This window comes from Rhinolophus ferrumequinum, chromosome 11 (assembly GCF_004115265.2).
Source record: "Rhinolophus ferrumequinum isolate MPI-CBG mRhiFer1 chromosome 11, mRhiFer1_v1.p, whole genome shotgun sequence".
Lineage (NCBI taxonomy): Eukaryota > Metazoa > Chordata > Mammalia > Chiroptera > Rhinolophidae > Rhinolophus > Rhinolophus ferrumequinum.
Genome location: NC_046294.1, coordinates 9,037,945 through 9,178,238, shown reverse-complemented (window position 1 = coordinate 9,178,238; position 140,294 = coordinate 9,037,945). Strand labels below are relative to the sequence as shown.

Genomic DNA, 140,294 nt, shown 5'->3' with positions numbered 1-140,294 from the left:
GAAAGCAACCACAACGCTCCTGCTCCTGGGCCTCACCTGAGGGATACCCGCGGCCTCACTGTCTGGTCAGTCACGTGGTTCCAGCCAGCAGCGTCACTGCTATTCCATCCTCATCATAACCACAAACAACCTACCTGGTCCTCACCCCTTCACTGTGCTTCAGTCCTAGGATGGTCCCGTATCACTTGTTTTCTGTCCCCTTCTCAGTTTGTAGTGAAATCAGGGTTCCGCCTCCAGCGAGCTCATGACGCTCTGCTCGCTCACATTGGTCTTCACTGCCTGCACCGCGCGGCCACTGCTTTACCCCTCTTGTCCCTAAAGATGCACAAACAAGCTTCCAGCTGCCGTCTGGACAACGCCACACAAGCAGTCCGCACTCATTTCTGAGGGAACACGTAAAATCCACACAGTGTCTGCCCCCCACCATTGCCTCCACCATGGCCCCCACCCAGGCTAATGGAGGTGACTCAAGAAAACTTGGATACATCAGAGGCCCCCGGACTCATTTCCAGGGTCGGCTGTAACACACCACACACACTTGGTGGCTTACCTTATTTTCTCAACGTGGGGAGGATAAAAGGCTAAAATCCGTAAGAGTCTGCCGAACACACAGTCAGGAGGGCAGCGCTGGCTCTGGAAAGTCAGGATGAAAATCTGTCCATGGCGCTTCCAGCTTGGAAGGCTGGTGACATTCCTTGTCTTGTGCCCACATCACTATAATCAGTGCCCCATGAGGTGACATTGCATTCCCCTTTCTGTGTGTGAACGTCTCCCTGTGCCTCATTTGTTTAAAATATATGAGATGGCATTTGGAGGACACCAGAAAATTCAGGAATATCTCCCTAACTCAAAATCTGTAACTTTATCACCTCTGCAAAGTCCTCCTTTGCCTTGGAGGATGAATCACAAGTTCCAGGTTTCAGATGTGGATAACTTTTGGGGGACTATTATGACCCTATTGCAATGCATCTCCCTCCTGACATCTAAGAGTCGGCTACGTGCTGCCCCGTCCACTTCCAGAGCCCCACGCGGCTCCTGTCCTTTCCCCCCACACAGCCATCCTCACGGTCCATTCCTAGTCCTGCCTGGTGGGTGCTAAAGTCTCCCAAGTGGTCTCCTGGGGTCTTGATACCCTTCCTGCAGCACACCCTACTCATGGACATCACGGTGACCCTCCTGAAACAAATGTGAATCGGATCTGACGCCTGTAACCCTGAAATACTAGACGTCATGTGTTTCTGAATGTGTCAAGCACGAGGACTTACTCCTAAGCCCATTCTCCAATTATAATAGGGATATTTATTCAAACTGTGATTGAGAAAATAGAAGATAACAGTTATCTACTATTATCAGTTGTCTCCAATTCTTTTACAACAGATGTGTATTCTTAATCACATCAGGAAACATGTGCACTGGAGTTGGTCCCTATTTTGTGAAACACATTGCATGTTCAGTTTGCATACTGTGCATGGTGCACACAAGGAGCTCTCGCAACCCCCTGAGAGACCCAGACTGGAATCGCTGGGAGGACCAGGCCCACCATTGGTGTCACACACAAGGCCGGGCACTACCCGTCCCTGACATCCCTCCGATGTCTTCTCCCTGCTCACCCAGGATTCTGTGCTCAGCCATAGGTGTCTAACTGCCACTCACTCGTGTGATATGTGGGTCACACCAGTGTACCAGGACATGTGGTGTTCCCTTTGCCTCTGTAACCTTCCCTGCACAGGACAGCTGAGAACCTCATCTGTAAGGTCCCTTTCATGTCTCGTCTTTTGTGAAACAATCCCCGATTCTCACACCCTAAAATAAACCTTTATACACAGACATATATTTTACACGCAATGGCAGACACACAGATACACACTTTTACACACAGAGACACACCCAGAGACATGCACAGACCTGCACACGGACACACACACATGCACATGGACAGTCATCCCTCTGTTATCACTAAATTTCTGTGACATAATATTCATATCACAGTGTTGTTTTGAGAACATATTGAATAAATACCACGGAAGAAAAAATTTTATCAATTATTATTATTATTTCTAAAATATTTAAGAGTTTCCATCCATTGAGCACCCCTATGGGTAGACATTATCCTGGAAGGTTTACAGGTTCTGTTTCCCTTTGTCCTTACTAGTCCCCCGAAAGGTGAAAGACTGTTCCCACCATTGCATGTGGGGATGAAGAATGTCCCACCCACTGCTCCAAAACCCTGGCTCTGTGTTAAAATCAACTGGGATGATTTCAAAGGCAATTGCTTCCCAGGTCTCACTCCAGAACAAATATATGGGTATCTCTGTGGGTAGAACCCATGCAGTCTCCATTTCCTCACCTCCACCTCCTAAGGGTGCAGTGACTGTGGAGGCCACCACTGAAGTGGACAGGGGAACAAGGCTGTTTATGCCCGTCAGAGAACCCCCAGCATCACCAACGTGGTCACCTGGAGACCTTTCCCTGGCCTCTTCTATCGCCTTCAGGCCTGGCAATTAAAGGTCATTCATTCGTTTCACTGTTATAAAATGAATAAATCTAGGGTCTCATACAGGACATTTTCCTACATGAGATGCTCACAGAGTGGGGGGTGAGATATGCAAGACTCCAAACACTGGCGCTGGAGGACAGGTTAACGAGTGATTGTTTAATGGGTAGAGTCTTCGTTTGGGATGGTATCTGGAAATGGATAGTAAAAGAGTGTGAATGTACTCAATGCAAGTAATTGTACACTTAAGTAAGGTTGAAATGCTGAATTTATGTTGTGTATATTTTACCAAACACACACCAAAAGACTCCACAGTCTGTAGCTCTCTGAGAGGCAGCAGGAAGTTAGGTGTAAGTGGCAGGAGGGCCTGTGTTTTGGTCCCCCCTGGACACACTCTCCCAGAGTGTTGACATCTCAAAGTCAATTTATGTCTGGAGCAGCTCCCTGTTTCGTATGCCCCCTGGGTTTCGCTTTGATGAAGATATCAGTAATTTTTTAGAAACTCTGGATGAGACTCCCAAACCGAGTTAACCAAGTACAAAGGATTGACTTCTGCAGGGTCTCTTGACGTTACCTTTGAGGCTTCTAATGCTTTCCCTGGACAGGCATAATTGCTGTCTCTGCAGGCTCTCCTCCTCAGATGTCCACTCCTTGCATCCATCTTACTCTGGATGACAATATTCTTTTGGGAGGAGCATATCCTCTGCCACCTTCTGAGAAAAAACTCACAGGAGATAAAAGTTTTGAAGATTTGTACATTTGAAATATCTTTATTTATCCCCATGTTTCCAATCTAGCTGACTGCATACAGAATTGTATTCATATACAGTGATATGATTCAAAGCCCGGATTTGTCACAAGCTTACTTAAAGCCAACTCTCAATGGCTCTCCATTCCTGGGATATGAAGGTCAACGTCTCCCTTTAGAGATTAGTGTATCCCGGCCTGGATAAGAATCAAAACTTCACATTGAGTCACAATTAAGTCCTCTCCTTCTCCTCTCGCCTTCCCTTTTTCTCTCCCACCAGCTAACCATCGTTTCTGAGAGATTAAGGGTTAAAAATGAGGCGACAATAAAGTTCTAAAGTGACTCACTCTTTTGGGGCTGGTCTAGTTTCTCTGAGGCCAGTCTCGTTCTCTCGTGGGACACCTTCATGGGTCTGCTGAAAGCTGAGATTACTAAGATCTGTTACTCTCCTCATGGTTAATAAAGATTCAAAGTACTAGCAGCTCTAGAAAAATTAAAATTATGACAACTGGAAAAATAATAACGGAGTTGGAAGACAAATAATACATGTAACAAAATGATTTATGCGTAGTGGAAAGGGTGAAGAACACAAATATAAAAGAAAAGTATGCTAAACCATCCACGTAGGATGTCTAATAGGCTTCTAGAATGAGAGACACTGTGGTGGGAAGAAATCACAAAAGCAAAACACCTTAAAATTTCCCAGAAGTGAAGAATAAGTAATTGAATAGCCCACTCATTCCCTACATCAAGACACTTTTTTGTGACTTTTTGGTCATCAGCCTAAAAATAAAAGGTTTTCCTTTCAGAAAGAACCTGCAGGAAAGAGCTGCATACGAGAATCATGGTTCTAGCAGTGAAATCATTTATATCAGTTTCCCCATATTGCCATTTTAATGGTCCCAGTGGCCAGACTTTCATATACTGAAGGCAACGGTTAGCTAGAAAATGTGGGCAGGAAGTGGAAGGGAACTTAGTAACTGAGTAGATAAATAATAAACCATGTGAGGTGTCACATGTGTGTAGGGATCAAATATTTAACCTCACGTTTTGTAAAAATGTAAGACATGTAAAGTTCAGGGTTTTGGTGAAGAAGCCAAGGAGAATTAGCTGGAGGTGACTCCTGATCCAGGCTCGGCTTCCAAATCCGGCTCCCTGTCCCAAGTCATTAGATGGACCAAGGTTACATTGGATCAAGCTAATGTTTACTTCTCAGGAACAGACAGACTGAGGTGGCCTGGTACCCGGATGATAGGGTACCAAATTCCTCCTGTGGTCACCTGCGCCCTCCCTATGGTGACTCCGAAGTCCTCTCCAGGAACATAAAGAATGTGGTGGTACCACCAGGATGTCACGCTGAGGCCTGGGTTTAGGCTTGACGTTGGGTTTGAGCCTTGCCATCCTTAGACATTTAATTTCAAATGACATTCTCTGTCTGAATAGACCCAAGAATAAAACATGTAATAACTCACAATCCGTCCTGATAAGCAGTTACACAATCATTAGTTAAGCTCCTTCTATCACTATTGTCACACAAAGACCAGAGGGCACAGGTCACGCCCTCCAGGACCACAACACGGGGAAAGAGCCGGGGCCTGGGCCTGTTGCCAGGAGAGACGTGCACATGGAGAGCCATGGGGTCTTGGGAAGGAGATCCCCAGAGATTCGGGGCCAGGAAAGGACATAAGAAGCGGGCTGTCTTTGGTGTGGCGTCAGGAATGCATAAGGAGGTCAACCCAGGGGGACTGAGGCAAGGACAGTGGAGCATGGGCTTCACAGGGAGCAAATGCCTTGAGCTGAAAACGGTGCGGCCTGCACAGAAATCAACCTGGAGTTCACACAGGGCAGTTGTGCAGGTCAAGGTCACAGGACCCATGTGAACCATCCAGTGAAGGTCCACAAGGGTCAGGCTGAGGAGGCCCATAGTGTGGAGAGGGCCTCTCGAGCCAGAAAGCCTGGCCCCTTACTGGCTCTGCCACCCCCTAGCTGTGTGCCCTTGGTCAAGTTACTTGACCTCTCTTGTCCCATTGTCTGCAGTTAGGGAGAAATGAGATGCCCACCTCATGGGGAGGGTGACCACACATCTCAGTTTGCTCAGGAGAAACCTGGTTCCTGCTGCTGTCCTGGCATTCCGTCCAGGTAGTGACCTCTTTCACCTTCCAAAGTGCCCCTGTTTGGTGAATAAATGTCATCATCACCTTACTCATTGGGTTTCTGTGAAGATTAAAAGAGGCGATTACCATTTTCTTTCATCGCGGAAGTGCTCTACAACTGTTTCTCATTCATGTTTTACTGAATGTGGAAAACAAGTACACATGTTGGAGGTGGGTATTGAGAAGATTAATAGGCCAACAGTATAGAGAATATTTCGAGACATAAGTTATATGTAATTATCTCAATAAGACTCTTTCAGGAAGGAGTCAGAAAAAGAATCCAGGAAGGATGGATCAAAAAAGTGCTTTGTTTCCTAACTTAGGCCTTTTGCTTCATGTCTGAATATGGTATGTCTAGGCCTTAGAGAATGCGAAGTAGAAGCAGAGTTTTCAGTGGTCTATCATGGTCTTAGCAGTCCTTCAAGGTTTATCAGAACACCTTTCTCAGGTTATGAATTACTGGCTGGAGCTGACATGTTCGGAGCACCTCCTCTGTGCCCAGCCCTGTTCTGAGGACTTCCTCACTGTAACTCATTCAGGCCTCACAACATCCATAGGACGATTTCCATTGTGCAAAGGGACACAGCTGTGACATCTCCACACCAGTGTAGCCCCAGGCATGGGAGACGCCTGTGCTTGGAATGGCCTGGATACCGTGAATGAAGGACATCAAGATGTCCCCAAGATGTTGGCCTTTCCTGAAGTCTCTGGCTGGGGAAAGCACCTCCCCGCCCAATTTGTAGGCTTTGGCCTGATCTTAAGGAAGAAGAGGTTCCCGTCCAAAGCACATGCATGAGGTTAATGTGCCAACAGCCCAGGAGCGCAGAGGCAGAACCAGTTGTACAGAATGAGTGAAACAGAAGAAATGTAAGGTATCTTGTCCCCAAATACCATGGGGCTAATGTATACGACTAACTTACAATTAATAGAAACTCAAGGATCATTTAATTTGCAGAACTCTTTTATAGGCTTTGTGCCAATGCATGAATCACTGAGAAAAAAACGGCTCTCACTGAGTGTCACCACTTTTGTTAAGGATGACAAGACCTCAAGTGAGCAAATATTAGTGTGAATTCACCTCAGGTCTAGTATGAGCCTGAGAACAGGCCAAATATAATTCTCCCCTACCTGACATTTATCTCTAACCAAGACAAGGGTATTCACGGTAAAATCTGTGAATTATTCCTCCACCTCCAAGTCTATTGTGTCTGGTTTGTCACAGAGGGTGATCAATAAATGTCACACACACTGACACCGAAGGCTACTTGGCTCCTCCTGTTTCTGAACTGAATTTGGGGACCTGAGTCAAAGTGCCTTCTGGGAGGAGGAAAGAATCAGCCCAGCAAAACAGGCATTCTCACCTTGTGGTTTCTTCCATTTGCTTTTGCAAACGATGCTTTTACAGGAGCTTTTGTGAGCAGTTATTGTATTAGATTCACCTGAGAATGGTCCTCATGTGCTTTGCAGGAAACATGGAGGTAAAGAGACACACACTTTACTGTGCGCTCATGGACATGAGGTGGGATTTTGTTTCCTGAATAAGAGGCTGTGAATGGCCCAGTGTGTCAGCAGGTGACAGGGCTGCTCCGTAACGACTGAGGCACCAGGCGGAGTCCTCATGAAATCCCGTTCATGGAGTCAGCCGCCTCTTTCATTACTAATGTCCTTCACTTGCCTTTGGAATGAAGTGCCCAGCGATGGTCAGCTGGGTGAGGGGACACCCATAAGAACGTGACCTTCTTCTCTATTTCTAGCTTCTTCCTAAATCAGCATTGTCCTTGGCAACTTAAGCTCCAGCTGAATGACAGAAAAAACGGAGTCCCATATAATCCAGACGGAGAATTAATTATTGACTCATTTCTCAGGCTTTCTCACCCATTTCTTTTTTCTTCAATGTAAGCCAACTTTGTTTCTCTTGTTCCTGTCACCTTCATGTTGTCCCTGCTCAAACGCATGTGGTTTTTCTATCCTATGAGGCTGTCCTGTCCCTCTCTTGACACACTTGGCACACTTCCCTTCCCTTGCCAAGTGCCATGTGCTCTCAAAGCCTCTATACTTGCTGTTCCCTCGGCCTAGAACACTTTTCCCCAGATGTTCCCCGGGATTTCACCATCCAAGCTTAAAAGTCCCTGCTCCGATACTTGCCTGGACCTCCTTAAAGGACTGTTGCCCTGCTGGTTGTTTATTGTTCTCTAAACCATCACTTTCCCTAGATTTCTCAGTCAAGTTTAGGGGTGTTCGTTGCCTCCCCTGTGAGAGGTACGCTGCACAAGGGCCAGGCCCCGCTCAAACTTGTTTCTAAACTGAACCTGTGACATGTAGCACCGGGCCCGGTCACAGGAGAATCTGGTGGTCGTGAACAATGGATGGAAGGATAGAAGGAAGGATGGATGGATGGATGGATAGATGGAATTTTCCATAGTCCTGATGACCCTGTTTTGAGTTCTGATAGGCTCTTTACATGGAGTTTCTGCCATCCCTACAAAAACGGGCATATCACTTATGTCCATTTTAGAAACTGGCCAAAGGGAGCTCGGCATGACTAGTTCTGTAACTCACCTGGGGACACCGCATGATTAGATGCTGCATCCAAGATTCAAATCCAAATCTGCAGGAGCCCACCATTAGGCCCTGCCCTCCCTACGCATCAGTTTTTCTACTTCTCGCTCCGTCCTTTGAATCAGTGGAAGAAAATCAGTAAAGCTAAAAACAACTGGACAAAATTTAATTTTACATTTATAATTAAGTTGATGAAATTGACTTAACTAAGTGAGATATTAGTGAGATATTCTTTGTAAAAACAACCTTCAAAGCAGGAGAGACATTAATATTGTGTTTCCCGTAAAATAAGTCCTAGTCGGGCAATCGGCTCTAATGCATCTTTTGAAGCAAAAATTAATATAAGACCCGGTCTTATTTTACTATAAGACCAGGTATAATATAATATAATATAATATAATATAATATAATAAATATAATAAATATAATATAATATAATATAATATAATATAATATAATATAATATAATATAATAAATATAATAAATATAATATAATACAATATAATATAATATAATATAATATAATAAATATAATAAATATAATATAATATAATATAATATAATATAATATAATATAATAAATATAATAAATATAATATAATATAATATAATATAATATATATAATATAATACCGGGTCTCATTTTACTATAAGACCAGGTATGATATGATATGATATGACATATAATATGATATGATATGATATGATATGATATGATATAATAATATAATACCGGGTCTTAGATTAATTTTTGCTGCAAAAGAGGCATTAGAGCTGATTGTCTGGCTAGCTGATTGGTCTTATTTTTGGGGAAAGACAGTATTTTCCCAACTCCAGCCTTTGACTGAAAAAGTGTCTGTGGACTAGGAAACTCTGTCTCCCAAACGCAGAATGCGGTTTTGCACCCAGCCCAGGTGTTCAGGAAGCAGGAAGAACAGACACAGGATACAAACATTTTTGTACCTTTAAGATGGAGAAGGAAAAGAGAAACAACAGGACGAGGAGGACGGGGAGATAATGAAGACCACCCTAATAAGAAACCAGCAAGGCAGCCACACCGCAGTCACCAGCCCACAGCCGCCGCTGCACCATGAAGCTGCTGACAGTCCTCATGCTGATCGCCCTGCCCCTCTCCTGCTTTGCAGGTGAGCACTGACAAGGAGGGCGGGCTTTGCTTGCAGGTTGTTGTCAAGGCCCCTGTGGACGACCTCCTGTTCCCCACAGCCCAGCACAGAGCCTCTCATCTCTCCAGGGTCCTCGTTATTCGTGTGTTTGGCTTCTCTGGGCTGCGGAAGCCAGGACGGGGGTGTAAGGAGACAAATGTCAGGCTTGAAGGAAATCCCAGATCCTGAGTTTACTCTCCTAGATTTGAGAACTCAAGACCGTTGACCATAATCTTTCTGAATGTGCGTCTCTACTGGGATGTCAGATGACACACCCTAGCTACGCCCAAAACGGCGTTCATACCTCTGTAAGTGAGCCCACTTTTGCATGCTTCCTTCCAGGTTCTGGCTGCCCGCTCCTTGAGATGAGACAATCTCTTCTGAAGTGGGCGTTGATCAATTCCTCGAGGATTTTCAAGAGTTCATGGATGATGAAGACACTGCAAACGCCCTAATGGAAATGAAGCAATGTTTTCTTGACCAGGATGATGAAACTCTGGACAACTGCTGCTGGTAATTTCGATTTCTTCTGTAAGTGTTTTGAATCCACTGGACAGGGACAAGCAGGCCCTACGTTTGTCACTAATTATGCCAAAGCAAGTGTTGACCATGCTTTATTTCCCTGACTTTCATTGCTGGTGAGTGTGAATAATACTGTGACACCAAGAAAGCCATCCAAGGTGCAGTGCTGCTCTGTTTCTTCACTTTGTGGAATCCTTAGTGAATGATAAATGAAAAGGACCAAGAGGGGGAAAATCGCTTGGGCAAAAGCTCCCCTAACCCTCAGCTCAGAAAATATCTGATTCTTAAGAAGACCTTCCTTCTTGTAAGAGTGATCAGAAAAAGAAATTCCTCTTGTTCATAGATCAAATAGTAAAACATTTTAAAGACTTTTTTAATAGAGTCCAAAAAAGTTGTTTTAAGGATTATTCCACACATCTTATTAACACAATCTAAAGTGCACTTTCAAGCAATCAACACTTGTTAGTATAAAAGACTGAATCCCTGAATGACACGTGCTGATCACGGGTATGAACTCACCACGGGTGAGGAAATTGTTTAAAACAAAATCAGTAGTTTAACAATGAGATAATCTTTCTAATTATGACAGGTTTGTTTAGTTTTTACCTCGTATCCTAATGTAACATTTAAGACATTCCAGGGTAGACAATTTAAAAGCATAGCCAAAGCACAAACATACAAGTGTACGTCACTAAGAAGATTCAGAAACAGGGTGCAACGTGGAAGACCCTTGAAAACATGATTTTAAAAAAAAGCGAGTCACAAAAACACAAATATAGGCTCAGCCCGGTGGCTCAGGTGGTTGGAGCGCCGAGCTCCTAATGCCGAGGTCATGGGTTCAATTCCCACATGGGCCAGTGAGCTTCACCCTCTACAGCTAAGATTGTGAACAATGGCTCTCCCTACACCTGGGCTGCCGTGGGCTAACATGTGCCTCCATGAGTGGCTGGTGGCCAACCTGAGTGTAAGAGGTCAACCGGTGAGAGCTGCCGTGAGCTGCTGTGAGCGGCCGGCCAATGACCGGCGACCAACTGCCTCAGCTGAGGGGAGCACAAGACTCATCACACCAGCGTGGGCCAGGGAGCTGTGTCCTACACAACTAGACTGAGAAACAATGGCTTGAACTGGAGTGGACAGCAGGGGGAGGCGAAAGAAGGGGGGAAAAAAAGAATAAATAAAAAAAAGACAAATATAGCATGACTCCACTTCCGTCAGTTCTCTAGAGTAGCCAATGTCTTAGAATGAGAAGGCAGAGTAATGCATTCCAGGGGTTGGGTGGTGAGGAACTTGGGAGTGTTTAACGGGTCTGGAGTTGCACTTTAGCGAGATGCAAACGTCCTGGGTCTGGTTGCTCTGCAAAGGGAATATTCTTTACTAAACTGTGTATTGAAAATGGTGAAAATGGTAATATTTATGTCATGTGTATTTGCCATAATTACATTTAAACAAATTTTATTTGGGAATATTGGGGAACAGTGTATTTCTCCAGGGCCCATCAGCTCCAAGTCGTTGTCCTTCAATCTAGTTGTGGAGGGCGCAGCTCAGCTCCAAGTCCAGTTGCCGTTTTCAATCTTTTAGTTGCAGGGGGCACAGCCCACCATCCCATGCGGGGAATTGAACTGGCAACCTTGTTGATAGCTCGCGGTCTAACTGAGCCATCCAGCCACCCCTCCGGAAGTTCAGAGGCAGCTTGTTGTCTTCAATATAGTTGTGGAGGGTACAGCTCACTGGCCCATGTGGGAATCAAACCAGCAACACTGTTGTCCAGGGCTTGTGCGCTAACCAACTGAGCCATCCAGCCGCCACCATAATTACATTTTTTAAAAAGTGAACAACCCCTGCGATTAAGATGGTAGGAATTTTTTCTTCAAAAACCTAGATTAGGACAGCCGGATGGCTCAGTTGATAGGAGCGCGAGCGCTTGACAACAAGGTTGCCGGTTCGATTCCCACATGAACCAGTGAGAAGCATCGGCTTGAGCTTGGAGCTGAGCTACGCTCCCCCACAACTAGATTGAAAAAAAAAAAGCAAACAATGACTTGACATCCAGGGGAAACACACTGTTCTCCAATAAAACAAACAAACAAACAAACAAACAAAAAACACCTAGATTAGACAAATCAGTCGGAGTGCACATCTCCGATATTTTGTGGCCCACGAAGGATACAGTGGTGGCATCAGATTATGTTCTGTATTTTTAACATTTAAGGCCATACAGGAACTCAAAACTTCACATGTATTTGAGCCGAGATATTGAAAACTGGTAACACAGCAAATTTTGTTACATATGTTATTTCAGAGAACAGGAAACATTGAGATAAAATTATTAAAGGGACCCTGGGGATGGGGATGGGGGAGACCTGGAAATACCAGCACCTCTTAGGCATCCATTAATGTCTTCTAAACAAGAGAATAAATGAGGAGATAATTCTGATTTTATTTCCAGCACTATCTTTCTTTCTTTTTTTTTTTAAATAAATTTTATTGGGGAATATTGGGGAACAGTGTGTTTTTCCAGGACCCAACAGCTCCAAGTCAAGCCATTGTTTTCACTCTAGTTGTGGAGGGCGCAGCTCACTGGCCCATGTGGGAATTGAACCAGCGACCTGGGTGTAATGAGCACCGCGTTCTAACCACTGAACAAACCTGCTGCCCCAAGCACTATCTTTTTTTTTTTTTCCGACTTAAAAGTTTACATTTTATTTTGTATTTTTTTTTATACTTTAATTTTATTTTTTTAATTTATTGGGGTGACAATTGTTAGTAAAATTACATAGATTTCAGGTGTGCAATTCTGTATCACATCATCCATAAATCACACTGTGTGTTCACCACCCAGAGTCAGCTCCCCAGCACTATATTTCTTGAATGTCAGATGTGTGTAGACAAATCCAGGAAAACAATGAGAAGAAATGTTTGGTTTTCCAGATTTTCCTCTTATGAGGAATTGGAATGGAGGTGATGTCTGTTTTTGTTTTCCAGCAAACAATATATAACAGTGTCTGGTGTCCTACATATTAACTTTCCACAAGACCTTTGGCTTAGATGACTACAGAGAATGAGAGAGAGGCCTTAGAAAGACTCACACCACACACGCATGTGCTCGCACACACCCAAACACACATTATCCATGAAGAGCTCACAGGTGCAGGAGTGCAGACTCTGAGCAGCACGCTGTTCCTTACCACCTGTAGCCCAACATCGACCCTTCTCTGGAAAGTGATTTTCCTCCCCTCTCACCCCCATCTTCCCAGACGATCTCTGCCTCGCTCAGGCCCTGAGGTCCTGGTGGCTGCAACAAGCTCAAGTTCCCACATGTCCTTCAGTCCCTGTGTCCAAGCTGAGCCCTGCTCACCGTGGCCGGGCTCTCTGTGTCCCTGGCCCGAGTGTGCAGGAAGGGGAACAGCCAGCGAGAAAGGGGACTCAGGCAAGGCAGGGATGAATCCTGTCTGCATCCTAAGATTGGATCTACAGCCTCAACGGCGTTGTTAGAATCTTTCATTACAAAGTTATTTACTATACCCCTCTGTGCCCATAACCCCAAACCTCAGGAAAAACGCTTATTTGTCTGTGTTCCCACGAGCGTGGTCATTTATGTGAAAGCCAATGAACAGGACTCGTACACACCGACTTCATCCCTTTCACACCCTCAGATCTATCACTTCTCTATCCTTGAGCCCTTATAGGTAAAATTGCATAATTATAGTTTCCTTCCTGATCGTAACCATCGTAGAATCTTGATCCTTAGCGGCACACAAGTTCTTCTGGGAGCCCTATTGCGTTGAGCCTCAGGGTCACTGGGATGGTTGGGTCCCCTCACAGACAAGGCTTTGCTCCCCAATTGAAGGGAATCATTCACATGCTTCCAGCCCCCAGGGCTTTAGGTCCATCTCCCCCCCCCCCACATTTCACAGGAATCTCTGTACCCAGAGAATAAATACATGACACAAGATTAGTCAGATCATACTGGAGCTTCCATTTCTTGGCTGATGGTTCTTTTGCAGAATCTGGATTCTGGAATCCATCTTCTCTTCAATTCCATTGCCACTTCCTCCTCATCTCTGACCCGACTTCCCAGGAACCTGTTTCCCTCACTGTCCATCCTTTGACTGCGTCCTCCTGTGACCAGTTCTTACAATCACGGTCATTCACTCATGAACTTCTTGTTGGACACACATTTTGTATCAGGCACTGCTCTTGGCATCAGGATATATCAGTGAGGAAAAAACAAAAATCCCTTCCCTCAGGATGCATATATTTGATCAAGGGGAGAGAAATAATGAACCAAACAAAGAGGGAAATTAAAAAGTATATTGGGAGGTGAGAAAGACCACAGAGGAAACTTAGGAGAGGGGGAAGGGTGGGGGTGCGGTTTTAATTAGGACGGACAGGGAAGGGCTCACTATAGTCGTCACGTTTCGGCCTAGATATGAAGGAGGTGAGGGAGAGAGTGTGAGGCATCTGGGAGATGAGTATTCCAGGAGGAAGGGCATTCCAGGGTCTGGTCATACAGCTCTCTTTAGTTTTTACATAAATAGGTATCAGCATAAATTATTCTAGGAAACAACAAATTAAGGTTCTGTTGGCCAACCTATGCGAGATGCTAAAAGGTGGTGGTCCTGAAATGTAACCCACACCTGAGTCCCTTTACCAGGTACACTATAGCCACATGGCCTTTCTGTTCCTGAAATATGTGAAGCTCCTCCCTGAATTAGAGCCTTTGCATATGGCTTCCTTCTGCCTGAAACACAATCCCCTGCTCCTCACAGGATTCTCTCCTTCTCAACCATCTGTTCCCAACTTAAATTTCATTTCTTCAAATGCTCCTTCCATGCCTACCCCCCCAACTCACTGCCCTGATTCTCCCTTACTCATGATTTTAACATCTTTGTTTTCTACTCCCAAGATTTGTGATTATTTTATTCTTTCTTTGCTAATTTTATGTCTCCCTGACTGGATTATAAGCTTCATGAGGGAGAGGCTTTGTCTTGTTCACTGTTGTATCTCTAATACGAGTCGTATGTACTCAATACAACTACGTGTATGAATGAGTAAAATCAACAAGAAAAAAAAAACAAACCAAAATGAGTAATATCAACAGGAGGTCATAAAAAAAATGTATAGAGAGTCAATAAACATGAAAGGATGCTCAAACTCTGTCCCATAATTTAAAAGGGTGAGGAAATTATACTTTTCACATATCAGATTGGCAAAATTTAGAGGTTTGGCTATATCTCTTAGACTTGGCTAGCGTTTGGAAAAACAGGTTGTGAGATGGTGAATTAGTGCAGCATTTTTCGACAGCATTTGGCAATATCTAACAAATTATAAAAGACGTATCTCGGGGCGGCCGGATGGCTCAGTTGGTTAGAGCGTGAACTCGGAACAACAGGGTTGCTGGTTCAATTCCCACATGGGATGGTGGGCCGCGCCCCCTGGAACTAAGATTGAAAACGGCAACTGGACTTGGAGCTGAGCTGCGCCCTCCACAACTACATCGAAGGACAACAACTTGGAGCTGCTGGGCCCTGAAAGAAACACACTGTTCCCTAATATTCCCTGAAACAACTTTAAAAAAAAGTTAAAAAAAAAAAAAGCCATGTATCCATTGACCCAGGGATTTCAGAGATAGACTTGCGCAAGAATGCAAATAAATATGTTCCAGAATGTTCGTTGTGGCATTATTTGTAATAGTAAGAATATGGAATAATAATAGCTAACATTTTTTTGAGTACTCACTGTGTTCCAGGGACTGTTCAAGCATTTGAGACAATATCTCATGTACCTCACAAAGCAACCCTATGAAGTGGTTTTATCATTATACCCCCAACTTATAAGTGGGGAGATGAGGCGGTAGCTTCCCCAAAGACCCACAGCCAATAAGTGGAAGAGCCTGGAATTTAACCCAGAGCTGCTCATTTAATCATACCATACTATCATGTAGACAACCTAAATATCTATTAAAGTTGGGAATGAGTTACATAAATTGTCGTGCAGGGTGTCAGGCGGGGTCTCTGCTCCCGCTCCCCACATAAGAACACAGGACATAGTGAGGCCAAAAAGGAACACCCACGGAGCCATAGGTAGGGGAGTCATACCACTATAGTCTCGCTGGCGGCTGGGTTGGAGACACAGAAAGCAGGATCCACACTATCCTCAACCTGCAGTCCACTTGTCCCTGCCAACCAACCTCACTTGCTATCTGCACTCCGCCATGCTAACTGCAATCTGCTCTTGTTAGCTCATCCACCATCTTCTTGCCAGCCCCCATTTTCTGCTAGCGTAGCCACGGCAGTTATATTAGTGGCCAATGGCTCACTGGTTACAGCTGACGGCCAACTAGCCACAGCTGATGGCCATCCAATCACAGTTGATGGCCATTTACTACCTGAGCCAGCATCTTTCCATGTGAGGCCAAGAGCCTGGAAACTGCACTCCTGGCTCTGTCCCCACACTCCACCCCTACAGGGTCTCGCCTCAGTCTACAAGCGTCTTCCGAGGTGAATGCAATATCCTGGACACAGCCAGGCTCTCTGGGCACAGCCAGGGTTTCTCAGGGCACCAGTCCTTCTGGACACAGCCAGACTTCCTGGGCTTCTTAGGGTACCACCAGTCTCCCCAGGCACAGCCAGGACCTCTCAGGGCACTGCTACTCTCTCTGGGCACAGCCAGACTTCCTGGACTCAGCCAGGACTCTCAGGGCACTGCCACTCTCTCTGGGCCTCTCAGGGTACCGTGCTGGAACAACAGTGACTCACAAGTCAATGTGCTTACATATTCTTGATGGCAGCCGGTCAAGACACAAAAGCAAACATCCGCCAGTCCCACTACATGGTGGTATGTTCCCAAGCAAACAGTCAAGTGGTCCATTAAATTAGGGATAGAAGGCAATTCCCCATAGTCCTTAGTCATTCGCCAGGGCTGTCCTGGGGGTGAGGGATGACCTTGACTTCACCCTCGACTCCCACGGAGGACTCAGCAAGCATTTCCTTCTGGGACTACAAGTCCTGCATCCGGGCTGCCTCAGCAAGCACTTCCCAGCTCACAGGGCAGCAACGACCTTCGCTTTCTCTGGCCTATGCTGGTTGGGGAACTGTCCACATCTTTCCAACCCTCCACGGGGCTCCTCCTGGTCTTCCTGAGACTGAGTGTTCATACGTACAAACTGCTCCACCGCCCTTCGGAGAGCTTTGGCCGGCACCATACCCTGCTCGCTGCGCCATGTGTCATGCAGGGTGTCACGTGGGGTCTCTAGTCCTGCTCCCCACGTAAGAATGCAGGACATGGTGAGGCCAAAAAGGAACACCCACGGAGCCATAAATAGGGGAGTCATATCACTATAGTCTCTCTGGCGACTGGGTTGGAGACACAGCAAGCAGGAGCCACACTATCCGCAACCTGCCGTCCACTTCTCTCTGCCAACCAACCTCACTTGCTAACTGCAATCTGTTCTTCCTAGCTCAGCCATCATCTACTTGCTAGCCCCTTTTTTCTCCTAGCGTAGCCATGGCAGTTATATTAGTGGCCAATGCCTCACTGGTTACAGCTGACGGCCAACTAGCCACAGCTGATGGCCATCCAATCACAGTTGATGGCCATTTACTACCTGAGCCAGCACCTTTCCATGTAGGCCGAGAGCCTGGAAACTGCACTCCTGGCTCTGTGCTCACAATGGTATTTTAATTTCTACATGGTATGACCCTCCTACCACAACCAACTATAAAACTGAACAAACTATATGAAGGTACTGTGTTGGGACATTGCACAATAGGCAGTGCAATATTGTGTTCCTCAAGTGAAAGAAGGCATACAAGTGAACCCCACTGTCTCCCTGGCTTTCTGCCTGGTGGCACTTTCTGATGTCGTAGTGAGGTGGAATCCAAGCAGAGAATAACTACTGTGTCTCACAGCACTGGGCCACATAAGAGTTCCTATTAGGCAGAATCAAAAGACCTCACTAAATACTATGAGCATTCAATTGAGACCCCAGTAAGGCCATGTACAGTCTAACCTTAGACTATGTGCCACTTTTCCAGTAAAGCTTAAAAACAAGCCTCGGGCAGACAGGGAGCTCAGTTGGTTAGAGCGGGATCTCTGGGCAATGGGGCTGCTGGTTGGATTCCCACATGGGCCAGAGAACTGCACCCTCGGCAACTAGAATGAAGTCAATGAGCTGCCGCTCAGCTCCAGGTTGTCAGATGGCTCAGTTGGTTGGAGCATGGGCTCTCAACCACAAGGTTGCCGGTTTGACTCCTGCAAGGGATGGTGGGCTGAGCCCCCTGCAACTAACAATGGCAACTGGATCTGGAGCTGAGCTGCGCCCTCCACAACTTAGATCGAAAGGACAGCAACTTGACTTGGAAAAGTGCTGGAAGTACACACTGTTCCCCAATAAAGTCCCGTTCCCTTTCCCCAATTTAAAAAAAAAAAAAGCCTCAAAAGAAACCTTACTTGCCAGTAAATTAACTGTTTGCCAGAATAAGACATAACCTCCTTCAAAGGAAGACAACAAAATCCTGCAAGTGAAAAAAATTTAGTATCCACGATGTCCAGCATAAAATGTAAAGTTGCTAGACATGAAAAAAATTATGAAAATGTGACCCATAACCACATTAAAAAAGAAAAAAGACTATAGAAACTGGCCCATAGATAACAGAGATGTTGGAAAAAGCAGAAAAGAACTTTTAAACAACTATTATAAATATACTAAAGGATTTAAAGGAAAAGATTAACATACTGGTAAACAGATGGAAAAGCTCACTAAAGGAGTAGAAACAATAAAAAAACTGGAAATTCTAAAACTGTGAAATATAGCATCTAAAATATATATTTGCTGGTAGAATTGATAGCAGATTGGAAACTACAGAAGGAAAGATCAGTGAAATTGAAGATGGGAACATAGGAATTAGCCATAGTGATGCTCACAGAGGGGAAAAAAGGCTGGAAAAAAGAAAAAGAACAATGAGCAATGGGCAATTTCAAATGGTCTAATATATGTATAATTGCAGTCCTAGAGTAAGAAGAGAGAAAGGTTGAGGTACAAAATAACTTTTAAGAAATAATGGTCAAAATGTTTCTAAATTTGAAGAAAAATATCAATTAATAGACCCTAGAAGCTCAATGAACCCCAAGCAGGAAAAAATACAAAGAAAATCACACCTAAGCACATTGTAGTCAAATTGCTGAAAATAAAACATAAAGAGAAAATCTTAAGAGTACCTGGAGAAGAAAAGACACATTACAGAAAGGAGAACAACAATAAGAATTATCACTGATTTTTAACCATAAGTTTTATTATATAGAAGCCAATGGAAAAGAAATACTGTCAACCTAGGAATCTATATCCAGTGAAAATTTTCTTGATAAATGAATGTCTGTGGGCAGGGGAGGGAGGATTCAAGGGGTATATGGGAAAGCTTTGTACTTTGTACAATTTTGCTGTGAACCTATAACTGCTTTAAAAAATATTCTAGTTTTTTAAAATGAACTCAAAAATTTAAATATTTTTAGACAAGAAGGTTGAGAGAATTCACCAGTAGACCTGCACTACCTGGAAACGAGGAAACAATTATGAGAAATGAAATGTGAAAACAAGTTCTTCAGGTCAAAGGAGAATGATGTAAGATGGAAACTGCAATTGATACAAAGGAATGAAAAGCACCAGACACGGAGCATATGTGAGTAAATAAAATTTCTTTTTTTCTAATTTATCGCTTCTGGGTCTTTTGGCTAAGATCAAGCGTAGTGTAGTATCTAATTTATTAAATTTCTTCAAAAGATTACTAACTGTTTAAAGAAGAAATAACAATACTATATTGTGAAGTTTATAACACAATGTAAGGTTCTTAGGTTATATGTGAAGTGGTATAATATTAACTCATGTTAGACTGCAATGAGTTATAGATGCATGCTGTATTCCCTAGAGCAACTATTAAAACAAAGAGGTATATCTAAAAAGCTGGTGGAGAAAATAAATTTTTTTAAAAGCTCAAAAAAAAAAAAAAAGCAAGGAGGGCTAAAGGAACAAAATATAGAGGAGACAAAGAGAACAAATAGCAGAATGATAGACTGCAATCAACCATATCAATAGTTACACTAAATGTAAATGGACCATATATTCCATATTGTCAAACTGCAAGACTTATATACAAGAGTGGCACTTTACTTATACTGACACAGTTAAATAAAAGAATGGAAAAGATACACAATACAAATACTAATCATAAGAAAGCTGGAATGGCTATATTAATATCAGATAAAACAGACCTCACAATAAAATATTATCAGAGGAATTTTCATAATGAGGAAACAATTAATTCATCAAGAAGACAAAAAATCCAAAATTTGTATGCTCTTAGTAACAGAGCTTTAAAATACATGAAGCAAAAATTGACAGAACTAAAAGGAGAAACAGACAAACCCATAGTTGGAGGTTTTTAAAACCTCCTTTTAGTAATTTATAGAGCAGACTAAAACAAAACAAAAATCAGTAAAATATAGAATATTTGAACAACACCATCAACCAGCTTAACCTGTTAACATTTATCAAACCTGTGTCCATCAATTACTGAATATATGTTCTTTTCAAGAGTACATGGAACATTCTATATGCCCGGCCATAAAAATATAAAAGGATTGAAATCACACAGAGTATATTCTCTGACCATGACAATGTTAAATCAAGAGTCAATTACAATTAAATGTCAAAAAAAAAATCCCTAAATATTTGGAAATTAATATATTACTAGATAACCTGGAGGTCAAAGAAACCACAAGGGAGTAGAAAATATTTTGAACTGAATGATAATGAAAGCACAGCACATCAAAATTTGAGAGACAAAATGAAATGCAGTGCTTAAAGGGAGATCTATAGCTCTAAATGCTTATTTTAGAAAAGTATGAAATTAATGAAACATAAAATACAAGTAGAGAAAATCAATTTAAAAAATTAGTTCTTTGAAAAAAAATGAAACAAAATTGAGTAATCTCTAGCAAGAATGATAAAGAAAACCAAATTATCAAAAAAATTTGAAATTACCAAAATTAGAAATGAAAAAGGAAACATCACTGTAGTTCTTACAGAGTTAACAAATGAGAGAATATTATTAAAGACTTTATCAGGAAATTCAACAACTTAGAGGAAATGGACAAATTCCTTCAAAAACACAACTTCAAAACATGGACATAAGAAGAAATAAAAAGTCTAAATATCTGTGTATCTATTAAAGAAATCAAATTCACAATCTTTCCACAAAAGTCGAAGCCCAGATTCTTCACTGGTTTATTCTATCAACTGATGGATTTTAAACAGCATTGAAGGCTTTGAGAAGACAGCCTTTTGCTTCTCTGTTGCTCACTTTCTCTCTCTGTAAAATGGGCATATTCTTTGCCCTCCTCATTGTGTTGTGTATGAGGATTAAGTGACTTAAATAAGCAAAATCCTGAGGTCAATGTCAGGTATGTGGAACGTACTCTTTAAATGCTAGCTGTAGTATTATTTTGCCATTCGAATGGCAAAAATCCAAAACACAGATTATATCAAATGCTGGCACGGATGTGGAGCAACAGGAATTCTTATTCATAGCTGGAGGAAATGCAAAATGATACTGCCACTTTACAAGACATTTTGGCAGTTTCTTACAAAGTTACCATATGACCCAGCAGTTGTGCTCCTAGATATTTACCCAATTGAATAAAAGCTTATGTCCCCGCAAAAATCTGCAATTAGTGTTTACAGTGTTAAAACCAATGTTTGGCTTCATTTATAAACACCAAAAGCTTGAAGCAACAAAGATATTCTTCATAGGTGAATGGACAAACAAACTGATGCGTCCAGATAATGGACAATTTTTCAGCGCTGAAAAGAAATGAGCTATCAAGCCACAAAAAAACACAAGGAGGAACCTTAAATGCATATTGCTAAGTGAAAGCAGCCAGTCTGAAAAGCACTGTGTCTTGGTCCATTTGGGCTTGCTGTAACAGAGATCCCAACGACTGGTAGCTTATAAACAACAGAAATTTCTTTCTCATAGTTCTGGAGGCTGGGAAGTCAAAGATCAAGGCGCTGGCAGATTGGGTGTCTGATGAGAAGGTCTATTTCCTAGACAACTGTCTTTTTGCTTTAGCCTCACAGGTGGGAAGGGTTGAGAGATCTCTGTGGGGCTTCCTTTATATGGACACTCATCCCATTCATGAGGGCTTCACCCATGTGACCTAATCACCAACGAATGGCCCATCTCCAAACACCGTAACACTGGGGATTAGGTCTCAACATGAATTTTGGGGGGGACACAAATATGCGGTACATAGCATACTGCATGGTTCCATTATATGACACTCTGGATAAGGCAGAATTACGGAGACAGTAGAAAGATCAGTGGTTACCCGGGCTTAACAGGGAGGGAGGGATGACTAGGTGGAACACAGTGGGTTTTTAGGACTGGGAAACTATTCTGTATGATGCTGTAATGGTAGATACATGTTATTATACATTTGTCAAAACCCATAGAATGTACAGCACCAACAGTGTACCGTAATGTTAACAATAGACTTTGGGTGGTATTGATGTGTCAATGCAGGTTCATCAGTTATAGCAAATATACCGCTGGTGGGGGAGGCTGCGTAAGCATGGAGATGGGCTACGTGGGGACTCTGTACTTTCTGCTCAGTTTGGCTGTGGATCTAAAACTACTCTAAAGAATAAAGTATTTTTAAAAATGAGAGAGACCTTAAAAACCGAAAACCATCTGTTCTGTCAGATGTAATCCCACCTGGAGTTAAAATGCTAGATGATCTCTGTAATACCCACTGTCCAACTCGAGGACTTTGTGAAGTCGTAAGAACACTCTAGGGCTTGATTTATTTTCTACTTTGAAAATGAACAGTTCGGCTAGATCAGTGATTCTTGTGCTTTTGAGTTTTACAGGGAGAAGTAAATTAAAAATGAAAATCAGTGTAGAGTTGTCAACTTTTCAGTTTGTTAAATAAACATGTTTTTAAAACTCCACCATCTGCTATAACCATTTCATTATTAACAACAACAACAAAACACTGTAGCACGAAAAAGAGACTTAATTTTTAACCAAAAGGCGACTATTTCAATTGAATAAATACCCTTAGTTTTATGGAAAACTAATTTTCATTTATTTTATCTAATTTTTAAAAACATTTTTTTATTGGGGAACAGTATGTTTCTCCAGGGCCCATCAGCTCCAAGTCGTTGTCCTTCAATCTAGTTGTGGAGGGCGCAGCTCAGCTCCAAGTCCAGTAGCCATTTTCAGTCTTTAGTTGCAGGGGGCGCAGCCCACCATCCCATGCAGGAATTGAACCGGCAACCTTGTTGTTGAGAGCTCACGCTCTAACCAACTGAGCCATCCGGCAGCCCCTCTAATTTTCACATTAACTGCTGAAAACTCTGTCATATCTGGTACCAGTTTGTGGACCAGCACTTGGGCTAATAAATAATATCTTCCGACCTTAATATTCTGAGACTATGCACAAGTAGTTTTTGTGTTGCAGAAAGGTCCACAGTCGGTATCTTCAGTGCTGGTTCTAAGCAAAACAGTGAAGAATAAATGTCAGCGCTGAAGCCTCTGCCATATATGCTAGGCATTTTATTACTAATACTTAAAACAACACTATAGGGTAGGTATTACAGGTGACAGAAGGCCTGGAACCAGTAAGTAACCCACCTGGGGTCATGCTGTATGTAGTAGGCACATAGGAAACAGCAGCACACAGACCCAGGCCTATCTTGACTCCAAAGCCCATGTTTCTGCCTTCAGATTCTGTTTTTTTGTCCAGGACTGGTCTTCTGGAAGCAACACTCTCCTCTTCTAAAAACGGCTCCTTCACCCACTGTGGACTGCTTGAGAACCATCTCCAGGCGGTGGCTGACTCATCCAACTCAGGGAAGTTGATGCAAGGAGGGGATTGCCTGTCAGAGTTCTTCCTCATGTGTTTGAGTTTCCACATTGAAAGATTAGAAAACATTATATTCCACTACAGCAAGCCATAAGATCTAAGACTCAGTCATTTTCAGCAAGCTATCTGCTGACATTGGTCTCCCAGGAGAGAATGAGGGGAAACCAAAGAGAAGCAAAGGAGGGAGAAACCTGGCAGTCTTCAGGTCCCTAGAGCCTGTTGTCCCCGAGGCCCCTGAGGCACCAACTTCACCATGGTTAGATTGTTGCACTTCTCCTGGAATTTAGTGCAACGAGTCCCTTCTTTTTCCTGGGCCAATGCAACTTTTATCACATTCAACTAGGATAGCTTAGTGCTCTTGTTCTTTTTTCCCAGGAAGGAGGCAGCACTGTATTCTCGGGCAGAGAATATGATCTAGGGAGTAAGATCCATGACCAGATGTGGAGAGAACAATGCTTCATGGTGTCAGCTTTAGAAACTCTCAGAAGCACTTGTATTAAGCTACTGCAGAGGGGACAAGAGACTGGGCTGTTGTCTCAAACACCAGACAGTACAGTTAGGCTATTATTGTGCTGGAGGACAAAGATCTTAGATCTATTTGAGAAAGGAAAACAAATAACAAACCCTATATGTTCATTTTCAGTTCAGTCACTTTTGAAGTAATAACGAGAAGTACAGTTTATGAACTAAAACACTCTTCTCCACCAGTCATGCTTTCAAATTTTAAAATGTTACAATTGTATTTATTTTTTTAGAACATATTATGTACACTCATGTTTGAAAATTGAAAAGGTCCAATAAGCAATACAATAAAAATTCTCCCTCTCATCACTGCTACTGACCCAGTAGTCCCTACACCCCAAGCAACCAGTGTAACCAGAAAAAAGGCCTATCCAGAGATACTCTCTGCAGGTTTATGTTGGCTTTTGCTGCATGACAAGTCACTCCAAAACTTAGTGGCTTAAGACTACAAGCATTTGTACTTGCCTAAGATTTTGGAGGCCAGCTAAGCAGTTCTTGCCTGGGCTTGCTCAGCAGGGTGGATGGTCTAGGATGGCCTCAGTCAAAAGTCTGGCAGTTGACAGGCTTTTTGGTCTCAGGAGTCTTCACATGACTGGAAGTTGGTTCCATGTCAGCTGTGTGACAGCCAGCCACACACCTCCCACTGCGCAGCAGGCTAGCTAGCCCAGGCTCACTCACGTGGTGACGCAAGACTTTCCAGAAGTAAAAGAAGGTATGCTCGAAAGCACAAGCACTTTTTAAGCCTCTACCTTCATCACATTTGCTAAAGAACCTCTGGCGAAAGCAAATTAAATCAAAGCAGATGGCCAAGTCTAGATTTAAGGTTTCTGGAGAAATAGACTCCACTTGATGGAAAGAGCTGTAAAGTCGCAATGCCATGGGCCATACATGCAGGGATGAAAAGAACGTGTGGCATTTTTTTGCAGTCCACCACAGCATATGTTTGTGAAGATGAGTGAGTGTGTGTGTGTGTGTGTGTGAGTGTGTGTATACTTTTTCCTATTTTTTTTTACACAAATGGTAGTATACTTTTATGGATTTTTGTAATTATTTAAAATCTGTTTTACAACCCTTGATGTCTATCAAAACATCAAAGTTGATATTTTAGATGGTAAAGACAGATTGCAGTCAAACAATTTGACAAAAGAGTTGTTATCTCTTTGTGTCAAATGGAAGGAAGATCGCATGGAGGGATCTGTGGCTTACAGCTGAGAACGGAACTGACTTGACTTTAGTTTTCCTTGGTACTTTTGCCCGAGTTGAATCATCAGCTAATCAAGGATCTTGGTCTAGTTCTCTAAGACGGGAAAGTCAGCTTCCCACAGAAGGACCCACACAGCATCCGAATAACTAAAGTATTTTTTGGTCCAAGGATTTCCTTTATAGTCGCCATTTAATTAGAGCTAATTGCCTTCTTGAAAGAAGACTCATTTTTAAGTTGTGCTTTATCCAAGAGAAGGCTTGTACTGTCCTGCTTGGGATCTCAAATGTCCCCTTTTCTGCAAAGCCTTCCCACCCAGTATAAAAGCATACCCCACGTCAACTCTTAGTTTTCCCCTCCCCCTTTCCAGCTCCATTCTTCCCTACAAGCACAATCACCACATGAGATACCATATTAGTTATTTATCTGTTTGTTTGTTTGTTCTCCATCTACTCCTAGCTCTAGGAGGGCATGGACTTTTTCTTATTTACTCCTGTATCCCCAGCACCCGGAACAGTGACTAGCTTATAGAAGGCCCTTCCTAAATAATTACTGAATAAGTGAAAATAGTGAATATTTCCACACATTAGTTACCTTTCTAAGCCCCAATTAGCTCACCTTTAAGATGGAGGTGAGGCAGGATAGGTAGCCTAGGAAATTGACCACCCCCTCCAGGATACCAGGTGAGGTGCCTCACTGGTTACGCAAGTAATAAGTAACTGTATCCCACACCTGCGGCTGGAGAAAAACAAGAACCAGTTTCATCCAGCAGGCTGATCACTATGACCAGGACCTGACCTTTAGCTCATTTTAATGTCATTTTAATGCCATTTACATTGCAGTTACTACAACTCCCCTCATGCAGCTGATGCCGTGACCGTTCTGGAGGAACCAAATAAGGAAGAAAAAGTGGGAACATGAGGATCCCACCTACTGGGAAGAAACTGATGAGCTCCACATCAATGGGAGGGCTTCAATTTCAGCCCCAGGAAGGATAAAAACCCCTGCCTGGGACCTGCTCTGCAGGACTCGCTCTCTGAGTTCGCCTGCACTTCCCTCTCAAGTGTATACTGTTGTTTCAATAAACTCCCTCTGCATCTGTCTCTCTTGAATTCTTTCTTGCACAGAGACAAGAACCTGGTCACTGCTGCTCGGGGTTGAGTCCTCTCTTGGACATCCCTTATTTCCCACTTTTTATTCCTTATTTATTCTGTGAGCCTCTGGCGACAGAGGTTTTCAATACCTCCTTCATTAGATTTCCATGCGGAGTAGGCAAGTTCTGTAAGTACACCTCATATAATGTAATACACCTAGACAGACAGACTTCCTTTGCTTTGTCAAACAGATGTGTTCACAGCCTTCACTTATGTAAGGGCATAACTGTTCATAAGTAGCTCCTCTCTTGGGACATTTGAACTTTGGTGTGGATCAAAACTTTGTAAAAAGAAGGAAATTAGCTTCTTATAAGTTGACTCTGGACTTCCCTTGCAGTATAACAAATGGAACACATGTTTTTGTCTTCCCTGCCTCCTGATATTCCATTAAAATTAGAAAAAGAAACAGAAAGGTAAATTCAATACTGAGGACAACAGGATAGGCCATCAGTAGACAGGGGATTTCAGTGCTTTTCTGGAAGATAGTAGGTAGATAAAAATGTCTTGATGGACGAAATGGAATGAAGGAAGCCACAACCAAGAATACGCTCTAGAGAATATAGTCAAACTGCTGAGAAAAATCCAGGAGAGTAGGGTACCTCTGGACAGAGGGTGGGGTGAGATGGGAAGGCCATGTCAGGGATTAAGAAAGTCCATCTGTTGAACAACTGTATTCATCAGCTGCTTACATTCTCATACCCGCCTCCTTCACCCCTACTCCTGTGCCTATAGATAGCCAGCCCTGTAGTCCTAGTCAAAAACCCAAGAGGAATATTCTGCAAACCGAATGAACAGCAGCTAAAGTATGTGTTGATGCCCTAGAGGAGACACACTCCATTCTGCCAGTTAAGATCTCCCACAACCCAAATGCTAGCTAGCTCCTTGCCCATTCATCCTAGAGCAGGGTTGTTCAAACTTTTTTCAACGTTTTTCACCAAGGGCCATATGCGGTAAAATACACAAAAAGCCGGGCCACTCCCTCGAGGTGAAGTATGTATGGCCTCACTTGGTTTATTTAAGTAAACTAAATATATTTTTGGAATTTGCTGCAGGCCAATTAAAAATGGATTGCGACTGCAGTTGGCCCGCGGGCCGCAGTTTTGACACCCCTGTCCTAGAGCAACACATGCAAATCAACAAGCCCTACCTACCCAGGTACACAGATGGCTGAGGCTTTGTGGGGAAAGAGGAAATGCCCACTGGCCACTAGAATAATTAACCTTGCCTTCATTAATAAATGTCAAACATCAACCAAGGATAAAGACTAACAGCGTGGAAGAGAAAGACAAACTATTCTTGCACAGAGAGCCACAGTCAGTCATTCACTCAGGCCTGGGCCAGACTTCTTAGAGGGGGAGACAGACAACAGGGAAAGGGGAAGTAAAGGAAAGAGGAAGCATTTATTAAGCATGTCCATCTGCCCGAGTGGACCCCTCATTCATACTCTTAGGGATGGGGGAGGACAGCCAGAAAGGGTCTGTCTGAGGGGTTCTTAGATGTCATGATGGTTAATTTTGTGTGTCAACTTGGCTGTGCCATAGTGCCCAGATATTTGGTCAAGCAGTATTCTGGCTGTTTCTGTGAGTGTGTTTTTTTGGGTGAGATCAACATTGAAATTAGTGGACTCTGAGTAAATTATGGCGATTGCCCCCCATAATGTGAGTAGGTCTCTTCCATTCAGTTGAAGGCCTTACCAGAACAAAGACTGACGTCCCCCAAGCAAGAGGGAATTCTCCAGCAGGTGGCCTTCAGATTTGAACTGCATTGGCTCAATCTGTGGGTCTCCAGCCTGCCCACCCTGCAGATTTTGGAGTTACTAGCCTTCGTTATCATGTGAGACAATTCCTTAAAAAAATCTCTCTCCTCTCTCTCTTTGTCTCTCCCCCCCACCACTATTCCACACACACACACACACACACACTCTTCCTGTTCTGCTTCTCTGGAAAGCCCTGACTAATACAGGCGAGTATCTCTGGCCCTCTCCAAGGGCGTTCACGGAAAAGAAGGGTGTTTGCCAGTAGATGTTAGACAGGCAACCATAGGCTAAGTTGAGAGAGTCATTCTATGCTGAGGAGGCAGAAATCAAACCAGGGATTTGCTTGTCACAACAGAGATGGTTTGAGAGCAAGATGAGTGCAAGCACTGAAGTCTCATTGCTGCCACTTTCCAGCTGGCGGACCTGGGAAAGTGGTGATGAGCAAGACTTTAAGGAAGAAGACAGTTAAGCCAAAATTGATTGATCTCAAATGTTCCAAATGCTGCCAAGAAGCGGTGTGGGTAGCAAGAATGTTGAGAGGACCAAGCCTGGTGGGGAGGTCAGGGAGGGTTTCTCTGAAAAAGTGATATTTAGCTAAGATCCAAAGGAGGGGTAAGAGTCAGCTGGTAGTGGGGACAGCCTTCCAGGTGGAGGGGACGGCATGTGGGAAAGCCCAGGATATGCAGAGCTGAGAAGTCCTGCATGGCTGAAGTGGGTGAAGAAAAGAGTGGGGGAGCTGAAATTGGAGAGGTAAGCAGGTGCGGTGGGTAAAATCTTGTAGGTCAACATAAGGAGTGTGGACACTGTTTTGTCCTCCCCTTCTTTTTTTGTCCTCCACTTCTGCACCTCCAGCGACATATACGTGAGTGCTCAATGTTTCCACCGGCCACTAGTGCTCTGCTCATTTATTGTCATTTTTTTTCTCCATTCTTCATTTTGGACCCGTTTCTGTTGCTATGTCTTCAAATTCACTGATCTTTTCTTCTGCAGTGTCTCATCGGCTGCTTATCCCACCCAGTGTAGTTTTCATCTCTAGAAATTCCATTTGGGTCTTTTTGCTATAACTTTTACTTCTCATCTTGTTTCTTTTTTCCTCTAGCTTCTTGAACATGTGGAGCATATTTATGATAGTTCATTTATATTTTTGTCTGGTAATTCCATGATCTCTGTCAATACTGGGTCTGTTTCTATTCATCAGTTTTCTTCCAGGGCCGTATGTGCTGCTTCTTTGCATGCATGATACTATCTGGTTGGCTGCCAGCCATTGTCAAGTTTACATTGATGGATGATAGATCGTGTTGTCTTCATTTAAGTAGTGTCGGCCTTTGTTCTGGCATGCAGTTAGTTGCTTGGAATGAGTTTCATTCTTTTGAGACTTTCTTTTAAGCTTTGTTGGGATGGATCCATAGCAGCCTTTAAGTTCAGGCTAATTCATTCCCACAGCTCAGGTATATTGTAAGGTCTTCCACTCTGGCTGCTAAAATGATTTTCCAGCCTTGTGTATACTCCAGGAATTGTTTGGCTTCCAGCTTTCTGGTGATTCTTTCCCTGGACTCAAGAGGTTTCTTTTCACATGTGTTCTGAGCCAGAGGCTGGAGGAGATTCTCCTGCGATTTTCTTTGCAGCGCCTGCCGATTGATATGGGACTTCCCTGACTTGGTCAAGACACGTTCAGGACTGAAACAGTTGTACTGGTTCCCTTTCCTGCTCAGAGGCCATGGCCTGGCCCCTGGCACATGGCTTCTACTGTTCATGGTTCCGCTCATTTTCTCATTTCAGCAAGAGGTTGTGGTTTTTCAGGAATGAGACACTGTGGCTTATGAAAGTGTGGTTTTTTTTTAAACTAGAATGACGTTGCTTTTTCTGAAACAACAGAAAATGGTATTTTAAGTAACTCCTGTCTGAATTCTGTTCTGGACTTATTCCCTGCCCCGAAATCCATAAGCTGATTTTTGATGCGTGACCCTTTGCCTCTGTCATAACACAAGAACATCAGATTTTCTGTCTTGCCCTGACTAAAACCCATGGAATCCAGTCATGCAAGCGCGTATGAACATCATATTTTAAAACAGGCCTTTCCGGAGAAGTCATATGTTTTGTTTTCCCTTTTTTTCTTTCTTTCTTTTTTTTTTTTTTCTTTTCTATAGCAATGGTAGGGCCAGTGATATACTAGTAAGACTAGGCCACATCAGACACACTGGAGCACCAAAGTGCCGAGGATTAAGGTTGATGTATTAGAAACTTCTAGAGACACATAACTAAGGAAAATGAGCAGGAGGTTTATCTGTACTAGAAAGCTAAATTCCTTGCTGTTTCAGCAAGGGCATCTGTGACGTGACAAAGAGGACGGGGGCCACAATGCCCAGCCTGTGAAAAGAGAAGCCCCTTTATCTTCTTTATTTCATTGTCTTTCTCTCTTTTTTATTTTTTTTAAAGCTTTTTTATTTATTTTAAGTGTGTTTTTCCAGGACCCATCAGCTCCAAGTCAAGTAGTTGTTTAAATCTAGTTGTGGAGGGAGCAACTCACAGTGGCCCATGTGGGGATCGAATCGGCAACCTTGTTGTTAAGACACTCTAACCAACTGAACTAATCGGCCACCTCATGTTTCATTTTTTAATTGAGATAAGATTCACGTGACATAAAATTGACCACTTTAAATGTGGCATTTGGTACATTCACAATGTTGTGCAACCATCACCTCTATCTAGCTCCGAAACGTTTTTATCAGCCCCAAAAGAAACCCTGTCCCCAGTAAACAGTCACTTGCCACCCCCACCCCAAGCCCCTCAGAGAAGCTCTTTTTTGCATAAGATTTCTGAGTGCCAGGGTTGGCACTAAGAATTTTTGTTTTTTCTCGAGGGCTGTGATGCGTGGAGGACAGAGCATACGTGGGTTTTAGGCTCAGACAGGGCCAGGTTCAAAACCAGTTTTGTCACTTCCCTGTTTGATCGTACGCTAGTTGCATAATCTCTCTAAGCCTCAAACTGGACATAATATCTCCGTCACATCCAGTGTTGAAATACTTGAATGGAGATGTTTCATCAGAATTGTGAGGAATTGTGGCTGTTCGTCCTTGGATAAATCTCAAAGGGCAGGAGGGCTCTGGGAAGCCTAAATTTGGTCCTTCCCTGCCTTTAGCCACAGGGAAGCCTGGGGACTTATATTCAAGCATATTTCAGGACGTCAGCCTCTACTTCTAATACTTAATACTGCACTTGACTCATAGATATTCAGGAATGAATTAATACACATGAGGCAGTCATTACCTACCCAGGCTATTCTGGAAACATGTTGGGAGTTGAGTTTACTTAGAGTTCATAATTATAGTTCTATGGGATTTATTGGCCCCTAAAAGCGCAAGTGGGAATAGCTTTTTAGGGTTAGCAAGCAATGTTACCCCTTTGGAGTTCTCTGTCTCTTACACGCTTCTATTAGAGTATCATGAGGACACAGGAGAGAGAGGGGGAACCCTGGAAGGGGGCCAAATTTATCCTGTGACCTGTCGTGCCCTCAAAGGTACTGGACCCCTGGCCTAACAGACACAGCTGTGGGACAGTCACTGGGCTCCCCATAAGTGAAATCGGAATGTTGGGGACAATCTGGTCTGGGTCCATGGCTGAGGAACAAACTGATAGAGGTTTTTGGGTCCTTGGCAAGTAAGCAACTTTGGAGAAGGCCTAGTAACTCAGTCTTGCAAGCTGCAGAGTCCTGGGGTGAATGCAGAACTGGCCCTTCTTCAAGGTCTGTGGGACTCTTGAATTCCTGGGAGTAATTGGATCTGGCCTCCCGCAACCAGTCAAGATAATTGTTTCCAGTCTCAATGGTCAGACATAACCCAACCTGCTTGAGCAAGTCCTAACAAGAGCAGAGGTTCGAGGAGTTGGTATGAGCTGGAGTCTGTTTCTGTAACGTTGGTGAAATCCCAAGAATGTAGTTCCAGGGGCAGGGGAAGCCTCGAGGGTAAGCAAAGCTGTGACTGATTCAGAAGACATGGTTTGCTGGACTTAGGAGGTTCAGGGAGAACAGGATGGGTTTCTTAGGGGTGAGGAAGGAAGGAGTGTGGCAGGCTTGAGTCACGGAGTTCCAGTGTGAGTTTCGGAGTTGTCCTTTTATTAGAGTTCCCTTAAATCTTGTCAAAATTCAATAACAGCCTCCTCACTATTTTCTGGCAAATAAGCCATGGCCCATGGATGTCTCATTTGTCTTCCTGAAAGGCAGTGGCTCTTGGCATTAGAAAATGAGTACAGAGGGTGAGATCATCAGCAACCGAGAAACCCTTCCCCAAGCCCTGGGATGATTCTGGAAATCACCTCCAGAAGGAAAAGGGGCCAGGACCCCGATGACCAATAGGCCTCAGTCTGCCCACCTGTGTGAAAAAATGGCCCTAAACCTTTTATAGTGAGGAGGACTTTCTCTTTCTTCTCTCTCTCTCTCTCTCTCTCTCTCTCTCTCTCTCTCTCTCTCAACGGACTTCTGGAAAAACTTGGGGCTTTTTCCTTCATCCAGGGGTAGGTCAAATATTTCGGCATTTGTTCTGGTCATTTCTGCTGCAGGTTTGTGTAATGAGAACCATCTTCTGGAAAGCAGGGAGGCAGTGAAGGAAGGCACAAAGTACCGTGTGGGTGGGAGAAGGGAAGGACGCCTTATTGCTTAGAAGGGCAAGCTGCCCACTCTGAGATTGGACAGTCAGTGGAGAGGCCTGGAGGTGAGATGGGGAATGATAAAGAAGCAGGCATACAGATCAGCCCTGGTCAGTACACCATGGTCAGAGATTTGGACTTTTTTCTAATGGACATGAGAAATCTGGCACAGTTTTAAGTAGCAAAGGGGCATGATTGGACTGGCCATGAAGGACCCCATTGAAGTCCTTGCCATGAAGGACTTGCCATGAAGGCTGCGGTGTGGGAATGGCTGGTGGTCTGGAGAGGGATAATGGCGGTGAAATAAAATGAAATGGATGGACAGGCCTCGATGTGGACTGAACCCAACAAGGCAGAGAGAAACCAATAGTGACTTTTTGTCTTGGGCAGACAGTGGCGCCATTGGCCGAGAGAAGGAAGACGGGGGTGCAGGAGTAAGCTGAGGGGGTATGATGAATTTAGGTTGGGATATTATGAGTCTGAGACACATGTGACACAAGCAAGACTGTCCAGAGAGAGCTCTAGTTAGAGACCGAGGTCTGGGGGCCGTTGGCCCATCGGTGGTGAATGAATCTGTGGAGAAGCTGGGCTGCCCCGGGGAGACTGTGGGAGTGACGAGGAGATCCTGGGACAAAGCCCTGAGGAAAGTGCAGGTCCATAGTGAGGTGCTGGGCAGATGAAGGGGCGCCAGCAAAGGAGACTGAGAAGAGGCAACCGGGATGGAGGGAGGAAAACTAGGAGAGCACAGGGTCATGGCAGCCAGGGCGAGAGTGTGTTTCCAAAAGGAGAAAGTGGACAGCAGTGTTAAAAGCTTCCAAGAGGCCATGCGTGGAGTCCACTGGATTTTGCAACATGGGACCATTGGTGATGATCTTAGAGCAGTGGTGGATAGATGTGGGTGCAGATGTAGTGAACTGGCAGGTACAGAAGTGGAGAGAAACACAGAGGACACTTCAGGAAGTTTGGCTGTGTAGTGAAAGCAACAGGGCTTCACTTGGGGGAATGGAGTTGGGGTGGGGGGCTCGTTACAGACACAAGAAACTTTGGCATGTTTTTATGTTTATGGAAAGGACCAGATAGCGAGCAGGAGATTGACCAGTCCTCACTGAGGACATATGAGTGTTTCCAGCTGTGTCCCAGTCATAGCGCAGCCTTGTATGCACATTCTTATACACTTGTCCAGTCGTTTCCTTGGAATAAATTCCCAGAAGATGAACTACTGGGTCAAAAGCTATATACATTTTAAAGTTAGGTATGTATTATCAAATTGCCCTTCGCAAGCTTTTTTCTTTTCTTTTCTGAACTTTTATTAAATTAAGTGTGTTTTTCCAGGACCCATCAGCTCCAACTCAAGTACTTGTTTCAATCTAGTTGTGGAGGGCGCAGCCCACAATGGCGACCTTGTGGTTAAGAGCACTGCACTCCAACCAACTGAGCCATCCAGCCACCCCCCCACAAGCTTTTTAAAAAATTAAATTTATTGGGGTTACATTGGTTAATAACATTACATAATTTTCAGGTGCACAAGATGATAATTCAATATCTGTGTGCTCTATTGCATGCTCACCACCCAAAGTCTAGTTTCCTTCTGTTACCATGTATTTGACCCCTTTACCCACTTTGCCCTTCTCCCACCCCCTTCCCCTCTGGTAACCACCATTCTGTTGTCTGTATCTAGGAGCACAAACTTTGAACCAATTTAGGCAACTATTTGTTGGTAATAACATCCTCACAAACTTTGAATACCATCCACTTTCAAGATCTTTGTCAGTATGATTGACCAAAAATATTTCTCATTGCTATTTTATACTGCATTTCTTTCGTCACTAATGAGGGTGGGCATCTTTTCCTATGTCACTGACTACTTTCATTTCTTGACTTACCTGTTCATATCCATTGTACATTTTTCTGCTGGGATGACAGTCTTTTTCATTTATTTGTAAGAGCTCTCTACTGAGGATTGTAATCATAACATATTTCTACTTATAAATATGTCGTTTGCCATTTAACTTTACTTATGATATTTCTCCACACTAAACTTGAAAATCATCCTGTAGGCAGCTCCATCGTTCTTTTCCTCTTAATTTAGAACCTGGTGCTTTTGCTCAGTTCTGGCAGGATTTTGACAACCTCACCTTCTGACTGGCAGGGGTTTCACCATATTTCATTTTATTTTCTACTCTTCTCTTGACTTACACTTCTTTTCAAAACCTCATAGGGATCCACAGTTTTTGCAGATGGAAAAAAAGCCAGTGCGTCTTTCATCCTGTTTCCTTTGGGGTCTTAGAAATATTCCTGGTGTGAGCAGGCAGACGTTTTCCTTAGACTCTGGTGGGACAACTTCTACATGGTAGACTGCCAAAAACTCATGCTGTTTAGTCATCGGAATGAGGTCCCAGGAGTGAACAGTTTCTAAGCCCTGCAGAAAAGTTTCCACTGCATAGATTAAGCCTCAACCTGTGCTCAAGCACCCCTGGGGAAGGCCCAGCCATCCTGGACCCTGCCTTCTATGCTGCCTAGAGAAAAAGAGTAAGAGCCCTTATGTACCGTGATTTTCATTCTCTGAGGACTCAAGAGGTGATGGTGTCACCTGTCAGGTGCCCTTGTCGCCACTTTGCACTTGTCAACTGCTTCCCTTTCTCACCATCCTTCCCCTGGTCCTTTGACAACCTCGGTACTTGGATTACAGACTGAGCTTAGACCTTGTCAAAAAAGTGACCCCACTTTTTTGAGGGGAAAGCTTTCCCACCAAAAAACTCTAGGCCCAAATGGCTTCTCTAGTAAATTCTACCTAACATGTAAGGAAAAAAATGAGGTCAATTGTATACAAAATCTTACAGAAGCTGAGGCAATGCTTCCCATATTAAATAATAATAATAACTGTAAAAGATTCATAAACTTAAATGTAAGAGCTAAAACTATAAAAACCTAGAACAAAACATAGGAGAAAATCTTAGTGACTTTGAATTAGGAAAAGATTTCTTGACTACACAAAATGGCATAAACTCTAAAAGAAAAAATAAATTAAGTTAAAATTTTAAACATTTCCTTTTTAAATGACACTGATAACAAAATGAAATATGAAGCCACAGATTGAGAGACAATATTTATGAAACATATCCATCAAAGGACTTATATACATAATGCGTAAAGAACTCTTACAACTCACTCATAGAAAGACAAAAACCCAATAAAAAGTCAGCGAAATATTCTAATAGACATTTCACCAAAGAATATATATAGATAGCAAAGAAGACAGTTTACTAATTTTAATATATGTGGCAAATAACAAAATAAAGCAATAACATAAATAATGGTTGGGGAAATGCAAATTAAAACCACAATGAAATGGTACTGCACCCATTAGAATGACTGAAAAGACCAAATATTGTCAGGGATGTGGCACAGCTGGAACCGTTATCCACCACTGGTGGGAACGCAAGATGGTGCAGCCACCTGAGAAAACAGTTTGGACGGTCTTAGAAAATTAAGCATAGATTTACTATATGACCCAGTAATTTCACTCCTAGGCACATTTGCTCAAGAGAGAAGGAAGTATTTGTCCATATAATGACTTATACATAATGTTTATAACAGCGTTATTCATCACAGCCCCAAACTGGAAATAATGCAGAGGTCCAGCCACTGGTGACTGGAGAAGCTAATGGTGATCTATCCATACAATGGAATATTACTTAGCAGTGAAAAGGAACAAGCTACTGCTACAGGCAACAACATGGATGAATCTCAAAAGCATTATGCTAAATGAAAGAAGTCAGACACCAAAACCTATATACTATATGATTCCATTTCCGTGAAATTCTAGGAAAAGCAAAACAATAGTAATAGAAAGCACATAGTGGTTGCCGGAGGCCAGGGGGTAGGAGGGGAGATTTGATTGCAAGGGGGCACAGGGAAACTTTTTGGGAAGATGTGGAAAGTTCTGTAATATGATTGCCCTGGTGGTTACATTACTTTATATATTTGTCAAAACATAAAATTGTTCACTTAAAAATAGTGAATTTCAGTGTATATAAATTGTACCTCAATAAAACTGACACCGAAAACTAAGCAAGGGGTTATCCAAAGATGTCCTTTGTGGATCACCTAGGTGCCAAACTGTCTTCTCTGCCCTTAGTATGTAACGGAAGTCCTACCACTTCGTGATGAATGGGGACAGTCACCCCTGCCAGGAAGACAACTTACTTTTTTGCTTATCTGTTGGTACAAGGATCCCAGAGTGACCAGGAACAAACCATAGCTTCCAGCTTAGTGGGACTTCTGCTGAGTCTTTGTTGGCAGTGTTTTGCCTCTGGGAACCAGGACCTTTGAACTCACGTTATTTAGAGTTCGGATGCAAATTCCCCAAGCTGGGTCCCTGGGAGTGGTGGTTACCACTGACCCGTCATATGCCTACCCCTTGATTCCTGGGCTCATGTATTCTACCCATGGGGAACATAGCTCCTTATAAAGGCCATTGATTTAGGGTGAATACTACATCCTGGAGGATAGCACGCCATCCTTGGAGGGTATTGCCTTCAAGCTAGTGATTCAGCTGTACACTGTCAGGCTACTAGCTTCTAGGTGGTGCCCTGTGCTAGGGCCAGTGGATTCCATGGTCATGTGTCCACTGCCACCTCCTTTGCTCTAACGTATGTTCCTTGTCCCATACTAGATAATGTGGGGTCTTGTGGCAGTGGATTGAACCTGGATGTCCTCAGATAACATTGCTGGGTGAGGCTCTGCAGGCAGGAAAGGCCCTGATATGTGTGCCAATTACAGTCACAATAAATTGCTGACCCTTTCAAGGTAGAAGAAGTCCATGTAATCAACTTGCCACCAAGGGGCTGGTTGATGACTTCAAGAGATAGTGCCCAGATTGGGGGCTCAGCTATAGTCTCTGTTTAGTAGTATGTTAGTAAATGTTTATAACCTGCTCTAAGCAGGGGGAGGAAGGTGTGGGAACTGATTTGTAGCACCTGCTGGTCTCTGTGCTGGAAATACCCCCACCCTGGCCAATTTCAAGTTACCAACATGGTGTCAACAGACTCACAAAATCCCTGAAAAGTGAGCGGTTGACTCTCCCAAGCAAGTACAGGTTGGGTCCAGCATTCTGCTCTCTCCGCTGGCAGGTTGGATATTTAGCAGTGGCACTAGAGGGTGAGAGGAGAGCACACAGTGTTGAACTTGTATGTAACCTCCATCTTGGCCACCATGGCTACTCTGTTCGTGTACAACTGTGTCAACACTGGAATGGCAGATGACAGAGGCTGGCTGCCATGAACTGACTGAGTCGCTCTAACCACTTGAGTGCTTGGTGCCTCTTCTATGGTGGATGCATCAGGCTTTCCCACATGGCTCTTCCCCTGACCTCTTTGTTCTTGATCTTCCAATATTGCCAAGCCCCCAGACCCCATGACCAACTAGCCAAGCCATTTACCATTATCCATGAGTTTATATATATTCATATCCAAGGTCGCTTCTCTTTCCACACAACATGAAGTTATGCCCATTGGGAGAATATCACCAGTCTCCACTCACTACTGTCTGGAGCAGTGGTACATCAGAAGTCCATTTTCATTTTGCACCCACGTATCAAGTTGACCTATATGGGAACCAAGTCAGCCGTTTTCCCTCCTCCGTTACCTAGCATAAAGGATCCATCATGGCACTTTATATGGGAAGCCAGCGGTTAAGATTGCTGAAGGCAAAGACAGGGAGCTCTTCTGTGGGCAGGTCATGGAGGTAGCAGTTAGAGCATCACCCACGTCAGAGCAGGAAACCCCGGAGGAACCATGTATGCTCACCCTGCTGACAAAGAGCAAGGATGGCTGGCATGCCCTCATTTGGTGGGAGAGAAGAGTTGCATTTTGAAGGTATCTGGTCATTTAATTTTTTTAAATCGAGGCAGAACATACCTTTAGTAAAGTGTACAAATCTGAAGTGTACAACTTGAAGAATTTTTACACACACACACACACACACACACACACACACACACACACACACCCCATGCAACAACCACCCAGACAAGGAGCTTTACCAACACCCCAGAATTTTCCTAGGCCCCTTTCCAAGCAGTCCCCCACCCCAAGGTAACCACTCTTCTGACTTGTATCACCATCTGTTAGTTTTGCCTGTTCTTGACCTTCCTCTAACCGGAATCCCACCACATGTAGTACTTCACGTCAGCCGTCTTTTGCTCGTCATTACCACGTCTGTGAGATTCTCCAAGTTGCCGCATAGAGCAGTAGCTCACCTTCTTTATTGCGGAGTGCTATTCTGTTGGAGGACTGTATCACGGTTTGTTCATCCTTTCTACTGTAGCTGGACATTGGGCGGGCTTCCAGTTGGGGGCTATTATGAATAAAGCTGCCCTAATCCTTCTTGTACGTGGTTTTTTGATAGTCATGTGGGTTCATTTCTCTTGCGGATATACCTAGGAGCAGAATTACTGGCTCATGATTTGTTTCTGAAGGAAACACCCGGAAGGATTGGCAAGGATTTGCCCCGGCCATGAATGCTGCGGCCAGATGAGGAGCTGTAAGGATATTTGTCTAGTGGTGAGAAGCACATGTGCTTGACAAGGTCATCCCTCTCTGGAAGGGGCAGCAGTCAGAGGCTGACTTAAAGAGCCCAAGACTGCAGGAAGCTTCCCCTGCCCCATCCCCACCACCTGCAGCAAGGCTGAGCAGCTGATTCCAAGGTCTACATTTCAGTGACCTCCCTGGTTGTTTATTTGAGCTTGGTGGCTTGGCCCTGCAGATCAATGAGTGACCTGGGGAATAAGTTCACGTCCTCAGAGCTGCAGACAGGCTTGCTCAGCTCGGGCCAGGGTCCGTGTCTACCTAGAGGAGGACTTTGAGTTTTGAGGAATTAGCCCTGATGAGCTGGAAGACAAGGGACAAATCAGCAGCTCAGTCACAGCAGGACCAGAGCTCCTGAGGCACTGTCCTTGTGGCACCACCACGGTCAGCAAATCAGAGTCCGAAAGTCGAGGACAGTAATCTCCAGAAACCCCACAGCCATCTGGGCTCAGTCTGGGATGCTGGGTGCCTCTACACAAAACCTGAACACCTGTGAGCACTTTTTGCAAGCAGACATACCATAGCATCACTGGAATCAACTGAAAACAGTTTAAGAGAACTTTTTACTTACAGTCCTCAGTCGGACGGCACCCAGCAGCCTCCGGACCTCTAGCACAGCCCCTTGGACTCACACAGAAGCAGCACGAGGACGTAGAAAGCAGCAATCACGCCAGCCAGGCCACGGAGCCCAAGCCCAGCCCTACCAGCGACTTCTTGGTGACTGTGCAAATCACTTTACATCTGCAACCACAGTTTGTTCGTGGGTACAAGGGGCTAACAGTATCTGCCCCTATTGCCATCCAAAGTTATTCTGAGAATCACCTCATCACTGCTCACCGGAAGGAATAAGTAGGGCTCTGTAAACAGACAATGTTGTATTAGGCCTCAACAATTGTTCATGGTTGGACTGAGGCAATGAACAGTGAAGTGGCGTTGGCAAGGGCTGCCAGGCCAGGACAAGTCCCTCTCTCGGGCCTCATTGTCACCCTGTCATGTGGGGTGTCATGCGGGGCCTCTGGTCCCACTCCCCACATAAGAATGCAGGATATGGTGAGGCCAAAAAGGAACCCCCACGGAGCCATAGGTAGGGGAGTCAGACCACTATATTCTCGCTGGCGCCTGGGCGAGACACAGGAAGCAGGAGCCACACAATCCGCAACCTGCCGTCCACTTCTCTGCCTGACAACCAACCAACTCAGCCACAGCAATTCTATCAGTGGTCAATTGGCTAACTGGTTACCGCTGACGGCCAACCACTCACAGCTGACGGCCATCTACTACCCAAGCCAGCACCTTTCCAAGTGGGGCCGAGAGCCTGGAAACTGCTCTCTGGGATTCTGTCCCCACACCCCCTCCTCAGGCAGAAAGCATATGGCTGAGGCACAGCCTGAGCCCAGGAGGCCTGAGGAGCGACCCTGAACATAGGTGTGATCAGAATTGGGGGATCGGCACAGGAAAGCATGTCCCCTTCAGGGCCTGTGGGTCAGTGGGTCGCTAATTCCACAGTTACCTTCATTTGTAGACGAGAAAACAGACTTTCAGAGGTTAAGAAATGTACTGAGGATCACGCAGGACCCCAGTCCTGTTCTTTGCCCTCTGAAGTCCACCTCTTCCTACTGCCTTTGCTTAGCAGCATGGCCCCTGATTGAGGCTGACTGGGTGGGAGACCACGCGGGGCCTTGGGAATGGGATTGGAAATCCCTGAGACATTGTCCACGGGAGAAGGTTCTCAGCCAGACCTACCGGCTCCCTGCAGCAGCCACAAGCCACTTCTCCAGCCTTCCCCTGACCTGATCTGTACCATATTCTATGCCAGCCAATCTTCTCAACTTCCAGGACCTTCTCAAATTCTGCCACCTCCAAGAAGCCTTTCGTGATCTCCCCAACAATTTGAATCGCTCCCTTTTTTTGACCTCTCGCCGTTTCTGTTTTGTTCTTAAAGAAAGAATATTGTTGGGAGTTTACTTAACTCATGTATGTGGGAACTCCCTAGCAGGACAGTAAAATTTGAAGAACAGGGTATTTGTAGGAATGCTTAGAATAAGATTGGTAGGTCGGAAAGAAAATTGATGTTGTCCTCCAGGGCAAACACCTTAACGTTTGGAATTATCTATTCTACTTGCGAGAAATCAGCTGCACTCTGCCTGACAAAACTGTGTAAGTTAACATGGCACTTCACAGACTCAGAGCCTCAATCTGTACGCAACAGAAAGGCAAACACAGGTTCAGATCTCTGGATCACAAGTCAGCAAACTACAGCTCAAATTGGACCCGCCACTTGTTTTTGTAAATAAAGTTTTATTGGAACCCAGCCATGCTCATTTGGGTATTCACTGTCTACAGTCATTTCTGTGCTGCATTGGCAGAGTTGAGCACTAGTTGTGTAGGTGTGACCAGAGACCGTATGGCCTGCAAAGCTGAAAATATTTACCATCTGCCTCTTTAGAGAAGTTTACCAACCCCCGATCTCTCATAGGTTTTTCTTTCTCAAATTTTTTTTATTGTGGCAAAATACACATAACATAAAATTTACCGTCCCGACCCTTTTTAATTGTACAGTTAAGTGATACTGGGTACCTTCATATTATTGTGCAACCATCACCGCCGTCCATCTCCAGAACTTTTTCATCTTCTCAAACTAAAACTCTGTGTCTGTTAAACAATAACTCCCCATTCTTCTCTTCCCCAGCCCCTGGCAACCAGTGTTCTGCTTTCTGTCTCTGTGCCTTTGACTACTCTAGTGACCTCATATAAGTAGAATCATATAACATTTGTCTTTTGTGACTGGCTTATTTCACTTAGCATAATTTCCTCAAGATTCATCCCTGATACCGCATATGTTAGGATTTCCTCCCCTGCTAAGGCTGAATAATATTCCATTGTATGAATATACCACATTTTGCTGATTCATTCATCCATTAATGAACACTTGGGTTGCTTCCCTGTTTTAGCAATTATGAATAATGCTCCTACGAACACGGGTGTAAAATACCTCTTCAAGACCCAACTTTCAATTCTTTTGACTATAAACCCAGGCAGGGAATTTCTGGGTCATATGGTAATTCTATTTGCAATTTTTTGAGAAACTGCCATTTTCTGCAGCAATGACATCACTTTATATTCCCACCACAAGGGTTTCAACACATTATTTTCTGTTTCTGGTTTTGTTTTATTTTTTTATAGTAGTAATCCTAATTGCCTAGGTTTTTGTTTCTTCTACCTACCCCACCTACCCCCAACACTGCCTCAAGTCACTCGTGGCCTCAGGCCAACAAGATGGTCAGATCCTGTGGGCATGGAGAGTCATCTCTGCATCCTCGTCAGTGACCGGAATATTTGTCATCATGAATGGTCCCTGATTTCTAGGAGCCTACACTCTGCAGGGGGAAGTAAAAAAATCTACTCTGTGTATGCCCAAAAGAGCAAGGGAAGGGAGCAGGCTGGTCATGGCTGGGAGTACCTTAGGGACACTAGCAAGGGATGGCTCCCATCGGCTCCCTCTCTCTGGTCTCTGCCCTCTCCATCATCCTGCACACCGTAGGCCACAGAGTTCTCTCTAAGACACACCTGTGATACCACACGCCGTTCGATGCCTCTTCCTTTCCTCATTTCTCAAATATAAAGTATAGGTTTTTTGAAGGTCAGTGCAAGGACTGGTAGACCCTATCATCCCAGCCATGGCTCCAGTGACTCCCTTCTGTCCCCTGTCTCAGGGACGCTGGACACCCCCATTTCCTGAGCATGTGTATACTGTGCCCTTCTTGGCTTTCAAGGCCCAGTTCCAATGCCTCACCCACACACCCTTCCCTCAGCCAAAAGGCTTCACACTCTCCTCCACGCCCTGTTCGATTTTCTGCTGTGGCGTGTGTCATACCTGATGTAAGAGAAAGAGCCTGGATAGAAATCGGAAGATCTGAGTCTGATCAAGCCTCTCTCACTAGCTAGCTCTTTGTCTTGGATGAGTCACTCCACTCTTGCTTCTCTATGTTTAGAAAAAGGGAATTGGGCCAGGTCATCGGGAGGTTACCATCTGTAGATAAAGCTCCAGCTTCTTCAATTATTTGTATTCCCCTTATTTCCCTGTCAGACTGGATGGCAGTGGGGGCTATGTTCTGAGACCCCCCCAGTGGATGCTTGAAACCACAGATAGTACCAAACCTTATAAATACTATGTTCTTTCTATACATACATACCGATGATAAAGTTTAATTCATAAATTAGGCACACTAAGAGATTAACAACAACAACTAATAATAACATAGAATAATTATAGCAATATACTGTCATAAAAGTTATGGGAATGGTTTGGGGGCCATTATTAAGTAAAGTAAGCGTTACCTGAACACAAGCATTGTGATACCGTGACAGTTGATCTGATAACTGAGACGGCTAAGTAACTAACAGGCAGGTGGGCGGTGTGGCGCTCAGGGACACGTCTTGGGCAGACAGAGCACAGCACAAGATTTTGTCACGCTAATCAGAATGGCAGGCAATTTAAAACTTATGCGTTGTTTATTTCTGGAATTTTCCATGTACTATTCTCAGACACAGCCAACCACTGGTCACTAAAACCTCAAAAGTGTAACCGCGGATAAGGAAGGAGGCAGGGGGCTACTGAAATTTATTCTTTGAGCGCCACCCCCAGCAGCCACTGTAGAGCCTTCTGTGTAGTGAGAGCTCAGGAAATGTTTCTTGGATGCGGAGCTGTGGGGCCCCACAATGGTTTCTGGGCCTTGCTCACGACACATTTGTCTAGAATGCCCTCTTCCTCTCACATTTTCAGCTGACAAACTCCTCCTCATCCTCAAAGAGCCAACTCCAAAGTTATCTCCTCTGAGGCCTCTCGCCTCCCCTGAGCTCCCACAGCTCCTGTTGTATCGGAATCAACAGACCGTTATCTTCTCTAGTAGACTGAGGGTCACAGTCAACTCTTCCTGTGGTCGTTGCTGACACTCCAGTGCCCTTGCCAGCTGTTTGCAGACAGGAGGTGGAGTCGGTGGACCTGAGCCTAAAGCAGCATCGAGGGCATGGAGTGTTCAGACGTCCTGCTTCATTCTGGCTGTGCAGGGTCTCAGGAGGCAGCCTCCTGGAGCCCAGGCCCCATGCCTGTAGCCGTGGGTGATAGTAACTCCCCACGTCCCCTCTCCTTGTGCTCCTGGGTGAGGCCATCGACCTCCAGCAGCCTCTTCTTAGTGACATCCCACAAGTGTAGTTGCTACATCCAGCTGCTCCTGCTGGCACTCGCCCCTTGGCAGGGGCAGCTAAGCAGATTCGGGAGCTGAGGGGCGGCTGGCCTGCCAGTGGAGTTTCTCGGAGTGAGCCTGAGCTGACACGGGGATCGATGTCCTCACTCCAGGGCCCTAATGACCCAGCACAGCTTCCTCCTTCAGCCTGAATGACCATGCTGTGTAACCAGACACATGGGAAAACAGAGCAAAGGATGCTGCCTGCCCCCAAAGGGTCCCAAGCTTCAGGAAAGGGGGAAGCAGAGAGGGCTGGGGCAGCGAAGGAGGAAGTGGGTAAGTGGAAATTGGGGTGCCGTGCGTGGGAGGCTAGGGAGAACGACAGACTGGAACGGTTTCCCAAAGCTGCCTACGTATCAGAATTGCTTGGGGGATTTTCCTTTGTGTTATTTTCCTAGGAGATGGTGTATTTTCTTTCTCTACAGCTATAAATGAAATAGAAATCGATGGAACTATCTAAAAAACACCTGATCTGATTGATAGGGTTTATCAATCTCCCTGAGGTCCAGGTGAGCTGAGTGGGGGCCGGAGAGGCACCAGGCCAGGAGCGGTGATTGACAGTGTACTCAGTGAGGAGGACCCCAACTTGGGCAACTCAAGAGACCAGGGCTGTGTGGCCCACGGGGGCGGCAGTGAAAGATGCCAGACACTGCCATGTAGGATGGATCTCAAGGAGACACGACGTCTCGCTGATAATAGCCAAAGGGGGGGCTGAGGTGAACATCAGAAGCCTGGTCCCAAGGCATTATACAGGAGGTGCGGAGAGAAGCCTTCTGTCTATCTGGTTAAACCATAGACTCTTGTGCTCTGGAATTGGGACCCCTGGAAGCAAGGCCCTTGATTTCCAGTGTAGCCAGCATGCACGGGTCCAGGGACAGCTGCTGCAGCCTTGGGGCTAGATAGGAACACTGACAGGCAATAAAGAGCCGAGTTGTTGCCCCAGGTCTACCAAGTATTAGCTGGGTGATCGTCGGCTGCCTAGTTCATATCTCTCTTCGTCTCTCTTTCTTCATGTGATCAAAATAGAAATAATTACACCTCCCATGGAGCTTTGTTGGAAGGAGTAGCGGAGATAATGGAGGTGGAGGTGTTTGTTGGCTCCCTGCCCCTGGCATGTGGACCCAGCGTCTATCATCCCCCTGTCTGTGCTAATCATTAAGCCTCAGGAGGAGGTCTGTGTGCTTTGTGATTTGTAGGGGCAGGTGAGGTGGGAGTAGGGTGGTGGCCTACACCTTGAGCTCTGATGCCCGCACCCTCTCAGATGACACTGACAAAGGCCAGCCACCTGGTTTGGGTTCCCCCAAGCCACCGGTAATATGTCTGCTCCCGTACCTTGGCAGTTCTGCCCAGAAAAAGGCAGAGGTGTGCAGGCCCCGGGCACAAGCACAACATTCCTGCAGGGTGCAGGACGTCCGCATGCTTCCCAGCCTGGTGGGTGGCCTAATACTGACTGCCCTGAAACACTGGGCCCAGCCGGGGGATTCCAGAGGCAAAGAGGGTCTTAGGGACCTCATTGCTCTGATGAGGACCTGGCTATTCACAGAGGCACATTAGTGTCAGAGCCCGTGGTTGCAGGAAACCTCCTCCTTACTGAACTCCAGTCTGGCTGAAGGTCATCACAAGTTAGGGTTGGGGAGAGGGTGAACATTCTTTCTTGGAGGCTACATGCCCCATAACAGGGGAGAGTCGGGCCCAAACCTGGGGATCTGTAGTCTCTTACCAAATAAGCACGTGACCTCTCATCTCTTTAGCACAAAGGCAGTTTAGGGAACCTTCAGATAAGCAAAGAGTAGGAGTGGGGTGGAGGGGTAGGGGTGGCAATGCTCTTTCTGGGTTGGCACTTTTGGTGCCAGGTGAGGACAAAGTTCTGTCTGTTGGGTCCACTTTGAAAGATTCAAGCTAAGCCCGGAAAAATCTCATGTCAAAGATTGTGTGTGTGTTTCACTGGCATCATTTTGCTGCCCTCTGCATTGCCCTCCTGGACCCCAGCAACCTTGGGAGACCCATTTGCTCTTTCTGTCTGCAGCTTTGCAGCAGGAGTCGCAGGAAATGGCCCAGATCTCTGCAGCAGCCCTGGGGCCTCTCGGTAGAATCAAGTGCCACTGGCCTTGTGGAGAACCTGAGTGGGCACGTTGGCAGTGGAAGCATGTCGGCTGGGTGGGGGCCAGAGGCAGGCCTGGCCACATCCTGTCTGTTGGCTCAGAAAGGACAGTCCCGGAAGCGTCTGTGCCCAGATCACTTTGTCATCTTGTCTTTCCAGGGCCAAGGATTGCCTCATTCATCAAGGAGACTCCCAGACTGAAGATGGTCTTTCTTCCTGCCCTTCCACCACCACTCTTGTATTACAGGAAAATGCTCTTTGAGAGAGAAGGTCTTTTCCCTTTGGCGGCTCCCCAGGAGTCATCTGAGAGTAGGCCCCAAGAGAAAGATTTTGGAGCCAGGTAGTCCAGGAACCTGGGTCCTACCCCTCTTGGATGACCTTGAAGTAAGTCAATCTCTAGGGCGCATCTTACAAAATGAAGAGGAAGCCAACTGGCCTGGCTGACCCTTGATTTACACAGGAAGTTGTGTAAATCAAATGGGAAATTAGTGGAAGTGTGTTACAAAGTGTGACATACTATCCAAGTGGCAAGGACCCCACTGCCCCCATCTCTGGCTTGCTGCCAGTCTTCCCTGCCTGACACTTCTGCCAGTCTTCCTGGGCTCCTGCTGACCATCCGAATGGAGCAGTGGCAGCACTGCAAATGTAAGGAAGGCACACAGGACGCTCAAAGCTACTAGGTAAGAGAGCTTGTGTTCTCTTCCCAACTGCACTGCTACTCGAGTCTTCTCTGCCCGAGGAACGGCACCTCCATCGAGGTAGCCACATGAACCAGCAATCTGGATATCCACTCAAGGAGATTCTGAGGCCATGGTTTACTTTTTCTTCCACAGGGGCCAGCAGGAAGTGAGCTGAGCAGGGTCACTGATTTTCGGAGGCCCCCTAGGCTAAAGAGTTTGCAGGGGAAGAAACCCCAGAAACTGGGGGAAAAGATTAGGGGGTGAGGGGACTTCATTGCTCTTTAGCGAAGGAGGCGCTTGGAGAGGAAGGTGGCAGGGCACTCGATGGGGAGGGTCTGGGGGTGGGGCAGAGGCTTGTTTGGGTGAAGAAGAGGCAGAGTTACAGTGGACACACTCTGAGGTCGAGGGAATAAGGGATAAGGAACAAGGAGAGCAGATGGGAGGGACAGCCTGCCCCCCAACATGACAGAAAAGAACCACTTAAATCTTCAGGGCTTTGTTTGGGGAGGGCGAGGAACCAATACCTGGAACTGGTAGAGAAGTGGCCAGCATACCCTTCTCGGGTGCACTGGCCACCCACGGCGCCAGCAATGCTTGCCTGTGGATTGCATAGCCACATAGGACACACCTTGGCACGGCCTCTGCCTACTTCACCAGCCGCAGTCAGCGTGGACTGTGGTCCTCCAGGCCTGGCTTCCTTCCAACTCCTGACTGCCAAGCTCTCTTCCCATCAGGCCAGCTAGCCACCTCTCTCTAGAACATTCTTTTTATGTCTCTACGAATTTTCCTTTCTGACCATTTCATAGAAACAGAGCCATGCATATGGGCCTCATTTATGTTTTTTATTTATATTGAGGTGAAATTCACATCAATTTACCATTTTAAAGTGTACAATTTAGTGTCTTTTAGTACATTTACAATGCTGTGCGACAGCCACCTCTGTTTAGTTCCAAAACGTCTTCAGCACCCCAAAAGGAAACCACACACCCATTAAGCAGTCACAGTTTGCTTTCTGTCTCTACGAATTTTCTTTTCTGACTACTTCATAGAAACAGAGCCACGCATATGGGCCTTTTTGCGGCTGGCTTCCGTCACTCAGCAGGCTTTCAAGGTTCAGCCACGTAGGAGCGTTTCTCCATCCACACTTCTTCCCACTTTATGGCTGAATGACATCCCATGGTATGGACACACTGCATCCTGTTATCCATTTTGGACATTTGTGTTGTTTCCACCTTTTACTGCTATAAACATTCACGTACAGGTATTAGTTTGAATACCTATTTTCAATTCTTTGGAGACATTTTCCTAGAGTGAATGGCTGGGTCATATGGTACTTCTATACTTATCTTTTTGAGGAATCATTAATTTATTCTTGATGTCTTCCTAACCTCTGGATGTCTTAGCCCTGTACCATCCAATTAATTTATTCTTGGATGGCGACAGTAGTCGCCAGCCCCATGTGGTTATTTAAATTCAAATTAGTTAAAATTTCATAAAATTAAAGATTCAAATCCTCAGTCACATTAGTGACAATTCAAGTGCTCATGTGATGGATGGCTACTGAATTTCCATCATCCCAGAAAGTGCTACAGGACAGCGCTGGCCTACACTGTCAGATCCTCCCTGAGGGCAGGGACCAAATCTGTCTGGTTTATCACAATACACCCAATACCTAGGAAAGCGCCTTTCACATAGGATTGCTATTTTAGGAAGGGAGGGAGGGAAGGAAAGGAGGAGGAACAGTTGCTTTCAAAGTGATTCCTTCATTTGATCGTCTCAACAAAACTGTAAGGGAAGCAGGAAAAAATGACTTTGCCTCTTTTTGCAGATGAAGAACAGGCTGCAGGAGAGAAATATCATCCCCGGTGTCACAGAGCTGGTTCAGATCATGGCCCCAGACCCTCCCACTCTCTCCACCAGCCAGACCTTCAGTGGCTCCTGAGATGTCGGCACAGAATAGTGAGTAGACAGCCTGGGGGCTGGAAAACACCAGAAGCAGCAGACAAATCAGTCTGACTGTCACAGAATGAGGGCATTTCCCAACCGAAAAAGAATTTGAGTGGGAACTTATTCACTCTTTGTATTTTCTAGATGAGCAAAGAGGCCACCGGAAATTATGTGTGTGCGGGATTAGTTAAGAGGCAAAGAGGCTGGGTTGGGACCAACCAGCCCTTGGAGGGGTTGGAGGGCAGGGCTGTGGCTTTGGGGGAGTCACTGAACAGTTTACAGCAGAGACCAGTTTCAAGGTCCCTTCATAAGATCAGCCTGGTAGCATCCACAGCTGGACCAGAACAATCTGAGACTGAGGGAGAGACCAGTTGGAGAACACCTGTAACCTGAAGCAGGATGTGGGTGCCGAGGATGGATGAGAATCAGAGGAATCTGAATAGCATGAAAGAAAGAATATTGGGAGGGGACAAGCATGCTCACTGTGGAACTGGATACAGGGGTGAAGAAGAATGAGTTTCCCATTCAGCTAACTGTCCAGAACAGCTGCAGGCTTCTGACACCATTCTAGAAGCTGACAGAAGAGCAAGGACTTAGCTTAGTAGACCTAACCACTGTCTGCACCAGACCCCATAAATTCTCTCTTGAAATGACTGGGGGGCTGGGTGAGCTGGCAGCTTTTTAAGATGGTTCAGAGATCACAGTGAGCCAAGTAGCGTGACATATGGACAGATCAGGGCTTTGAAAGAGACCAACCTGAAGAACGGCAGGCAAGGGAATGGCTGAAGGCTCCTGTGACGCCTGTTTGCAGGGTGCTCAGGAGTTTGGGATTTGTCGTTACTAATAATGCCATGTGGGTATGGGGGACTATGAGCGAATTTCATTGGCTTGTTGCATGTATCTAAATAATGATAGGACTTTAGACCTTCTAGGTTACTGTATACAAACTTGTTTTTCATTGTCATACCCCTAAAAAGCCATTTTAGACATTTCCATCCAATCGTAACCCTTCTTAAAATTTTAATACCCCAGATAGCTGTTTATGTGCATCTGTGTTTATATATAAAAAGAGCAAGATTCATTTTTTGCAATTTTTGCTTCTCTGGGGGTGATCCTGCCCCACTGGGAATGCAAGCTGGAGATCAAAGTCTCCCCTAGTTGTTATGGGGCCCACAGAGATTTTCTCATACTTCTCACTCACATGGCCACTTTTGCGTCCTAAGAGAACTTGTCTTGCTCTCCCTGCTTTGCATGTACTGCAGAGGGCCCTGTGCTCCCAAGGTCACCTTCCCACACTCCCAAAGTAGCAAAAGCCTTGAGGAGCTAACCGCGCCAGGTTCCCTGCAGACCTCACCACCCCAAACCCTGCTGACGTCCCACAGAAAGGAGGTTTGTGCTCTTATCCCCTCTGTATCCTGTGTGTCTCCAGGCTGGAGGCAGCACTCACGCCCTTGTCTCAGAGATCTCCTGAAAACCCTGCACCTGAGGCTGACCTCGACACTGAGCAAGGCACTGCTGTCTCTCCAGCTGCATGTCTGACCCCAGAACTCCCGAAATGTGCTTCTTGAAGAGCCTTTTTATCAGCTATAGATCAGCAGTCACAGATGAATCCCAGCTCAGGCTCAGCTGCTCTTCACCATGGAGTGGAAAGTTTCCAGTACGCCGTTATTTGTGTAAGTCACCTTATCGTTCTGACTACAGTCCATTTCACAGATGAGAGACCTGAGAGCCGGCCGGTTCGGAACTGAAGCAAGGCCACAGAGTGAGTGGTTCCAAGGCCTATTTTCTTCAGAGCCTCCCCAGCAGTGCCTACATCCTGGAGAGCTTGGACCACGTCCATTCTCTCCGGGGCAGCATAGGCTCACTCAAAGGGTGGTCCTCACATCGGCACCTATACACGCCAAGGTAAGTATGGGAATTGAGAGTAAGCATTTGAAGTGTTTATAGCTATTTGATGGAGAAATTTTATGCCCACTAATTCTAACAATAAAAACTTCCAGCCGTGGATACTGGTTTGTTGTTGTTGTTGTTGCTTTTCGCTTTCAGTTTTCCAATGATTCATTTTTATTGTGTTTTGGAAAGTGTTGATCTGTGATGGGTTGGAACTATTTTTTTTTTTTTAAAGCTAGTCCTTCACCATTGATAGAGTGAGAAGCATGGTGTGGAGGCTGCATTAAATAATGTATACAACACGGAAGGTCTTTGACCTCAGGGTTAAAAACGGAAAAATAACTTGTAGTTGTTTGGCTGAACTAACAGGTAGACAGAGCTCAAAGGTCTCTCTTCCAGCCAGGGGAAGACACAGCCTCAAGGTCATCAAAGCCTGGCTCTAGGGAGGTCGTCCAGCCCCAAGGCGTGGCTTCCTGCTGCCCCACACTTACTTCTGGAGAGGACCTGGCTGCTCAGCCCAGCAATGGGGCCACAAAGCAGGACACCCCACTGCTCTGCTCAGACTAATCTTTTCCTCAAAGCTCTCCCTGGAGTTTTCACAAATGTTTAATAAGCCCCACACCAAGGACTCAACTTTGAATCAGGCTCTTCCCATAGGAGCCTACAGGTCTGGTGATGGGGGTAGATGTATATATAATGTATATATATAATTATATATATATAATATGATTATATATATTATATATAATATATATAATTATATATACATATATATAATTATATGTGTGTGTATATATATATATATATATATATATTCTATCATATATCATATATATGAAGTACTTTGGGAGCACAGAGCAGGGAACTTCTGACTTTGCCACAGTGGAAGCGACTCGAAAACTGAATCTTAAGGTCAAGTAGAAGTTGCAGGCAGACAAATTGGGAAGGGCACTCTGACCAGGAGATACGCATGGATCAAAAGTCAGGAGGATTGAAATGTCATGGCCATGCTTGGGAAACACTAAGCACTTCCACGTGGCTGTGGTTTGGACAGCTGCAGGGAGAAATGAGCCAGCAACGTGAGGTAGGCAGCAGATCGCACAAGGTCTTACGGGCTAGAATCCTGGCAGAATGATGAAGATGGCTGGACTCAGCAGTGCCTTGGGGAGGGGGCAGGAAATACATTTCAGAGATAAGTCGGGGTGGAGTTGAGCTAGAAGACCCGTGGGATCTTTTTGAGGGCGTGCGGGGGTGTAGGTTTGAATTCGGGGGCTCATAGCAATGGCAGACAAGGACGAGAATGCCTCTTCCTGACACCAGGTGTTGGGGTCAAGGGCAGGAGATGAGGAGAGGTACGACCAGATTGGCAGCCTCTTTTTATTCAGAGCAGACCTCTCCTATGGGCATGTAGGTCCTTTGTGTTTGCCCGTCTGCCGACACCAGTCCAGACAGGACTCCCAGATGACGCCAAAACCTGGCAGGCGATTCCTCCCAGTAGCCAGGACCAGCAATGGGCTTGCCTCTACTTGTGCTGCCCGACTGCCCGCTTAGCGAGACCACCTTGAAACGGGGGAGATGACACCTTTAACTTGAAGCAAGCTGCGCTTGGCCAAAGCAGTATCACAGGTTAGAAGGGAATTTGGAGATGATCTACTCAAAACCATTTCTTTGTAAGAAAGGAGAGCGCCAAGAGCTGCAAAGTGAGGACAACGAACTTGAGCCTATTTGAGCCTTTGTGGTGTTCTTCTTGCTATAGCACACCAGTCATCTGGTCGTCCCCTGATTGGCTTGGCCTCCAGCTAGAGACGGCTGAAGACATTAAATGGCAGTGTCAGGGCAGGGTATCGTCACCCCTGAGGGGTGGGACCCAGAGGTGAGGCATGCTGCTTCACTGGCACAGGGCAGGTCATCCGAGGTCCAAGCAGCTTTCGCCAGCACAGATGACTGGTGACTGCTGCATTTTAGTGGTACTTTATATATTTTACCTGGGATTGTCAGTTAATTTCAGTGAGAGGATAGATCTAAGCGCCTAGTCCACCCTATTAAAAACAGGAACCTCTCAGGTTCCTAACTACTGGGTGGCTTTTGGACAAGCCAATCTCTGGACTTGTTACCCTGTCCTAAAAGTAAGGCCAGGTAGTTAGCAGGCTCTCCTCCACTCCTAGTTATAGCACTCCTGTGCCCTGTCCCATCTGGGCTACACCTTGGGCTGTGTGCCCCCATGGGGCTCCTGCCTGAGAGCCCATGGCTGCACTCCTATGGCCAACCCCACTTGAGCCTGTCAAAGTTGGTCATGAACAAACTGACAGTGAACGTGGGAGGAGAGCCACTGAAGTACAGCAGCCGCATTCCTGCCCAGCTCTGCTGACTCCTGAAGGCCCCCCAGGAACACAGCCCTGGAATAGAAAACAAAAGACATCAACTCTAGTCCTGGCTCAGCCAGGCATCTATCAGCCGTAATGGCATCTATCTTATTTAACCTGCATCTATAACAAGTTGAAAATCCTTTTCCACCCATTATATCAAGTGATTGTCACAACAGCCCTTTGAGGTAAGCAGGATGTGTGTTTCTCTTTTTTACAAATGGGTGGGTTTTTTACAAATCAGAAGGGTTAAGTGAGTTGCCTGAAGTGATGCTAGTTTGGAAAGAGCTTGTACTTTGGAATTAGACCTGAAAGTCAAATTGCAGTTATGCCAATCACCTAACCTCACTTAGCTTTTGTGAGCTGTGCAACAGGACAATAAGGTCACGTCCACTTCTCAGTGTGTTCCCTCCTTTAGGTTACCCTGTATTTGAGCACTAGCAGTGAGACCTTCTTTGACCTTCTTTGAGAGTCAGCTGCATGGTGAACCAAAGGCCTCTGGAGGCGTGGAGGGGCTGGAGACTTGCCTGTGAAGGCCCCACCAGTGCCTACCCCAAGTGTATTGGAGCCTCCTAACCTCGGGTCTTTCCAAGTAAAGGGGAGAAGACCCATGTACAGCACAGGGTGAGGGCAGTCCAGGTTGGGAGATGTTTTGGAACTCTTAAGAGTCCATAAGCATCACACGTAAAAGCATGTGCAGGTTTAGTGGTGTTGGGTCAAGTTCTGCCATCTGTATTTGTCTTGGTCATTGCCAATAATTAGGTCATAGATGAAAGAGCACTGACCTTTGAGTCAGAAAGCCTGAATTCCGAGTCTTTTTCTGCCACTAATTTGCTACATGGCCTTGGTCAAGGCCTTTGCCCTTGCGGGGCCTTGGCCATTTGGTTGGTATAATGAGGCCTTACCAGATCTAAAGATAATGATATTAGGAAATAAGCATATGCACTTGAACTTAGTAAACTTGAAAGCAGAACCGAAGGTCTCCAGCGCAGCTCCTTCTCCCAGTGGAGGACTACGCGCTCCACTGACATTGCCTGCAATGGTGGACACTCAATAAATAGCTGTTGCGTGAATGAATGAACAGTTTTAGGTTTTTCCCCTTTATCATTCAGACACCCATTAAGGTAGTGCAATTTGATGGAAAGGACATGGGCTACCGAGTCAAGACAAATTCTATCTCTGCTTATAAGCTGTGGGACCTCGGGCAAGCTATTTAACCTCTCTGAGCCTCAGTGTCCTTACTGGTCTTCGCAGGATTGTGATGAGGATGAAAACAAATAATAGATTTAAAAGATGTAACACAGTGCTTAGTGAACAGTAAATGCTCAGGGAATGTGAATCATCTGTACTGATTGCCAAAAAAAATAAACATTGGCTGTGGCACCAAAGACCTGGCACTACTGATACAATACCAGTGGCAATAATAATAAATCCCTTACGGGGTTTATTAGGTTTTAGTTGTCAGGAGTTTTTAGTTTTTATTGTATTTATCTGATTTTATCTTCATAATACTGTAAGGTAGGTATTACCTCCATTTTACAGACGAGGAGCCTGAGGTTCAGAGAAATAAAATGACCTGGTCAAAGAAGGTCACACAACCCATAGGGGAAAGAGCTTGGACTAGAATCCAGGCTAATTCCCATATTCTCAGGGGTCTGGCTTGTGGTCCATCAAGCCATTGTCCCTCCCTGAGAGGGACACAGAGGGACACATTGTAAAAGTGCACGATGATCTTATCTGATGATCTTATCTGAATCTTATCTGAGATTCAAAAATCAGACACATTCCCCCAACCTGGGTTCCCTCAGTATGCCAGAGCGGACATCCGTTGTTCTTTCTTACCCTGGTTTCACACTGGATAGCCTGCCTTCTGTCTTATATGTATTTTGTGTTTAGTTCTCTTCTTCAGGTCACAAGGAGGCTCCTCTTGTGGTATTCTGGGATTTACTGAGCAAGTCTGATTTCCCCTCATCCTTCATTATTTCTTGTCCTTCTTTCAGTTTTCACTCGTAGAAACATCCCTCTTCACTGAGACATCCATCTCCTTAGTTATTAACTCCATGATCAGAACTACACGGATTTTGTACAAAAATAATTCCCCTCCCCCCAGTATCCTCTCTGATGACATCCCGTACATTTTTAGCCATTTGGTTTGGAGCCGAGGGCAGGGCCAATGTCTTCAGGAACATTATTAATATTTACATGCTTTCCTTCTTCGCCCCGTCCCTGCTTAATTCACTAGGCTACGAGAAGCCATGGGCAGAAGTCCCAGTAAGAACGGGGCTCAGCAAAATGACATCACAACAGTGTCTGCAATGGCTGAATGTTAGAACGCTCAACCAGGGCAGCAACGGAATAAAAGGATCAGATGGAAAACACTGTCAGAGATAGAATTTGTTGAGCACAACAACTCTTTTTGCAACGGTGGGAGACAAGAGAAGTAAAAGACGTTCTGAAATTCTGACACTGAGTGACAGGAAGAAGAGTGATGCCATTAATAGAAATGAAGAAGTTCACAGGAAGAGCTGATTTCTTTTTCACAGGAAGGGAAGATGACAAATTTGGTTTTGCACCAAAAGCAGTGAAGTTTACACCTGGATAGACGCATAGAACACATGTGCCGGGACCTGTCCCTTGACTCGAGGAGGTGACATTGAGTTTGAGGTGCTAGTGGGACATTCAGCTTTGCCCGAGTAGGAGGTGAGTCGATGTAGATTCGAGATAGAGTCATCCCAAATGCCGTCCCTAAAGGAGAAAATATTGAGTGAGCCAAGGGCTACGAACATTCAGGGGGAGGAGGAGGAGAAAGAAATGGAGACACAAAAGGGGTGGCCCAACAGTAGAATCAGATTGGGTACCATCAAAGGACCAAGGGAGCATGGCATTCTAAGAGGAAGAGATGTTGGCTTGCCAGATGCCTCTAAGAAGTCCGAGAAGGTGCAACTGGATTTGATATTGATATTTCAGAGAAGGTTCTAGAAGGCTTAATAGGAGCAGGATCTGGAAGTCAGTCTACTTTGCATTCTAAGAACTCGGTATTTCTGCTGGTTGAGGGCTGGACCTGACCTGTTATCTCCCTGACCATCTGTTTCCTCACCTGCAAAAATGAAGTAACGATACCTACTTTTGGCTACGATGTGCGGGGTGAGGTCAGGAGGGGGAAGGATAAGAACCACCGTCTACTGAATCCTTACTCTGTAGGCATTGTCCACTATTTGAGAGTCCTGTGCACACCCTAACCTGTCAGAATTGGAGAATACTGTAATGGTCGGAGAAATGAATGGGACACAGAAAGTGGACCCAGAGAGGATTGACTACTCATTCACAAAATTCGGCAATAAACAGACTATGAAAAATAGGGAACATGACTTGAGAAAAAGTCAACTTTGAAGAGTTTTTTAAAGATTAGGAGTGACTTGGACATATTTATCAACCAAGGAATGGAAGAGACAGAAGGAGCCAGGAAAAGTGGTCTGCTTTGGCCAGCTAGTCCTCTGACTGTAAGGTGCTTTGTCAGAATCACACAAGATTGGACAATAAAGTTCATGGACTCATCCTAGAAAAAGTGCTACATACCTCGTTGCTGAATATCACTACAGTCACCTTCCAAGTACTCCCCTTGGGAAGCTATGCACCGATGCCAGTGCCCAGTCCACCCTTCAAAGCAATTCTGGAACTCTCTCTGGAATGGCCATCAGAGCTGTTGGCGTATTACCCTTGATGTCCTGAATGTCATCAAAATGTCTTCCTTTCAATATTTCCTTTATCTTCCGGTAAAGAAAGAAATCTTTAGGGGCCAGGCCAGGTGAATAGGGAGGGTGTTCCGATACAGTTATTTGTTTACTGGCTAAAAACTCCCTCACAGACAGTGCCCTGTGAGCTGGTGCATTGTCGTGAAGCAAGAGCCATGAATTGTTGGCGAAAAGTTCAGGTCGTCTAACTTTTTCACGCAGCCTTTACAGCACTTACAAATAGTACACTTGGTTAACCGTTTGTCCAGTTGGTACAAATTCATAATGAATAAGCCCTTTGATATCAAACAAAGATTAGCACCGTCATTGCAACAAGTTCACGAACTTAATTGTCAGACCTCTATTCCCTCTTTGGGTGTCTTTCACTTTCCCTCTCCTTCTGATTAACCAGTCTCTCTGCTTCTGTGACCCTGCCAGTCTACCAGCAGACATCAGAGACTCCTTGTTAGGTATGATGGAAAGCCCCTTCAGCTGTTCTGTGGGGACTGGTGGCACAGACTCCACCCTCCAGGCTGTCTTTCCACTCTGCCCAACCTTTCACCCACTTGGCTAGCTGAGATGTGGGCTCTAAGTCACCCAGCTGGTCTCTTTTGTCTCTGATAAAGTGCAATGATGGCAACTAGTTCCTGGTAAGATCCCCGGGAAGCCGCAGTCCTTGGTACTGCTGTAGATAGTGGGGAGGGATTCTGTGGGGCAGGAGGAGGCCATGGGAACCTCGTCCCTCTCTGAGATCACCCTTTTCCTAAGTGACTCTGGGGTCAGCTGGATACCATGGGGTTTTCTCTAAGGGAACAGTCTCATCAGTCCATCCTAGTAGTGAGAGCAATAAATAAGAGAGCAGGAATAGGGCAGATGGGGGCAAGGCAGTGTGTACTGTGGGCTCTAGCCTTCTAAAGTTCTGTCTAGTTCAGGCCCCCTCCTGTTCTCTCTCGAGCGCTGCAGTGGCCACTGGACTGATCTTGGTGCTTCCACGGCATCTCCCTATATCCCATTCCAGCTTCAGTATGCCTCGAGTTCTCTTTCTACACCACAGATCTAGTCATAGCACATTCCAGCTTTATGAATTCTCCCCCCAACACCAGGATAAAGTCCTCCATCCTTACCCACAGCACATGAGGCTTTTCCCAATTGGAACCGTGCACACAGCAGGTTTCACCAGAACCCTCCCTGGAGCCATTCTTTGATGTTTTGTTTTTTTTTATTCATTCATTCATTTGTGTCTGCATCAAATGTTTTTCAGGTCACACTCTGGGTAGTGCTATGTTGAAATCTGCTGGGAACCCCACACCCTGGCCGGTCCACACTTCTTACCCACTCCCAACATGCTTGCTGCCTTTTAGGGCCTTCTCACCTGCCCTTTTCTCAGCCCGTGAGGCCCCTCCATGAGATTCCCCGGGGTCTCTCTTTAAGATAGCACTTCTTTCTCCCAGCTCCAGGACCTTTGGAATTTTTTCATTAAGGTTATCGATGTATTGTGTTAATCCCTTTTGAAAAAAAAATCACAATCTCGGTTCCTGTTTCAGTAAACGTTGAACAGGCATAACAGTCAGTGTGCTTTCCCTAGTGCTTGCTTCATCTTCTTATCGTGTGAGCAAGGCTTTTGGTTTGGATGTCTGTGCCCACTCTTCAAAGCCAGAGGCCTTGTTCTCTTCCTGCCTGGAGTGTGTGGCATGAATGAAGGACGGACTGACAGCACCACGAAGACAGTGCCATAGAGGAGGCCAACCACTGTGGGAACGGGATGAAAGGGATCTCGGGTGTCCTCCCCCACTGTCCCCTTCTCCACCAGTTGGCCAGAGTGAGCTTCCTACTCCACACCCCCTGCATTCCCAGCAAAGTTTCTACCATGGTTCCTTTCCACTGACCTCATTAGGAGAGAGGCAGTGTGGTGTCTGGACAGGGCCCAGTTGTGCCACTTGCTGCTAACCTTGCGCTTCTGGTCATTTCACCTTTCTTAAACCTGTCTCTCCATGTTCATATATAACAATATGGATCGTTTACCTTACAGGGTTTGGTAAGGAGCTGATGAGGAAAGTGTGTCATTCAGGGACCTGGAAATCATCCCATGGAAATCTGAAGGCCCCTTATTAACTCCTGATTCTCGAGGTTTTTCTGCCCCCTCCCCACCTCCCTCTGTTCATCCTTACTTCCCACTTGTCCGCAGTCAGCCGTCCGGACCAGGTCTCTTGACCAGCCTTTTCCTCTGGGCTCTGATTCGAAGTAGCTCCATCTAGCTGGTCTGGGGGCCTGCCGCTCCCCCTATCCTTCTGATACCCCCATCTTTATTTCCTGGAGTCTGTACACCCCCACTGCTCAATTAATCGTGTGTAGTCCTGTAATGCTCCCATGTTACGTCTCCCAACTAGGGTATGAGCCTGCTGAGTCCAGGGCAATGACCGTGTCTTGTTCATCGCTGCCGCCCCCCTCCCCCCGCCCCAAGGCTCAGCACAAGGAAGCAGAGCCGAGTTCTTTTCTAAGATCTGATTACAGGGTTCAGAGCCCTAAATGTGCCCGAGGCCAGCTCGTTCCTCCAGGGAGGCTGCAGGAAGGCGCCAATGTGGAGAGCGCGGACAATGTGGAGGTATTGGAGTCCCGATCCCAGCGTGCTGGGGAAGGGCGTCACCTAGCCAAGCCAGTACCGGAGTGCAGCTGGCCAGCCTGGAGGCTCGACACCGCCCATCAGCCTGCGGGCCCCCACCGCGCCGCACCGCGCGGCGGAGCTCTCTTTGTGCGGGCATCAGGTGCAACAGCCGGGGGCGCGCCGCGGAGCGCGCGGAGCCGAGCAGCCGCCCCCGCGCACCGCCTGGCTCCTCAGGGATCTCCCGCGCCCCGGGCGGGGGCGGGAGGAGGGAGGAGGTCCGACACGTAGCGGGCCTTATGGCAGGGCTAGAATCCGCGCCGCCAGGCGGGCGGGGGAGCCGGGGATCGCCGCTCCTGCCCGCTGGCCTTCGAAAGATCCTCCTGGGCCAATGGCAGGCGGGGCGACGTGCCCGGATTGGTGCAGACGCTCTGCTGATCACTGTGGAAACCCGGGCGGCGGGGAACGCGGGAGGATGCGGAGCTGGGGGCGGGGGGAGTCCGAGGGGAGGGCGGAGGAGGTGTCTGGGCTCTGAGCACCCGAGAGTTTTTACTGGTGGCAAAAGTCCATCGCAGGCTGGCGGGCGGAGGGCGGGGCGGAAGAAGGGGACTGCTTGGGGACACTGGGAAGCCAGGGATATTCCTAGGGCTATTTGGCTGGGATACTCCTGAGCAAAGGCGAGGCGGCTGGGGGGAGGAGGCGCGGTGGGAGGAGGAATAGGAGAAGACAAAAGCCGAAGGCGTGGAGGGCCCGGCCTCACACTCGGGCAGCGGGTGCCGGGAGGCCGCAGCACACCGGGATCCCGGTCAGCAGGCAGCATGGGGAAGGGGGGGAACCAGGGCGAGGGGGCTACCGAGCGCGAGGCGCCGATGCCCACCTTCAGCTGGGAGGAGATTCAGAAGCATAACCTGCGCACCGACCAGTGGCTCGTCATCGATCGCAAGGTCTACAACATCACCAAATGGTCCAGTCGGCACCCGGGGGGCCACCGGGTCATCGGGCACTACGCAGGGGAAGATGCTACGGTAAGGGTCTGAGGGTTCTCCCACCACCTTTCTCCGCTGCGGGCGTGAGTCAGGAGCCATGGGTCCCAGGGCGCCAAACCTCCAGCGATGAATGGAGCTTGGGGCGCCCAGGAGAGAAGGAAAGTGTCTACTGCGCTCATCCCCTGCCCCGAATCCTCGTCCCATGGGACAGCTGGGCCAACCTGCCATGGGTGTCGGATTTTGGACCCAGGGAAGCAGCGCTGCGGTGGAGATCCGAGCGGTGGAGAACCGTACAGGATCTACCGCGCGCACAGGGACTCACGCGTTCGTTTCTTCCGCCGGGTTCACCCGACGCCAAGGACGCCCAAAGGGGGCGCTCGGGCCCTAGGGCTTTGGCGCCTCTAGCGAGGAAGATGGCGTCTCCTGGGCACTGAGGAAAGGAGCAGGAAAGGAACCAGGTGTGGGACTCGGAGCGCGTCCCTCACTCTCCAGCCAGACTAGGGGGCGGGGGAAGAAAGCTCGTCCTCGGCCCTGGCTAGCTCCTACCTGGAGTGTGGTCTAAGGAGATCCGCAACGGCTGCTGAGGGGAGACCGCTTGGCACCTCCTGTTCCCACGCCCTCAAAGACTCCCAGGACCCACCCCCAAGGGTCAGTCTTCTTGGGGACCCGGGTGGGGAACTGGTGGAAGGCGAAAGGGCTGGAGTTTGCAAAGCCCAGGTCGAGAGGCGCCGTGAGCCGCGTGGATTTAGCAGCACTAGGCTGGCTTGGCAACAGGTCCAGCTGCAGCCGAGGTTACTCTGGGACGTTCTGCTCAATGGTCCTCTGTTTTAAATCCGGCCAGGAATGCCCTTCCTTCATCTTGCTCAGCCTCTATCCTAGAAGCTTACTGCCTCCTAAGATCAGACTTTTAGGGAATGAAATGTACAAACTGGGGATATAGTTGAATAATGGTCGAGTGAGCCACTGGACCCTCCCCCCCCCCACACACACACACTGTCTGGGACCAGATTGGACAAAGGCCTTGGGAAGTACAGGGTGTATAGGAAGAGGACTTGGAAGAGATGCAGGAACAGGCTAGGAATCAAGAGAGGGTTTTTTTAAGCTTTTGAGCAAGTGGCTTTGCCCCTTGGGGCATGGACTTCTTGGGGGGTTAGGGGCATGGACTTCTTAGTCTGAGTTTGGGAAGTGACAGTATTTATGGGCCTTGCAAGTTTGAGGAGGGACTGATCCGCAGAGGTCACATCCCCTGCAGCACTTCAGTGCACTGCTAGGAGCCAATCACCATGCAGTCATCCTCACTAGAGGCTAGAAGTCTAGGAAGACCTTGGGACAATTCAGAGCCCCAGCAGGGAATTTTCCTGTTTCTGAAAAAGAAAAGACCCATCAGTCTGGACTGCCTCTTCCCTAGAAGGACGACCTATTGAAGAGCAAGGGTAATTGCCATTTGAGCCTTCTGCAGAAGTTAGAATTTGGCCTTGCCCGTCAGAATAAAAGTTGTTTAATTTTTACAGCTCACAAAACACATTAATACCTGTTACCTCATTTATCAGAGCCTGGGATCTGCCCTGCAGGCATCTCTCATTGCTCTTAGGTTTAAAAACTTGCTCAAGCAGTAGCCCTTGGGCCTAAACTCAGAATGTCATCACAGTCCTCCCAGCCCACCTTCCTTCTTTTATCCCTCCCTCCCTGCACTCCTATTCCACCTCGGATTATTTCCCATCTGGTCTTCTGGAGCTTCTCTGGTCTTTGCTGTGGGCAAAATGAATCCTCACCCATGTCCCAAGAGTGTATCTGCTCTTTTCACAGTAGAATCTAACCACTGCAGAACTTTCCCCACTGAGGACTTTTAATCTTTAAACTACTATTTCATCACACATTTATTCAGCATCTCCCTGGCTCTGAGCTGGGCCCAGGCACAAAGATGAATAATCCACAGTGACCACATCTGCTGGGTTTGCTTCTCTCGTTCCTCTCAAACTTGAACTTGAATCCGGACCTGTTGCCTCTAGACACCAGCTCCCCCACACCCCTGTCCCCATTCCCACCTTGTCTTGTCACTTTCCTGTCCCGTCTTCATCAGTGGCCTCTTAGAACACAAAGAAGAGGTCAGGATTCATTCCATCTTTTAACCTGCTCCTACACTATTCGCATGAAAAGGCAATAGATTGGAAGTGGAATGGATCTCTGTCCTCCTTTAGACAGGGCAGAAGGGGTCACGGTGTTCAGAGGCGGAGGACCTGGTTTTGAGTCCCAGCCTTATGAATTCCTAGGCCAGGCACTTCCCCTGACTTCCCTTTCCAGGCCTATGAAATGGGAAGGTTATCAGGATCAAATGGGCTGCGCGTGAGGTCCTTGTTTAAACTTCAGAATGCCCTCTGCACGGGTGATTCCTGTTTGTCCCTTAGCCTCGTGTGCACGTTCCCAGCACACATAGTAGGGAGTTCAGTAAATAGGAAAAGGAGTGTGTATAAGGGGATCCTAACTGACCCCATTTTTGCCAAAGGAAAAGGCATTGACTGCACATGAAATGTCCTCCTCCGGTTGTGCCTGGAGGGCAGCTCCACCCGGTCAGCTAGCTCTGCGGAGGAGCAGTCACTGGGGAGATCCATATCCACCCCCAGAGTCCCCGGTATCTTACTGAGATGCCAGAGAGGCCGAGTCCCGTTTCCCACTGCAATCCCATCATGCCCAGGTAGCATGTGCCTGGCATCAGCAGGGACACTTACCAAGGGCTCTTAGGGCACAGAGCCCTGCCCCACGGTCCTCCGTTCCTTCCCTTGGAGAGAACAGGGCACAGGGGCTTCCTGTACTGTCTGCATCTCTGTGCAGCAGAAAGGAAGTCAGATACCCTGTCTCCAGCTGAGAACTCTGGGTCCCTCCTCAGCTTCTCCCTCCCTGCCCACGTGTTCCACAGAGTCCCGGTGCCCAGGGCTGCTGCCTGCAGCATTGCATGCCCAGAGTTGGCTCCTCTCGCACTTCTCGGGTCCTGGGCTAAGTGTGAAGCTGGATTAGAGACCAGCCTTGCTCTGCAGAGAAGGTGGACAGAGCCAGGAACAAATCACGGCACCTGATCCTCAGTGCAGTGGGAGGAGCTGTGAGCTGTACCTGGAGCAGGGCGGGGGCAGGTAAGTCTTGCAGAAGTCGGCTGGTGTCGGAGCTGGGCAATGGCAGAAGCAGGAACTGTGCAGTCCAGGAAGTGTGACATACACATGTCTTCCATTGTGGAACATGGATGTTCTGGCAGCATGACCTCCCTGCCCTACCCCACCCCCAACACACACCTACCTTACTGGGGGCAGGTTCCTCTCCCTTCTCTCAATAGGTTTGCTACTCCTTTCTCTTCACCTGTGTCCTGGGCCTGCTTCCTGAGGAGTCCGGCTTCTTTCCCTGCCAGATGAGAATAGAGCCTGCTTCCAAGTTTTGTTCCAAAAATCAATGTTTGGGTTGGCCCTGTCTTGCTTAGCCCCACAGAGTGTCTTGTACCAGCAGGTACTTCTGTAATGGAACAGCTATTGGGAACCTTCTGCAAGTGTGTGCAGCACATCTGTGACACTTTGAAGGAGAGACACAGTGATCAAATCACAGGGAGGAAGAGGCTCATTTTGATTGAGGACTGTGTATTAACAGTGGAAAACTAGAGTTAGGAACACCTGGAGTGTGACGAAAGGAAAGTAGCTTTGTCTCTCTGTCTCCTCATCTGTAAAACAGGACCTGCCTCAGAGTTTGGTAAAGATTAGTGGCTTCTGTACATAAAGTCCATGGCTTAGTGGCTGGCCCACACAATCTCAGCATGCGGCCTCCCTACCAACCAATAATGTGTAGGTGTTGGAGAAGGTGAGGGGTTCTGGTGTTCCAGAAGCCTAACCCAAGTTGTGCAAAATGGCGGAAGAAGAGTCTGAACATGGTCGCAGAGTGGGAAGTTCTCTTGGGGGGAGGGGGTACGCAGCCGTGGGGTCCTGGGTTCCCACATTCACTTGTGAGCCCTCCTGTTAGGCACTGTTGTAGGCCCTGGGGTTATTGCAGCAAACGAGACAGGTGCGGCCTTTCGGAGCTTATATTCTCATGGATACAGATAATGGAGAAGTGAGTACAGGCTGTTCCCGACTTACAATGATTTGACTTATAAGTATTCAACTTTACGATTAATGTGAAAGAGGTGTTAGATGATTTGCCCAACTGTAGGCTAATGTGTGTTCTGAGCACGTTTAAGGTGGACTAGGCTAAGCAAAGATGTTTGGTAGATTAGGTGTGTTAAATGCATTTTCGACTTCTGATATTTTCAACCTACGATAGGGTTTATTGGGACATAACTCCCTCCTAAGTCAAGGAGCATCTGTACGTGATAATAGCTTCTGATGTTGATAACTGCTCTGAAGATAAAACAGGACAGTGTCCCAGAAAAAGTGTGGGGCTGGAGCGTGGCTGTAGGATGGTTGGGAAAAGCCTTTCTGAGGTGTGTCCCAAATGGAGCTGGCCACGGGCCGCTATGGGTGCAGGCCTCCAGGCAGAGGGAAGAGACGTGCAGAGGCCCTGGTGTGGGAACACGCTCAGTGGACCCAATGGCAGTTCCCACCAGGCCTGCTCAGAAAGCTGCTGGATCCAGCAGGGGCAACTAGACAAGCTAACAGTGCTTGGCATTCTAAACGTGCAGGAGGCTGGGGCACGTGGGGAAGCAGTTCCTGAGTCGGGGAACCTATTTGATTCTGGCCCTGCCACTTGGAACACAGGATGTCATCTTCCTGAGCTCCCGTGTCTTCATCTGCTAAGCAGGGCTAGAGGCGTCAGGGAGGTAACACGACGCTTGGGTCGGCTTCCCCTGGCCTCAGGGAGGGGAGGCCGCCTGAGAGCTCCACGAGGTTCCCAGCTCCGGAGATATGACCTGGATTGGTGGGGGGCGGTGGGAGCTGGATGTGGGGCGAGGCGCTTGCAGACTACTGTGTTGAACTCTACCTCTCTATGAAGAGTAGAGCGTAATCATTTCATTGTCAGACACAACAGTTGTGCTCAGGAAGCTGTCTTACCAAGGATTTCCTGTTCATTTCTCAAACGCCATGGTCTGATGTGAGGACCAAGGAAAGGGCTCTTTTAGGCTCTGACTTGGTAAGGCAGCTCTGCTCACCACTATACCAACACTCTGGGCCCTGACTTGGGAAGCCTCTGCTGAGCCTTCCCCAGGGCCTTTGCACATCAGAACTGGGAGGGTCCTCACTACAAAGCAGGCTGAGGCAGGGCGGGGACAGCTGGCCCAGAGCGAGCAGGACTGGACTCCAGGCCTTCTTACAGCCTGCCCAGGGCCCCTGGAATAGCTGCACGTCTCTTCTCTGAAAACAGACTCCATCTAATCCTCCGCTACCATCCCTTTTCTGTTCAGCTAGGGGTGCACAGACCTTTTTTAAAAAAAAACTCTAGGCCCAGTTTTCCTCTGCACAAAGTGTTGCTTTGTAAGTCTATTCTAGACACAAATAGAACAAAGACCAGGCAGAAGGACTTGGTGCCAGTAAGGAAACGGGAGTAGACTGGCAATTACCATGTTGAGATACTTCGGTGGGGTGTGGGGGGCGAATGAAAACATTTTTATTCGCTGTCAGCATTTCCCCCTTCCCTCCCGCATTTTCTTAATTTTGAAAATTTGCAAACATACAGAAATGGTGAAAGAATAAATGAACACCAGTATATCCTCCACCCAATTCACTGCTCTTAACGTTTTGTCACATTTGCACTCTCCCTCTTTACGCGTATGCATTTTTCTTTTGCCAAATCATATGAAAATAAGTTGTATCATTACACCACTTCCTCCCTAAATTCTTCACCATCTTCTAAGAAGTGGGACATTGTCTAATATAATCACAATACCTTAGTCACATTTAAGAAAATTAATAGTAATTCTTTAATATGATCCAGTCCATATTCAAATTTTCTTATTCAAGCCAAAAAAAAAATGTCTTGTATAACTGCTGAGGTTTTCCCTCTCCAAAAGGGAGCCTTTCAACTTGAACATTGCAGTTTTTATACCTTTTCTAAAATCTCTTTTTCAGTCTCTTTTAATCTAGACATTAAACACGCACACGCACACGCCCTCACTGTTTTTCCTGATTGTTTCTCATGGTGTTGGGTTTTTTTTTTTTTTTAAAGATTTTATTGGGGAAGGGGAACAGGACTTTATTGGGGGACAGTGTGTACTTCCAGGCCTTTTTTTTTTTTTCCAAGTCAAGTTGTTGTCCTTTCAATCTTAGTTGTGGAGGGCGCAGCTCAGCTCCAGGTCCAGTTGCTGTTTTCTAGTTGCAGGGGGCGCAGCCCACCATCCCTTGCGGAAGTCGAACCGGCAACCTTGTGGTTGAGAGGATGCGCTCCAAACAACTGAGCCGTCTGGGAGCTCAGCAGCAGCTCAGCTCCAGGTGCCGTGTTCAATCTTAGTTGCAGGGGGCGGAGCCCACCATCCCTTGTGGGACTCGAGGAATTGAACTGGCAACCTTGTAGTTGAGAGCCCACTGGCCCATGTGGGAATCGAACCGGCAGCCTTCGGAGTTAGGAGCATGGAGCTCTAACCACCTGAGCCACCGGGCTGGCCCCTCTCATGGTGTTGTTTTGTTAAAGGAGAAGACCCTTCTTGGTGCGGTGTCCAAGTTCTTGGCATCTCGAGCAAAGAATTGAACGAGACACAGAAATACAGTGGTGAAAGAGCAGTTTATTAGAAATGAAAGTACACTCCAAAGAGATAGGAGTGGGCCCGAGCACAAAGGAGTGACTCAAAAGGCACTGACTGCCGAGAGGACTTGTAGTTTTTATTTCCTTCTCTTGTAGAGTGGGCTACTCCTCTCTAATGGTGGGGCTGTTTCATTGATACTTGTGATTGACGATGGCTAATGGTTATGGTAAACAAAGGAAAGTTTGGGCTGAGAGGAGAGGGCTTTTGGGCGGTTATTTTCCCCAGACCAAGTTGGACATGCAAGAACATTACCTGATGTATCCAGACATCTCAGAGACCCAATTCCTGCTCTAACTGCCTGCCTTCTGCCCTCCTTGAGGGACGTGATCCCCATAAGTCTCTTTGGGAGGTTGAGGGACAGGAGATCTCTTCTGTATCTGCTTCCTGCCGAATGTGGCCGTTGTCCCTACTTATTGGGGATTCAAGGGACTCGCACCCTATTTGATATTAGATAAGGGGAAGGGGGTCTCAAGACCCTCCTGGAGGACCACGTTGACCTCTGTGGTTGGGATGTACTTGGAAGTCTTGGTGGGCATCACTTGTATCCTAACAGCCCCTAGATGAGAAGAGGTAGATTTTAGTTAATAAAAAGTGTTGGCCCAAGAAGCAGGACTCAAAGTTATTGACACAGGGTGACTGCATGATGAAAAATTTGTTTAGCTTCATGGAGCCTGTGGCCTTTCTTCTGCTTTAACTGGTCATTAAATTATTATTCACCCGGGAGCGAGGCCTGGAAAGAATGCTGTGACTACAATCAACAAGCATAAATCACAAGCTTTCGAGTAATTATCTAAAGCAGGGGGTAGGAGACTTCTATGACTCAGGTTAAAAACAATCTATTATTTATGATTAAGAAACTGATTTGAAAAATGATTACAACCTGGGGCTAGGGAGCTGAGACACTAGGGAAAAAGAGACTTAAAGTTTTTATTGTGAGGGGGCTCTGTCGTATCAATTTGCCTTTTCCTCTGTCCTAACAATGTCGCAAAGTTGGTTTGACACAGGCTAAACATTGTTTACCACTGGGACATCATACTGTAGTCCATCGGGGACCTGGTATCAGCTCATCTCCAGCAGAGATGCTGTATTTATGATGAAATAATTTATGTAATACACATAATACATATAGAAAGAAACTGGAAGGCAATACGCTAAAATATTAGCAATGGTGGCCACTCTCTGGGTATTTATTTTCCTCTTTGTTCTTCCGTATATTTTCTAAATTTGCCAAAACTATACACTTACCTTTAAAATCAGAAAAAGATCAAATTACTTTTTAAAAATTTTAAAAGCAATACGGAAATTTGTAAAGTAATGAAAGTTTGTAAAGTAATGAAAATAAAGCAAGCCATCATGCCACCACCTTACTATTAATAGTCTAGAACCATCCATAAGATTTTTTTCATAATTTTTGTAATTAATTTCATATTTTTTCAAATTATGAAAAAACTTTTTTCAGAAATGCTTTTTACCTAATGCTGCATTTGTTTTTGGTTTACCATGATCTCCTAAGCAGTTTCCATGCCCTGGTAGTCTCCAGCCTTGTTCCTTTCGTCGATTGCCAAGTGCCAGTGTGGTGGGTGGTACACTTTGCCAGGTCCCAGGGACCCAGCAGAGGAGTCCGCAAAGGCCAGGTCTTTCCCGGGCCCTGCCCAGTCTGCTGCCCAGGCCGCAGCCGAGCGATGCATCTCCCTGGAGGGGTGCATTTTTCTGATTTGCTCAGAGGCAGCTGGAACATCCACGCACACACCTTTGGCGAGCTCAGCGGCTCCTTGTCGGGCAGACACAGGTGGCACCACCGTGGGAGCCATGCACTGAGGGACCTGCCCGGAGATGAGGGCTGAGAGAGCATTTGGGCCCGCTCCTGGCAGGCCCTGATGGTGCCCAAGTGGGAGGCACACAGAGGTTCTGCTGACGAGCCCTGCCCTCCCTGGGCCAAGGCGCAGGCTGAGGTCGAGGTCACCAAGTCTCCACCTCCCCGTCTGCTTCCCAGGATGCCTTCCGCGCCTTCCACCGCGACCAGGATTTCGTGCGCAAGTTCCTGAAGCCCCTGCTGGTCGGCGAACTGGCCCCAGAGGAGCCCAGCCAGGACCGAGGCAAAAACGTGAGTCAGACACAGACCCGACCAAGAAATGAGGGAAGGGTTTGCTGCAGGGGGAACTATCACCTGGGGTCAGGGAGGACTCAGAACCTCTGCAGCCAGCCTCACCCCTTGCTGCCAACTTGGGCTGGCCTCCCACTTGGAGTAATTCATTCCCAGCCTCTCCACCTCTGAGGCCTTCCCAGAGTCAGGCTGGGCAAGGGTCATCCCCTCTTGTCCACTTCCCCCACTGTTGTGTCTCCTTCCTAGGGAGATCAAGGCCATTTCTTGTTTCCTCCAGAGGTCAACCTCCCCTCCCACTGGATCTCCACATCTGCCCCTTCTCTTGCTGTTCTCTCCAAGGCTGATGAGGAGATGGCCTTTATTCCTCCTTGAGCTGAGGTGGGGTTCCATCCTGCCTCCTTCACATGGGGCTCCATCTTCCACCCTCTTCCAGGCAGCCAGCTTCTCTCTCCCCAGCACACCACACCCCGCGCCCTCCTTCAGGCTTCCCCTTCCTGACCCTGCTTCTCTAGCTCCCACCCATTCCCCCTTTTCACTGCTACTTAAGTGGTTGATAGGAACTCTTCAGATTCTATACTTATCACCCACGCTCCCAAATCTGGCTTCCTCCACCCACACGCCACCCTGTCTGCCTTTCAAAGGACCTGTGTCCCAGTAGATACCTTTGGCCCCTGCTCTCCACGTCCTTCCCCCTCCTGCCCTGCCGCTGCCTCCCAGCTTCCTTCTTTTTCCCAGCAGGGCCCTCCTTTCCCTGGAGTCCTCCTGGACTCTGCCTCCATCTGCCCCCCCCCCCGCCCCCCCCAGTCCTCCTGTCTCCTTCCCTGAGCTCTCAGATGCAGGAACTCCGTCGGGCACCATTTTGTGTCTCCCCCACCTGAACCCCTCAAGGCCCAGTAGGGTGCCAAGACTCAGTGCTACAGTGGTAGGTGGTGGGAAAATGCAAGCTTCTGTGTGTGTGGTAAAAGAGCCGTAACATAACGGTTACCGTTTTAACCATTATTAGCTATGGGATTCAGTAGCACTAAGGACATTCACGGTGTTGTGCACCCATCACCGCCACCCACTGGCAGAACTTGCTCCTCACCCCAAACATAAGTCGCCCCATGAAACATAACGGGCCCCATGAAACACAACTCGCCGTCCTCTCGTCCCCCAGCCCATGGTAAACACTATTCTACTTTCTGTGACTTTGCCTATTGCATGTACCTCAGATAAGTGGAATTGTAGAGTCCTAGTCCATTCATGTCTGGCTGAATTGCACTGAGCGTAGTGTGTGTCTTCAAGGTTCATCCATGTTGTAGCCCGTGTCAAAATGTCCTTTTTTAAGGCGGAATAGCATTCCATGGTACGGCTCCACCACGTTTTATTTAGACATTCATCCATCGATGGACATTTGGGTTGTTTCCACCTTTTTCCTATGGTGAATAATGCTGCTATGGACACGGGCGTGCAAAATGCAAGCGTTTGAGTTGAATGCTTTCTCTGCCACTTCACTGGCTGTGGACAAACACACAGTCCCCAGGGCTGTGCCAGGCCCAGGCAGGCATGTGGCAATGACAGCGGTCATGGTGCACAGTGGCTGGGTGGCTGACGCCTTCCCTGTGGGCTTGCTCCACAGTCCCAGATCATCGAGGACTTCCGGGCCCTCAGGAAGACCGCTGAGGACATGAACCTGTTCAAGAGTAACCACCTGTTCTTCCTCCTTCACCTGGCCCACATCATCGTCATGGAGAGCATCGCATGGTTCACCATCTTTTACTTTGGCAATGGCTGGATTCCGACCATCATCACGGCCTTTGTTCTCGCTACTTCTCAGGTGAGGCGTGACACCCTCACCTGTCACGTGAAGCCCCCAACTCCCCCAGCTGGCAGAAGCCTGCATGGTGCGTGTGTGCTGACGCTGTAAGAGCGTCTGTGGCCCTCTCTCCCCAGGCCCAAGCTGGGTGGTTGCAACACGATTATGGCCACCTGTCTGTGTACAAGAAGTCCACGTGGAACCATCTCGTCCACAAGTTCGTCATTGGCCACTTAAAGGTAAGCGTCAGCAGCTCTGGGCATCTGTCCTATCAGTTAGGGCACGGTGCAGTGCCACCTCACTTTACCCTAAGACCAGGTCGTCTCTCAGGTCAGTGTCTGGGCTGAGCTGTGAGCCGTTCAAGTGCTCCACTTCTCTGACCTTCTGAACCCTCTCTCCATATCTCATTAGACCCACAAAACCAGTGTACTAGTTACGAAAACAGGCACCCGTCTCCTTTCTCTATTGACTCAATTGATTGCGTTGTTTGCTCCTTATTTAAGGGCTTATCTAATAAATTTCCTTTTAGGTTGTGGCTAGTACAGAAGCAGTTTATCTTGATGAATGCTTCTCTTGCTGGGTAATGTGAGCTGTTTAATACATTGTGTTGCTCTTGTTTTTCCTGGGGTGCCAGGAAGCACAAAGCAAGATCTGCAATAACTATCCTTAGTCTACGTCTTCTCGTGGTTCTATGTGTCCTCCCCTCCCATCACGTGTCGTTTACACTTTTATCTTTACTTTAACCATTCTATTATATGAGTCCTTTATCATAAGTCATCTCAGATACGCGTGCGGTTATGAAAAGGAGAGACCATCATCATAGAAATCTTTAGATAAGGGCCATCACACAATGCAATGATCAGCGGAGCCCAAGGATAAGAGTTGTTTACCAATCAGAAGGTAAGGCACTTCTACTCACCATCCTACACATGAGGAGGCCAACCCACAGGGGCGTTCCATGTTTCCTACAACTCAGCAAGTTTGTGAAACAAGCTGGACTTGCCAGGGACCGTGTGTGATCTGATAGGCGTTATCTCCTTGGTCCTGAAAATACGTCCTTGCCCACTCTGCCTCTGAGACCGATCATCCTCCGGCCCAGCCCTTCCCCAATAGCCCCAGCGGCTGCCTAAGAAAGGCTGCATCCTGACGACGGCCACCCTTCCCACCCTGGCCCAGGAAGAGCTTTGTGTCTGGGTTAACTTATCCCCCTGTGACCCAGATGCACCGAGCCCTTGGCTTGCAAGTTCCAGATCTGGTTGGAAGTGAACTACTGTTGAACTAGTCACCAGTTCCACAGCAAGCGGTTGGCCTGGCGTTGAGCCTGAAGTGGTCTGAAAGTCTGGTTTCTTTCCAGAATTTCAGGGTTGAAAGGGTGCATATAGTAGAGTGCTTTGTTTCATTTGATGGGCTTTTTCTGTTGGATAAAAACCCTCCTCAGTATTGGAAAGTAACATTTTATTCCCAACTCATGTTATCCCCACTCACTTAACAAAGGTGGGCTGTGTCCTGTTTCCAGATTCTGGGCAGGAGCCAGGAGTTCCTTCCTTGCCTGGTGTCCCCACGTCCTTGAAGGGCCCTGGAGCACGTCTCCTGTGTCAGATGGAAGCCAAGGCCAGGCAGAGGACTGGCCTCCATGTACAACTCTGGCTTATGAAGTCGGAATTCTGGAATGACGGGAAGTCAGTCCTTGGGCTTGGACACTGCAGGAGGTCAGGGACATGGCTGCCACTCAGGGCTGCCAGCTGTGTCCTTCATGATCAGCGGCCAGTGGCATGTCTAGGCCAGTGGCATGGCCCCGCGGCTCACCCAGGCGTGCTTCAGCATGAGGGTGATCACGGCTTGCCTGAAATCGCCTCGCACTTGGTGGCAGCTGCAGACAAGTAGGTCCATCTGTTCCTCTGGTCCCTTTGCTGGAACAAAAGCGCTGGCTGCAGGGATGTCCTCAAGTTCCATGTCAACTTGGATGTTCTAGCACAAGCTGATGAGGACAGCGAACAGGGTACAGGGAGCCGTGAGGGGATGGGACCCGCTTCTTACCGTCAGCCTACGCTGCTATAGGATTCCAGGTGTGAACTTCCCCTTTTCCTTCAGCCCATGTCACTTCCGGTGGACATTGCTTCCAGAGGGTGATCTTGTACAAAGACAGTTCTGAGCAGTCGCTCCTCTGCTTAAAACCCTTTTAATCGTTCAGCACTGCAGTTAGGATCAAATGCAAACCGTAAGGCCTGGCGCCATCTAGGCTCTGCCTGTGGAGATGGAAACCTGGAAACCCACCACCCTTTTTACAACCTCACCTCGGGCCACCAGGGCCAGGACGAGGGTAAGGCAAGTGAGACACTCACCTAGGGCGCAAAATTTAACCAAAAAGACTCAGTTAACTGAGATAAACAACACTTTAATGCAATATTTTTTGAAAAAGCAAAATTCATGGTAAAAAAATCCACAACAAACAAAATATCAACATTTTAAATAAAGATCAGGACTGTGCTGAGCCATACTGGAACCTGAAGCAAAAGGAAAAATGTGTGCCCCTGTATACACGTTTGTGTGTTCTTTTATTAACGGTTGATTTTTCCCCCCAGATAATTAAAGTAGAAAAGTACTAAAAAACTGGAAAGTCAGTGTCTTAAAAATCCCAACATTAAGTTTAAATGTATTATTCATACCAAAGTAGAATTTATTATTTTACTTCAGTTTAATTGAAAACAATTTAAGATTGTCTCTTGGTTGAGAGAAACAGTCACACTTAGCAGTTCTCTCAGCTGACAATGAGATGAACCAAAAAGTAGATTTGGAAAATATTGTTGGTGAGTTTGCATCTCTTCAAACCAGGTTGCGCATTTTTTCTTTTCCCTCCGACCCTGACGTTGTTCAACCCAGCTCTGCTGGCCACAGTCCTGGGTATCTGGCTGAGAGGCCTTCCTCTGGCTTCTGGAACAGTACACACTCCCCTTCCCTCCAACCCCAAGGCCATCACCTAGGTTCTTTCCCTCTGTTAGGAAAGCAACCCTCACTTGCCCTGGCCCCCTCCTGCCCAGCCTGCAGACCAGGTGCAGTCCTTCTGAGCGGTCTCCGAAACTTCTCCAGCTTCGCTGGCCCCATCTCAGTGTGGTGTGGGGCCCGACTCCCTCACTCGAGTCGCCTCTCCTTCCCCACTTCGTCCCCAGGGCAGGCAGCTTTGGCACCACTTTCTGAGAACAGAGGGGCTGGGTCATTGTTCCAGGGCCCGAAGAGCTTCACTGTGCCCAGGAAGGAGTGTTCGTGATGGATGAGAAGGGCTTTGCCTGGCAAAGAAGAATGGAAGAGAAGCACAGCTAAGGAATGGCATGAGCAAAAAATGTTTTGTCCTTACATCCCATCCAAGTGCAGGCACTGCCCCACCTCACTGACTCTCACCCCCGTCCTGTTTACAGCCCATCTTTTTTTCTCCAGTTATTCCTTCAACAGACATCTCTTGATTGGTGTATTCAAAACATCATGCTTACTCATAACGTGCCTCGCCCCTTCATTTCTTTGTGTCAGAGACACTTCGATTTCATTCTTCCCAGGAATTTGGTTTCTTTTGGCTAGAAAGGCTCATGCGTCAACGGATTCCTTAATCCTCTAAACTCACTCTTGACACTTTGTTTTGCTCTGATGGTTTTCAGGCCTGTCTGCTTATTGGGCCTGAAGTCAGCACAAAGGTCACAGCTGCTCACAGCTATTCCGCCCATGGCTCGTAGTGTCCAGAGAACGTGTTAGTGCCAAAAGCATGTGCCAAGTCAAATATTTATTTTAGCAGTTAAGCCTTTTTGTAGGTGGCCAGACCTGTGGCCAAAGCATTGATTGATCCAACAACAGTTCACCAGTAAAGTCTTGGTTCTGAAGAGCCAGGAGACTCTCATTTCTTTCTGTGCATCATGGGGCAACTTTGGGGAGGGATGTGTCCTCAAAATGTAATTTCTGGGGCGACAGAAATTGGTGGCCTGGAAATAAATAACTCATGTAATGCTTCTTGTCGCCTAGCATCATAACACTTACATGTTAGAACTAGGAAGCTCTTACCTATGCTTAGTGATTTTTTATTCAGTCTTTCCTATAGCCTTCTCGGCGTGATGTAACTGTTTTTTTGTTTGTTTGTTTTTTAATTATTTTCTCCCTTCTTCAGCCTCCCCCCCCCCCCCTCTCTGGTTCAAGCTGTTGTTTCTCAGTCTAGTTGTGTAGGACACAGCTCCCTGGCCCATGTGGTGTTATGAGCCTTGCGCTCCCCATGCTGAGTCAATGGGGCCACTCACGGCGCTCACGGCGCGGTTGCTCACAGCAGCCCAGCTCCAGGGAGAGACGTTGTTCACAATCTTAGCTGTAGAGGGCGCAGTTCACTGGCCCGTGTAGGAATTGAACTGATGACCTCGGCGTTAGGAGCTCGGAGCTCCAACCACCTGAGCCATTGGGCCAGCCCTGTGATGTCACTGTTCTTATCCCTTAGTACATAGCGTGTCTGACTGTTGGGCTGTCTCTTGCAAACTACTCCATGCGCCCTTGTTTGTTTAAAAGAGATTTATTGAGATATAATTCACATACTATACAGTTCTCCCATTTAAAGTGTATAAGCCAATGACTTACGAATATATTCAGATTTATGAAACCATCATCACAATTAATTTGGGGACATCATCATCCCAAAAGAAACCCCACACCTCTTAGCCATCACTTCTCGACACCCTTATCCTTCCGACCCCCACCCCCTGCCCCATCCTTAGGCAGCCACTAATCTTTCTGTCTCTAGATTTCCCTATTCTAAACATTTCATATGACTAGAATCATATAACATGTGGTCCTTTGAGACTGGCTTCTTTCCCTTAACATGAAGTTTTCAAGGTCCATCCATGTTGTAACACGTGTCGGTCCTTCATTCCTTTTTAAGGCACGACCAGACAGCATGCCGTTGTATGGATCGATCACATTTTACTTATCCATTTATCAGCTGATGGATATTTTGAATGTTTCCACATTTTAGTTATTTTGAATAATGCTGCCGGGAACATTCACGTACAAGGTTTTGTGTGGCCACGTGTTCATTCCTCTTGGGTATACACCAAGACCACTTCTTACTGTCCCTGAAGCTTCTTCTCCTTATACAACGTGGGCACATAGGAGACGTGCAGAGGCCCACCCCCGTGTGGAGGCCCAGACCCGGTGTTGGTGGAGTGCAGAGACCACCCCACGCGGTGCGTTGCCAGCATTCCTCACCCACCGTCACCATCTTACGATCGGGGAAACAGACCCAAAGGGATGGAGTGATTTGGCTCCACTCAGAAGTCCTGGCCACATGGGCTGAGCAGCGTTCTGGACTCAGTACTGGCAGGGCCACATTTTTTCATGGGCTGAGACCTTGTGTGTAGCGGAGAAGTCAGCCCTGAGTGTTGGAGGTGCTAAGAACTGGTCCTGAGCAGGACCAGTCACAGGTGAGCTCAGGTCCCCCCAGCAGACTGCACTGCTCACCCCCATTTCTTCTCCCACAGGGTGCCTCCGCCAACTGGTGGAACCATCGGCACTTCCAGCATCATGCCAAGCCCAACATCTTCCAGAAGGATCCTGATGTGAACATGCTGCACGTGTTTGTCCTGGGTGAATGGCAGCCCATTGAGGTACAACGAGGGGACCATGTTGACATGGGAAGTGTTTGGCTTGAGTGGGGAGCAGGGAAGGAATCCTATAGGGTGACTACTCAGCCAGCCACGTCTGTGTCTGGTGTTTACATGGGAACCTCCCCTGGCACCCTGAATTATTGAAGCTGAAATTTCTATGGAATGGCCTTCCATGTCAGTAATGGACGCAGCTCTTTATCAGAGGGTTAGATGCCTTTCTCCCTCACACTGGCCGGGAAAGAGCATTTCCTGGCTTGTTTCTTCCCAGGGGAGAAAGAAATCTGGTTCTAGCTGGCGGGAAGGCACAATTCCAGGACTCAAGCTTGGTCCCCAAAGGCCAGCTCAAGGAAAGCTTATTTGGAAATTCAGTCCTCGACGCTTGTCATGATCTGGTCCAACCTGCTTCACTAACAGATGACACAGCGAGGCTTAGCAGCCGGAGGGGATGTGTTCAGGGTCCTAGTTAGTGGTCAGTCTAGGATGAGGAGGTCCCAGATCTGACAGCGAGTCATGACAGCCAGCCACACGGCCTTATTTTCATATTAGTACGTTTTTATTATAAATATAGAACATACCTGTTATAAGCATTTAAATGGCACAGAAATGTGCAAAATTTAAAAGAGTCTCCTGTTACCTCCACCATCCCCCCTTTGCCCTAATTGTCTTGCAACTGAGGGTGACCACTGTTGACAACATGCTGTATATTTTCTATGTGTGTATAAACATGCATAGATCTGTTATTCAAATACAAAAATTAACACTTAGATATGCAACTTGCCGCCTCACCAAACACGGACCTCCTTCCAAGTTGAGTCCAAGTCCATCGGCCTCTGCCTGGGGCTGTCCAGGGCTCTGCTGGATTTTTATACCGTAACGTAACCCATGCTATTTTATAAGACCGGAAACTAGGTGTTGCTAATTCTTAATTTCCTTTTAGTAAAAACACCCCCGGTGCATATGAAGAATGTCTTCATTTAAAGTGCAGCCTCTTTGTGACAACCGTTTTCCAAAAACAAAAGAAATCTACATGTGCTTTGCTTTTTGGAAATTTGCTGATGACGTAAACCAAAGCTGAGAAGGTCCCTGTTGCTTTCATGCAGACCTTAGCATCACAGAGTGGGGCACAGAACAGGGGTTCAGTGAGCCTTCCCCAAGCGAGGCACACGCACCTCAGTAAGGAGCAGTGTCACGAATTTCATCGTGTTCCCAGCAGCGTTGGTATCCAAGGCTTGGAACAAGGAGAGGAGAGAGTCTGTCTGCTCCCCCAGTTCTGCTTTGTACCCCCTCTCTCCCGTTTCATGTCCACCCGAGAGAGTATGTGAGCAGAAACATGGGTTTCCTGTGACATTGTCAATTCAGAGGAAATTAGCCAAAACTTAGAAGCGTGGAGTCTCTGGCCAGGCTGGCATTTTTTTCTTGCTTGTGTTGTTCTTCTAGGAAAGTTTGCTAGTTTTGACTGGAGGTTCTCGATAGTGGACCTGATTAACTTGGGGCCTTCTGATAAATGAAGACAAAGGCTTCCCTTTCTGGGTGAGGCTTCATGTTGTAGAGCTGCTGGCTGTCCTGACAATTAGTCTCTGTGTCCCTAACAACAAGATCTAGTCTCACCAGTAATGCTGGCAAGAAGGCGTCTCTGCTTTCTGAGTGGTGGCCAGGGAAACCTCTTCCAACATCTCCTCTCTCTAGACACTTCTCGAATGCTGGCTTTGGGGCGCGAGATGAGTGGAAGTTTAGAGGATGTGGTAATCCAGTTGCCAATAGCATTTGAAAAACCACGGCGAGGGCCACTGTGCTCTGTGAAATCCTCTGTCACATTCATGGGGGAAAGGCTAGCTGTTACCGGGTTCCTGGTTGAGCTGTGCCCCAGTGTCCACAGAACTATTCTGCCCTGGAAGGGACTCTGGTGACAGTGGGTCTGATGGCACTTGTCCCATGCCAGGCCCACACATGACACCAGGGCCACCCAGCTGGCCCTGGCCAACCAGGCTTCAGGTCTTGATCTAGCCTCCAGCCTCCAGACAAGGAGGCCAGTGCCTGTATCTCTGAGCACAGATAAACAAACCAGCCCAGCCAGGAGGCTCCAAAGGCCTGCTCAGCGCGCAGACATAAAGCAGAGGTCTCAGCAGTATAGCCCCTCCCCTACTTAGTTTTCTGGCTTCCGGAAGCGTTTTTTATTTGTTTTATGTACAAGATGTATTCATCTTTATCTTCAGTGTTTTATAGTTTCGCTTTCGAATGTTTAACTTTTGCCAAATGGGATTTGGCTGAGACAGCGTTCTACCTTCACATATCTGCTTCTGAAGCCCAGCGCCCCCTCTGGGCTGTGTGTCCCAGTGCCCGGTCTGGGACACTGTCTGGGTGACTTGGACGTCACACCGATTCATCCTTGGCACTTAATAACTCACTGTAAGCTTGTCGTGGACTGACTTTCCTCTTCTAGAAAGAAGTTACATCTTTATATTCATCCTTTCCATCCAGGAATAAGGTGTCTTTCTTCATTTACTGACGTCTCCTCTTATATTTCTTGGAGGGTTTTATACTTTTCTTTATATGTCTCCTGGATATTTCTTTTTCAATTTAATCCTAGATATGTTCTATTTTTGCACTGTGATGGTGATTTCTCCGGTGGTCAGGAAAGCTCTTGATATTTGGCTAGTTATCTGATGTCCACTTATGCCTCTCTGTGATTCTAGTTTCTTTTCAGTTGATTCTCTTAAGTTTCCTGGGTAGACAATCATATCCTTGAAAATAATGAAAATTTAGTCTCTTTCTAATAGCTCCACACACTTAGTTCTGGTTTGGTTTTTATGGCATTATGGGAGCTTCCAGAACAGTATTAAATAGCAGTGCTTTCAGCAGTCTGATAGTCCTTTTTCTTTGGCCACATCTTAGAGGGTAAATGGTGAGGTCATTAGCCCTGTAGCACTCACTGTAAGTGGGCTCTCAGAGCTGTCAGTGTTCCTGCCTCCTTGCCTAAGATGCTGCCTTTCCACCGACCAGGGATGCCCTCTCCACCCCTCCACCTGTCTACCACTGACCCTCCAGCCTTCCTGCTTCCTCCTTCATGAACAGGCCAAAGCGACCCGTCCTCCCTTGGAATGACCATAGCCCTCCTCTCAGGACCCATGGACTGGGGTCTGGGGTCTTGCTAGTCTGCGCATGCCTGATGTGGCCGTGTTGCTCATTCTGTGAGTGAGTTTGTAGGTTCCCAGAGGCTGTGACTGGGCTTTGCGACAGCTCCCCTCCCCCACTCTGAACAGACAAGGGAGGCCCTTGTCCTTCCTCAGACATTTTGTTCCAAAGCTGAAAAGTCCCCTGCACATGCCCCTGGTATCCAGCCCATAAGCCAAGCCTGGCCTTGTGGTCCATGGAGAGGTTGAGCGTAGGAGGGCCAGCCCGGCCGGGGCAAGGGTTGTGGACCTCCAGGAAGCCAGGCCACCCGTGCTTGCAGTGCTCCCCCTCCCTCTGCCCCTGGCCTGCATCTCCTGTTAGCCTCAGCTTGAGAACTTGTGAAAGCAAGCCCTGTGTGCCACCATCTCCTTCTTGGGATCTGGATACAACCAGCCATCCGTACCTCGCCTGAGTGAAAGCACCCTCTGTCCTCCCCGCACCTCCTCTCTGACAGCGCCCCCCACCCAAGCTTTCTCCCTGTGTGTGTGGTGAGGACTCTCCTGGAGGAGAAGAGATGGGCGTGGGGGGTCCCAGTGGGGAGGAGGGCAGACTCGTGCTTAGTGAATCCATGGGCCTGGCAGTGCTGAGTGCTGCATGCAGTCCTTGCTTAACTGTGAGGCAAGAGCCGTCTACGAACCCATTTTATACATGGAACAACTAAGGCTGAGAGAGATGAAATAAATTGCTCAAGGTTATAGCAAGAAAAGGCATCCAAACCCAGGCTGCCTGGCTCTGAGGCAGTGTTCACGGATCCTTTGGGACCCTGCCCACGGCCACCACCTGGTGGACACTAGCGAAATGTGTTTGTTGGATCTCTCCAGATTTCTGGTGAAGTAAGCAGCCAGGAGTCCTCCTCTCAGCTTGGTAACATTCTAAACTACCTCTCCTATCCCTGCGCTGCGCCCTTGACTTGCAGGCTGGGTGTTAGCAAAGAACTGAGCGTGTGCAGCTGAGAGCCAGAAAGTCGGCCCCACGCCGGGCTGGGCCTCAGCAAACCACCGTTGTGCTTCCTGGTTTTCAGAGGAAAACTAGTGCTGTGGGTCAGCCATACCCTGGCAGATGGCCTTGCATTTGCCCTAACTCAAGATGGGGACAGATGTACAGTGTCATTTAGGTGTGTCGCCACACACAGGTGTACGTGTAACCGTGACTAACCTTCCCCTCACACTCCCTAAGTACTTGATATCCAATCCACTTCATCCTCTGGTCCCTCAACAACCCTGTGAAGTATCCATCCTACCTCCACTTGACAAGTAAGGAACCCAAGGCTCCTGGCTGGGGCGGGGGTGGGCATGGGGGTGAAACACTTTGCTCAAATAACACATTCTTTCCAAATCTCGACCCTGGGCCTCCGAAGCCTAGGAACCTCAGGGGCTAGTGGAGAGGCCTACCACTGCCCAGGGCAGAGACCCATCAGTCCTCAACTGACCTCCAGACTGACCTCCAGACTGACCTCCAGACAGGTCAGTCTGGAGCATTGAAGGGACCTACATGGGAGCCAGCAGGGGTCACAGGCCTGGGGCAGCTGGGGGAGTGTCAGCTTCTGTAATCTCTATTACCCCCCCCAAAGGTCACCATAAATCAATGAAAACAGTGTGCTTTTGTGCAAATGCAGCTTCAAAACAATTCCCCAGTGGCCCCCTGCTAGCAGTTTGGTCACCTAAGTACTGCTATAGGGGCCCTCTGGTCTCTGCCAACCTGCCTGGGCTCATGCAACCTTAGTGTATAGAGCCTGACTAACCCGGAGAGGGTCCTTTGAACCTGGGGCCGTCCCCTGGGGTGACCTGTGGGGCAGAGACGTGGTGGGGAGGGCTCCTGTCCAGGCCTGGAGAAGCCTGCACACACAGGCCAGGCTGGGCGCTTGTTTCCTGGCTTCTGGAGGAGATAAGAACAGGAACCATGGGCCTGTTCTGTGGGCCACATGCTCCCCAGAACCCCGGGCAGCTTCACTCCCCCCAAGACTGGCCACTCAGGGAGCACACCCCCAGTGCTACCTCTACCCGCCCAACCTCTGCTGAGAAATCATCCCAGGCTGCCTCTGAGGCCTCCCTGGCTGGGACCTCTCCAAGGCCGGCCTCAGTCCTGGCCTTAATAACAGTCTTCAAGCAAATGGACAGACTTTCTGGGGACGAGTGAGACCCCTGCCAAGGCGCAGGAGGCCACATGGAACTAAGGGATTGATTGATTCTGGTGGTGCTTCAGCTGGGTGTGTAGTGACCATGGCTGCTGGCACAAGGACAGGCTGGGCTTTGTTCCCCCCCAGGTCCCCTCCTTTCAGGAGACTGCGAACCCTCCCTGTGAGTTTGACAATCACTTCCCTCTGTGTTCTCACCTGGAGAACAGGACATTGGCCTGGACAGCATCCAGGCTCTCTCCATGTACCTTGCTTTCACTTCCTAGCAATAAGTGGGAATGGACACGGTTGGAGGAGGATGGTTCTGGCCCCTGGGCTGGGGGGCATGAGGGATGGCTGAGGGGTAGTGTCCCGGGATCAGCACCTGGTATTTATGCCCATGTTGTTTTTCGTTGATTCTTCTTAACAACCAGTGATGAGGATGCCAAATGGGGTTCAGACGGGCAGAGTGACCTGTGCAGGGTCTCGGCCCTCACCAGGGCTCCACGCACAGCCCCCAGCATGGCCACTCTGCAAGCAGCATCTTTTGGTCTCAGTCTCCAAGGAGCAGGGTGGGCTGGTGGTCCTCAGGGAGCTGGGCTGTAGAATCAAAGGGCTTCAGGGGCCCTATGGAGCTGTGGTTGCCCCATTGGCTCACGCTCAGTGTAGCCTGAGCAGCTTTGTACACTGAAGATGCCCGGGCCCCAGAACTGGCCCTTCTCAGAGTATCAGGGCATCAGGCTGCCCAGGGGGTGCAGGCTCCAATGGGGAGGGAACTGGTACCTGCAAGGAGTGATTAGCTTTTGGAAAGTGCAGGGGGCTCCAAGGAGATAAATGCTCCCTGCCTGGTGGACTTTTAACAAATCCCCAGGCCTTTATCTGGGTTATTTTGGTCACTGCAGGCTCCGGGGAGCTCCCCAGGGTGACCCTACAGCTTTCTCGCTCCCAAAGGGGTGGAGACTGGCTTAGCTGCTCCCTCTGGGTGCCTGTGCCCCCTTGTGAGATGTTTAGTTGTGCACTCACATAACAAACATTTATTTAGTGCCTGTCACATGGGCTCTGAATCACCTTTCTTAGGTCCAGACCCCAGCTGGGCCTGCTTCTCACGTGGTCTTGGGCAGGGACTTGACCTTGAGCCTCAGCTTCACAAATGCCAGCTCCTGGGCTCGAGGAGGAGTGCAGGAGTTGAGGCCTGCACGCAGCATGGGGCTGCCACGCTCAGCCAGAGCTGAGGTTATGTTGGCCATTGTTAGCTGGAGCAGCCGGGAGCCCAGAGGGTCAGAAGGACCCAGTCTCAGGAGGCCCAGGGTGCAGATTGACAGGAGAGGGACAGAGGCCCCCTGAGCATGAGGGAGGGATGGTGGCTGTGGAGTGGGTGGAAGGCTGGGCCCCAAAGGGTGCCGGGTGCTCACAGTCTCTGTTCTCTCCTCAGTACGGCAAGAAGAAGCTGAAATACCTGCCCTACAACCACCAGCACGAGTACTTCTTCCTGAGTGAGTGCTGGGGTGCCCCACAACCGCACCCCAGACCCCCACACACCAGAGCAGCCATTTATCCTCCTCCCAGCTGACAGCCTTTTCAGACTCAGAAAGTGACACTAAACCTATTAGAAAAGGAGAGGCCAAAGCAGCTGCCCTGTCCAGACCCCTCCTGGCTCCTCATAGTGACGGGGTACAGAGGCCCGGAGACACAGTGATCCTTGGGTGGGGGCTGGACTGGGGATGCTGCCTGCTCCCAGCCCCCTCGGGGGGCACCAGGGCCCCTGCCGCCTCTGCCTGTGAGCCACAGAGCTGGGCACCCCACTCGGTGTCCTGACTGTGGCTCCTGCCCCCGTTCCATCCCGGATCGGGTGGGAGAGGGCACCTGCTAAGCAGCTCTGCTCTCTCCCCTGCAGTCGGGCCGCCACTCCTCATCCCCATGTACTTCCAGTACCAGATCATCATGACCATGATCGTCCGCAAAGACTGGGTGGTGAGTCAAGGGGCGCCCCTGGCCCGGGGGTGTGGGAACGAGGACCTGGGGGCCTGCACCGTGTCCCCACGTGTCTCTATGGGACCCCAGGCATCTCCTCTGGGGGTGCCTGGTCACTCTCAGGGAGGGACCTGCTCTGAGGCTGCCAGGACCTGGGAGGCCATTGCACCCCACTCCTAAAGATCCCGAAAGGACACACACACACACACGGGGAGTCCACTTGTGAGACACTGCCGCTGCAGAAACCCCTCAGAAAGTTCCTGAAGGCAACATGATACGAGCCAAAGTCGGCCCACTCAGCCGTGGCTCTGTTCTAGACATTGCGGCCCCCAAGACTCATGAACTAGGTCACACAGCACTTTGCTTGGTAAATGGAGAGCAGCCTGGTGGTGGCTGAGATGACAGGGGTATTAGTTTGCTACGGCTGCATAATAAAGCCCCATAGACCGAGGGTTCGTTCTGTGAACAACAGAATTGTCTTATCTCACAGTCTAGGGACTAGAAGTCCAAGTGGAGGTGTGGCTGGGCTTGGTCCTCCTGAGGCTGTGAGGAAGCGTGTGGTCCGGGCCTCGCTCCTTGTCTCGTGGACGGCCACCGCCTTTTCCGCGTGTCACTTCACATTCGTCCTCCCTGAGAGTGTGTCTATGTCCCAATTTCCACTTTTTATACGGACGCTGGTCATAGTGGAGTAGGGCCCACCCGAATGACCTCATCTTAACCAATTACATCAGCTGCGACCCTGTCTCCAAATAAGATCACGTGAGGAGCTGCAGGTTAGGACCGCACCATACACAGTTTAGGGGACACAGCCCAGCGTCTAACACCAGGCTGGGAGGAATCTCCAGATTCTTCCCGCCAGAGACAGAAAGGGACCCTGGAGAGGGGCTGGTCGTGTGACTGGTGTGCGCGGCCATCCTTGGCTTTCTGTAGATGTAGGGATGATTCTGCCGAAGAGAAGAATGTTCCCATGAGGGAATGACCTGGACGGAGCAGCCATCGTAGGCAGAGCCTGCTCTGGGACAGTGAACTTGATAGTCATCGCTGGTCGTTTGTGTTTAACCCAGTTTCATAAATGAAGGTATTGAGACTCTGAGAGTTTGAAACTTGCCCAAGGAGTGGGTCGGCTCTGGAACCCAGGCCTCCTCATGCCGCAGCCTGGACCTCCTCCGCCATACTTCAGCCACCCGTCCCTCTCAAAGAACAATACCTTGTGTTTGTATAGCATTTTAAGGGCCTTGAAGCACTTGTCTTACGTCCTGTCTTTGAAAGTACCGGTAAAGGGGCCGTTGTGCCAGGGGCTGAGAGGCCAGGTGGTTGGGGAGGAGGTGTGACTCTCGCAGTCTTTGCCAGCCCTGAGCTGGTACAACCTGTCTGACTCACTTCTGGGACATGCTTTTTCCCCAAAGTGAGCATTTCGTGAGTACTTCGACTGTATTCCAGGAACAGTCAAGCGCTGCCACCTACGTTAGGTCATTTAACCCTGGTTCACCAACAAGGCAGGAATGGGCTGAAGGGACAGAGATTTTGCATCAGTTGAGTGGTAGGAATTTGAACTCACGTCTGCTCCTACGGTGACTGCTGTTTGAACTTTTGCACAGGGCTCACCTAGGCCCTGCAGGGAGTCATGGCTGAAAAGGAATGTGAGCCCTCTGTGCTGGGTCAGGTTGCTGCCGGGAGTATTTTGATCTGCTTTTCTGGCAGATGACTCCTGACATGAATATTTAATCTTTTTCTACTGTGTTTGTTCCCGAAGGAACAAAGCAATTAAATAGGGACAGCGGGAAAAGGAAACCGGACTAGTACCTGAACGGGAACAGATGGCAGAGCCAGGGAAATTTGATAGGGCCACTCAGGCCTTTTAGGAGCCTCCTGGCCGTGTGGGGAACCCATGTGGAAACAGAGTTCAGGCTGGGTGGGAAGGCCGGGCCTCCTGACTGCTCCTAGACTTGGCACCCCCCTCAGGGGCTCATGGCCACGTGGGTAGACACAGGCCCTGTGCAATGATCTTCTGATTGACAGCAAGCTGAGGTGTGACCTGGGGCAGTGGTCCTCAACAGGCACAATTCTTGTGGGCCTTTTAGCAATATCTGGAGACATTTTTGATGGTCACAACTCTTGGGAGAAGGGACAGAGTGCTACTGGCATCTAGTGGGCATCTAGCCAGGGACACAGCTAAACATCCTACCATGCACAGGATAGCCCCCCACAACTAAGAATTATCCAGCCCCAAATACCACCTGTGTGGAGCTTAAGAAACCCTGGCCTGGAGAAGAGGGGTGGATGCCCTCTGAGAGCATGGAGGAGGGAGGCTTTTACAGCTCTGCCAGCGCTGCCAGCGGCACATCCTGGAGACGCCCCTCAGGCCTCACCTTGCAGGGAGTCCGCTGTATCTGACACCACTACCTGCTCCCTCCTGCAATTCTCCCTGTCGGCCTCCAAGTCCCCTCTGCTGGTTCTCCTCCACCTCTCTGTTTCCCGACATCTCCATCACGCCCCGCAAACCAGTGGCCCCTTGGTCACGGATCACTCTGCACAAAAATAAATTGGTACACATACATCCTCATTAATATATATGTACTCAGCACTGTGCTACATGCACACGGAAAAGAAGTTACAATGAATGTGATGGAAAGTAGGAGCAGAAGTCATGACGTCTGCTCCCTCACCCCCTTGCAGATCACGACATTGGTCCTGAGGTCTTGCCCTGAGCCCACAGCTGGCCCTTCAGACTCTTCCTTCCCCAGCCCCTTCCCAGCTGCTCCTGTCCCTTTTTTCTGTTCACCTGATGGCACCGACGCTGGGGAACAGCCTAGATGCCTCATGACCAAGTAGTCCCCAAATGCAACTGCCTCTGCCTCCCCGATAGTTCTGGAGTCTGTCACCTCATGAGTGCTGTGGGGCCTGGTTGGGGCCTCCATCGTTTCAGGCCCAAGCTACTGAAAATAACCCAGTCTCTGCATCTCCAGTTGGCAGAGATCTAGATATGACCGTGTTCTGTCATTTCAAACTCGGTGGTTCTCCACGGCCCGTGAGGTAGAGAGAGGTCCGTCTCCCCGGGCAGACGTGACCTGGCTGTGGTCTCCCCCCTCCACCGCCAGCACTTGTACTAGAGAAGACGAGACATAATCTGTATGTAAACAAGAGTGCAGCACACACCCTTGGCAGTCTCACCTGTCTGGGCTTTTGTCTGTATCCTTGCCTCTTCGTGAATGTCCTTCCTACTGTTCTTTGCTTAGCTGACCTGTGGTGTGTGCCAGCCCAGCTCAGGCACCACACCCTCATGGAGGCCTTCCCGAAATCCCAGGGTCCCGATGGGTACACGAGGGAGAGCAGGAGACCAATGCGGGGCTCCTGCTGTGGTCCAGCTGAGGCACTTGGACTCGGGACCCCATGTTCCCATCGTTCCCGTAACTGTCTTGTTCCATGTGATATTGAAGGAACCTCCTTATGAGTCTGGCTTTCCAAACACAAGGCTTCTGAACGGCCTCCTTTTGCTCCCGTCACCTGACTGAGCCCCTGCCACAGAGAAGGCATTCACTGAACGTTTGTGGAGCTTAACTGCACAGAGCTGGGTTGAAGGATGAGTTTACTGAGCAGATAAGGGGAGAAGGAGCCTCCAGGCAGATACGGCCCGGACACAGACTGCAACAAATCAGAGCACAACCTGGCCGGGCGCACGTAGGTCGGGAGACTGGCTGCAGATGAGGGCAGGTCATCTGCAAGCATGTGAAGGGCTCGTGTGTCCTGCCCAGGGACTGGCTTTTATCCTTTGTCCCCTGGCGGGGGAGGAGGTCAGTGATGGCGTTGAAGATGGTGGTGGCGTGGTCCAGTGTTGCATGTTGGGAAGATCTCTGGTGGCAATGTGGTACAGGGGCCTGACTGGAGTCTTCAGAGCTGACACTACGGGCTCTTATTGTTGCAATACACACTCAAGCCATGTGGAACCTCGGGGGGAGGTTCTCTTCCCTGTCCTGCAGATGGGGTAACTGAGGCACAGCTAAATAAATCATCGCAGCTACACAGAGCCACTGGTGGGGCTGGAATTCGTGAGGCAGCCTGACCTGGAGCCTGTGCTCTGATCACTACCCTGCCGAGGCTCTGGAGGGGGAAGGGGGCGGGGGTCCAGCTACTGCACGAGCATTCCTGGCAGAGGAAAGAGTCCGTGCAAAGGCCCTGAGGTGGCTGGGAGAGGTGTCCTCAATCCCTCATAGCTCTGTGGGCTACTCTGGGTAGGGTGGGAGGCTTAGCAGGAGAGAGATGCGGTCTGCTTGGTGTGAAGAAGGTCCCTCTTGTTGCCATGGGTGCATGAGGGACAGCAGGAGACCAATGAGAGTCTCCTGTTGTGGTCCACCTGAGGCATTGGACTTGGGTGGCAGAGAAGAGGTAGAGGGCCTGCCCGTGAGGCTGCCATGGAGGGTGGAACAGCAGGGGCAGCGGGATGAGGCACTTGCCAAGGAACTGAGAGAAGATGTGCTAACTCAGGACCCTGTTACCGCCCCAGTGAGGGGCAGGAAAGGAGAGTGGAGCAAAGAGGGGGCAGGAAGAGAATCGGGTGGGGGAAGAGGCCCAGCCAGTGTCAGGTCACTGGGAGGGCCCTGAGGTAGGGATGGACAGTGTCCCTGGCCTTGGTTCTCCATTACTGTCATGCTAGAGTGAGCGTCGAGGAAGAAGTTCCCAGGTGCAGATGAGAACAGACAGGGCCGCAGAGCTGTTTGTGAGCCTGCAGGGTGTCAGGTAGGGGGTGCATCGTCAGAATCCCCGCGACCAAGAAATGGCTGCTGACCTCTGGCCCCTCCCCATGGCTGCCCCTCAGCTGATGTCCCTTGGTCCCCATCCCTGTTTCTTTCCCTTAGAACAGAGCACACAGCTCTCTTCCTGCTGCCAAACACTCAACATTTTCCTAGAAACACAAACCGTCACACAAGCCCTGTGTAAGCAGGCATCTGCTGCTCCGTGGGCCTGGTGCCCAACTTCTGCGAGGCCAGCTGGGGACACCTTTGTCTAGCGGGGCATGTGAGGTGCTGCGTGCACACCTGTGGTCAAGACGCGGTGCCAGGGAGGGCGGGGCTGTCCCACCTTTAATTGTTTGTCTTGGCAGGACTTGGCCTGGGCCATCAGCTACTATGCTCGTTTCTTCATCACCTACATCCCTTTCTATGGTATCCTCGGAGCCATCCTTTTCCTCAACTTTATCAGGTGCCTGAGCTTTGCTGGTTAATCCCTGGGCCCCCGAGCACTTGTGTTGATGGGGGCTTGGATACAGGGGGGCCCTGAGGAAAGGCCCAGCGGTCCCCACTTCCTCTCCTGAGGCTCACGTCCTAGCACCTCAGTGTACCCTCTGCACCTGCCCTGGGCCGCATGGAGTTGGGAGGGAGGAGCTGTTCCCACCCTGGCCGGGCGGGCCCTGTGGAGAGCAAGCTGGCTGGCGCTCCAGCGCTGAGCTGCTCTCTCTCCCAGGTTCCTGGAGAGCCACTGGTTTGTGTGGGTCACGCAGATGAATCACATCGTCATGGAGATTGACCGAGAGCCCTACCGCGACTGGTTCAGCAGCCAGGTGAGGGCAACCAGAGCTGGTCACCAGGGCCCTGTGTCCACGTCCTCGGCCCCCAGAAACTTGGCTGCCCAGTGGACCCAGCACTGTGCTGGGCTTCCCTGGGGCTGCCTGTGTCTTTCTGCTGGTAGGCACAGGGCTAAGCAAGAAGGGGTAGCAGGGCTCTTTGGTAGGGACCTGTGGGGTATCTGGGTGGGCTGAGGACTCCTGGCAGAACAGTGTGACATGGAGGGGAGGGGTGACCCTGAGGCTTTGGGTAAGGCTGGGCCTTATGGGAAGGAGACGAGGCCTTTTGTTCGTTTACTTCTGACCACTCATCCCTCTTCCCCTGCACAGCTGGCAGCCACCTGCAACGTGGAACAATCCTTCTTTAACGACTGGTTCAGCGGGCACCTCAACTTCCAGATTGAGCACCAGTGAGTGCATGTGCAGGCGGTGTTGGGGGCAGGCGTGTCACATACAGTGGGAGGGAGTGGCCACCAGCCCCATCTGAGCAGAGGGCAGCATTTGGGGGCTACCTCTTCCCCTGGTGAGATTCCCCCACACCCCCACCCACCCCTTAGCCCTAGAGCATGCTCCGCAACCAGCCTCATTGAGGCCAGGGTGGGATTCCCTATGTCACACCCTCATCGTGACAATCATCCCATCATGTGTGGCCGGAGCTTTGTACTTACAGATTGCTTGCACTTTCATCTTCTTTGATCCTGTGAGCCTGGCAGGGCAGGGTGATTGATCCCATTTTATTGACATGGAAACCGAGACCACACTAAGTTCGATAGCTTGCCTGGAACTGACATAGCTGAGGGGCTGCCCCCCAGAGCTCCACTACCCCTGCTGCCCTTCCTCTTCACCTCTGTAACCCCTGGGTACTGTTCCTTTTTCTCTCACCCCCCTCTATCTCCTCACCCCGCTCTTTCCTTTTTTTATAAAACACGGCATTCTGTCTCTAGCCATCCAATTCCTTTGCAGTCCCCAGAGCACAAGCACACCCATCTAGGAACAACGCCCCCACCATGACTTGCCCCTCCCCCATCTGCCAGCCGCCCCAGCGGGCACACAGAGCTGTGGACAGGGTCTCCCTGGGGGAGGCGGGGCATACTCACACTGCCCCCACGCTGTCCCCAGCCTTTTCCCCACCATGCCTCGGCACAACTTCCACAAGATCGCCCCACTGGTGAAGTCTCTGTGCGCCAAGCATGGCATCCAGTACCAGGAGAAGCCGTTGCTGAGGGCCTTGCAAGACATCGTCGGGTAAGGGGCGAGCCCACAGCTGCTGGGGCCCCTGGAGGTCCCGGGGCACAGGAAGGGGACGCAGAGGCACAAAGCCGGGACTATTCATGGTGGAAATAGTGGTGATGACAAGAAAGGCCGAGCCCTGCTGGCACAGGTGCCTCCACCAGGCCACCTCCATTATTTGGATTGCCCGGCTTCTCGCTCTGGGCTGGATGAGGACCCTCCCTTTGTCCTTCTCCAGGGGGCGTCCTGGAGAACCCTGTGCTGGCAGCCCCTGGGTGAGGGCTGAGAGGAAGCACCTGTACCCCCAGCGTGGCCTCCCCAGCCCGTCCACTTGCCAGGACTCCCTGGCCCTGCCCGTCCTGGTCCTGACTAGTCCCATCCCTTGTTCTTCCCAGGTCCTTGAAGAAGTCTGGGGATCTGTGGCTGGACGCCTACCTCCACAAATGAAGCTACAGCCCTCGGGCCACCCATGGGGGAGGGGGAGCCGGTGGGGTTCATGGCCGAAGGGAGGGATGGGTTTTTGTTCTGAGGTGTCCATGAGGCTGGGGTACATGCCGGCTCACAGGCCCCATCTTTGATCTTTCTCCCGTTTTTCTCCCATTTTCCCTTCACTTTGCCCTCCAACACCGTCCCTCATGGGCCCTCTGTCAGTCCCTTCCACCAGGAGCACAGAGAGGGCTCCGTACCTGCCTCCGCCCTCCGCCCCTAAACATCCACTAGACCAGCCGTCCACAGACGTACCTAGACACCCCTGGCAGCCTGGCCTCCATCCTCCAGGCCTCACACCTCCCTGTTTCTCCCTCAGACACTTGGGGTCCATGGGACTGGGTCCCAGCTGGGCAAATGGCTCCCTGGCCTTGCAGGTCTGGCTCCACCCTCTGATGGCGCCCATGGTCTGCCCTCTTGTAGGGAGGTGCTTTGTGCACCAGGTCCCCTTCCCACTGCTGGGATTGGTACCTGGGGCCTCCCTGCAGGTGCCACTGTTTCTACAACTGTCCAAGCCCCGGCCCTGATTCCAGGCTCTCTTGGCCTGTAGTGCATCTGGCTCAGACCTTGGGGCCCAGGGAAATGTCCTCCTTGCCCCACTGGAGGCCTGTGACCCAGGGCTTGTGCAGTTCCCTCCCAGCACCATCCACCCTATTCCCACCTTCAGAGCCTGTGACCTTGGGTCCAAGGGGACAGTCCCACAGGTGGGTGCCACAAAGGTTAGGGCCAAGTTGGGGGGCCAGCTGACCTGTAGGTTCAGCCCCACTCCCCACCCCCATTTAGATGTCCTAGTTGGGAAGCCTGAGATTCTACAGCAATTGGACCCGTCTCCAAAATGCTGTTACCTGCCAGGCAGCCATACTGGGGCTGCCAGTGTGTGCAGGCGCTCTCCTCTCATGTCTTCCACTCTTGTGTCTTTCACTGGTTTTTTAAACTTTTGCTACAGGATACATTCTGACGGTGGGGCTGGGCCTTGTGACAATCTGTCTTTGACCACCTGCCCTTCCTGGACTCCCCCAGGCTCCCTGGCGGGCTGAACCAGTCTCACTCACTAGGCCAGTGTGGCCCTGACGGTCACTGTCAGGGCCACTGCTGTCAGGAGGGCAGTGGGGACAGAGGGAGGGAACCCCAGAGGCAGTGACCCCGAGGAGCTGGGGGATGGGTGGGACCTGACAAGGTTCAAGTGGGAAGTGTGACGAGGAATTGGGGCTGGAAGCCAGGAGCTGAGGGGACAGGAAAGTGAGAAGGGCGGGAGGGGAGTCTGCTTCCCTGGGAGGGATTTAGAGCCACTGTGTTTGGAAGCCTAACCCACTAACCAATATTTAGCTTCCAGGGAGGTTGGGACAGGAACAAGCTCAGAGTGGGGACCTTTGGGAGAAGGCTTCCAGTCCCCCAGCTCTGGCAGCCAGGAGGGACCGGCATCTAGTGGGACGCACCTTTGAGGCCCTGCTGCTGAGAACAGGCCCGTGGAGCTGCTGTTCCCTCCCGAGGCAGACGGATCCATAGGGAACTGATCTTAATTTTTATCATGTTGCTTCCCCAGCCCTACATTTTTTGGAAATAAAAGACGTAATTTTATTCTCACTTCCTTGATCCGCGACTGCCTTGTGCTCCTGCGTATGCTTGGGGGTGTGGGCTGGAGGAAGGGCAGCAGCAGGAACTGGGGCCTGGGCCCAGGAGGAGGCGCGCTGGCACAGGCAGCCCTTTTCCTATGGCCCCTCTGCCCTGTGGTCACTCTACCCCATCTCCCAGCTGTCACTGCTCATGAACTTCCTCTCCCCTTCCCTGAAGTGTGTTCCAGGCCAAGAACTTTGGGCAAATGACCCAAATAAATTGGCCCATCTTTTTCTTCCTGGGGACTCAGCCCAGAAGCTTTCTGGGGGGTGGAAAGGAGGGGCTGACACAGGCCACTTCCCTGTCACCTTCATTCCCATCTTCCTGTCTTCATCCTGGAACCAGCTGTGCGCCCACAGCCTCGTGGATTGGCTTTTGCCGGCCTCTGCTCTGCCTGCTTCCTGGTCAGTGCACTGGTGCTGGGGGCAAAGAGAATCTCAAGCTCTGAGGAAAGCCCTGGAGACGGACGCTTCCATCTATGGCCTCTCTGCCCGTGCAGTGGCTCATTTGGTCCCCACACCCGGGGGGGAAGGCCTGTTTTCATCCCAGCTCAGCATCACTGACCAGTTCATAGGTAATAATATCACAGAAACTGGGTCCTAGGTCTATCCGACCCCCAAGCCTGGGAAGAGTCCGAAGGAATATTCCAGGGGTACTTGTACAGTTTGCCCCACCCTGGCCCCCATGCTGCTCCCTGATAACCTATCTCTGGGCTGCCTCAGTGGGCAGGTCAAGCCAGGTGTGCCAGGGAAGGGCCAAAAGGGTCAGGGTAGCCCACACCTCAGGGGCTCCCTACCTAGCCTTGTATCTTCCCCGGCTCCAAAGTATACTCTCACCCCCCTCTTGCTTGGCCTGTGACCTCTGTGTAGTCAGCAGGGACTGCCAGCTGACCCCTGTAGGTGCGCGTGGTTCCCCATTATGCGCAAGGGCTCAGTAGGACCGAGGAGCAGAAGCAGCCCTGAGCCAGGAGGCAGAGACCCACCCTGGCACACTGGGTGGCCTTGGGTGAGTCCTGAGCCCTGCCCCAGCAGTCTCCCCATTTGTATGGTGAAGGGACTGAGCTAAGGGCTTCAGGGATGTTGTCATCTCTCAACACCTGTGAGCCCTTGGCCTCGCCCTTCTGGGAACACATCAGAGGACTTCAAGGCTGGAAGAGCTTGGGGAACATTCCTCTTACCTGTGCTTGTGTTCTGCCTCCTACCTGAACTGGGCCTGGCAACCTGACTCTCGGGAGGATACGGTCCAGGCTCCCCACCCCTGCCACCACATAAGTCCAGGGTCTATCACAAGTGACACCCAGGATCCCGGGGACAGTGGCTAGGTGGACGCTGCGGCTATGAGGGCACCAGGTAAGTCTTGGTTTAGGTCACTGGGCACTTGGATCTTCTCTGTGACTTTTTCCTCCCCCCACCCTACCGCGCCCCGAAGTATTGCCCTTGGGGCAAGAAGCTGGGGATACCTGTACCTGCTGTCCTGTTCCCATACTTAGCTGAGGCTCTTGCCCAACACAGTGGTAGATTTCCCCACCCCCTGCCAAAGGTGTGACATCCTAACGCAAGGCCACAAGACCTGAAGCTTCCATTCACAGGTGAGGAGGCTGAGACCAGAGAGGAAAGGACTGGTCTGAAACCACTTGGGGACAGCAGCTGGATCAGGGCAGGCATGCGGGGTCCTGGTTCCTCACCCAGCACTCCCGGCATCTGCTTCACCCCCTGCAAGGGAAGTGTGTTTCCCAGACCAAGATTTCCCCCCACCCCATCTTGTGAAGTGTCAAGACTGTTCCCCGAGTTCCCAGCGGCTGGTCAAAGAGGCGGGGACCGTAGAGGGAGTCAGTTCCTGTGGGGGAGACAAGTCCACCCACACTGAGGGGGCTACCCTGATGGGGGTATCAGCATTGTGGCGTGTCACATGCAGGGTACCAGGCCCAGAAAAGGAGCTGGCAGCGCAGCCTGGATTGTTGTGGACCTGGAGCCCCAGAGGCGGCCAGAGACCTAGCAAATCACTCAGGTGTCACCTGGATACTCAGAAAACCTGGCCCGTTGGGAGGACAGAGGAGGACTTTGGTGAGAAGGGGCAGGGAAGAGGTGGTAGCCACCTGGGCTGGGCTTGGACTGCCCTTGGAAGGACCAGCCGCTGTTCACTTGAGACAGTACCTTGGGCCAATCAGGACCCTCAGCTGTTTCCAGCTGTGTCTTCCCCAGACAGGTCTGCCCCTCTGGACAGGATGCAGCTTCTCAAAGAGCCTCTGGTCTGATGGCTGAGATGAAAATGATAAGCTGTGGACCCCCAGGGGGGTCCTACAACCAACTATGAAGAAACTAAGGCCCGTTGGAGGAAGGTGGGCCCCCGGGTCAGAACTCCAGTCGGTGCTCGTTTGGCTGGACTTTGTTTCTAACCAGATGGCCCTTTCAGAAGCAGGACAAGTGACTACCTAGCATTTGAGGATTTAAAGATCATGTCTCTACTGTCCCTCACCATTATGCACATGTTTCCTTGAATTTGGAAGGCACTTAGGTCTTCCTTCCACATCATCTTGTTCAGGAGCAAGCATCTGGAGAATTAGTGACAGGTACCAGGAGCTTGGGAAGGGCCAACGCGACCCAGGCAGCCAGGTGCTCCAGGACCTGTGGGGGAGGGGTGTGTGTGGGAAAGACCAGGGAAGGAGCCATGACCCATGTGTCACAAAGGAATTTGTTCCTGTCCTGTCACAAAGGAATTTGTTTGTCATCCCTACAGCCCCTCCCAACATCACAGGCCAGGGCTGGTTCTTGTGAATCTCCTTTGCCATCACCTGTCCGGGCCAACCCATGGGGAGTCTTAGTCAAATAAATGCTGGTTGACTACAGAAGCAAATGAACAAGTCATGGCTTCCTTCAGTGGTTTTGCGTTTCCTCGGGGCCCAAGACGCTGTGCAAAGCATAAAGCAGGGACAGGGGGTTTCTTAGATGTTCCACCTAGGCCCTTCATTCCTTTGACAAACCTGGCCCCTGCTCCCTAAGTTCTTGCTTCATGACTGCCTAGGAAAGCTACAGCTAGAGAAGGGAGAGCGCAGCTCAGCAAAACGATGGTGACCTGTCCCCAGGCACTCTAGCATGGGGGACAGAGTGGGACAAGTGCAAAGATGACCTGCCACTGAAGGATTCCAAGCAGTAAGGAAAGACCTGGGGGCAGGGGCTACTTCAGGCCAGGAGGCCTCCCCAAGGGTCCTGTAAGCAAGTTCCTAGGCAACTACCCACTTTCAGACAGGAGGGGGCACTCCCCACAGCTACCAGCAGGGGCAGCACAGCGTGGCACGTCCCACGATGATTCTAGACGCCCCTGGGGGGCACTGCTGGCTCAGCGTCTGCGCTGGAGTCCAGGGTGTTAATATCTCCCTGATAAATGCAGCAGAGCCACTCAGGAAATGCATTGTCTGCCCAGGGAGGGGATAAAGGGAATGTCATCCCAGGGCCCACAGGACACCAGGAGTCTGCAGGGTTTCCATAGGTGACCACAGGAAGGGGACTCCTGGCAGAGGGAACAGCTTGCCAGGGACCCTGAATGCAGGACAGCTCTGGACATAGGAGTTTGCTTTCAAGGCAGGAAGTACCTTTCAAGGAGGAAACAGGGTCAGAAACAACCAAGGGCTTGTCCCAATTCAGAGTAGGTGGTGGCCCCGGGGCATTGGACTGTGTGTATAAAATGTTTTAATAAATTTCTGAGCTCTGTGCTGGGCCCTGTGCAGAGTCTTCCACACAGAATCCCTTTTATCTTCTATCACCCTAGGAGGTCATCGTACCACTCAGAGAAGTTTAATAACATCTCCAAGGTCATACAGTCTTGAGTTCTGGCAGAGACAGGACTTGCCTCCCATCTGCTTGACTCCAAAGAAGAAGGGAAGTCACGTGGAGTAGGTCAGGGTGGGGCTGGGTGCTCCTGGGAAGGACTGAATGAGCATTGCAGTATTTGTGACCCTTCCACCTCCTGAAGGGGACCCAGTCCAGGGCAATGGGAATCCTGACGAAGGGCAGGGGCCAATCCTGCAGCAGGTGGGGAGACTCCAGCTCCTACTCCAGAAAGGCTCTCAGGGAAATCCTAGCTCAGCATTTCAATATTTTCTTTAAACTGCTGACACTTCTTCAAATGAAACCTGCAGCTTAGCTCGGAGCCGCTGAAGTGTGTGGGTACTGGGATCAAAGGGGACCAGCAGTCCAGCTGTCCCTTCTTCCCACGCTTAGGAAGCCCCAAGGAGCAATTCAAAGCCCTCCCCAGAACTGTTGAAAACCACAGGCCCAGGCCAACCATTTTCCAGATGAGGAGACTGAGGCTTAGGGAAGGACAGCGCCTGCCCAAAGACACCAGCCAAGCCAGGGCGAGCTGGATGCTGCTCTCAGACTCCAGGGATGGAAATGGCCACTTCTCAGGGGTCTAGCTTAGTCACTACAGGAACTTCCAGCAAGCACCTGGCCCCAGGCAGGCACGGGGGAGATCCGGTGTCACCGCCTGTGGGCCACTGGGCGTAGTCAGGCTGCACCCCGAGCGGTGTGATAAGTGTGGTACTGAGATGGGCAGGCGGTCCACGGACCGTGGCCCTCGGAGCCTCGTCATCACGGAGGCGGCAGGAGGAGGCCAGTGCAGGTCCAGGACGTCCTGTGCTCAGGGGCACCTGCAGACATGGCCCTCAGCCCTGGGACCCATCTGCTGGACCAGCCCCCGTCCCACTGTGTGCAGGAGTAAAGTGAGATGAGTCCAGCATGATCTGCCCAAAGTCGCTGGTGAGTGCACGAAGGATAGGAAGGGACCAGGCCCTCAGGCGAAACCCGAGGCAGCTGCCAGCTCCCCGACCCAGAGTGGTGGGGAACTCCGACAACCACCACCTACCCCCGCCTCTAACATCCTGATGGCCCAGGGCCTGAACGCCTGTTGGGGATCTTAGCAGATTCCAGCTCCAAAATTCATGAAAATTCAATCCTCTATAATATCTCTAGGTTTATTTTTATATAAAAATAACAGTTTTCCCTAAATTTTTGCCCCAGGAAAACATGCCATGATCACTATGCTGCTTTATGTACCCTCCTCCTAGCCCTTGTCAGGTTGGGCCAAAAGCTGCAGTCGCAGGGCTGCTGATACAGGCAAGGGGGCTGAGGGGAAGACGGCAGGACCAGAAGGGCAGGCGGGGCCCCCAGGCCCGGGTCGGCGTGACGGGTTGTTGAGCCTGCCTGAGCCAGCTTGGTGGCTGCTGGGGCCCTGGGTGCTGCCTTTACTGGTGGAGGTAGGCGTCCAGCCAGACGTCGCCAGACTTCTTCAGGGACCTAGGAGGCAGGGATGGGGGTGGGTGTTGGGACTCACTTGCAAGATACCAGCCCCCTCCCCCTAAAAGGATGAAAGTGAGCGGAGGCATCCCCATTGCCTTGAGTCCTCTTCCCCTGGGGCAGGCAGCTGAGTGGGGCTGCAGGGGTGGAGTGGGAGATGAGGCTACCCCCGCATGAACCAGTGTGGACTCTCGACCTGGAGTGGGGGCAAGGGGAGGGGCAGAGCCAAGGCCACGTCCAGGCACGAGCCAGAGCAGGCCTGCCTTGCTTTCCTCCAGCTCTGTCTTGCCTCCTTCTGCTGGGCCTTGTGACCCAGAGATTTGTAAGACCTGGCACCTGTCCACCAGGAGCCCGATGTCATGCAGAAGAGCCAGAAATATCAACAACTTGCTAGGAAACCCTGTGCCAGGTGTTCTAACGGGGCCAGGCTGAGTAGCCGGGGCTCAGAGGGTCGGGCCGGGAAGGGTCATGAAGGAGACGCAGGAGCCCAAACACCAGTAGAGAAGAAAGAAGGGCATCTGAGTAAAGGGAATAGCGAGTGCCAAGGCACAGAGGTGGACGAGCTCTGGCTGGGGCGTTTGACCTCTGTCCCCCACTGCCAAGGCTACCACTGGGCTGAGCCCGTCATCCTTCGCCAGAACAGCCGCAAGGACCTCTGCTCTGCTCTTTCTGCTTTGACTCTGACCCCGTTAACACATGCCCACTGTCAGGGCATCTTTCCAGAATCTAAGTTCTGCGTCTGCCTGCTCTGCTCAGCAGCTCTCCTGCCGCCAGTACCTGCCTCAGGGCCTTTGCACTGCTGTTCCCTTGCCCAGAATATTCTTTCCCCAGACGTTTCCATGGCCAGAGCTCTCCTCTCCTCCTCGTCTCTGCTCACTTGTCACCTCCTCAGTACCACCCACGCTGCCACCCGATTAAAAACTGCAACCCCTGCCTGGCACTCCCCAGCCCCTCTCCTGCCCCAACCCTTAGGTTTTGTGGTTTTGTTTTGTTTTTCACCAAAGCACTTCTCCCTTTCTCACATTTTCTATAATTTTGTTATTTTAACTGTTTATTTTCTGTTTCCTCTGCTAAGAGATCAGTGCCAGGAAGACGTGGATTTTGGCCTGTTTTCCTCACTGCTGTGTTCACACCTAGGACAGGGCCTGGGCCCATGGCAAGTGCACGGAAGGGAGGGAGGGCTGAGGACAGAAAGGCTGATGGGAAAGGCCTCGAATGCCATGTTAAACAGGGGTCCATGTGGGCTCAGACAAGGGACTGTCGGGGGCGAGGGAGGCAGGGGAGCCAGGGGAACCACCGTGAACAGAGGGTCCTTACCCAATGATGTCCACTAGGGCAGTGAGGAAGGGCTTCACCTCATAGTTCAGGCCGTGCTTGGCACATAGCGTCTTGACCAGCGGTGCCACCCGATGGTAGTTGTGCCTGGGCATTGTGGGGAAGAGGCTGCGGGGAGGGGAGAGCATGTGATGGCACCTGAGGTGGGGAGATGCCAGAGGGAGCACCACCCATCACCGTCCAGGCCCTGCTCACCACCTCTCCCAGGCTCACGTCTTAATCTCCCCGGGGAAAGACCCACTCCCACCCACTGGGCTCCAGGGCTTGCACTCACTGGTGCTCAATCTGGAAGTTGAGGTGCCCGCTGAACCAATCGATGAAGAGTGAAGTCTCCACATTGCAGGTGGCTGCCAGCTGCCAGGAGTGGGCAGGGCACAGGTGAGGGAGGACGGCACAGACCCCTGAACCTGGCAGCCCCATCAGGGCTCCTCCTAGCTGGGACCCCCCACACCCCCAAGAGATACCCCGACTGACCCAGCCCTTGCTGCTCACCTGAGAGCTGGCCCAATCCCGGTGCTTCTCGTGGCCGATCTCCTTGGGGATATGGTTCATCTGTGTGATCCACACGAACCAGTGGCTCTCTAGGACCCTGTGGGGAGAGGCTCAGACACTGCCCCATGTCCAGCTCACCACTTAGACCAGACCTGGGCCTCAGCTTCCTCATCTGTACCATGGGATCGCGGTGACCCCTCCCCCGCTGGTGTTTAAAGCAGCTGAGTGGAGCAGTCTGAGCCCAGAGCAGCCCTGCTCATGAGGGCAGATGTCCACAGGGCCACTGCCCCAGACCCGCCACCCCTGGGAGCCCGCCACTCTGGTGTCATGTGATTCTTCCACAACCCAGAGAGGAAGTCCTGCTATCCCCATTCTGCAGAAGGGGAAACAGAGCCTCTGAAGGTGGAGGGCTTTGGTCAGGGTCCCCTGCTGCTCACGTGTGACCTCCCCACTCCCTGCCATTCCAAACCTGGCCATACCTGACAGCCACAAAGAGGAGCAGTGCCCCAGTAAGGCCATAGAAAGGAATATAGGACAAGAAGAAGCGGGAGTAGAAGCTGGCAGCCCACAGCAAGTCCTGCAGAGGGTGGAAGAGAACAGAGATCTCAAAGGGGCCAGGAAGGGGAGCCAAGGTCATTCACCCCTCTGCTTGCTGTGCCTTGGAGCCCTGGACAGGTCACTGCCCCTCTCTAGGCCTCGGTTTTCTAAGCTAGGGAAAGGGACAGGGTCCTTGCCCTGCCAGCTGAGCAGAGGTGAAGGTACAATGGAGGGCCTGACAGGAGGGAAGCCCTGCCTGGGAGACAAATGCCTGGCAGAGGAGGCCCAGTGGATCCCCACCCCCAGGAAGCACGCTCGCTCCCTCCCTCCCTGCATGCACCACACTGCTGCATGCACACCTGTTTGTCTTCGTGGACAGGGGCTGCTCCCTGACACCCCACTGCCACCACAGCTGTATGCCCAGGGGACCTGAGCAGGATCCACTCACCATCCACTGCATGCACACCAGCATGTACGCCAGATTTTCCACCTCAAAGTTCACCAGGGTGAGCAGCGGTGGGCCGACTGCAAGGAGGGCATGAGAGGCTCAGCACAGGGGAGGGACACCGAGCAGGCTGGGCAGATGGAGTTGGATAGTGGGCCTGTTATTCTGGGAATGCCAGTGGGCCTTGGCGCTGCGCCCGGCCAGCTGGGATGACACCTCATCACCCACAAGGCCTGGTCCACATTCTTCCCTCAGCATCCAAGCCTCTCCAGGCTGGCCCTCACTTCACTGCCTCCTGCGTCTCTTCTGCAGTGTGGGGCCAGCATTACATGTCCCCACCCTTGAATCCTGTCCACCCCAACAATTGCTCAAAAGCTCTGGGCCTCTGGACTGCCCTGCTGTGAGGGCAGGAAGAAATCCTGAAAGCTCCAGGCAAGGCTGTGACTACCTTTGGCCGAAAGGCACACTAGGCAGAGGGACCGGCTGGGGCAAAGGCTGGCAACGGGACACAGCACAGGCTGCAGGCTGGGGTGGCAGAGCAGGGGCTGGGAGAGGCTTGAAGGTGCCATGCTGAGGGATGGTTAACAAGTGCCCCTTCCCCGGAAGGTGATGGACGCTGCCCAGTGTCAGCATGCATGGGGGCAGATGGTGCAGGCTCAGGTGTGGTCCCCACCCCAGCCAGGTCCCTACCAGTGCGGGGGCAAAGGGCCACTCACTCAGGAAGAAGTACAGATGCTGGTGATTGTAGGGTAGGTATCTGCGTTTCTTCCTGCCATACTGTGGAGACAGGTGGAGGCTGGAGGGGTGGGGGGTAGCTCTCCAGGCCCCCCTCCTCCCAGGCAGGGGCAGGGGGCTGGCTGGAGCCAAACTGGGCCCATTGTCACCAGCAGGCTGGGAAGGGGGGAAGGGGTTCCTCTGGGGCAGGAGCTCAGCCTGGAACTAGAGTGGAGGGCTTGGTTAGGGGCTGGGGCTGGGCCATACTGGGGGGCTTCAGGAGCTACCAGGCCCCCCTCAGCTGTGAGCCCAGCCTGTGTGCCCACATCCTCCCCATGTACCTCAATGGACGACTCCCCCAGGAGGAAGACGGGTGCCACAGTCACATCTGGGTCTTTGTGGAAAATGTTGGGCTTGGCGTGGTGCTGGAAATGGCGGAAGTTCCACCAGTGGGCGGAGAAGCCCTGGACGGGAGGAGGCGGCTGTCAGGGGTGGGGCCAGGCTGTGTCCACCTCTCTGTGCCGGCAGACCCAGCGCGTTAGCCCCTGGCTGCCCACCGCCCACCCCACCCTCACCTTTAGCTGTCCCATCACAAACTGCTGGGCCATGTGGTTCCACCAGGACTTCCTGAAGACAGAGGTGTGGCCCAGGTCATGTTGCAGACACCAGCTCTGAGCCTGGAGAGAAAGGCAGGCTCAGGAGCCCTGGCATCTGGACTCTGGCCATGGCCATGGGGGAGGGTGCTGCTTCCTGGGGGCCCAGTGAGCCCTCCCAGCTCCCGGGGCACACCCACAGCTACTGCTCCATTTTAAGACCCTGTGCTCAAGCTTCCTCTTTTGACGGAACACTTGAGTTTCAGGTTGAGGGGCCAGCACGCTGCGTGGAGCTGTGGGGCAGCAGCGCTCTGGTTCACTGCTCTGTGCTCACTCAGGGTTAAGTAAGGAACTTGTCAGCTCACTTAAAATGCTGCATGACCCCCAGACACACGCTTTATGGGGCCTCTGGCTGGTCGTTCATTCGTTCATTTGTTTGTTCATTCATTCAGCAAATGTATGTCCAGAGTGTCCGCATGTGCCAGGCCCTGCGTCTGTTGGACAGGTTAGGGGGCTGCAAGGCAGTGCTAGGGTCACCTGGGAGATGGCCAGGATGAGGGCAGCGAGGGTGCTGGGCACCCAGCCGGGGCCGAAGAGGTAGATGATGAGCCAGGCGAGCACCTCCATGGCCAGGATGTGGCCCAGCAGAAGAGCGAAGAAGGTGGGCTTGGCCTCGAACAGCTTCATGTCTTCGGCTGCCTGGCGCAGGGCGCGGAAGTCCTCGACCAGCTGGGCCTGCCGTGGGGAGTGGCCAGTCAGCCAAGGACACAAGGCTCCAGTTGTCCGCGGAAGCCCCCCACAGCCCCTGACAGGCCCAAGGGGTGTGGCCAAAGGGGACAGAGGGACAAGAACACCTGGCTTGGGGTGTGAACTAGTTTGCTGCCTGGTGGCGAAGGCTCTCCCGCAAAAGGTCGGGGGTACGTGAGAAGCAGAGAAAGCTGGAGCGGGCAAAAAAACTCTTAGAGCTCAGCTCATCAAAGTTGTCATCGTAGATGGGGATGCTGGGCCCAGAGCAGGGAAGGGCTCACCTGGGGACAAGTGCTGGCCCTGCCAGAACTGGGGCCTGGGACCCTCGCAGGCATCCCTAGAGCTCTGCCTACAACTGCCTGCTCAGGAAGGGATGGCAAACCAGCCTTGGCCCTGGGTCCCCTTGGGGTAGTACAGATGGAGCTGCTACTGGCAATGCCCTCCGTCCCCTTCAGGGATGGCTCAGCCTCCACCAGGGCCCTGCTCACATCCTGGGGTCCATCCTGGCTGGGCTCCTCCGGGGCCAGCTCTCCAATCAGCAGTGGCTGCAGGAACTTGCGTACAAAATTGAGGTCCTGGTGGAAGGCGTGGAAGGCATCCTGAGGGAGAGCAGACAGTCAGGTGGGCAGACAGACAAACAGCTGGAGCAGCACCCAGAGTCAGCAGGTAGAGACAAGGTGGAAGGACTGCTGATGGAAAGGCAGAGCAGACAGACAGATGGACGCAGAGTAAGTTGGTTGTTCAGCAATCATAGAAATAGGACCACATGGGTCAGCCTTGCCCAGGAGCCTGCCATGGTCCTCCCCAGGCTCTGAGTGCCCTGCCAGGCACCCTTCGCCAGCCAGTCCCCAGCTGTTTCACCCAGTACAGGGGGCCCTTCTCCAAACCTGGCTGGGTATATATATAAACATCTGGATTTGCAAAAAGGCCTCCCTGGAAGGCTCTGATGTCTTCCATGACAGGGTTCAACGTTTCCAAAATATAAAAAGAAATCTCTGGAAAGCTTTCTTGAAATCGTATGTTTTTCTACTGCATATAAAGTGAGATTTGAGTCACAAATGTCCCATGTAAGGGCTTTTACAAATACAAGCAATAGGTAATGTGAGGGTGGGAAAACTTGTCATTGGAGACCACGGGGCCACCGGGAGAAAAAAAATCAGTCGAGGACCATACTGAGTTCTTAGGGGGTTGCGAGGAAGATACTCTAATAGTTAAACTCACCTGGTTTTAAAAGCAGGAGCGGAAAATGTAAGTTTTTTTAAAAGTAAATGAAATAATCTACCATTCTCTGTAATAGCCGGGGTAGGGGTGGTGTGCAATATAGGAGAGAGGGTTAGAGGAAGAAAGAGACAAGAAGAAAGACAGAGGGCTGGGGAAAGACACCAGCCAGGAAGTGGCTGGGGCAGTTCTGAAGTGTTATGAAACCTGAACTTCACACCTGGCGCTCACTGAGTCTTCCCCATCGAGTCTTGGTGTAATTGGCTCATTACTCTTCATTACTGGCTCAAACTGATGTCTATCCTTGGGCTTTCGGAGGCTCTGTCTGAAGGAGCTAGCCAGTCACCCAGCAGCCCGCTCAGAAGGAGCAGTGACGAGAATGGCGGTGTCCCTGTGGGCCAGGGGACGGTGACTATCGGCTGCTAAAGGAAACACCTTTGAAGAAGGCTTACTACGAACGGGGCCCCCTATTGTCCTCTCAGTAATGAGCCTACCAGATTCTGGTGAGTGTTGTTAAAACACAAGCGATAGCTCGACTCCTGTACTTACTGCCAGACATCCCACCCAGTCCTGGGGGCAGGAAGCAGCTTAGGCAGCCCCCAGCCTCCACTTAGAGACCACACCTGCAGGAGCCGATGTCTTCCATGTCGCCTGCTCTCTTACTGACCCAGGGCAGCCTGGGGACCAGTGAGACTGGGAGGGTGAGGCTTCTGGAATAAACCAGGCCCTTGGGAAGGCTGACTTGGGAGCCCTCCCGGGAATTCCTAACAGGGAAGGGAGCTGTGGAAGTGCAGCTCTCCTCTCCTGGAAGAAGCTTGACTGAGGGGCAACACACCTGGGAGGGAAGGGGCTGGGAAGGAGGGTGGCCCTACAGAAACTGCTGGGGCCCTGGCCTTCTGGCCCTGCTGGGGAGTGGGTTGGGAGCTAGGGGAGAAGCCTGTTCTTGGGGCTCAGCTCACCCCATTCGCTGTGACTCTGAATGAGTCTGTTCTCCTGCCTGAACTCGGCAAATCCGGGAGGCAAATCTAGGGGGCAAGGTTCTAGGGCCATTTTGACTCTGGACTTCTAACTCGTTTTTTCCTTAGTTTTTTATTCGTAGTAAAACCGACATAAAATTTACCGTTTTAACAATTTGTTAAGCGTACAGTTCAGTGGCATGAAGTGTATTCCCATTGTTTTGTTTTGTTCCCCCTTCTTCTTCCGCCTCCCATCACCCTTCCCAGGTTCAAGCCGTTGTTTCTCAGTCTAGTTGTGTAGGACGCAGCTCCCTGGCCCATGGGGTGTTATGAGCCTTGCGCTCCCCCGGGCTGAGGCAGTCGGTCGCGAGTCGTCGCTTGGCCGCTCACGGCAGCGCTTGCCAGCTGCCGGCCACTCACAGCGGCACCCGTTAGCACAGGGCAGCCCACAGCCGCGCAGCTCCAGGGAGAGCTGTTGTTCACAATCTTAGCTGTAGAGGGCGCAGCTCACTGGCCCGTGTGGGAATCAAACCAGCCACCTCGGTGTCAGCAGCACAATGCTCTGACCACCTGAGCTACAGGGCCGGCCCTGTATTCTCATTGTTGGGCAACCACCACCAGCACCATCCATCTCCAGGCTTTTTCATCTTCCCAACTAAACTCTGTCCCTATTAAACACTACCTCCTCATCCCCCGCGCCCAGCCCCTGGCACCCCCAGACCTGCTTTCTGTTTCTATAAATGTGACTACTCTAGGGACCTCGTAGAAGAGGAATCAGACAATATTTGTCCTTTTTTTGACTGGTCACTTAGCATGATGTACTCAAGGTTCATCCGTGTTGTAGCCTGTGTCAGAATTTCCTTCATTTTTCAGGCCAAATGAGCACTGACTCTGATTCTCTCTCGTTTCTTCTGAAACGCCCTTGACAGCACGCGGAGCCCACACATGCACAGAAGCCCAGGGCACACTCACACGGACATGCCCAGAGTTGCATGTATGTCACGGAAATGCAGTCCACGTCTGATGTGTGTGCCTCCACGCATGCAGACACACCCACCACCGACCTCAGCAGACTCTCAGAAACACGCACATAGAGCCTACGTGAACATTCAGGCAGACACAGCCTCACGCGCATGGCCCGTACATAAATTCACAGAGCAGAACGCACATGCTGTGTCTACGACCCCAAGATTTCCTGTTTCCCACCCTTTCCTCTCTCCCATCCTGTCTGTTCTGGGCCACCACAGTGCCCAGCTGTCCCCCAGGTGCTCCAGGGCCATGCTCTTGAGCTAAGGAGCTGCAGGAACAGGTCGGCCTCCCAGACTCCTTTCCCTTGGTCCTAATTTACCTGGGCCAGGCCTGGGGGGGATGCACTGAGGGAGAGGACAAAGCCAGGCCCACTGGGGGACCTCCAACCAGGTCTATCCCTTGGAGTGACAAGGGGAGGTGTCACTCTCTCAGGGCCCCTGGCCAGGGCTGCAGCTGGTGGGAGGGGCCAGGCAGGGCAGTGGCAGGTCCTTGGAGAGCAGTGGGTCTCCTGGGGCTGGGCGGGCACCACTGAGCCTGTGCTTCCTGTACTCTCAGCATCAGCAAGGTGGGTTCGTGGCCTCAGACCAAAACCTGATGTACCCGCAGATAGCTTTTTCTGGAACACTGGCTGGGGCCATGTGACTTAGTCCTCTCTGGACCTCTGCTTAAGGAACCAGGGGTTGGGCAGAAGGATCAGAGAGGTTAAGCCACTTATCTAGCTTCATTTGATGGAGGTTGGATCAGAACCTGGTCTGACTGTACAACTGTGCTTGTGGCCACTTGGCAGTAGTCCCGGGGTGGCCACTCCTGGGCCAGAGGGGAGGCAATGACCTCCTAGGGGTCTGAGGGGTGGTCCTCACCATGAGGCTGGTCACTGTCCCAAGCAGCCAAGGACCAAGCTGCTGGGAGACTGGGCTGCGGGGAACAGCTGGTGTTTCTTGAGTCTCACTCACCTTCACCCACCCTGGTGCACTTGGAAGCACCCTCCGGGCGTGTGTGCAAACCCCATGACCCTCCCCCTCCTAACAAGTCGAAAGTGGTATTCAAGGTGTCCCACTGGGTCTTGGAACAGAGTTGGGTGAAAGTGCTGGAATAAAAATTGTGCCCCTAAATGTAAGCTGCTGGTGGCAGCGACAGGCTCTGTTCACAGCAGTGTCCTCAGAGCAGGGACTGGGGAGTAGTAAGTGGACAAGAACCAACCCTCCACAGCCCATGAGGCAGGGATATGAACCATTTTACTGGTAAGGGGATAGAGGCTCGGAGTGGTGGGGACACCTGCCCAGGTCACAGTGGCAGAACTGGGAATGGAACCCAGGTCCATCTTCTGTGATGCCCAGCCCCTCCCAGGATACAGCTACCATCCAGCCCTGCCTCGTCCTGGAAACCTTGGAGTGGCTTCTGCCCTCTCTCTCCAGGCCTGAGCTCGGTGCAGCCGCTGGTTAAGGGGCAGGAGTGGGGGTGCACTGGAGCCAGCCTGCCGGGGATGGAATCTGAGCCACCACTTAGGAGCTGGGCCATGAAGCCACAAAGATCACACCCCCTCTCCATTCTATATTTTTTTCGGCAGTAAATCAGGAACCACCAATGTCCAGATTGTAGGCCTCTGGGGGAGGACCTACTCAGTGCAGGTGGAACACTTAGAAGGGGCCTGGCGTCCAGCCAGTCCCACAGCCGAGCTCTGATCTCAGCCCCCCGGGCCTGACGTGCCTCCTCCTGAGTCCACTCAGATTTAGTGCCTGTGAAAGGTGGGACCTGCAGGCGTGACACGCAGTGACACGCTGTGGAGAGGGGAGTGCGGGTCCAGTCCTGGAGGACGGCTGATGGCCTCTTTCCACCCCCAGAGGCACAGTGGGGGCAGGGGAGCACTTCTGGCCACTCTCCAAAGAATAGGGAATGTTCCAGATCAGAAAGGGGGTAGAGCAGGGTTGCTAGGGTGGTCTAGGTCTGCTCCTTAAGCCTTTGCTGAGGAGGTGACAGTGAGTTGTGGAGATGGGGCGTGAGGGGGACATGCCTCCAAGGACACCCCAGGAATTCCTCCCTCCATCCCTCTCTCTCCCAGGTGGCAAGACATGTCCGGCACTCAGGTGCTCCTTCTTGTCCTCTCCCTGGCACTCCTCACAGGAGGCCAACATGGAAGCACTAGCACTATCCCCACTTTACAGATGGGGAAACCGAGGCACAAAGAAGCCGAAGGGCACACAGCTCTAAACATGGTACATGCAACTCTGGCCCATGCAGCAGAGCCCAACTCAAGGACAGATGCCCCCAGGAAGCCGCCTCTGTCCCCCAGCACCGCTGGTGTCCCTGGTAACAGGCCAGCACACATGTCAGGACCTCCTCCACCCAACACCTTTGGCTTCACAAGTGTCAGGGATCCAGCGGTGGCCCCGAAGAGGCCAGGCCCTCTGGTACTCTTCTCTCCACCACTAGGCTCTGACTCTTCCCAGCTGTTTCATGAGGAACCCATGGCTGCTTGGGACCCTTGGGAAGAAAAGGGAGGGCTGCCCACGTGCTTAGGCCACTAGCACCGCTACCTCTGCACACTGTGTTCCTGCTCAGTGCCAGACAGTCCTCCTCCAGGGAGGGAGCAGGCCACTGCAGCTCCCCTGGAAAGGACTCAGGGAACATTGCAGAAAATGCCTACAGCGACCAGAGAGGTCACACATCACACAGAGTGGACATTAGGCAACAGGGCTTTCAGGGCAGCCAGAGGCCAGCGTGGTGGTTGGAAGCAGAGTGTGGGTTCTGGAGACAGTCTCTGGAGCCAGTCTTCTGCATTCATAGCCAGTCCTCTCTGCAGCCCCACCCTCACTCCAGAGCCTCCCCAATTCCCACCCAGACACAAACTCCACCCTCCAAGCCTAAGGCCCTGCCATTCAAGGGCCCCAAGAAGGTCCCTTTATATCATTCATATTCAGCCTCAGTCTCTTTATCTGCAAAATGGGCTTACACTAGTACCTGCCTCATAGGTTGTTGCCTGAAGGCCACACTGAGCTAAATCCCAATGGCTCCCGCTGGTGCACCTGGACCACAGCATCTTTTGCCCGCTGCCCTGGCCACACCTGCCCTTCAGGCCCAGGTGAATGCCACCTCTTCTGAGTGGCCTCCCCTGGGGGCCTTACCCCTTCCCCTTAGGGATCCTTTTAAATCTATATCAGATCCCCTGGTTTCTCTGCTCTGCCCTGCCAGCCCCCCTTGGAATAAAACCAAAGTCCTGTTTCCAAGGACACAGACGCCCAGCAGGAGCAGCCCCTGCTACCTCTGGACCTCACTACCTGCCCTTCTCCCCATTGCTCTACTCCAGCCACGCAGCCAGCCTTGCTGTTCCTTGAATGCACAGAGCAGGGTCCTACCTCCGAGCCTTTGCTCTAGCTGGTCCCTCTGCCACTGAATATCTGCTGATGGGTTTAATGATCCAATAATAAAAGAATGAATGGGTGGAATAAACAGCTAAGTTGCAGTACAGCATGTGGTCCAGAGCATGGGCTGTGGGTTCAAATCCCAGACCTATCTTTTAATTTAAAGTCACTTTGCCTCTCTGAGCCTGTTTTCTCACCTGCAAAATATATACTACTGCAATATATATACTATTGGAATAATAACAATAGTACCTGCCTCATAGGGGCATCTTGAGGATTAAAAGTATTTATAAATCTGACTTCGGAGCCTGGCACATAGTGGGTGCTCGGAGCCTGGCACATAGTGGGTGCTCAGCGCCTGGCCCTGATATACTTCTGACCAGCAGTGGCCGGGCCTCGCCCCCCCTGGCTGGCTCCACTCGCCTCAGGCCGCCTATGACTCTTAGACAAACCTGGCCCAGGGCCCAGAGCATTCTCCCCAGGGTACCGGCTTTGTATCCCAGGATGGCCACAGGCTGACTTAATGGCACAGGAACTCTGGGAATTTCCTGGCAGGAAGGCTTCTGTTGCCTGGACATGAGAACAGCTGATGGGCAGCCAGGGCTGGTGGAGGTGGCTGCAGGAACACAGCCCTAACAAGATGGATGCCCCACCCCAACCTGTGCTCTGGGGCCTAGGATGGGATGCCTGGGATCTGGGCTCGACCACAGAGGGCACTGGGCTGGTCCAATCCCTGGTCTGCCCTATGGGCCCATCACGGACAGACCGGGGCACCCCACCCCCAGCCATCTCATAATCCCTTTGGCCTGAACGGTCTAGGTATTTCTGGCAACTCCAGTCCAGTGTTTGGGGCCTTGAGGAAACTGAGATGGCCTAATGCAACTCCTTCCTATTATGGACAAAGGTAGAACCAGAGAAGGTCACTCAGCAAAGGGGTGGCTATGCCGTGGCCGTCCCAACACACTTCACAGGTTGCAGGGCACAACCACACTTATCACCAGCAACATGTACTGACCAAGAATGATGACATGGCAGCCTTGAGGCCACAGAGTTGAGAAGGCCCGGTTCTGCTCTCAGCTGGCTCACTGTCTGGCTCAGCTCTCCCCACTTTACAGATAAGGAAACTGAGGATCAGAGGAATGACATGCCTGATTCCAAGTCACTCAGAGCCTCCAATGGCCAAGCCATGACCTAGCCCTAGAGAACAAACAGATTGCCTTTTGAATACAAGAACCAGATCTTACTGGTGATGTATCAATGAGAAAACCATCAGATGGAGGTTTCAGGGATGAGAGCTAGCTGTATGATGGTGTTCCCACATGGAAGGGTCCCTAACACAGGTCTGGGCACCAAGGAGGAAAAAGCAGTTAACGAATGCTCTCCTTTGTCCTCCTCAAGCCTGCCTCCACCCTGTCCTAGGTCAGAGGAGAAAAGGCCAGAGGAGACACTCATAGGATTCTCCAGGGGTGGCCAGGGCTTAGCCAGGCGCTGTGGTACCTCATACTCCCCATACCCTGGCAGAAGTGCATACACTTACAATCACACACAGAGATGTGTGCAGCGTTCACACATATATAGGCCTATACATGTTTACACACTCATTGGCCCACGGTCAGCTTCAACTCCATGGCCACCGCCCAGCCCCTCCGCACCTACGGACAAGGCTTTCTATCAGTTTCTAGAATTTTAGGAGGCTTCTAACCCTAACCCCTCAGCTTCCTGGGGTGGAAATAGGGAAGAAAGACCTTTTTCCTCTAAAAGAGTCTTGCAAAGATTGCCCAATCCATGGGAGAAGGCAGAGAGCACGTGGCCTGGCAACAAAGACACTGACCCTCCTGGGACCGGACACATCTCTTTTGCTGCCTAAAGTTCTGCTAGTTAGGGATTCATCCCCTGGAATCTTTAAGACCTCCCAGTACCCAGTGCAGCCAAACTAGAATTTTGGATGGTCAAGGACAGAGCATTGTGGCCCCAACTCTTTATCTTCCCAATGGGGGACTGCGGGAAAGGGGTGGGACTCCCCATAGTCTGCTCCACTGGGCTCCAGCCAGACTGTCCCACTGGACCAGGCCACATCCATCCCTCCTTGACCAAGACACGTCTAGACATGGGCTGGGAAGGGAAAACTGGGTCCCCAAGGGCCAGCCTGTTCCTGGGGTGACTGTGCTTCCCAAAGGGGCCCACCCAGCCTGGCTGGCAATGTTCTCCCATATGCAGCTGCCAGCCCAGGAGAGGTGAGTCACTGACCCTCATTGCTCTGTACAGCAGCTCTTAGGCAAGCCACATACCTCTGCGCCCTGCCCAACCTTTGTGCCCAGCCCCCAGCCTCTGATGGCACATCCTTACCTAGTCCCTGGGGACCCCGCCCTACCCCTGGCAGCAAGCACCCAGCATGAGGGACCTAGTCTGGGGGACCCAGAACTAAGAGGAGGAACCTCAGAACAACAAGCAGAGCCCTCTTCTAGGCCTGGCTCTTTCTGCCATGACACACCCACCTCTGAGAGCCCCTTCCTCCAGCACAGAACCACTCCAGCCCAGCCCTGGGCCACTGCCCAATGTGCAGTCCTCCATGTAGGGCCCTGGCCTCCTTACCCCCCATCAGGCCCTGCCTAGTCCAACCCAACTCAGGATCCAAGGCCGGGAGGTCAAAGGTCAGCGAGAGTAGGAAAGATGCTAAGGTCCCGCAGGCGAAGCTGGGCACTGAGCTCACGATTAGGCCCCAGCGAACGCCAGGCTCCACCCCGCCGGCGGTGGGCTTCCTTACCGTGGCGTCCTCAGCGCCGTGGTGGCCGATGAGGCGGCTGCCCCCCGGGTGCCGCTGTGCCCAGCGGCTGATGTCGTAGACGCGGCGCTCGATGACCAGCCACTTGTCGCCCGGCAGGTTGTGCGGGCGGATCTGCTCCCAGCAGAAAGTGGGCAGCGGCGCCGCAAGCTGCGCGGGCCCCTCGCGCGGCCCCGGTCCCCCGCCGGGCTCCCCGACACCGCCCATGGCTGCGTGCAAAAGTCCTCGAGCACCCGAGACCTTTCTAAGGTCCCCGCGAGACACCGAGGGGAATGAGGTGGCCTTCTCGGGGGCTTTCTCCGCTGCCACCCGCTCCTCTGCTGCTCCGCCCCACCGCTGCGGCCGCCGTACGAGCTTGCGCCGCCAGGCTCTACTCTCGGCGCAGAACTTTCCTCCCTTATAACCGCGCCGGCAGCTCGCCCGCTACCCGCCCCCGTCCCGGGCCCGGCCACCCGCCCCGCGCTCCAATCCCTGTGCAGCGCCCCGACGCCCATTGGCTGCGCGGCGCTACGGCCGCCGGGGAGGGCGGTGTCGAGGCGGGCTCGCCCCGCCCCCGAGGTCCGCGGCCACCACGCCCGGCCCTGCCCAGGGCTCTGTCCGCTAGCGAGCTACGGACTCTGCGGGGCGGGGGTGGGGCGGGGGCGGGACGGGGACAAACACCCACGGCCGGTGTCCGCTGCGCCCTCTGGGGGCCCACGTCTGCTCCCGGCGGGCCTGGAATAACCATTTGCGAATAAGCTTCCTGCCACGCGTCCTGGGACGTTAAATCCTGAGCACACAGAGCTGGGGAGGCTACCTCCAGGTGACCGTAAACAGCTTTCAAACAATGGGCCCCCAACGTCTGCGTAGCCAGGCCGCCGTCAGGGCTGAGAGACTGGTCCAGTTCCCCGTCCAAGCGGGGCATCTGTGAGGGCTGGTGGTCCTTCCGCTGTCCCTTGTAAGGCTGGGGATATCTATCGAAGGGTGGCCACTGGGGCGAAAGGGATGTAGGGGCACCGGAGTCTGTAGTGGGGTGCTGCCATTCACGGGGGGGAGGGGGGACTGAGCTAGGTGACTTGCTTCTAACGGTCCCCCCCACCCCAATTTTTACTTAATCTCAAATTCTTTTGAGTGTATGTTGCTTCCTAAATTACTTTGTATTTCTTTGAGATAAAGAGCTCTGTTCCTAAAAGTTAAGAGTTCACATCCAACACGAATGAAATCAGGCTAAGGTTATATGCTTCAGGGCCCTGTGTGAAAATGAAGTGAAAAGCTTAAACCCCAGGACTTAAGATAGGGACTGCTGGGTCCACCCAGCAGGTCGGTTTCAGGGCAGAGAATTGCATGTCTAAAAAGTTCCCAGCTGATGCTGGCGTTCTGACTCAGGAATACCCTTTGAGAACTCTAAGTACAGTTGATCCTTGAACAACACGGGCTTGAACTGCGTGGGTCCACTTGTAGGTGGATTTTTTTTTTCTCGATAAATACATAGTAGGTCCTCCGTATTTCTGGGTTTCCCATCTGTGGATTCACTGGACTTCAGATGGAAGACAGTATTTTCTCTCTCAGCTTGGGAATCCAGGGTGCAGAGGTTGACCGTATGCTTTGTTCTATATATCATTTTATATAAGGGACTCCAGATTCCAAGGATTGTGGTATCTACAGGGGCCCTGGAACCAATCCCCTGAGGATACCAGGGGATAACCAAAGTTTTGGGGGAGTCAAAAGTCCTATGTGGATTTTCAACTGCGAGGGCATCCCCGCTCCTAATCCCAGTGTGGTTTAAGGGTCAACTGCATATTTTTCTGATATGTTCACATTTTTATCTCAGTCTAACAATTTGTAGGAAATCACTGTTGCTAATATTTGTGGGGTAGGCAGACCTGGGTGCAGAAGAAGGGCTGAGGTGGCCTCTGGTTTCTCCTTGGTACCAGGAGCACCTGCTTTGGTTACCAGGGCAACCGGAGAGGCTGTGAGGTCACCACAAGTGGGGCTGCCTGAGTCCTCTCCACTGAGGCATCCTCATACCCGCTCCCCAGCTTGTGTGTGTGTGTGTTTTGGGGGGGGGTGGTTAGAGGAGTGTGTCTGGCATTTGAGGCTGGAGGCCACTGCAGATCCCCCTGTCCCACCGTGTTCACATATGGGCACGAGGATGGAGGAGGTAGCCTTTTGGAGGAAATAAACCTCCTGCACCAAAATATAGAGCTACAGGCCAATGGTTGCTGAAGGTTGCTGTAGGGGGAGGGGTGGGAGATGGGTGAAAAAAAAATTTAAAAACTAAACAAAACCAAAAACTCCAGGGTGGTGGAGTCCATGCTGGCTGCCCTCTCCTTCCGGTGGATGTGGGTCAGCAAGAGAAGGAGTTGGGCACACCCCTGTCCACTGCAAATGCCTCTAAATGATGCAACTGCATAGTGTTTGTTGCATGAGTTCATCCACAAGTATAACTTTGCCCTGGAAAAATATATACACTTATGCCAAAAAAAAAAATGGATTAAAGTCCTAAACATAAGACCTGAAACCATAAAACTCCTTAAAGAAAACTTGGGGGAAAAGTTCCTTGACATTGGTCTTGGCAACAATGTTTTGGCTATGACACCAAAAGCACAAGCAACGAAAGCAAAAATTAATGAGTGGGACTACATGAAACTAAAAGGCTTCTGCACAGCAAAAGGAACAATCTACAGAATGAAACGTTAACCTATGGAATGGGAGAAAATATTGGCAAGTAATATATCTGATGAAAGGTTAATATCCAAATATATCTAAAGAACCCATACAACTCAATAGAAAAAAAGGAAAATCTGATTTTAAAATGGGCAAAGGAACTGAACAGACATTTTCCCAAAGAAGACATACAAATGGCCAACAGGTACATGAAAAGGTACTCAACATCAGCAATTATCAGGGAACTATAAATCAAAACCACAATGAGATATCACCTCATACCTCTTAGAATGTCTGTTATCAAAAAGACAAGGTAAGTGCTGGCAAGGATGGGGAGAAAAGGGAAACCTAGGTGCACTGTTGGTGGGAATGTAAATTAGTACAGCCGCTATAGAAAATAGTGTGGAGGTTCCTCAAAAATTAAGAATGGAACTAACTTATGACCCAGCAATGCCACGTCTGTGTAGATATTCAAAGGAAATGAAATCACTATCTGGAAGAGATATCTGTATGCCTATGTTCATTGCAGCAATATTTACAATAGGCAAGACAGGAAAACAACCTGAGTGTCCGTCAACAGAAGAATGGATAAAGATGTGATATATATATACATATATATATATATATAAATTTTCCTGGCCAAATAATATTATATATATATACATACATAACACTATATATATTATAATATATATACATATATAATATAATATAAACATATATAATATATACACATATATACTAATATATATTATATATACATATATAATATTATAACATATATACATATATAATATTACTTGGCCATGAAAAAAGAAGGATATCCTGTCATTTGTGACAACAAGGGTGAACCTGGAAGGGGCATTATGCTAAGTGGAATAAGTCAGGGAAAGACAAATACTGAATTCATAGAAACAGTAGAATGGTGTTTGCCAGGGGCTGAGGGGTGTGGGAAATGCAGAGATGTTGGTCAAAGGGTAAAAACTTTTCAGTTATAAGGTGAGTAAGTTCTGGGGATCTGATGTACAGCATGGTGATTACTGATAATACTATATTACATACTTGAAAGCTGCTAAGAGAGTAAATCTTAAATGTTCTCATCAAAAAAAACAAAAAAAATCCAACCCCTCCACAGGGGAACACAAACACAGCCCTCACTCCATGTTCAGGAGCGCTCAGGGGCTAGATGCTGACCCGTTGCCTTTCCTGGACGCTGGCCTGCTCTCAGCTCGTGTGTGCAACAGCTGGGGGTTGGGGTGAGTTAGGTCCTACACCGACCCCACCTGCCCTTGGGGAGATGAGAAGGATGACAGCCTGCACAGTGTTCCCCAGGAAGTAAAGCAAGGATGGGGCTTGGGGCCGTGCCACCTCTCCAGCCACTTTGTCCCAGCAGGAAGAGAGAGATGGTTGGGCCCTTCTGCCACCCGGAGTTGTGTTCCCATAAAATCTGAATTATCTCCTCCCCACAGCCAAACCAACAGCGTCCCACACCACTTCTCTGCAGGCCTTGGGGCCTTCAATAAGTCACTTTACCTCTCTGGGCTTCAATCCCGTGGATCTTGCAACTCTCCTAGAATCGGGGGAACTTGGGACTTCATTGTCCCCAAACCCCTGTCAGGGCAACAGAGCCCTCTCTGACCACTTGGAAAGGGAGAGGTACCACTTGACATTCCTGAGCTGCCACTGGGCCACTGCCAGAGTGTTGCATGTAGGGAGGAGGAAGGGGAACTAGCCAAAAGGGAGGGTCTGGCCAGCTGAAGCATTTTTTTTTTTTGGGTGGGGGGAACTTGAGGTTTGAAGGGAGTCCCTCAAACCACTCAAATACAGCCCTTGTCCCTGCTCCTGCTGGGCTTCTCCCTGCCATGAGCTGCCACACAAGCCTCTTGTTGGACATACTGAAGTCTCCACCTCTATAGAGCTACCAGCCACTGTCCTGGAGCCAAATGATGCTTGCGCAGGCCAGCGGGGCGTGGGCAAGAGGCATGGGCATGGCAGGGCCTACACAGGCAAATTTAGGAGAAAGCCCTGGGCCTCCCAGAAAGAGCAGTCACAAAGCCAGGCAGTGGCTGTGCAGCAGACACACAAAGCAGACTCAAGTCAGAGCCTTGGGACTTGGCCTTGAGTTAAAGCTCACCATCCTGGGAGCTTGGTTACGAGGCCCTGGACACTGCTCTTCTGTGAAGGCTGAGCTCTGGGGAGGCAAGGGCCACAGAATTACTCAAGAGCTGTGGCCCTACCACCCCCACACACAAGACTCTCCCTGAAGACACTGTGATGATATAGTAGAGCTCCTTTGACTGAATGCCCCTTAGTAAAAAGATGTCAAGCAGACGGCCAACCAGCACACGAAAACATGCTCAGCACCATTAATACAAATCAAAACCACAGTGAGCTATCACCTCACAGCCAATGGGAAGGCCGTTATCAAAAAGTAGCAACGTAACAAGCATTGACGAGAATGTGGAGAAACTGGAACCCTCGCACTCTGCTGGTGGGATTGTAAAAGGTCCAAAGACTATGGAAGACAGTCTGGAGGCTCCTCAAAAACATTAAAAATGGAATGACCATATCATCCAGTAATCCCACCTCTGGGTAAATATCCAATGGGATTGAAAGCAGGGTCTGAAATAGCTATCTGCACTCCCATGTTCATTGCAGCATTATTCACAATAGCCACAAGGTGGAAGAAACCTAATGTCCTTCGATGGATGGACAGATAAAACGTGGCATATGCATACAACGGAATATGTCATTCAGCCTTAAAAAGGAAATCCTGTCCTACGTTACCACGTGGATGACCCTTGAAGACATTATGTGAAGTAAAACAAGCCGGTCACAAAAGGACAAATACTGCCTGATTCCACTTATATAAAACATCTGAAGTAGTCAACTTCACAGAAACAAAAAGTACAATGGTGGTTGCCAGCAGTGCAGGAGGGGAGTTGTTTAATGGGTATAGCGTTCCAGATTTGCCAGATGAAAAAAGTTCGGGCATCTGTTTCACGACAATGTGAATGTACTTAACACTACTGAATTGTACACTTAAAAACGGTTATGATGGTTAACTTCCTGTGTTTTTAACCACAGTAAAATAAATGATAAAAAGAGAGGGGGGCTATAAAGGTCATTTAGTCCAAACTTCCCAACTCACAGGTGAAAAAACTGAGGCCCAGAGAGGAGCGACTTGCCCAGTGGCACAGCCCTGACAGAATCAAATCAGGACAGGTGTGGCAGATTGTGAAATGTGACTGCAGAATAACGCGTAAGGTCATGGCGGGGCACAGCTCAGGCTCAATGGCCACAATCCACGCTAGCTTTCAAGAGGTGGCTACGTGTGCCAGGGGCACTTAGAGAAACCCAAGTGAATTATCTAGAAAATTCACTTCAGAGGAACAACGCCTGTGTGGCTGATGTCAGCCAGCTCTCCCCTCCCAACTCCAAGACCGAAAGCCCTGAGCTCCTCCAGAGAGTTCCCACACCAAGCCAGCAGAGCCAGGTGGGGGCAGCTGTAAGGGGGTAAAAGTGTGGGGAACAAACCTAGATTCAAATCTACCTGAGCCTCAGTTTCTCCATCTCTGAAAAACAGAACGGCCTAATTCATTACCAGGCACATGGCAGGTGGTTAGTAAAAGGAGTCTAGGATGCTGGTTAATACTGTGGGCTCTGGAACTGGGCTCATTCATTCATGTCCTTCCGTGCCTCAGTCTATTCATCTGTAAAATGGGGGAAACAGAACCACATTGGGTTGCTGTGCAGATTAAATAAATTCGTTTTGGAACCAGGCCCAGGATATACCATGTTTCCCCAAAAATAAGACCTAGCCGGACAATCAGCTCTAATGCGTCTTTTGGAGCAAAAGTTAATATAAGACCCGGTATTATATTATATTATATTATTTTATACTATATTATATTATTATTATAAAGACCCGGTCTTATATTATAGTAAAATAAGATGGTATTATATTATATTACATTACCTTATATTATATTATATTATACCAGGTCTTATAGTGAAATAAGACCGGGTCTTATATTAATTTTTGCTACAAAAGATGCATTAGAGCTGATTGTCCGGCTAGCTCTTATTTTGGGGGCAACACGGTATTAGCTACTGTCAGGAGATACTGGGGTCAGAGTGTGTGTATCCCCCTGGTCCCTCCCCAGAACCCCGGGTATCTCAGTTGTTGTTTGGTCATGATAGCCCCACCTGGGCCTTACAACACAAGTGCCATCTCTCACAGGGGCAGGTAGAGCAGATCTGGGGTGTGGGACTGTCTGCCAGGCCTCTGAAATGTTGCCTGGTGTCTCCTTGGCCCTGGGTGTGGTTGGGCCAGACACATGGGAGCTGTGGGCAGGAGTGGGCAATTCCAGGACCCCGAACTTCATCCTCCTGTGCCCCACGCTTTGCTACCACAGCCCCTGCCTGTGTTGCTGGCAGACATCACCAATCAATCCGGCCACTGTCCTGTACGTGCCAGGTAGCCGCGAAGCTTTGACCCTGAGCTCCAGGCAGGCTTCCCTTCGATGGAGGCAGGGAGACTGGAGGGGGATCTGCCCAAGCCCCCCAGCGAGGCAGAGGCAGAGCCAGCGCCAGCCTCAGCACCGGTCCCCCTGCCAGCAGCCACACCACAGGGGACAGGAAGCCGGCCTCATCCCCCAACAGAACACTGGGGAAGACTCCAGTAGTACTCCCTGCAGCAGTCCCTTTAGGATTTGGGCTTAATCCCAAGCACGAGGGTGGGTGGGCAAGGAACGGATTTGGTTTCATTCCTTTAGATGCCCAAGCCTTGGCCCGAGCCCTGGGGCGCAGGAGTGAACGCGCGTGGCTGCCGGGCATCTCCCAACAAAGGCTTCCTTTATTAAATAGAGATCGCGTTACATTCCTTTCAGAGGAGGAAATCGGACGTGGTGAGGGATGTGTCCAGGTTGTACTCCAGTACCGCGTGGGCTGTGAGGGGGGAGGAGGGGCCCAGGTCCTGCCCCCCCACTCCAGTCCTGCGTGCAGGTCTTGGCCACCTCAGCCCTCATTGTCTGAATGGCCCCCCGCAGCTGAAAACAGGCGTGACGTCCTGAGGCCCTGTCTGTGTTTTACTTTGGGAGAAAAGGGCCCTCCCTGGTCCTTCGAGTGGTGGTGGGGGCAGGGCCTCCTGAAGCCCAGGAGGGGATGGGGAAGGTCAAATGAGAGGGTAGGAGGAGGGGACTTGATCCATCTTAAGAACCCCTGGGGGGCAGTTCACAAGCAGATACTACTTGGCATGGAAGTCCCTGCCAGCCCCTCCATGGCAGGCCCAGGGGGGCAGTCCAACAGGATGGCCACCTGAGAATGGGGTGAGGGATGACCACAAGGGGGTGCTGGTGGCCCAGGGCTTGGGAACTGGGGTGGGGGGACACCCTGGCGATCAGGTCACCCAGCATGGTCCCTTTCTGAGGATATGGCAGCAACAAGGTCCCTGTAAGCAGCAGCTCCTAGGACTGGGGGTGAGCGGTGCTAGCTGCCCAGGTGTTCCCTCACAAGGGCTGAGCCCCTGAGTATGGGTCCAGGCTCGTTGGTCTTTGGTACTTTCTGGAGAGTCTCCTGGTGGCTATAGAACCACTGGGAAAGAGAGAAGAGTCACCTCATGATGTCCAGTCTCTCCTGCGGTGGACATTTGGTACCGGCTCAGTGCTGCCTCCATGGCCTGGCCATTTGTCTGTCTGTTCCGCTTCCGGTTCAGGGGTGGCTCCAGGATCCTGTCTTCCTGTCTGTCTGTCCGTCCTGGGGCAGCTGTTGGTTCCAGCTCTGGGCCCCCCTCCAAGCCTGGGCCAGGCGCTAGGCCTCCTGGGGGAAGAAGCCCAGCTTGGCCAGTGACATCTCCTTCCGCAGCCTCGTGATCTCCCAGAACATCGGCTCTGCTGCAGGCAGAGAGAGGGTGGACAGGTCGGTGACAGCTCAGGGTCACCTCTGGCAGATGGCCCGGCCCCTGACCCTGGCTTTCTGGCAAGGCAGCTGGCGGGCACTCTAGGGCTCCCCAGTTCCCCAAGAAAAAGACCTCAGTCAGTGGCGGGACCTTTGTGAGGCTCCACTCTGAGGCCTTGCAAACTGTTGAGTGCTGAACACACTTGAAGGCTCTGTACTGCCCTGGTGGAAGAGGTGACAGTCACTGTCACAGTCAGACACAGATATGCATGTGCGCACTGCCACACACTCGACAGGCTGCAAATGTTTCCGAACCCCAGCTCCCTGGGCCACACGGCAGTGAGCGGGGCCGCAGTGCCAGTTCATGAGCTGGGTGGAGGAGAGGCTCAGACTCCAAACTGGTTTGGGAGAACTCATCGGGAACAAAGTCTGAAGGAGCAGGAAGCTAGGCTTTGTTAATGGGAGGAGGGGGACCATGGGCCGGTGGAGGGCCTGCTGGGCAAGGGCGCAGTGGGAGGCCCGGTTCAGCGGACCATGAGGGGTCACACCCGGAGGGGAGAGGATTCACAGGGGAGGCCCCACCGTGCGCGGCCTCCAATGCCATGCCCGTAACAGGGAGCTGTCCCCTCAGGCCCCAGGGACAAGGGAGTACAGGGGTGGCATCAAGCTAGCTTTCCTGGTGCGGCGGAGCCCGGGAGGCTCCTCCCGCCGCTCATCTCAGCCCTTTACTAACCCCAACCTCCCCGCTAGCTGAGTCCTGGCCTCAGAAGGGGAAGCAAAACCCTGGGGTTGATGATATTGCTGCCGCTCCTCACCCCTTCCCTCCCGGGCGCCATCCCGCCTCTGGCCACCAGGGGGCGCTCACCGTCCTGCCGCACCAGGCCTTGCTGGATGTAGCGGATGTAGGTAAAGAAGTTGCACACGGCTGTGATCTGTGGGCAGATAGGGGGAGGGTGTGACCAGGCTGTGGTGTTGCCCAATGGCCAATGGGCCGTCACGAGAGCCTCATGAGCAGGGAGTGGCAGGGAACAGTGAGTGGGCTTCTCCCCCTAGGACTGTGCTTTCAGGACAGAGCTCTTCTCCCTATGGACTCCACTTTCCTCCGTCTCTTCAAGGTGGGAGACACATCCTAGGGGACCACATCCTAAAACTTCACACCCTTTTCATCTCCCATACAGGTCTGCACAACACAGTGGACATGCAGGCCTATAAGAAACAAAGTTCTAGATGTAATTTTGCTACGGGAATGTCTAGCATGGATCCTTCTCTTGAACCCTAGTTGGGATTGGAAAAGGCAAAGGGGACCGGTGACCACCAAACAAGGCTCTGGGCACAGAAACATGGGGTGGGGGCTGCAGTAAAAAGAGACTGGATTCATAATGGGGAGACCCGAGGCACACCCCTTTCCTTCCTAAGGCTCAGACTCCCTTTAGGTAAATGGGAGCCCAACTCACTGCTGGGGGCATTCGCCAGGACAACACGCTCAGATGCGCTGTGGAAGCAGTAGTCAGGAACACACAAACTGCCCTCACTGTCTAATCTGATACCCGACACTGGGGACCTCTGTCCACTTTCGTCCCCATGAGGAGCTCACCAAGCTTTGGAGTTTCCTAACATGTTCTGTTTAGTTCCTTACAATTCTCTACAGTCCATGAGGGGACAAAAGAACGGAGGGCACCCCACCCTTACCCTGCAGCTTGTTGAGTTCCCCTGATCCAGCCTGGGTCACACAGCCCAAGAGGGAAGAAGCTGGGAGTCCTGGAGACCCCCCGGCACCCACGGCTGACTGTCATGTGTGACAGACACCCTGGTGTGACAGACATGTCTTAGGACCCTTTCCAAAGCCTGTGGCTGGAGCCCAAGCTGGGGTCAGGAGCCTGGAGCTATAACCTGAACTCTAGTGTCACTCCCTTGATTAGGGTACATTAAACAACAGAGGTGATGGATGTCACTCCCATGATTTCTCAAAGCAAGAAAATGGATACCTCAGTCCTTCAGCCACAAAGGAACTGAATTCTGCCAACAGCTACATGAGCTTGGAAGAGGACCCTGATATCTGGAAAGGATGCAGCTGGCTGACATGTTGACTGCAGCCCAGGAGACCCCAACTACGCTGTGTCCAGACTCCTGACGCAGGTAGAGGAGACTAAATGGGTGTTGTCTTAAGCCACTCGGTTTATGGTAATTTGTTACACAGCAATAGCCAGCTAATACATCTGGCTTGGCTATGTGGCCTGAGTCAGTCTTTGCACAGTTCTGAGCCTAATCTGTAGATCAAGGTTGTGCTCCCAAGCCTGGGGCTCAGAGTTACAGCCCGGGCGGGGGGGGGGGGGGGGAACAGCGGGGCGCTAAGGAGTCAAGTGACATTCCAAATGATGACTCACCCTGGCCCGGGAGGACGGCGAGATGTAGTAGTGACTCTCAGAGTCCCCGAGCCGGATTCGGTGGCGACAGGTGCGGGAAAGGCCGCTCAGGGCACATGTGCTGCGGGAAAGCAGAGGAGGCCTTGGAGGCCAGCTGGGGCTCGCCCAGCCAGCTCATGCAAGGCGGATGCAGCAGCCAGGAGGAGGCACAGAGGAAGGGGCAGCAAACAGACGTGGGAGTGGGACCTGGCATCCTCTCCCCAGCCCAGTTTCCCACAAGCCCAGGGCCAGGCCAAGCGGTGGGGGAGGCAGCCCCAGAAGTCCCTGGGATGGACCTTTAAACCAAGCTGGACCCCACCCCAGAACCCTTCTCTTCACCCGTTGGGCAGGAAAGCTTGGTCAACCTCATGTCAGGTGTACCAAAGCCCTACCCCCTGTAACCACTAAAAAAGCATCTCCTACTGTAGCCCTCAGACCCAGGCACCTCTTCTCCCAACTAATCAGAAGTCCACTCTCCCCTGCACTTGGTTACCAAGTCCCCAGGCTAGGTCATGCCAGCAGGGCCTTTTGCCCAGCTCCCCTCAGCTCCTCCCAACCAGGCCTGTGCCTCATCTCTCCCCTTCTTCTCCATGTTATAGCCAGGGCTATTCCAGAAATCCGCATCTATCCTATCTTTCCCTGCCGCTTTCTTACTACCCAGAAATAGTCATGGAGAAACCTGAGTAAAGGAAGGTTAAGTAGGCACCTTGGCTGCGGAACTTATTCGAGCCTTTGTTGCCTCCAGCTTCACTGTGACTGTCTGAGTGGACCAGGGAACCCTCTTCTCAGGGACAGCTTTGGTGATCTGTGAAATGCTGGCCTAGCGGGTTAAAGCCCAAACCTCACCTGAGGACTTTTACTTTCTGGTCCCAAACACCCTCTACAGCCTCAGCCCCGTCTCCCTGCCCACCGCACTGCTCACCAGCCAACTCAGTGGTGTTTCTATTAATACCCCAGCTTCTCATACCTGCCCTCATTGTGTTCCCTCTGCCTGAAAGGCCCTTCCCTACTGCTATTCATCCTTCAAACCTGGCTCAAATGTCCCCATCCATGATGAAGCTCCCTCCCTTGCAGGCCAGACCCTAGGCTGCTGAGGGGAAGTGTTCCCCGATCTCTGCCCCTTGCTCCACCCTGGCTATTTTGTTGTGCTCTAGCCCTGCTCAACGTCGGTTGAGTAGCAGGAAGGACAAGATGCTAGTAGGGTCGTTCGTTATTTACTAGCAGAAGGCAGAGCTGGCAACTGACATCACTTACGTGTCAATCGGGGCCCGGAACCCACTGTGGGAGAGAGGCCGAGTGGGAGAAGGATGTGTATCAGGTCAGCCAGGAAGAGGGAGACCCCAGCTCCCGGACTCCCTGGAGAGCCTGGGGGTCCATGACTAGGGGCAGGATGGGTCAATGGGCACAGCCAAAGATGCCTCCTTGCCCCCCGTGGGGGAAGCCACTGTCCCTCTCCTATCAGGTGCCACAGTAGTCCTCCCCGGCCTACCCGTATGCCACCGCTCCTGCCCACCCCCAGGTGCCATACCAGGACCCCCACAGGCAGACCTGAAGCTCAGTCCTCCCTGGCCACCCCCTCGGTAGAGTCAAGATAGGTGGAGCTTTCCCAAGGAGGCAGGAAAGGGTGAAGGGGGCTAAGCTTACTTGGTGCTGCCATACTTGACTGCAGCCACCTTCACGGTGGGCAGTGTTTGGGAAGCCACAGGCTCAATGGTGAGTGTGTTGTCCTCCACGGCAGCCCGTACCAGTGCCGAGAGCTGTGGCAGACCAGGGCGGCAGGCGGGGTGGTGAGGGGCAGGCCTCTGGCTGAGGGGCTGGCCCTCCGGCTAGCCACCTTGCCCCGCCTCACCTCCTGCATGGTGAAGTCCAGGCAGGGGCCCACGTCCTCCCGGTACACCCTCTCCAGGAAGGGGCTGGTCTTGTCCAGGGTGGGCGATTCTCTCCAGGCCTGGAACTCTGCAAACAGGGTTGTGTCCACCTGTGGGGGTGGGCGAGGGGGGTGGGGCAGTCAGGGCGCTGGGGGCCAGCACAGCAGAGACGGGCAGGTGAGGGCCAGGCAGGATGCAGGGCAGGCCACAGCATGCCGGCGCGCCTGTCCCCAGTGGCAGTGCGGAGAACGAAGTCCTGAGAAGAACTCCCTTCTTCCCTTTGCATCAAAGGCTCAAGAACTCAAAGTTTCGCTTCAGGTTTGTTTTCAGTTTCCTGGCACTATAGGGTTACAGACTTGGCTCCAGGGCCTCGTCCTGAAGACCTCACTGCCTCCTTGAGCAGGGAAAATTGAAGAGTGACCCTGCAGGTACACACTGGTCACCCCAGGCACACATAGGCACATGCACACAGGAGGGAAGACACACAGGCTGTGAGAGGCGACTCTCTGGCCGCTCTGGGGAGCATGCAGCGTAAGTGAGGCTGGCAGGGGGCAGAGGGGCGCCCCTCTCTGGAGCCATTACCTGTCGGGAAAAGGAGAGAGAGGTAGCGAAGGTGGGGGCTGTGGGCAGCTCCCCAGGTGGGAGCTGCCAGGCTGGCTCGTAGGTGAGGTGAACCGCCTTGCTGGGGACCACGCAGAGGAGCAGGGAGAGGAGCGGGGGCAGCCCGGGCTGGGCAGGTGGGGCCAGTGGTGGGGCAGACAGACAGACAGACAGGTAGACAGAGACAGATAGGAGGAAGCAGATGTTAATGTCCAGTTGGAAGCTCAGAACTCAGAAGGGGGACAAGCGGCCTCTCTGGAAGCTCTAGAGACACAGGATAGGATTGAACTGGGGGCCACGTTGGTGTTAGAGACCCCCAGGAAGCTGAATCCCACTAGAGCCCCTGTGAATGCTCGCTGGGTGCAGCCCTGAGCTGAGATCCTAACAGACACGTCTTGTCAATTCCTCTAGGGTCCCAGGAGTCCCTATTTACTATGTGAGGAAACTGAGGCACTGACCGGTGACCTTACTTGCTCAAGGACCCGTCACTAACATCATAGCCCATTGTCCAGCCGGGATCAGGTACCCCAGGTACCCAGCCAAGGAGGGGGAGACAGCCCCACCCAAGGCCAGGCTTGTCTCAGCACCACAGCCAGACAGTGCTAAGGACCCTCAAGTCCCGGGGTGTCACACGGTAGTCCTGGGCCTCAGGGCTGTGGCCACACAGAGCCCAGGCAGCCTCTCCACAGAGGCCCCGTCACGGCCTCTTCAGGCCGAGGGAGTGTGTGTCTCCGTCCAGGCCCAAAGCCAGCCTCGGTGCAGAAAACATCACCTTCTGCTTGGAGAGGTGAGAGGACGTTATTACGCCCCCCAGGTTGTACACCTGGAGGCCGAGGGTCAGGTGCCGTTATCACGACGAGCCTGTCCGGCCCTCATGGCCAGAGGACACACAAGCCCGGAAAGGACAGGACAGGCTCCAGTCACAGTGAGGGGGTCAGGCCTGGTCCTGGCTCCCTTTCCTGTGTCCGCTGCCCACCCACAGCCCCTCACCTCTTTTCCCTCCTTGTCCGGGGCAAGAATGTGGCCTGCAGCAGGGCACACGGCAGGGCAGAGGGAGCTGCTGGTGCTCTTGTGACGCAAGTGGCCCTTGCGGGGACCGGCCTTGGCGGGGCTCAGAAGCTGCGGGTGGAGCTCACGGTTGGGAGAGGCTGGTGTGGACGTGATGACCAGTGTCTTCAAGGCTGTCACTTCTGCCTGCAGCATGTCAATCTGGCCAAAATGAGATGGCTGCCAACCTTAGCCCAGGGTTGATGCCACCCTGGCTGCCACTGTCTGCCACCCTATCTCAGGACAGCCTGCTCCAGCAGCAACTAGCACCTAACACCAGTTACCCTTGGAACAGCCTTCAAGGTGGGGACTGAGACACCCATCTTACAGGTAGGGAAACGGAGGCTCAGAGAGGCGACATGGCCTGCCTGAGGTCACACTGTAAGCCAGGACTCCATTAGAGGCCCACGTCTGGGAGCTGCTTGGGCCTCCCACTGAGGGGCCCCCAGGAGCCAGGAATAGCCCAGCCATCATTTTTATAGATGGGCAAACGGGCTCCAGGACAGGAAGGTACTTGCCCAGGCTCACACAGCCAGCCTGAGGTTTCTGCTTTGTAAAGGGGGTGCGGGAGGAGGGAAAAGAAATGAAAATGACCACAGGATGCTCCTAGCCCCTGGAAGGCCCCAGCAAGATTTCGGTGGTGCAGTAGAACTGCAGAGGCAGGCAGTGTCACCCCGGCCCCATCTTCTGGGCCTCCGTTTGCCCATCCCTGGTGGCCCCAACAGGCCACACAAGGGTCTGATTGGGTAGGAAGGCCAGGACTCGCAGGGCTAGGAGAAGGGCAGGAGCTCTGGGCAGGCCTCGGCAGGTGGGGGCCTCACCTTGCCCCTTGCCTCCTTCAGCTGCTTTTCTGATGCCGCCTGCTTCATATTGGCTTCTCGAACCATCTTGTGGGCTTCCTGGGAAGAAGGAAGGCTCTGTGTGAGTGGTGAAAGGCCAATGGATGCCCAGCAGACCCAGTCCCTTGCACCCCCAGCTGGCCAGCCACCGTACCTCGAATAGGCTGGCTGTCAGCTCCTCTAGTTCCCGTTCCAGCTGTTCCCGAACTTTGGATAGTCGCTCACATTCTTCATCCTTCAGCTTTAGCTCCTGAGGGGCACGAGAAGAGGCGGGTGGCTATCAGCCCCTCAGGGGCCCCTACACCGGATACTGGGGGAACACCCCCTGTGGCTCCATACCCCAGGTCATCTTACGGGGGCCTCTGGGCTCTAGCTTGCCTCCTTTGTTCCCCTAGTTTATGATGCGTTTTCCATTTAACTCCTGGCATGAGGTTGAAACCCAACAGTCAGTCCATTAGCCTGGAACAGGTTTTCAGAGAAGTCAAGACTTCTAAAAGTCATTTAAAAGTCACCAGAAGAACTGGTCTGTCCTTTGTTTGGACTTCCCTCATGCCTAGCACAGGCCTCAGATAGTTGGCCTGATAGGTGCATGAGATCTCTGGGTATTCGGTAAGAGCCCACAGCTCTCCCAGGTGGGCCCCGCCCCCCTCAGGCCCTCACCTTCTGGGCTTTGTGCAGCTCCTCTTTCAGGAACTCAGAGCCCTTCTCACGGATCTCCATGGACGAGCTGCGCAGGCGTGACACATCCAGCTGGGTGGCTGCAGGGCCCTCCTCACCTTGGGCCTCCTTCGCTACAGAGGACTCCCTGTGGCTTTTGCAGGAGACTGTGCTCTTCCAGGGGACCGGGACAGCCTCAAGGGGTGGTGGGTGGCCCTCGTCAGGATGGGGCTGGCTGTGAGGCAAACAGCAGACTTAAGGTGGGGTCCTGAGACCTGGAGAGTTGAGCCTAGGGACAAACCCTGGGCAAGGCCCCTGCCACTCTGGGCCTCAGTCTCCCCATCTGTAAAATAGGGATGCTACCAGTGAGGCCATCACTAGGGTTGTCACAAGGGCAGAATGACCAAACATGAGGTCTCTTGGGGGCGAGAACAGGATTCATTCATCTTTGTCCACCACTCCCTCCAGCCCAGGACCTAGGGCTGTGTGTGTGGCACACAGTAGGTGGTCAGCACACAGCCGGTGCTCAGTTGTGTTTGTCCAACAGGTGACTGTCAATGCATCAGTATTGAGAATCTGAGTTTCCACTTCCATAAAGTAGTGACAATCCCAATGGCCCTACCTCAAGGGTCATAGAGATGTGCATAAAACCTCGGCACACAGGAGGCACTGAAGTGAGAACTGCCTTTGTCTTAATGTTAATGCAAATTTTATGCAAATTTAGGGCAGATCTGAGAGGAAGGACCTAGCCAGCCAGGGCAGGCAGGGCTGAGGCAGGAAAACTGCAAACAGCCCAGCAAGGCAGACTCACTTCCTGCCCCCTGGACCTTGTGGGGAGCAATCCCAGCTCTCTGCTGGTCTGTCTTGTGACCTCAGGCAAACACCTCCCTCCTCCTCTGGGCCTCAGGACCCTCTTTTCCCTACGTTGAAGACCCTGGAGGCACTGTAGGGTGGGGGCCACCAGCCTCTGCCTTCACCCCCGCCATCCCCCCTTCACAACAGACCCTGGGGAGGGAAAGAAGGAGAGAGGGAAGGAAGAAGGGGGGGAGGGAGGAGGGGCCCCAGCAGCAGTGGTTTGTGCCAAGACAGCACCTCTGGACTTGCTCACTCAGCAAAAGCTGGCGGCTCCTGCGCCAGCAGCTTCTGAGGCCCGTGGCTGGACCGAGGGTGGGGGGCTGGGCCAGGCCGCTGATAACAGTGGGGAAGTGGAGGGGACGGGGCTCAGAAGGGTCCACACAGGAGGGAGGAGCGACAAGGCCAAGGGGTAATGGGATTCAGGATTGCTGAGAGGAATGTGTGAAAGGCAAGGCTGGAGACTGTCCTTCCTCCTGTCCTCTGGATCCTGGGACAGTCACCAAGCAGACCCTGAGCCTCAGTTTCCCCCTGGGGTAACACAGAGGGACTGGGCCCCCAGAGACCCCAGCACTGAGCCCATTCCCAACCCTTCTTTCACACAGCCCTGTCCGGCTGCCCTCTGCTTTAGAACTGGCCCAGAGTGTGGCCTCGAGGTTCCTTGGGCTGGGTCCTGCCTGGCAGGGACACCGGGCACACACAGCTATCCCTGCATCAACAGTGTCTATGCCAGGCAGGGGTCTTTCCTAATCCCCTTGTTTAGGAAGGTCTTGTTGGAAGGGAGTCCTGAGGCTTGAGGGGCTGTGGCAGTGCGATGGTGGCCCTGGGCTGGCGTCTGCGTCCAGGGGACTGACACTACGCTGGACACTACACAGGGTGCTCTTTCCATGTTATCTCATTTCACACTCTCAACAGCAGCCGTGGTATTGTCCCCGTTCCACAGATGAGGGACGGAGTCTCAGAGAGGTGGTTGGTGGCAGTGCTGGGACAGGTGGCCAGGTCTTCAGCCCAGGCCCAAAGCTCCCAGTGGGAGGGGCAGTGAGTGGAGGAATCGGGGCTTCTGTCTCAGGGTCCAGGCCTGATGGGCCCCCGGGGACTCAGGAGTCTCTTCCTTGGCTGCATCAGGGAAATCTGACTCAATCCCTGCCCGAACTGGCTTCTCAGCCTCTGCTCAGGCCCAGGAACCACCTCCCAGGAGGGAGGGCCAGGGCCAGAGGAGGTGTGGCTGAGAGCAGAGGCCAGAGTCAGGCGAGCCCAGGGCCATGCCAGGTTCTGACCTGGGGTACATGCCAGCCCCTGGGAACGCTACTGAGATCCTCTGCTCCTGCTTCCGTTCCGCGGATGGGGGTAGAAACCTGTAGCAGGTGCACAGGGACAGCACAGGGCACGGACAGGATCCCAGGTCTCAGACACCCGGCCCCAGTGCCTTTCCCACTGCAAGGACCACCTGTCATGACCCACGCCCCCAGCCTCTCCCATGGGGGCCAAGCTTCATCCACTAGTGTGGCCTCTGGCCACAGTGAAAGACTTTAACTCTCCTGCTGGTCCCATGGGCACGGGCTGGGGGTGTGGCTGGACAGTCCCCCACCATTTTCCCAGCATTCCCTCACTTCAGGCCACTGCGGGGTGTGGAGGGGCCGGGGGTGGGCGTGGAGGGGGCTCTACTCTGCAGCTAGAGGAAAAAGGGGAGCTGGGAGGCCTGAGACAGATCTCTGTGATACCCTCCCCCTAACCCCAGGGGGAAAGCCCAGTGCGCAAATCCTAATGGCAGAAAGCATGGCAACAGCAGGACCAACCACCCTGCAGTCACCAACTGTCCAATGCCTGGGCCAGAAGTGCAGGAGCAGGAGGGAAAGGACCTATCCTGCACTGGGAGGGAAGCTCCCATCTACAGACCCCTCCCACTTCCCGGCTGCGAGGCCAGCTCGGTGACTCAGAAATTTCAGAGGAAGGAGGGACCCCAGGCCCCTCATCCCTGGGGTCCAGCCCAACCCAGATTCCCCTATCCTCCACACTCTTCAGCCTTCCAGGCCAGAGGCCCACAAACTTGGGTGTGCACCCTACAGTGGGTGGACTCACGCCGCAGACGGGCAGAAGCTGCCTCTTCAATCCTGCTGCCCCATGTCTCTCCCCCTCACGTCCATGCTCATGACCTCTGCTCAAACCTTCTCAGCGCCAGTTCCCTGCAGAAACAGAGTCTAGTGCTCAGGATACGATGCTGCAGAGGTCACCGGGAAGGGGTCTGCTCAGGGGCGGGAGATAGTAGGAGTCAAGGTCACAGGTAGGTGGGGGCCGTTTCCTAGAGCCCACAGCAGTTCATGCAGGAAAGGCCCCACTGGGTCACTTCCCCCGGAAACGCACAAGGGTGGGGGGAATGCAGCAACTGCAATCCTCACCCCTGACCCAGGCCTGCCCTAGGAGGGGCAGCAGGTTTTTGTCCCCATCCACAAAAAATGGCAAAATGAGTATGAGGACCCCTGGATTCTATGGTCCCCAGTCACCCAGCAACTCCCACTGGGCCAGAAGGGCCTGTCTAGAGGCCTCTCCTGAGGCTAGAAGGGCCCAGCGAGGGTCCTGTGTGCCCCTTCCCAGCCCCGGCCTGACCAGCCTGCCCCTCAGCCTCTCCCTCCCCAACCACCAGCGCCCAAGTCACCTCTCTCAATTAAAGATCCCTGTGCGAACGGGCACAACAGGTTCATTAAACAAGCAGGTGGGTTGCCAGCAAGGGAAGCTCTGAAACTGGGGGAAGAAGAGGGCTGGGAGGGCACGCTGGGACTTCTCTCCCTCTGCCTGGGGCCACCAGGTCCACAGTTTAGGGTGGCTGCAGCTGGTTTGGTCAGCAGGAACCCAACCCAGGGCCCAGCTCCAGGGCAGGGCCATGGCACAGGGGCCTCATTCAGATTCCCGCACATGCACTCAGGGGCAGTCCAGTAAGCCCTGAGGGCACTGAGGGTGACAGCCAAGTGATTCTCACCAGGGGCCAAGGTTTCAAGGGTTCGCTCCCTGACCGGCCTCCAAACCCAGCCAGGCTCAGCCTACAGACAGGGGTCAAGTTTTCAGCTCCAAACCCGCCAGCACATTGGAATCCCAGGCCCCCACGCACACCCATACCAGCCCACCACTCCACATACCCACAGATGTCATTGTGTGTGAACCTCATTATGCCACTGCTGGGAGATGCTCTCCCCAACCCGGTTTGAGCGATGAAGCACCCAAGGTTCAGAGAGAGATGGTGACCTGGCTGAATACACAACAAGAAAGTGGCAGGGTGGGAACTGAACCCAGAGCCCAGGCAGTACTGAGTCACGGGACCTGTCACCCAGAGAAGCCTGGACGGGAGGAAAGGGGATGAATGGTGGTTTCAGAGAAGTGAGGCAGGATGCAGACGTTGTTTGAGGAAGTTTGAGACAGTGCGCAAGTGGTGGTGGGGGTGGGGGTTCCCCCCGAGGCTGCTGTATAAGCCAGGCAGGCTCTGGGCTAGGAGGGGACACGCAGAGGGGACACACAGACACAAAAGACTCTGAGAGGGGGTTCACGGGAGAATCAGGGGCTATGGGGGGGACAGAAAAAAATAAGTTGCAGAAATTAATTAATATAATTGAAAATTGAGGAAAAGGTGAATGAGGAGAATAGTGGTACAGAAGACAGGAATGAGGAACTGGGACAGGGTCTTTCAGGGAAAGGAAAGGGGGTGGCTGAGGTGTTTGGGAAGTGGCAGCTGAGGGGAGGCACCAGGACAGAGGAAGCAGCTGCAGCCAGAGCCTGGATGACAGGCTGGGTGACGGAGGAGTTGAGACCAGAGAGCCAGCCTGGAGATCCGAGGAGGAGCCATTCCAGGGATTGGAAGGGAGGGTTCCTGAAGAATGGGACGACAGTGTCACACATGGGAACAGAAGAGCAGGGCCCCAGGCGTAGAAAGGGTGGGCCTGGACCACTCCCGGAAGGGGGCAGTAGATGTGTGCACGGGAGGCAGGAGTAACATCAGCACCTTGCAGAAGAACAGGGAGCAGGAGAGGGGAGAAGGTCAGGGACAGCCTTGGGATGGTAAGGAGGGAGGTGAGAACAGCTGAAGCTGGTGGGCCAGGCCACGCCTCTCCCCACTACAGCTCCAGGCCTGACGAGGAAATCCAGCCCTGGGTCTCCAATCAGAGCCAGCACAAGGCCTGAGAGGGTGGGGGTTCCCTCCTCTGCTGGCGCAGGGCACACAGCACAGCCTCACAGTCACCTGTTTAATCGTAGAAGAATCTGATACCCCAAGACCTCAAACGTCCAACACGTACACAGTGAGCACCTGTGCCAGGCACTCCACCAGCCCTGATCCACCCAATCTGCATGACCACACAGATGCTGGCAGCCACATCAAGCCCCTTTTTCTGACCACGTTCTAATTCATTTTGCTCCCTCTCCCCCACCCTATTGGGCACAAATCCCTTACAGCCAGGGGGACAGTCTAGGATAAGCAGGACCCTAATGAGAGTCTGAGTCCAGCACTTGGATGTGTTGTTGATTAAGGAATAGCAGGAAAGCTATCACCACCTGTTGAGGGGGAAAGGGAGGTAGTAATTCATGGAGGGCTTCCAGGAGGAGGCAGCAGTGAGGGCTGTACAACCCTCTTCCCTCTGGTCCTGACCCTGGAATCCCCAGGCCATACTTCAGAACTGTCTCAGAGCTATAGTCCCCTGTGACTTAGGCCCTATTGACAGGAGCTCACAGATCCAAGCCCCTTAGCGTAGCCATGGCCCAGAGAAGTTAAGTGACTTGCTCAAGATCACACAGCCCTTCTGCAGCCCTGGAGCTCCCTAGTATCCGGTCTGCTGCAAAGACATAGTCCCTCATCCCTGGGAGGGTGGGGTGATCTCTCTCATTCCTGGGCAGTCCATCAGACCCTGGCCCTCCTTAAAGATAGATATGATTAGCCCCATCCTCCAGATGGGGAAATTGAGACTGAAGCATCAACATCATGTGGCCATTTAGTGGCAGAAAACTAGCCGAGAACCCAATCTCTGACTTCTGTTGACCAAGTCCCAAGTCCAACACTGTGATAGCTGCAGAAGTACCCAAGATGCCATCCTCACCCCAACCCCTCTGAGCAGGCTTGGCACCCAAGACGATGGACAGGGAACACTGTGGGGGATGGGGCAGGGAGCAGCCTGGTTTGAGGGGAGCTGCTTCTGGGGCAGAGTTCATGATGGCCCATGCTCAGGAAGGCCCAAGAAGGAGTCCACCTGAGCTCCTGCAGTGTCTTACCACTGCCACTAACCCCAGGGGAGCAGCCCTGGGTCCAGGGCCAAGGGGGCCAACTGGCACCAGGCCCTGGCCATCAACAGCAGTCACCCGAGAGAGAGATTTCAGTTCATCTTACAGATGAGGACACGAAGCCCCAGAGACATCTATGGCTTAGCCAATGTCACTGACCCCTAATCCCAGATTCCTTCAAATCTAGGATGAAAGACTCCAAGTACACACCTGCCCAGAGTTGTCATGAGCTACTGGGGGCCACAAGCACAAACAGCTCAGCGAGAGTCACGAGGGCAAGTGTGACCCCGCGCAGAGTCGCTCCCAGCAGCTGCTGGGGTCTGGGCGAGTCCCTAGGACACCAGGCCCCCCGGTAGGTGCTGGCAGCTTGGCCCTGACCTGTCAGTGCCTGCCTCCAATAGTCAAGGGAGGAGTCCATAACAAGGCAGGGGTCAAGGTAACCCAAAAGCTCCGTCTCTCACTCCCCAGGTGCCCAGCTCCTCATTCTTCTCCCTCATGCTTTCCACCTGCATTTATGAAACACCTACTTTGTGCTCTGCCCTGGGCTAGGCCCCAGGGAATGCAAATGTTCCTACAAGCAGTGAGCTGACTGAGGATAGTGGGGTCAGCTTGACAGCCTGGTTCATCCACAAGGGTCCTGGGATTGTGGCAGAGAGGCTGGACTGGGACCTTCTCCAGAACTTTGAGTAGTCTCTTTGATACTGTCCTTGAAGACAGCGTCCGTCTCCTGGTGGTTCCCAGCCTTGTCTGTCTGGCCGTGGCCTGGATGCCTCCAGGGAAGGACATTGTCTGGCCCTGGATCACTCCCTACCCCACAACCTGCTCATTTCACCTAAAGGCCCAGAGAAAGGAGACCATACTCTTAAGATCACACAGCAACTCAGTGGCTGTGTTTTGCCTTGGACGCACCTGACATAACAGGTCAAAAGTTTCCTCCAGACCAGGCTTCTCCTCCGACAGTTCACCCCAGGAGGAACCGCATACTCCAGGTACCACCAACCCACCTCGGCCACGTTCTCCTTAAAGTCAGTCTCCTTCCCCCAGGGCGCAATTCCACAGAGTACATCCTCTACTTCAACTCTCTCCCTTTAAGAGTCTCCTGCTTCGTTCTACACCTCACCCCTTCCAGGATTCCACTCCCTCAGCGCCCCGTTTTTCCTCCCCTAGGATCTCATCTCAGGCTTTGCTGGGTGCCACTGAATACAGTAGATCCAGCCTGCCAGCCTCCCTAGGGGCGCTTCCCTAACTCCCCAGCTGTGGCTGGCAGCCCTGTCCTGGGACCACCCATCTGGCCCAGTTCTTTACACGAATACAATGCACCCCCACTCTGGCTGCATCCCCTCCAGGACCTAGTCTTTCCAAGCCATGGGAAAGAGGAAGTGTTTGCCCAGCTCCATGAGAAGACCACACAGCCTTTTTGCACATACAGGGCAGGGGTCGGCCAGACCCGGGGACCACCTCTGAGAGCCAATGAACAGATATGGGCACTGGGGCCACTAACCCACCGTCTGGCTCCAGGCTGCAGGGAAATCCCAGCCCACACTTCTGAGCCCTGCCGGCTCCAGGAACCCCCCAGGTAGAGGCTCTTCAACTTGCTAGCGACCTTGGCAGAGACCCAGCCCCCTTCCCCACATGCACTGCTTTCTAAGTGTTCGTCCAACCTGGGGGACCCTCTTCTAGGTGCAAATCCCAGGCATACTCTGGCTTGCACCCCACCGTCCCATCAAACTTGCGCTCCAGAGGAGCTAGGAGGAGTTGGCGCTGTCAAGCCGGGACGGTCTGCCGCCCACCTTTCACACTCCCCGTCCCCAGAGACGCCCAACCCTTCCCCGCGGAGTGTCCTTCCATCTCTGAGAGGACGCTCGCCTGTCCTCGTGCTAAAACGGGCTCCTCCTCGGCCGCTGGCAGGGCTGGGGAGCAGAGCACCTCCAAGTGGGAAGCGCAGGCCACGCAGCGATCCTCGACCCTCCCAGCCGCAGCCCGACCCCGCGCAGAACCGCGAGCGCGCGCGGACCTACCCACTCCACATCCCGGCGCCTCGGGGCGTCCAGGCGTCCGTCCCCGCCGCCGCCGCGATCTCCCTTGTGCCGCGTCCCCGCCGCCGCCGCCGACTCCGCCCCGGGCCGGCTGGCCTGCCCCGCCGGCTGTCAGCCCTGCCCGCCGCCTGTCTGTCGGTGCGGCCCCGGCTCGCGCCCGGGCCCCCAGCCCAGCCCCGACCCTGCCCTCAGGGGGTCACGTGGCCGAGAGGGTGGCCCGAGGACACGTGCCTAACCCCGCCCCTCCGCCGGCCAGCGCAGAGCTCGCGCGCTCCCGCCCAACCCCACGGCCGTGGGCCTCGGGACTGTGCCACCGGCGGAGTGCGGGGAGGAGCCGTATCCACATCATGCGGCTGCTAACGCAGCGTTCAGACGCTCCCCGCTGCTCCCTCTCCAGTCACCGCCCCGGCACAGGCACCGTGCGGCACCCACCCTGGGCCACCCTGCTCAAGAACCTGCAAAGGCTCCTGGGCTTTCAGCGCCCTCATTCTTAACTCAGAGCCAGCAGACAGCCTCCCACCCCCTCACCTGGCCCTCTGGCCACCCCTCCTTCCCTGGGCTCCCTGCCTGTCCCTGTGCAACATCCTGCCTGTTTGGCAGACCCCCCAAACAAGTGTTCTCCGTCTTTACTCTGAGTGCTTATCCCGGGCAGGACCCACGTTTGGCCCAAGTCTCCAACCCCAGCCTCTCCTGCCATGCCAGCCCTGCCCCTCCTTGCCTTTGCCCAGGGTCTTCTGTCGAGGAATACACCCCGCCTCCATACACACACACACCTGTCTGGTCCGTCATCCTTTGCAAAACTTTTCCCTGAATCCCAGACCATTGGCCTTTGTGTCCCTCAGTCTCTGTGTCCCTGTCACCTATCCTGAGCGCTTTGCCCTGACCATCTGCCTCAACTTCAGCCTGGGGCTGGATCCAGTGAGAGCATAACCCCCTTTCTCTCCTGGAGGGACAAGGGCTCCCACTCTCTGTGTCTAGAGGAGGACTGGGAGAGTTAGGAAAGTACTTTTCTTCCAGATGCTACCAGAACTCTGGGCGCTACTCTTCCAGCCTCACAGAGCCAGGGCTCCAGGCTTGAGTGTGTCAGGTTTCCATCTGGGGACACATTTTTCATTCATTCATTCATTCATTCATTCAACCCCTTCTGAGTATGAACTATGGGCCATACAGGGCTGGGGACCCAAAGGGAAACTGCCAGACACAGTCTCTGTCCTCCTGGGGCTCCAGTGTGGTGGGGGAGATGGAAGGAGGGGGACATACTCTCAAGGACTTGCAGCACCACCACTTGTCCAAGGCACACTACCTTGCTAAGTGAATGGTATCTTTGTTCAAAAGTGACAGTGGTACTCCTTTCCTAGGTGGGCACACCAAGGTGCAGGACTTGGTGAGCGGAGAGTAGGCTGGATTTCATGCCTTGTTCGCTCATTCCTTTGGCTGGTGCCTTGCACAGTCAACAACCTGGGCATCCCTTCCATCGTTGCAGAATCATCCTGCCCAGGCCCCACATATCCTTCACTCTGCAGGGCAATTGTTTCAACAACTGTGGCTTCCGAAGGACGGGGACCTGCTCCTTCTTGGCACTTGTTTCTGCACCTACCCCAGCCCAGGGTCTGGCCGAAAGCAGATGTCATCATGTTTACTGACTTGAATCCTTCACCAAATAAGACTTGAGCAACTGCTGTCTTCCTGGCCCTTAGCTCTGCTCACTACTTAGGGGAAGGGCGAGAAGATGACACAAAGGGAGCTCAGGTCGGGCCCCTTACCCTCCAAATCTTCACGAGCCCAGACAGGAGATAAGACCTGGTCCAAGTCTGACAACCCCAACTAGGGAGAGATAAAGGGTGAAGGGTGTGTCCACCCAGGGCTATGGCTTTAGAGGAAGAATCCTCAGCGTGGAAGGGCTGGTGGGCTGTGGAGGCCCTTGAGCGAGGCCTCAAACGACAAGTGTGGGGTCACCACTCTGAGATCATTGACACACCAATTACTAGCCAAAAATATCCTGTCTATGCATCCAGTTACCTTGGACTTCCAGGGCTCACTAGCTTCTCCTATAGTCCAGGAAGTTCTGCTCCTCAGCTGAAAAGGATGGGCTCAGAGAAGTTAAGGAAACTGCCTGATGTCACACAGCCATGGGGTGGTGGGACTGAGACCCCTCATACCAATGTTCTGAGAAGACAGCCCAGAAGCCAGAGGACTCACTGGAAGCTGCAGCTGTAGGCAGTCAGGCAATAAGAGGCGCCTACTGGGTGCTTGGCCCACAGGTTGGGAGGGAGAAATAAAAGGTGTGTCCTCTGCCCCCAAGCTCCTTCCTTCCCCAAATCTGACCCCCGCAATTCCCCTGACTACCCCCATCACAGACCCTTGGCTGGAGGCAGATGAGGAGCTGAACTGCCAGCCAGGATGACCCAGGCCCTGATTGTGTCTTCAGTTCACTGTGTGATGCACGGTGAGTGTCATGCCCTCTCTGAGCTTCAGATTCTGTATCTGTATAACCAAATTGGACAAGACAATCGTGGCCACCCCCTGGCACTCACCTTGTAGGAGGCTCATGAAATTCCTCATTGTCCTAGGCCAGTCCCCGGTTGGGACCCTGGCTTCTCACACCCTCCCCCAACTTTCCTGTAGAGTGGCCAAATGCATCCCTCCCCTCCATGTCCCAGGTCACTAGCTCACCTGTCTGTGTCCCAAGGCTCCTCTCTCAAGTTCCCCTCAAGTGCAGCATAGCGAACAGTCCCTGAGCTCATTGCCAGGTACACGGGACATTTCCCTCGGGCAGGGCACCCGGTACACTCCTCAGAAGAGTCCATGCCTGGAGGGCTGGACCGAGGGTCCCTCTGGAGAATGCCAGGCAGGCAGGTGGCAGAAGCCTTCTCCCTACCCGCAGGCTCACGCTAACCTTTGCTATCTCTGAGAAGCAGCTGCGTGTGAGGGAGGAGCCTCCCAGACAAGCTTCTATCGCCTTAAACCGTAATTATTAACTCCTGTGGCTGAGCTGACAGCAGAAAACCCTGGGGCCGTCCTTCCTGGGCTCTGGGCCAGGGAAGGTGAGTCCTCAAAGGGAAATGGGAGCCTTCGTCTCCATGCCCAAGGCCCCAGGGCTTCAACTAGGCCCACAGATACAGCTGCCTGTCCCCTCCTTGCCCAGGATGGCAAGTTGGAAATAACCTGTCCAGCTCTGGCTCTATCATGAGCTGGCCATGTGGCTTTGGACAAGGTTCCCTGCCTCCCCTACCCTGGTCCCTGGCCTCAATATCCTCTTCAAAACTTTAACTTTAACCAACAACAAAAAGGCACCACTCAATAAAGCAGTTAAAAACACAGGCCTGGAGTCAGGCTGGATTCTACCCCACTTCCAGA

The 140,294-nt window shown here is 51.0% G+C and overlaps 3 protein-coding genes across 8 annotated transcripts; 1 reads left to right on the top strand and 2 right to left on the bottom strand.

The window, feature by feature from the left end:
• The first annotated feature begins 60,620 nt into the window (after positions 1-60,620).
• FADS2 (fatty acid desaturase 2) lies at positions 60,621-93,317 on the top strand. Its single transcript, XM_033120401.1, has 12 exons — positions 60,621-61,003; positions 69,664-69,774; positions 71,393-71,590; positions 71,707-71,808; positions 77,071-77,196; positions 83,913-83,973; positions 84,375-84,451; positions 89,550-89,647; positions 89,909-90,005; positions 90,339-90,418; positions 91,128-91,253; positions 91,634-93,317. Exons 1-12 carry the CDS (start codon positions 60,797-60,799, stop codon positions 91,683-91,685), a joined length of 1,335 nt encoding a protein of 444 aa, XP_032976292.1. The 5' UTR covers positions 60,621-60,796; the 3' UTR covers positions 91,686-93,317.
• Positions 93,318-98,291: 4,974 nt separating this feature from the next.
• Positions 98,292-113,227, bottom strand: FADS3 (fatty acid desaturase 3). Its single transcript, XM_033120400.1, has 12 exons — positions 112,819-113,227; positions 103,981-104,091; positions 103,283-103,480; positions 102,728-102,829; positions 102,494-102,616; positions 102,155-102,215; positions 101,442-101,518; positions 100,936-101,033; positions 100,457-100,553; positions 100,239-100,318; positions 99,947-100,072; positions 98,292-98,629 (listed from the first exon to the last, which is right to left on the bottom strand). The coding sequence occupies exons 1-12, from the start codon at positions 113,041-113,043 to the stop codon at positions 98,578-98,580; spliced, it is 1,350 nt and encodes a 449-aa protein (XP_032976291.1). The 5' UTR covers positions 113,044-113,227; the 3' UTR covers positions 98,292-98,577.
• A 7,083-nt stretch (positions 113,228-120,310) lies between these two features.
• On the bottom strand, positions 120,311-139,834 carry RAB3IL1 (RAB3A interacting protein like 1). Of its 6 annotated transcripts, none has more exons than XM_033120395.1 (12): positions 139,611-139,834; positions 128,797-129,028; positions 128,291-128,386; positions 128,119-128,196; positions 127,241-127,459; positions 126,233-126,379; positions 125,632-125,760; positions 125,427-125,539; positions 125,037-125,060; positions 123,765-123,864; positions 122,246-122,312; positions 120,311-121,373 (listed from the first exon to the last, which is right to left on the bottom strand). In XM_033120395.1, the coding sequence occupies exons 1-12, from the start codon at positions 139,742-139,744 to the stop codon at positions 121,294-121,296; spliced, it is 1,419 nt and encodes a 472-aa protein (XP_032976286.1). In that variant the 5' UTR covers positions 139,745-139,834; the 3' UTR covers positions 120,311-121,293. The 6 variants fall into 6 exon arrangements, with proteins under 6 accessions (XP_032976286.1, XP_032976285.1, XP_032976287.1 ...); XM_033120394.1 differs by having other exon boundaries at positions 120,312-121,376; positions 139,611-139,827; XM_033120396.1 differs by lacking the exon at positions 125,037-125,060 and having other exon boundaries at positions 120,313-121,376; positions 139,611-139,824.
• Between the last annotated feature and the right edge of the window lie 460 nt (positions 139,835-140,294).

Excerpts from the sequence above, each read along its gene's own strand:
- FADS2 (XM_033120401.1), top strand. The coding sequence starts at position 60,797 with ATGGGGAAGGGGGGGAACCAGGGCGAGGGGGCTACCGAGCGCGAGGCG. Across the intron at positions 83,974-84,374 it reads GCACGAGTACTTCTTCCTGA|TCGGGCCGCCACTCCTCATC; the intron begins GTGAGTGCTGGG and ends TCTCCCCTGCAG. Across the intron at positions 90,006-90,338 it reads GCGACTGGTTCAGCAGCCAG|CTGGCAGCCACCTGCAACGT; the intron begins GTGAGGGCAACC and ends TCCCCTGCACAG.
- RAB3IL1 (XM_033120394.1), bottom strand. The coding sequence starts at position 139,744 with ATGGACTCTTCTGAGGAGTGTACCGGGTGCCCTGCCCGAGGGAAATGT. Across the intron at positions 128,387-128,796 it reads AGCTGCACAAAGCCCAGAAG|GAGCTAAAGCTGAAGGATGA; the intron begins GTGAGGGCCTGA and ends CGTGCCCCTCAG. Across the intron at positions 127,460-128,118 it reads TGAAGGAGGCAAGGGGCAAG|ATTGACATGCTGCAGGCAGA; the intron begins GTGAGGCCCCCA and ends CATTTTGGCCAG.
- FADS3 (XM_033120400.1), bottom strand. The coding sequence starts at position 113,043 with ATGGGCGGTGTCGGGGAGCCCGGCGGGGGACCGGGGCCGCGCGAGGGG. Across the intron at positions 104,092-112,818 it reads ACGGCGCTGAGGACGCCACG|GATGCCTTCCACGCCTTCCA; the intron begins GTAAGGAAGCCC and ends GCTCTCCCTCAG. Across the intron at positions 100,554-100,935 it reads CTCCTCTTTGTGGCTGTCAG|GGTCCTAGAGAGCCACTGGT; the intron begins GTATGGCCAGGT and ends CTCTCCCCACAG.